This window comes from Bombina bombina, chromosome 6 (assembly GCF_027579735.1).
Source record: "Bombina bombina isolate aBomBom1 chromosome 6, aBomBom1.pri, whole genome shotgun sequence".
Classification (NCBI taxonomy): domain Eukaryota; kingdom Metazoa; phylum Chordata; class Amphibia; order Anura; family Bombinatoridae; genus Bombina; species Bombina bombina.
This window is the reverse complement of record NC_069504.1, coordinates 305,834,256-305,978,434: the sequence shown is the minus strand read 5'-3', so window position 1 is coordinate 305,978,434 and position 144,179 is coordinate 305,834,256. Positions and strand designations below refer to the sequence as shown.

At 37.5% G+C, this 144,179-nt stretch overlaps 1 protein-coding gene across 1 annotated transcript; it reads right to left on the bottom strand.

Moving 5' to 3' along the window:
- Window positions 1–35,644: 35,644 nt before the first annotated feature.
- RASSF9 (Ras association domain family member 9) lies at window positions 35,645–134,116 on the bottom strand. The gene is made up of 3 exons (XM_053716928.1): window positions 134,000–134,116; window positions 75,562–75,825; window positions 35,645–37,471 (listed from the first exon to the last, which is right to left on the bottom strand). The coding sequence occupies exons 2-3, from the start codon at window positions 75,711–75,713 to the stop codon at window positions 36,253–36,255; spliced, it is 1,371 nt and encodes a 456-aa protein (XP_053572903.1). The 5' UTR covers window positions 75,714–75,825; window positions 134,000–134,116; the 3' UTR covers window positions 35,645–36,252.
- Window positions 134,117–144,179: the final 10,063 nt, after the last annotated feature.

Below are 144,179 nucleotides of genomic sequence, written 5' to 3'. Positions count from 1 at the left end.
AAGCGATCATGTTTACTTTCAACTTGTAATGCCAGCTGTAAGCCCGATAAGCGCAAACCCCCATAATTTAACCTTTTATCGCTCGAGCGCAGACGTTTGCACTACACTCATAGGCATCTATTTATCAAAGCGTTGACTTTCTTGCATTCGTTGGCACCAACACGTTGGCCTAAGATCGCCTAACATCGCTGCCGCGGACCTGAATACGTTCTCCAAATTACCAAAAAAGCTGTCAAAAAGCCACGCACCAAGTACAGGGCAATGACAGCCACGCACCAAGTACAGCGGACTGTAGTTAACTAATAGTCATCGATCTCGCTGCTCTTCGGCTTTTTCACAGCTTTATTGGTACCCTGTCACTAAGCACCCACACTATACTATACTGTTTTACTCCCTATACCGCCACTCCCAGACCCCGCCGCACCTAAATAAAGTTATTAACCCCTAAACCACCGCTCCCAGAGCCCACCGCAACTCTAATAAATGTTTTAACCCCTAAACCACCGCTCCTGTGGTCCACCGCCACCTACATTATACATATTAACCCCTAATCTTCCGCCCCCTATACCACCGCCACCTACATAAAGTTATTAACCCCTATCCTGCCGCTCCCAGACCCTGCCACAACTAAATAAAGTGTTTAACCACTAAACCACTGCTCCCAGAGCCCACAGCCACCTACATTATATTTATAACCCCTAATCTGCCCCCCCTACACCGCCGCCACCTACATTATATTTATCAACCCCTAATTTGCCCCCCCTATATCGCCGCCACCTACATTATATTTATTAACCCCTAATCTGCCCCCCCCACACCGCCGCCACTATATTGAATGTATTAACCCCTAAACCTAAGTCTAAACCTAACCCTAAAACCCCCTAACTTAAATATAATTTAAATAAATCAAAATAAATTATTCCTATTTAAATCTAAATACTTACCTATAAAATAAACCCTAAGATAGCTACAATATAACTAAAAGTTACATTGTAGCTATCTTAGGATTTATTTTTATTTTACAGGCAACTTTGTATTTATTTTAACTAGCTACAATAGTTATTAAATAGTTATTAACTATTTAATAACTACCTAGTTAAATAAATACAAAAGTACCTGTAAAATAAAACCTAAGTTGCAATTACACCTAACACTACACTACAGGGGCGTGTTAAGGCATAGGCCAACGAGGCCGGTGCCTAGGGCAGCAGATTTTTAAGGGGCAGCAGAATTTTGAGTCCCTAGGGCCACTCTATTGAACTCAGGGCCGGGTGGCTAAATCAACCAATTACAAATGAGTTAAATGGCTGGCCCAGCTATTGCTATCCTATGGGATTGTATGCGGGTGCACATGACGTGGTGACAGTGGAGGCGGAGCTCACTTGCGCAGCCTGGCCTGGACTCAGAGGGAATGTGGTATTCTTCCTGGATCCCCCGCGTGACTGAGACTGACACAGACTACACAGTGCAGTGTGCACTACAAAGTGACCACTGTGAAACAGCATATGCCTTTCTCCCTTCAATACATCTTAATTAGGCATTAAAATACTTAAACAGATTAGTCACTACATTTACTGTTTGTCTATCTGTCATACATGCAAAGAATAAGTATTTATTGCTGAATCTATACAACTATGTGACTTAAAACACAACTGAAAATATGTTGTTTGCATTTAATACATTCAGAAACAATACAAGTATATACTTTATTATGATTGTATCATGTGATTTATCCCCTAGGATACAATTCCTAAACCTATCATAACTACTGTTGTATTTTTTAAGTACTTTTAAAGGCCAGTTTGTATATTCATTACATATTTATCATAACTGTCGATCACCAAAGAAGATATTTAAGGTTAAACAACTACCTACTGACAAACTATCATACAGTGAAGGATATTTTTTTTCTGATATAAACACTTTAATCATCTGACTTGCAAATTAATGTCTTAATATAAATATATATATATATATATATATATATATACAGTGTATATATATATATATATATGTATATATATATATATATATATATATATATATATATATATATATATATATATATATATATATATATATATACATATATGTGTGTGTGTGTGTGTGTGTGTGACCAGAGTAAATGCAAGCCCTGGTGAACATCTACTTAAAAAGACATAATTTTTTTAATTTTTTACACCCTGCCCCAAAAATATTATGTCTAAAAAAAGGCCTTAAATCTGGGGTGGGGTGGGGGGGGCAGCAGAGTTTTGAGTGCCTAGGGCAGCACAAAACCTAAATACGCCCCTGCTACACTATAATTAAATTAATTACCTACATTAACTACAATTAACTACAATTAAATAAAATTAAATAAAATTAAATAAAATTATCTAAAGAACAAAAAAACCCCACTAAATTACAGAAAATAATAAAATAATTACAAGATTTTTAAACTAATTACACCTAATCTAATCCCCCTAACAAAATAAAAAAGCCCCACAAAATAAAAAAGCCCTACCCTACACTAAATTACAAATAGCCCTTAAAAGGGCTTTTTGGGGGGCATTGCCCCAAAGTAATCAGCTCTTTTACCTGAAAAAAAAGTACAATACCCCCCCAACATTAAAACCCACCACCCACACACCCAACCCTACTCTAAAACCCACCCAATCCCCCCTTAATAAAACCTAACACTAACCCCTTGAAAATCACCCTACCTTGAGAAGTTTTCACCCAACCAGGCCGAAGTCCTCAACAAAGCCGGGTGAAGTGGTCCTCCAGACAGGCAGAAGTCTTCATCCAAGCCGGGCAGAAGAGGTCCTCCAGATGGGCAGAAGTCTTCATCCAGATGGCATCTTCTATCTTCATCCATCCGGCGCGGATCGGCTCCATCTTCAAGACATCTGACGCGGAGCATCCTCTTCCATCGACGCCGACTGTAGAATGAAGGTTCCTTTAAATTACGTCATCCAAGATGGCGTCCCTTCAATTCTGAATGCAAGCTCAATCCTATTGGCTAATTGGATCAGCCAATAGGATTGAATTTCAATCCTATTGGCTGATTGCATCAACCAATAGGATTTTTTCTACCTTAATTCCGATTTGCTGATATAATTCTATCAGCCAATCAGAATTGAAGGGACGCCATCTTGGATGACGTCATTTAAAGGAACCTTCATTCTACAGTCCATGTCGATAGAAGAGGATGCTCCACGTCGGATGTCTTGAAGATGGAGCAACTCCGCGCCGGATGGATGAAGATAGAAGATGCCTTCTGGATGAAGACTTTTGCCAGTCTGGAGGACCACTTTGCCCGGCTTTGTTGAGGACTTTGGCCCGGCTGGGTGAAGACTTCTCAAGGTAGGGTGATCTTCAAGGGGTTAGTGTTAGGTTTTATTAAGGGGGGATTGGGTGGATTTTAGAGTAGGGTTGGATGTGTGGGTGGTGGGTTTTAATGTTGGGGGGTATTGTACATTTTTTTCAGGTAAAAGAGCTGATTACTTTGGGGCAATGCCCCGCAAAAAGCCCTTTTAAGGGCTATTTGTAATTTAGTGTAGGGTAGGGTTTTTTTTATTTTGTGGGCTTTTTATTTTGTTAAGGGGATTAGATTAGGTGTAATTAGTGTAAAAATGTTGTAATTATTTTATTATTTTCTGTAATTTAGTGGGGGGGTTTTGTACTTTAGATAATTTTATTTAATTGTAGTTAATTGTAGTTAATGTAGGTAATTAATTTAATTATAGTGTAGTGTTAGGTGTAATTGTAACTTAGGTTAGGTTTTATTTTACAGGTACTTTTGTATTTATTTAACTAGGTAGTTATTAAATAGTTAATAACTATTTAATAACTATTGTAGCTGGTTAAAATAAATACAAAGTTGCCTGTAAAATAAAAATAAACCCTAAGATAGATACAATGTAACTATTAGTTATATTGTAGCTATCATAGGGTTTATTTTATAGGTAAGTATTTAGTTTTAAATAGGAATAATTTATTTTGATTTATTTAAATTATATTTAAATTAGGGGGTGTTAGGGTTAGTGTTAGACTTAGGTTTTGGGGTTAATACATTTAATATAGTGGCAGCGGTGTAGGGGGGGCATATTAGGGGTTAATAAATATAATGTAGGTGGCGGCGGTGCAGGGGGGGCAGATTAGGGGTTAATAAATATAATGTAGGTGGCGGTGGGCTCCGGGAGTGGTGGTTTAGGGGTTAAACACTTTATTTAGTTGTGGCGGGCTCCGGGAGAAGCGGTTTAGGGGTTAATAAGTATAATGTAGGTGGCGGCGGTGTAGGGGGGGCAGATTAGGGGTGTTTAGACTCGGGGTAGATGTTAGGGTGTTAGGTGTAGACATTACCATAGGAATCAATAGGATATCCGGCAGCAGCGAACATAAGCTTTCACTGCTTTCAGACTCCCATTGATTCCTATCGAATCCGCGGCTTCCAGGGCGGCGGATTGAAAACCAGGTACGCTGGGCCGGAAAAGTGCTGAGCGTACCTGCTAGTTATTTGATAACTAGCAAAAGTAGTCTGATAGTGCCGAACTTGCATTCGGAACATCTGTAGTGACGTAAGCATCGATCTGTGTCGGACTGAGTCCGGCGGATCGTATGTTACGTCACTAAATTCTACTTTTGTCGGTCTGTAGGGTTTGATAAATAAGGCAAATCAGGCTCGCCACAAATACGCTGAGGAATTCCAGCGTATTTGCGGTTGACGGCTTGATAAATAGATGCCATAATCTGGCCCTGAATATTTCAATGTTTTATCTACTTCTTACAAGTTTATAGATGTGAGGCCAGTGGCAGGATACTTCTGTGGTATTTAACAATAAGTAATCAAAATTATGCATTGGGTCTATACTGTCACTTTAACTTTTGTTGGAAGTTAACATTCATGTTTTATTTGAAATAGTTTGATGAAATGTTTTTTTTTTTTTATTTTGGCCACCATATAGTTTGTGTGAATTTTGCAGGTTATGAATTTGTGTGACTTTTTTTTATATGTGTACAATTTGTGCCTCAACTAGCAGCATAATTACATATTTTGAGGAAAGTTGACAGGGTTGGCTAATTTTATATAGCTGTTGAAATGCTTTCAATATACAGTATGTCTTGCTGTGTGCGCATCTATTTCTCTCTCTCTCTGTGTTTTATATTTATGAAATATTTTAAAACAAAATTGTTAATGATTATATACTGTACTTAAATTTAGCATTTTTTTGTCTTTGGAATTGTGGAGCGCTATTTAATGCTCCTGCTCTCGCGCTAACTCTGCTAGAAGTAAGCTTTTTGCACTCTTCGGGTAGCGTATGTATTACAAGTTGAAACTAAAATGTTTTCCCGTGCACGCTAGTCCTAGGCACCCAAAAAGCCAAATTTAGAATATTGCAAACTCGTTAATGTTTTCCCCCATAGAAGTCATGTGCAAACCAATTCCATGTTCTCAAGTGCGCTAAGCCGACATGAAAATATGAATATTTCATATTCCAATGTTCTTCACATTGCAGAATATGTTCTATTTATCAATAAATACATATTTCTACATATATCTGATGTTTTGGTAAAATATATACCTATACCTATATGTAGATATAGTATATACAGATAGATATATATATATATATATATATATATATATATATATATATATATATATATATATATATATATACATATATATATATATATATATATATATATATATATATATATATGTATATTTTAAATATATATATATATAGGAATATATATTTAAAAATACATAGAACATATTCTGCTATGTGCAGAACATTGGAATATGAAATATTTACAGTGAATACACAGCATAACACTTTATTAAATATGAATATTATATGCTTTTTCCTGTTTCATCTTTTTAACTGCAAAGGGATCCAATGCATTTTTATATATGTCTATATATGTATACATATGTATTTATGTGTATATATGTCTGTAAATACATATATACACATATAAATACATACATACATCTGTACATAAATATAAACACACACACACACACACACACATATATATATATATATATATATATATACATACATGCACACATACATACAGATTTAGACATGTATATGTATGTGTCTCTATGTTAAAGCTCTTTGCCTTCTTTTTTTTATAACATCTGAGACCTCATATGTTTGAGCCCTTAAAACCTTTTTTCTGCAATTTGTTTTTTAAGAAATATTTAATTAGACAGTGTTATTATGAGTGTAACTGTACTTTTACATGTATTTTTGTTGTGTAATAGACACTTTTTTGATTTGCAAAACAGTTAACCAGAGCTCTGAGGATGCACTATCCCTAAAGCAGGTTTACTTCAATTGCACCCAAGTATTTGTACTTACTTTCTTAAAGGAACAGTGTTCTTATAAAGGATATTGCAAGAGAACTACAAAAAAATAAATAGTTTGACTCTTTCTACTAACATTTAGCTCTGAATCTGTGACTATTGCACTTTATTAATTTTAGATTAAACATTTTAATTAATTTGCATTACTATTTTTTATATAGATTTTTTTTAAAAAATGCATATATATAGATATTCACACATGTAATTTTTGTTGCTTATAAGTTGTGTTAATTGATATACACCTTTCTGTTTAAATTTAATTTGGAACTTCAAGTGCTGGATAAGATTGTCTGTACTGTGAGTATATTATTCACCAGACACTTTTTTCTATTTTTATTATTATTTATATATATATATATAAAACATACATTTCTGTGCTAAAATAAACATGTTTGTATTCTTTCCAATAGGTAGACTTCTCGCAGCCACACTCATATGCTTCCACCAGACTGCCAGATATTGGTTCATGACTCCAGAGAACTGCTTCAGAGTTCGGTGGTGGCATACTTTTTACACCACTCTAAATGACGCTTGTCATTGCACACGTGAAGCTTGTGTACAACTGCTTGTCCATGGGATTGCATTTTGAGAAGCTCCGGATGTACAGTTTTTGTGCTGATATTGCTTCTAGAGGCAGTTTGAAACTGTAGTGAGTGATGCAGAAGATGACTTCTTTCTCAAATCGGTGGTGCTGAGTGCTGTTCTCTCCAGAGAGGAACAGTGCCACCGAATTGAGATAGACGTCTTTTTAGGTTGAATGAGTAACCAGGGCAGTCCTCAACAAAACTGAAGTTTATTTATTCATCCACATAGCATGTTCTTTTGTTTTCGATTTACCTATATAGGGCCAGATTACAAGTGGAGCTCTAAATATTGCTTTCAAGAAAGCAATATTTTCGCACCACTGTGTAATACCAGCACACGCTAATGTGTGCTGGTATTACAAGTTAACAGCAATGTAAACGTGAGCTTGCGTTCTCATTGCTGAGAAGCATTGCGCTCACGAGAGCACACTTCCATAGGCTCCAATGGGAGCTACATTCTGATGCTGTCAGAGACCGCATCAGTACCTAAGCGCATAGAAGGAGGTAAGTAGCCCAGTGATTGCAGCATTTGTAAATATATATGCATATGCTGATATACATACATAAATATATATATATGTATATAAGCATAAGCATGTATATTTACTGGGAACACACAGTTCCCATAGACCGCAATGTAAAGACACTTTTAAGTGCCAGGTTTTTTTTCTAACACTCCACTCCCACCACCTTTAGACCCCCAAAACTGCTAGTGCAGTTTTTCTTTATTTAAAAAAAAAATGCTACATTTAAAAAAAACAAAAAACCTATAATGCCCTCTATTTTGAGTGCATTTGGGGCCCTTTTAGAAAATTAACCAGAGATCGGACCTCTGGTAAATTTTCTGAGCGCTAATTGCTACCGTAAGCTCATGGTAGCAATAACCAGTGACTTGTAATGGCCTGCTAATTATCGCGCGCCTGCAAATGGGCTTATTTGACCACTTGTGGGCACGCGATAATTTAGTGATCCACTTGTAATCTAGCCCATAATATAGTATTTAAGTAGCATTATGCAGAAGTATTATAGAGGGTCATTATTCTTAGTACTTAGTGATGGGATTGTGTTATAGCTGCCAGAACTTGATCTGTTGTTAAAAATTGCTTTATTTATTTATGTATTTATTAAAATTTTTGCTTGCTGAAATTAGCTGCCCATCGCTGCACAACTTACCCCCTTACTCGTGCCTATGGAAGGGCGCTCTTGTATGCTCAAAACTTCTGTGCAATGCGAACGCGCGGTCGCATTCACATTGCACCTAACTTGTAATACCAGCGCACATTTGCGTGCTCTGGTATTACTAAGTGAAGCTCATATATCGATTTCTCAAAAGCGATATTTTTCGATCCACTTGTAATCTAGTCCATTACAGGTAGCCCTCAGTTTACGCTGGGGTTAGGTTCCAGAAGGAATGGTTGTAAATTGAAACCGTTGTAAATTGAAACCCAGTTTATAATGTAAGTCAATGGGAAGTGTGGGAGATAGGTTCCATGTCCCTCTCAATATTGCCATAAGTAACACCTAATACATTATTTTTAAAGTTTTGAAATGAAGACTTTAAATGTTAAACAGCATTATAAACCTAATAAAATAATCACACAACACAGAATATATAATTAAACTAAGTTAAATGAACAAAAACATTTGCTAAACAGCATTATAAACCTAATAAAATAATCACACAACACAGACTTCACTTGCATTTTTCTGCAAACAGTTCTTTCTATGCATTCCAATCTGGACTGAATTATAGACAGGAAGGTCTTGTTCCTTTGAAATCTGCTCGATAGCTCAGGTCTGGTTAAACTGATTAATTTCAGCTTGCTTGGCTTTGCTGCAACACAAGCGGACAGCTCCACCTACTGACTATTTTAATAAATGCACTGCTTCTCAATAGCAGTCACATGACTGGAAAAAAAGGTTGTTATTCTGAAACGGTGTAAATTGAACCGTTGTAAAACGAGGGCCACCTGTATTGGTATATGATGGACATTATCACAATGTGCTATAAATCTCAAAAGAATATTATTGAATCCCTTTTACTGCATGGATTTACGGTCTTGTTAGGAAATTAATTTATAAAATGTATGTCTCATTTTAGATGGCCATATTGACAATCTTGTAGGAATTATCTAAAAAGTATTAGTAATACATGTATTCAAAGGTCACCACTGGTTAAAAAAAAGCTTTTTTTAAAGTATTGATATTTTTAAACAAAGATCCTGATAGAAAACAAAATAAATATTGGGCTCACTGTCAAAAATCTTGTAATTCATATGTTTCATAATTGCAATACCTTATAGGATCAGTAAAGTCATAATTAGACATTCATAATGCAGACAGAGCATCCAATTTTTAACAAATTTTCAATTTACTTCTTTTATTTAATTTGCTTTATTCTCTTGCTATCATTTGCTGAAATGCTTATCTTGGTAAGCTCAGGAGCAGCAGAGAACCTAGGTTCTAGCTAGTGATTGGTGGCTGCATATATATATTCTGATTGTCTTTGGCTCACCCATGTTTTCAGTTAGAAACCAACCAGTAGTGCATTGCTGCTCCTTCAACAAATCATACCAAAAGAATTAAACAAATTTGATAATAGAACTGGAAAGTTGTTTAAATTGTATGTGCTACCTAAATCATGAAAGGTAAAATTAAATAAAACCACGCAGGCTGATGGCAGCATTGTGTTAGAGCTCCTGAGCCCCGTGGTATATAAAGTGCTTTAATCGAACATACAAGATTTCGCCCACACCTCTTACCAACATCAGGAGCACTAGGGAGCCTAACAGATCACAGCAGGTGACCGCAATAACGTCTGATCAGAACATACAGAGCAGAAAGGTACCGGGCATTTTGCGGCATATGATACAGCTCATGGCGGCCTACACTCCCACCCGACACTGATTGAACATGGAGGTAATAACCAGCTAGACGCTAACAGAGGTTCAATTACAAGATATAATCGGAAGTCCTTTAATAGGAAGATCAGTAAATAAACACCGGAATAGCAGCTGTAAGTCATGTGGGCGCAGTTATGGGGATCTTTACCCCAAAACGTTCAAACAGACCTCAGAAAAATATAAAACCTGTACAGAGCCTCTTGTCATAAAAGACAGCATCATTAATAACAGACACATCTATTGACACATAAAAAGGAAAATAGGAAAAATTCTGAAGTCCAGAACTTTAAAATCACCGGCTGTTTAGGCCCAAGTTTTCATGGCACTTTCCTCATGTTTCTCTATGTACTGGCAAGTCTTTGAAGAGCATCATTCATACTTAGGTGCATAGAAATAGTTCAGGAGATAAATCCTTTGCAGCATCCTGCATCTAAGGGATAAATTACTACACAATTCAATACTCCCTTCTCTAATAAGACAAATACTAATCGTCTTATATACTAACCAATATACCCTGGAATGCCCAACAAGAAGCAAATCAGAGGGGAGAAAGGCAATAGCACCAGGACATTAGGCCACTACCTCAAGCCTAAAGAGTCACAGGAGACTACACCTGCAGACCAGTCTACAGACAGTCATCAAACCACAATGGCAGATATACACAATGCTGACAACATGCCATCAGATCACCAAAGAGGAACTCAGTCATCTTTCATCCAAAGAGGACATAAAGGTTGTGATGCATGAAGTGCACACACTATATAAAGAGCTTCATAAAGATATTTCATCAAGATAGGATAACTGTGATTGAAGACGACCAAACATCAACTACAACAAACCTCTCACAGCTTGCCACCAAAATGACCTCTCAAGACAGCCTAATCCAATCACTAAACAACAAAATAGAGGACTTAGACAATCGTAGCCATCACAATAACTTGCAAGTGAGGGGAGTACCAGTACCAGTCTATCTCTCCCACTGCCTTGGGAGGATACCTTCAAAGCCTCTTCAGGACCATCAAAGGGACCCCAAACTCAACAGACATAACTATTGAAAGAGCCCACAGGGCGCTGCGGCCTAGACCTCCTCCTAAAGCTCCACCCCGTGATATTCTAAAACTGCTCAACATTCAAGATAAGGACGAAATATTACGAAACTCCAGAGCAAAACAACCACTTCAATATGCAGGTATCCCAATCCAAATTTTCAGTGACCTAAGCCCAGTGACACCATCCTTCAAGCCCACAAAATCTTGTACATATGGGACTTTCCAGTATCCATCATTGTGTCAAAAGACAACAAAAATGTGATCTACCACACATAAGATGACCTCCCACAATTCTGCCAGAAACTATCAATTAAAATTCTACCTCTCTCATCTCCTCCAAGTGCCGCATCAACAGCAAGGACCACGACAGATGAATCAGAAGGTCCCGCACAAAGCAAGTTTCTTTTTCCTTCTAGTTTTTCTCTTGTCCACTGATCCTTAGAAAGAGGGACATGAATGACAGACTCTTGTTCTCCTTTCAAATATGTAACGCATATTTTTTCTCCCTTAAAGGAGTCGATTCAGCATGAGTGACTTAGAACACCCAGATGCGTAGTTAAAACCTTAAATGTTTACATTGTTATAAATGTTTAGTACCAATTCTTTAGTCCCTCAAGTTTTATGGTTATGTTATTTAATAGGTTAATATGGCTTCATATTTGGACATTTGATGGCCAGGACTATAAAAAGAAGATATAACAAATAAAAAAATAAAAAACACTTCATCACAATGTTTATTATTGACATGTGCATAGTTATAGTAATTGTCATACTAAAGTTCATTATGTTTACATACAGTTGTCTTATTTTATGCGCTAATGTTGTTGTCTATGACATTTTCCAACTAATGTCACATCACTCTACCCTACTATCTCACTTCAAATATTTACTAACTATATGGAAACCTGTTAGAGTCATGGCACATTAATCCTCCTCCGGCACAAAGTCACGTGCCAATAATTCCAATTTTCTTACATGCTTCACAAAGAGAACAGGCCTGCCTCGAAAATAATACAACCAACATCCAAATCTTGCACATATTCCATGGGGACACATCCCCACTGATATATTTTCTCTTTCTAGCATTCCTCTGAGTACCTTCCCCCACTATTCTCACGGTATACTATATAACCCTTCTCTCTCTCTCTCTCTCTCTAAATATATATATATATATATATTCCAAAAGAAATGGTCGCACTCTCAGGTCTTTTAGTGAAAAATTGTAGTTAATTTTAATGAAACGTTTTCGGGGTATTCTTCCCCATCATCAGCATAAACATACAGTGCATCAAACAAACTTAAATAGAAGCATGTTGCTCATTAAACAAATCAAAAATAAATCAAAAGTACCTGTGTGTGAAAATTTCTCAGTGTGGTGACGCCAAACAGTGTGTGTGTGGACCGCATATTTTGCGTTCCACTATGAGGACCGGAAGTGTTAAGTGCAGTATTATATCCGGTATCCTCAATTTTATAGAAAAACTTATAATGTTATTTTATACATACAAGCTTACTGTGTTAATTAAGTTAAGTTACTAAGTATGTAATAGTGTTTCAATCTCTGTGCCGTTATTAACAGTGTATCACACTCTTTGTGTATTGTTGCAATTGCGTAAATTTATTTAGCCGGTGCCTTATGCACTGCTCATAGGCTCATATATATGTATGTACATTGTTCCCTGTTATCTAAATTACATCTCCCTTAGTGAAGTGTTACTACTGTCTGTTACGATGATCTCTGTGACAGGTTCTATAGAACTCGCTGTCATGTTCTAGTTGTCATAGTAACCATTTGTTGTGCCGGTTCTACTTGGGCGGATTGATCTATTGGTTTACCTTACTCGGATTAAACGTTATCCTATAGCCAGTATATGTTACCTTCATGTCTCACTGTTAACATGGTTTTATGGACTTCATTCATTTACATATTTCTTATGCTTGTCCTGGAGTGTGCTAGTTAAAGGCATATATAGGGGCTAAAAAGTATTCTCTGGCACTTATTGTATATAGTATCTGTATATCATCTCGAGTATGGTACATGTACTACTAAGCTGTCTTTGTGGATTATGTGGTTGGTCCCCACAATTGAACCTAGATAACAGTAAAAAAATAAAAGCATCAAACCATCTAACATGGATAGAAAATACAAAAATACAAAAATAACTAATAAATAAATAGCAACCTATCTACTGTTGCTACATTACACACTTAGCTTTAGTAATGTATGATTGGTTTTGATTTTGTTCTAAATTATATCTATCTCTCTTGTGCCTGTATACACTTTACGTATAATATACACATCTTGGCTCTCTTAATGTGTATTAAAGACAGCTATTGTTGCCCTGTTAGTCCATATAGTTACTCCGTGTCATATTGCTATATAGTGATGTCCATCCTTAATACAATCTTTGGTTTCATCATAGTTAGACAGTCCTAGTACAGTGTCCCTATTTCTTGGTGTTGGCACAACCTGACCCTAAGGTGTATGGGGTATCATCCTCAATTGAATGGTTGATGTCATCTCTGTCATGGTTATATGTCCATGGTTCCTAGACCTGTGGCTTTTCTGGTGTTCCTGTCGGTTATTCTCTGCACGTTGAGATTGTCACCTTAAATTGGTGCAGATGGATGATCTCTATGTAGTTGCCATGGATTTAAAGGAAGCTCAGTGTTTTAAGACTGCATGAGAACTTGTTGGCAATAGGCATTAATATACCGAGTATTGTTGCATTGGAGGAATCATTCCCATGGCTCCCCCAACACCAGATAGTGCATCCTGCACTGAATGGTCTACCCCCCAAGAGGCCTGACCCTCAGTACATTGTCACATACTACTCGAGGTGTATTTGCCATGCCCCAGTATGTGTCTCAGCTTAAATGAGCGCTTTAAAATCTGGAGGTGAGTTTAACCCTCCTGGGGCTACCGTGCCCAATCTATATATCCATTCAGCTTCTCTTCTAAGCAGGGCCTTGTTTCTATCACCACCCCTATCAAGGGGGGGGATATGATCAATCAGGATATACCTGATAGTGGACACCTGGTGTCTCATGTTGGCACAGTGCCTGGCCACTGGTTGATCCGATCCTCCTTGTTCTAATGCCAACCGTATTGCCCGTCTGTGGTTAGCCATCCTATCGCGGAGTGTTCCGCTCGTCTTGCCCACATAGAACCGGGCACATGGACAGAATAATAGGTAGACTACAAATGTTGTAGTGCAGGATATTGAGTGCTTGATCTTGAATACTTTATTCGTGTGAGGATGGTGAAAGTTCTTAGATGTTATGAGACCATTACATGTTGTGCACCCTAGGCACCTGTATGAGCCTTTGATGTTAGTATGGGCAGTATCCATGTAGCTTGATTTAGGGTCTGTGCGTACCAAGCTGTCCTTAAGGTTAGTTCCCCTCCGGTATGCTACCATTGGTGTCAGGTTGTGCGTGAAGGTCAATTTAGGGTCAGACTGTACTATTGGCCAGTGTTCTCTTAATATATTACCAGCTTGTGTGGTGTTAGGTGAAAACGTTGTTGCCATTATCAATTTGTTCAGCTTCTCTGTCAGATTCCCCTTATATATCAGACTGTCCTGGGTGTGTGGAAGGACTTCTCTTAGGGTACTATCAAGTATCTGTTGCTTGTATCCCCGCTGTAAGAATTTGTCCCGCATGAGCTGCAGCTGTGAGACCCCTGTGGCTCTGTTTGAATTATTGCGCACTACTCTAGTCATCTGTGATTTGACTATCCCTTTTAATAGGGCTGGGGGGTGACAGCTTGTTGCACTTAAAATGGAATTTTTATCAGTAGGCTTACTGTAGAGTGTGGTGCCTAAGGAATTTCCATCTATGTAAATAGTGAGGTCTAGGAATTGTATCTCCTTATGGTGGTGCGTGATCTTGAATCTCACTGGTGTAGGGGTATTGTTCCATTTCATAAACCACTCTAGCAGCGCCTGTTGTCCGCCACGCCACACCATGAACACATCATCGATGTATCTTGCGTAGTAAACAACCTGCGATGTGTCAGTGTTCCATAGGAATTGGTTTTCAAATTGAGACATATAAATGTTGGCATACGATGGGGCCATATTAGACCCCATCGCAGTGCCTGTAAGTTGCAAATAAAAAGATGTCTCAAAGCGAAAGTAGTTCCTAGTGAGGCAGTATTCCATTAGTGTCAAAAAGTAGTCAATAGGGGGTCCCTCATATAGTGTACTGTCTATGAGGTGTTGTTTGGTAGCCATGAGTCCTGTATCGTGAGGGATGATAGTGTAGAGACTGTTGACATCCAGGGTGACCAGGATGTCCCCAGTCTCCACACGCACATCCCTCATCTTCCTAATAAGGTCATTGGTATCTGAAATGAATGATCTGACAGTCTTGACAATGGGTTGGAGAAAAATATCTATTACTTGTGCCACTGGCTGTGTGAGTGATTGTACTGCGGAGACTATGGGCCGCCCTGGTGGGTGGTGTAGGGTTTTGTGTATTTTCGGGGTGGTGTATAGTATTGGGATTCTTGGATGTGTTGTAGTGCAGTACTCAAAGAGTTGTTCCGTTAGGTATCCTTGTTCAAATCCTAATTTAAGGATACCATCCAGTTCTTTCTTGTATTTGACCGTAGGGTCACCTAGTAGCTTTCTATAGGTGTTGTTATCAGTCAATTGCATAAGTATGTCTTCTTTATAGTCCTCATAGTCCATTAGGACTATTGCCCCGCCTTTATCCGCAGGGCGGATGACCAGAGCATGGTCATTTTGTAAGGTTTTAATAGCTGCTCTTTCTGTGTATGTGAGGTTGTGTCTCCATTTATTGGACTTACTATGTGTTTCCATATCTTGTGCTACTAGCCTCATAAAGGTCTTGGTGCTAGCACTACTGTTTGTTGGCTCAAATGTACTGGGCTTTTTGCACTTATGGATAGGATTAGTAAGTTCTGGTCTTATTGGGGCGTTTTGAAAGTATTCTTTAATTTTCATTGTGCGATTCAACTTATACAAGTCTAATTTAAGGTCCATTTCATTAGTCTTGTGACTAGGTATAAACGATAGACCTTTATTCAGCATGGAGCTCTCTGCTGTTGTAAGAGCATGCCTACTAAGATTGATCACTATATCCTCCGTCTGTTGCGGCGTGTGGGTCTGTGTCTGCCCCCTTGCCCTCCTGATGTGTGGTCTAGAGTGCATTACAAGACACACACCCACATCACCAAATACATACCAGACGCAACCCCCATACCATCCCCCATACACACATAGGGGACAATCCACCCCAGATCATCATTTTTTAGGGGTTACCACGAGGTCACGCAGAGGAGGGGGAGGCACTCTAGACCACACATCAGGAGGGCAAGGGGGCAGACACAGACCCACACGCCGCAACAGACGGAGGATATAGTGATCAATCTTAGTAGGCATGCTCTTACAACAGCAGAGAGCTCCATGCTGAATAAAGGTCTATCGTTTATACCTAGTCACAAGACTAATGAAATGGACCTTAAATTAGACTTGTATAAGTTGAATCGCACAATGAAAATTAAAGAATACTTTCAAAACGCCCCAATAAGACCAGAACTTACTAATCCTATCCATAAGTGCAAAAAGCCCAGTACATTTGAGCCAACAAACAGTAGTGCTAGCACCAAGACCTTTATGAGGCTAGTAGCACAAGATATGGAAACACATAGTAAGTCCAATAAATGGAGACACAACCTCACATACACAGAAAGAGCAGCTATTAAAACCTTACAAAATGACCATGCTCTGGTCATCCGCCCTGCGGATAAAGGCGGGGCAATAGTCCTAATGGACTATGAGGACTATAAAGAAGACATACTTATGCAATTGACTGATAACAACACCTATAGAAAGCTACTAGGTGACCCTACGGTCAAATACAAGAAAGAACTGGATGGTATCCTTAAATTAGGATTTGAACAAGGATACCTAACGGAACAACTCTTTGAGTACTGCACTACAACACATCCAAGAATCCCAATACTATACACCACCCCGAAAATACACAAAACCCTACACCACCCACCAGGGCGGCCCATAGTCTCCGCAGTACAATCACTCACACAGCCAGTGGCACAAGTAATAGATATTTTTCTCCAACCCATTGTCAAGACTGTCAGATCATTCATTTCAGATACCAATGACCTTATTAGGAAGATGAGGGATGTGCGTGTGGAGACTGGGGACATCCTGGTCACCCTGGATGTCAACAGTCTCTACACTATCATCCCTCACGATACAGGACTCATGGCTACCAAACAACACCTCATAGACAGTACACTATATGAGGGACCCCCTATTGACTACTTTTTGACACTAATGGAATACTGCCTCACTAGGAACTACTTTCGCTTTGAGACATCTTTTTATTTGCAACTTACAGGCACTGCGATGGGGTCTAATATGGCCCCATCGTATGCCAACATTTATATGTCTCAATTTGAAAACCAATTCCTATGGAACACTGACACATCGCAGGTTGTTTACTACGCAAGATACATCGATGATGTGTTCATGGTGTGGCGTGGCGGACAACAGGCGCTGCTAGAGTGGTTTATGAAATGGAACAATACCCCTACACCAGTGAGATTCAAGATCACGCACCACCATAAGGAGATACAATTCCTAGACCTCACTATTTACATAGATGGAAATTCCTTAGGCACCACACTCTACAGTAAGCCTACTGATAAAAATTCCATTTTAAGTGCAACAAGCTGTCACCCCCCAGCCCTATTAAAAGGGATAGTCAAATCACAGATGACTAGAGTAGTGCGCAATAATTCAAACAGAGCCACAGGGGTCTCACAGCTGCAGCTCATGCGGGACAAATTCTTACAGCGGGGATACAAGCAACAGATACTTGATAGTACCCTAAGAGAAGTCCTTCCACACACCCAGGACAGTCTGATATATAAGGGGAATCTGACAGAGAAGCTGAACAAATTGATAATGGCAACAACGTTTTCACCTAACACCACACAAGCTGGTAATATATTAAGAGAACACTGGCCAATAGTACAGTCTGACCCTAAATTGACCTTCACGCACAACCTGACACCAATGGTAGCATACCGGAGGGGAACTAACCTTAAGGACAGCTTGGTACGCACAGACCCTAAATCAAGCTACATGGATACTGCCCATACTAACATCAAAGGCTCATACAGGTGCCTAGGGTGCACAACATGTAATGGTCTCATAACATCTAAGAACTTTCACCATCCTCACACGAATAAAGTATTCAAGATCAAGCACTCAATATCCTGCACTACATCATTTGTAGTCTACCTATTATTCTGTCCATGTGCCCGGTTCTATGTGGGCAAGACGAGCGGAACACTCCGCGATAGGATGGCTAACCACAGACGGGCAATACGGTTGGCATTAGAACAAGGAGGATCGGATCAACCAGTGGCCAGACACTGTGCCAACATGAGACACCAGGTGTCCACTATCAGGTATATCCTGATTGATCATATCCCCCCCCTTGATAGGGGTGGTGATAGAAACAAGGCCCTGCTTAGAAGAGAAGCTGAATGTATATATAGATTGGGCACGGTAGCCCCAGGAGGGTTAAACTCACCTCCAGATTTTAAAGCGCTCATTTAAGCTGAGACACATACTGGGGCATGGCAAATACACCTCGAGTAGTATGTGACAATGTACTGAGGGTCAGGCCTCTTGGGGGGTAGACCATTCAGTGCAGGATGCACTATCTGGTGTTGGGGGAGCCATGGGAATGATTCCTCCAATGCAACAATACTCGGTATATTAATGCCTATTGCCAACAAGTTCTCATGCAGTCTTAAAACACTGAGCTTCCTTTAAATCCATGGCAACTACATAGAGATCATCCATCTGCACCAATTTAAGGTGACAATCTCAACGTGCAGAGAATAACCGACAGGAACACCAGAAAAGCCACAGGTCTAGGAACCATGGACATATAACCATGACAGAGATGACATCAACCATTCAATTGAGGATGATACCCCATACACCTTAGGGTCAGGTTGTGCCAACACCAAGAAATAGGGACACTGTACTAGGACTGTCTAACTATGATGAAACCAAAGATTGTATTAAGGATGGACATCACTATATAGCAATATGACACGGAGTAACTATATGGACTAACAGGGCAACAATAGCTGTCTTTAATACACATTAAGAGAGCCAAGATGTGTATATTATACGTAAAGTGTATACAGGCACAAGAGAGATAGATATAATTTAGAACAAAATCAAAACCAATCATACATTACTAAAGCTAAGTGTGTAATGTAGCAACAGTAGATAGGTTGCTATTTATTTATTAGTTATTTTTGTATTTTTGTATTTTCTATCCATGTTAGATGGTTTGATGCTTTTATTTTTTTACTGTTATCTAGGTTCAATTGTGGGGACCAACCACATAATCCACAAAGACAGCTTAGTAGTACATGTACCATACTCGAGATGATATACAGATACTATATACAATAAGTGCCAGAGAATACTTTTTAGCCCCTATATATGCCTTTAACTAGCACACTCCAGGACAAGCATAAGAAATATGTAAATGAATGAAGTCCATAAAACCATGTTAACAGTGAGACATGAAGGTAACATATACTGGCTATAGGATAACGTTTAATCCGAGTAAGGTAAACCAATAGATCAATCCGCCCAAGTAGAACCGGCACAACAAATGGTTACTATGACAACTAGAACATGACAGCGAGTTCTATAGAACCTGTCACAGAGATCATCGTAACAGACAGTAGTAACACTTCACTAAGGGAGATGTAATTTAGATAACAGGGAACAATGTACATACATATATATGAGCCTATGAGCAGTGCATAAGGCACCGGCTAAATAAATTTACGCAATTGCAACAATACACAAAGAGTGTGATACACTGTTAATAACGGCACAGAGATTGAAACACTATTACATACTTAGTAACTTAACTTAATTAACACAGTAAGCTTGTATGTATAAAATAACATTATAAGTTTTTCTATAAAATTGAGGATACCGGATATAATACTGCACTTAACACTTCCGGTCCTCATAGTGGAACGCAAAATATGCGGTCCACACACACACTGTTTGGCGTCACCACACTGAGAAATTTTCACACACAGGTACTTTTGATTTATTTTTGATTTGTTTAATGAGCAACATGCTTCTATTTAAGTTTGTTTGATGCACTGTATGTTTATGCTGATGATGGGGAAGAATACCCCGAAAACGTTTCATTAAAATTAACTACGATTTTTCACTAAAAGACCTGAGAGTGCGACCATTTCTTTTGGAATATTAATTGCATGTTGGCACCCGGGCGGATGACCATTGGAGGGTAACACTGTACAACTGATGGGTTTTTATATATATATATATATATATACGTATATATATATATATATATATATATATATATATATATATATATATATATATATATATATAAAAGACACTAACTCAATAATATCTATTACCGCCCATATATTTTCATTAATAGAACATAGATTACAAATAATCTTTTCCCCTTCCTAATCCTTACTACCCTTCCCCATTTTTGTATCCCATAAATATCTCATACTATTGGGCTGATATTTTAACTTTCCGTTTAACCCATATCATGACACCTCAAGTCGCACTTCCAGTGTTCCTAAAAACATTAAAAAATCTGTCAAAACCACCATCACAGACCAACCTTCATGACATATGGCGCACAATGCACCTACAAAAAATGACAAAAAAATGACTACACCTACTACTCTAGCATACACAAAAAGTACTCTCGCATTGACTACCTACTTACTGACTCTATAGGAATTTCATCTATGACTAGGTGTAAAATAGGCACCATTACATGGACGGATCATGCTCCAGTCACATGTACCCTGATATGGCCTGAGACCCCACTGACAGAATTTGTATGGAGATTAGACGACCATTTACTTCTAGATCTTCTCACGACAGAGACAATAGGCAAGACAATCTCTGAATTCTTTACTCTTAATATGCATATAGACACCTCCAGTTCGAATAATTGGGAAGCGCATACATGCATTATCAGGGGGAAGTTGATCAAGATAAGAGCAATAAAAATGGTAGACAAAAGGGCACACTATGAAAAATTACATTCCACAATACATCAGCTAGAATGAAAACACAAACAAGAGTCACACAACCCTTCTTTATTAGCATCTCTAAACCAAACAAGAAGAGAGATTAAAGACTTTCTAACAGCTGACTCTCAAATACAAGCCCTACACCTTTGTCAACTCTATTACGATCAGGGAAACAAACCTGGTAAACTGCTGGCCAGATCCATCTAACAGAAAAAATATAAAACATACATTCATTCCCTAGTGTTTCTAGGGAAATTCAAGATAGTAAGGCTATAGCCAATCTATTCCGCCAATACTATCAATCACTTTATAATTTAAACTTTGCCACAAGCACCTCTCCCAATTCATAAAATGTCAACAAACAATTGCTCATAACAGACTATTTGAATGATTTACCCCTCAGCACACTCATTGCAAAGGAATCAACCGCTCTAGACTCTCCCATATCGGACACAGAAATAGAACAAGCTATAAAAGACCTTCCATCAGAAAAATGTCCAAGGCCTGATGGATTTACTCCTAAATATTATAAAACCTACAAAACCCTTCTCATACCACATCTCCTCACCCTTTTCAATGACTTGACCTCAACTAAAGCACTACCTTAACGAATGCTTCAAGCATACATTACAGTTTTACCCAAACCAGGCAAACCCCCCGACAGTCCTAGTAACTTCCGACCAATCTCACTTTTGAACACTGATGTCAAAATCTTAGCAAAAGTACTGGCCACCAGACTAAATAGATTCCTCCCGAAACTCATATCTACTGACCAAGTGGGCTTTGTCCCTGGTCGCGAGGCAAAGGATAACACTATTAGAATACAGCACATCATACATTTTGCCAAGCACAACTCTCTCCCCCTATCACTCTTTTCAACAGACACCAAAAAGGCCTTTAATTGAGTCGATTGGCTCTATGTTAGACAGGTCATGACCAAGATGAATTTTGGTGAACCATTCTTACAAATGGTCTTCTTGCTATATTTTAATCCAAATGCCAGAGTGAGAGCGAATGGAGTCCTCTCTAAAACCTTTTGTATTATAAATGGAACCCGACAGGGGTGTCCGCTGTCCCCCTTATTGTTTGCCCTCTCATTTAAAGCCCTAGCCCAAAAAAATAAGAATCAACAGAAAAATCACTGGAATACAAGCAGGTGACATAGAAAACAAATGTATTATATATGCAGATGACATCCTTTTCACATTATCCAACATAGATACCACAATACCAGAACTACTAACATACATAGCTATGGACAAGTATCCAATTTCCACCTTAATCTATCGAAATCAGAATTACTTAACATATCATCCCCCACACCTCATTAACCAACTTGTCTCAAAATACCATCTAAAACTAGCCCCAAGTAAACTAAAATATCTAGGTATTTACCTTACGGACAAAAGCAATAATCTATTTACTTACAACTTTGTACAACTCAAGGACGAGATCACTAGAGACCTACACTCATGGAATAACAAACCCTTCTCCTGGCTGGGCAGAATAGGAATCATCAAAATGAATGTCTTACCAAGATTAATATACCTTTTCCAGACTTTACCTATCCTTCTGCCCACAAAATCTTTGCTACAAATACAAACTCTTATTGACAATTTCATAATGCGGGGAAGGAGAAGTAGAGTGAAGAGACAGACTATGTGCCTGCCAAGGGGGAGAGGGGGACTGGAAGACACAAATATGACCCTTTATAGAAGAGCCATAACTTTACAACAGATATTGGATTGGAGTTACAACTCGGACCAAAAGGCCTGGGTCCAACTTGACAATTACATACTAGGAAGGGGCAACATAGCGACTTTAGCCTGGATAGAACCACGTAAACAACCAGACATAATATCTTATTACCCAATAATATCAGAAACTTCCAAAGAATGGGACAAAATTATAGCCAAAAACCCACATATCTCATTAGTCTACTCTCCACTTCTCCCTGTTAGAGAAAACCCAGACGTGCCATTAGGTTATACATACCTTTCTAACAGAACCACATACAAACTTAGATATGGGACATTGCATTTTGCAATTGAGCAAGGTAATATAGTATCTCTAGAAAAATTGCAGCAATAGGATAAAACATTTTTCCCCAACTGGCTATCCCAGTATCACAGCTTATATATTTTATTTCAACACACAACGTGATCTTACTCTCTTCGAACATTTATGCACTCAACAAATCCCACCAAGGCACACTGTCCCTCTATTATATAAAATACTCCTGCTCCCAGATGAGCAAACACTACGTTCCTACGTCTGGGCTTGATGCACAGAAATAGGTATAGAACCTGAGCCAAAAGTGTGGCACCGATCTTTTCGAATAGCAGCCAAAGCTTTGTCATCCGCAAATATACAAGAAGTACACTTTAAATTTCAGAGTCATTGGTATTTAACCCCCCCTAGACTTCACAAAACCTTTCCATACATTAACGACAAATGTTGGAGGGGATGTGGTCAAAGATGCACCATGCACCACATTTGGTGGACTTGCCCTCTCATCACAGATTACTGGAATGAAGTATTTAATTCCATGTCTACAGTTATAGATTCTACCATAACACCCAATATCCAATCACTTTTGTTCCTGGAAATACCCAAACTGCAAAATGATATCAAAACTTCACTCTTCCTCACAATGATTAATAGTGCAAAAAAATTGATTAGCAAACATTGGAAATCCTGCTTTCCCCCTTTACTAAAAGAATTGCATTCACAAACCTCTAACCTACTAGAACTAGAATGCTACCATTACTTAAAAACGGACAAACTAGATTTTCATCAGGAGATGCTTGACCTGTGGAGCGGCCTCAAAACTAGCAGAATTCGGATTCTCTGGAAATTGGACCTGTAATACCCCCAAACCCCTACTTAACCCCCTTTCTCTTTAATTCCCCCCTCTATTCCACCTTTCCACCCCTTTACTTTCCAAAAAATACTTTTCCCTAGCTTATCCATACCTTTACTGTCAATATTCCCTGTCGCACCCACTTCTCCTTTCCTTTTCCTACCATATTACTTTATAAGTGTTAAATTGATTATGTTACAATATGTTCAAGTAACTAATTTCAACAGTAAAATGTTAGCAAGTGAAGACAATTTCATAACATTTTAATACTGTGTTCACCTCACTATAAGTAACATAAGGTCATTATCTATTCATTGAAACATGGTTTGTTTATATAACTTGAAATATATTTAACAAGTAACAAACAGATTATTGTTATGAACAGATATGTTTGTCATTTCAATCCTTCTGTAACACTGAATATATTAATAAAATTATTTAAAAAAAAAATATATAATAAAAATATTCCATTAACCAATATTTAGTAGAAGTTTCCCCAACCCAAAGTTATATGGTTATACAACTAAAATTACATTTCCATTATGCTTAACTACATGTTGCAAATATTATTATTATTAGCGGTTATTTGTAGAGTGCCAACAGATTACGCAGCGCTATAAACAAATGCGGAGTACAGCAAAACATTTATAGGGATCAAACGGGTAGAGGGCCCTGCCAAGAGTCGCACTGTTGTAGTCAGCTCTTAAGAAGGTGATCTACAAACAGCTGAACTCTTAGGGGATAGCAATGGAGGAGAGGAACTAATATAAAGAAAGGTTAGTGTAGGTTATATGCATCCCTGAACAGTAGAATCTTTAGAGAGCGCTTGAAGCTTTCAAAATTAGGGGAGAGTCTTGTGGAGCGAGACAGAGAGTTCCACAAGATGGGAGCCAGTCTGGAGAAGTCCTTTAAACAAGAATGTGCAAAGGTAACATGAGAGGAAGAGAGTAGGAGGTCATGAGCAGAGCGAAGGGGATGGGAGGTAGAGTATCTGGAGACAAGGTCTGATATATAGGGGGAGCAGTGCAGTTGAGGGCTTTGTATGTCAGAGTGAGAATTTTGTGTTTAATCCTAGAGGCAAGAGGAAGCCAGTGAAGGGATTGGCAGAGAGGTGCAGCAGATGAAGAGCGACGTGTAAGGAAGATGAGCCTGGCAGAGGCATTTATTATGGATTGTAAAGGAGCTAGGCGGCAGCTGGGGAGACCAGAGAGGACAGAGTTGCAGTAATCAAGGAAGGAAAGGATGAGAGAGTGGATTGAAATCTTAGTTGTGTAAGGAAATGTCTATTTTTAGAGATGTTTTTAAGGTATAAGTGGCAGGCTTTAGCCAAGGACTGAATGTGAGGACTGAAAGAAAGGTATGAGTCAAATGTGACACCAAGACTTTGGGCATGTTGGGTAGGGGTAATGATGGAGTTTTTGACAGTTATAGAGAGATTGGGGGTGGAGATTTTTGAAGAAGGGGGAAAATAAGGAGCTCAGTTTTGAAAAGATTTAGCTTGAGGTAGTAGAAAGAGATGTGAGAAAGACAGTTAGTGACATGGGTTAGCAAGGAAGGAGATAGGTCTGGTGCAGAGAAGTAGATTTGGATGTCGTCGGCATACAAATTATATTGGAAACCGTGGGACTTAATTAGGGAACCTAATGAAGACGTGTAGATTGAGAAGAGAAGGGGACCGAGGACAGAGCCTTACAGAAAGTGGTGACGGGGCAGAGGAGGCAGGTAGTTTGACAGGTAGGAAGAGAACCACAAGAGGGCTGTGTCACAGATGCCGAAGGATTGGAGGGTTTAGAGCAAAAGAGGGTGGTCAACAGTATCAAAGGCTACCGACAGATCAAGGAGGATAAGCAGAGAGAAGTGGCCTTTTAATTTTGCTGTAAGTAGGTCGTTGGTAACCTTAACAATTACTGTCTCTGTGGAGTGATGGGGATGAAATCCAGATTGCAGTGGGTCAAGGGTGGAGTTTAATGTAAGGAAATGGGATAGGCGTGCATATACTAGCTTTTCGAGAAGCTTTGAGGCAAGAGGGAGGAGGGAAATAGGGTGGTTGTTGGATGGGGAGGTTGGATCAAGGGAAGGTTTTTTGATGATAGGTGTGACCAGTGCATGTTTCAGAGATGAGGGAAATACACCTCTGCTAAGGGAGAGGTTGAAAATGTGTGTGAGTATAGGGGTAAGGGTAGAAGAGAGAGAGGGGAGTAGCTGTGAGGGGATAGGGTCAAGGGGACAGAAAGTGAGGTGAGAGCGCAGTATAAGTGCAGAAACTTCTTTCTCAGTAACAGGGGAGAAAGAGCTAAGTTTATGGCTATGTGGGTTGTGGTTTATTGTGAGCATTTAAGGGGGTGAGAGAATGGAAGTAAGTTGAGACCTGATTTCATTTCTGATGGAGTAGATTTTGTTATTGAAGTGACTGGCAAAGTCTTGAGCTGACATCTGCATAGGTACCGTGTCAGAGGAGTATGCTATTGCTGAGGATGAGTGTGTGATTTCTGAGCTGTGGTAAGAGGGGCTAGATTGTCAAGGATGGATGTAAGGGTGGAATTATAGTGGCAGATAGATTGGTCAGGGCAGGAAAAGGAGGAGAAATATGAGAGGAGAGGTTTGAGGGAATTAGCAAGCTGTTGCTGATCTAATGACATAATGTTTCTGTGAAGTTTGGTGTGAGGAGTAGAAGGAGGGAGAGTTGTAGGGATGGATGATATGTTGCAAGTGAAGAGATGTTGGGCAAAAAGAGGAAAAGGGGAGTTTGTGAAGTTTTAAATAGTGCATTGCTAGCTAAAGATCCGGTCAAGGGAGTGACCATCTTTGTGATTGGAAGAATCAGTCCATTGTGACAAACCGAAAGAGGAAGTGAGTTGCAGAAGTTGTTTTGCAGAGGAGGCAGTGGGTTTTCAAGAGGGATGCTGAAGTCGCCAAGAATGAGGGCAGGGGTGTCTGCAGAAAGTAAATATGGTAGCCAGGCAGCCAGGTGATCTAGAAATTGAGTAGAGGAGCCAGGGGGTCAGTATATGACTGCAACATGTATAGAGAGGGAAGAGAATAAGCGAATCATGTGTGTTTCAAATGAGGAAAATGTGAGGGAAGAGATGGGTTGTATTTGTTGAAAGGTGCAATGAGAGCAAAGTTAAATACCTACACCACCTCCTTGTCTATTACCAAACCTAGGAGTGTGGCTGAAGTGGAGACCCCCATGTGACAAAGCAGCAGTGGATGCTGTGTCTAGGGAAGAGAGCCAGGTTTCTGTTAGGACCCAAAGGTTGAGGGAGAGCGGTGATAAAGAGGTCATGTATAGGAGTGAGCTTGCTGCAAACAGAGCGAGAGTTCCAGAGGGTACAAGTGAAAGGGGTAGTGGCTTTAGATGCAAGAGGAATGTGAGTAAGGTTGCCAGAGTTTTTTTTCTGAGTCTATGGAATGGTACACATGGATATGCATGGCTAGGAAGTTGTTGGGGACCAGGATTAGGGGAGCTGTCAACAGCAGTTAGTAAAAGCAAGAGGGAGAGTGACATGAGATGAGATACAGTTTGCAGAAATGAGACTGTTTTTGAGACAAGGTGCAGGGGGGAAAGAAAGTGTTTAGGAATAGGTAAAGTTCATGATTACAAAAGTAAGGTGAGTTTAAGAGAGATGGGCTAATGAACAGTGCAGGTGGAGGAGGAGAAGGTGTAATTGAATAATGTAGTTTGTTACAGAGACAAGAGGTAGCAAAAAGAATTATGAATATATCGAGCATTTTTACAAAAGTGGGAACCAATTAAACACATAAGAAACAGTATTACAGCAGCAATTGCATAAGAAAACAATGAGATACATAAAACATAATATTACAAATGTACTTGCCTTGTGTCTTGCCCCTTGCCCAATCCTTGTTGATTTATTGTATAATTCTTTTTTTAAAGGGCCATGATACCCACATTTTTTCTTTCATGATTTAGAAAGAGAATGCATTTTTAAACATCTTTCTAATTTACTTCTATTATCTATTATCAGTAGCTGCTGATTGGTTGTTGCACATAGAAGTCTCATGTGATTGGCTCACCCATGTGCATTGCTTTTTCTTCAAATAAGGATATCTCAAAAATGAAGCAAAATAAAGAATAGAATTAAATTGTAATGTTGTTTAGATTTGTATGTTCTATCTGAATCATGAAAGAAAGATTTTGGGTTTAGTGGCCCTTTAATGCCTCACTTATAAAATGTTCACTTCAAAAATGTGAAAATATGTTGTTGTAACATTGCACTCTGCCCAGGCAATGCACACTGCCCAGTGCAATGCACAGCCCAAGCTAATGCTAAATATATAGGCAGGGAAGTCAGCTGTGTCCACTAAATTACTTGATTGATAAATCAAAGACAAATTAAAGGCCAATTGGAAAGTTAGATTCTGGTCTGGTCAGGGTGAGATAAGCTAAGTAAACAGACAGTAAAATTTGGAGGAGGTTGAAACTATGGCATGAGACAGATATAAGTTTAAGAATAATAGCAAGTATTGATAAGGATTGAACATCTCATGGCAATAAACAAAACATTAGAAGTAAGACATTGGATAATAGTACAACAAATGTAGGACTAAATGAAAAACCTAAAATCTTTTACACAATATTCATGTACACGTACCAAAAGAGTTACAGGAGAGGAAAAAACACAAGAGTACAGTGAAAAGTTTGCAGATTGACAGGGACTCTATTCATGTACCAAAAGAGAGTTACAGGAGAGGAAAAAACAGCAGAGTGCAGTGACGAGTTTGTAGACTGACAGGGACTCTAATCATGTACCAAAAGAGAGTTACAAGAGAGGAAAAAACACCAGAGTGCAGTGAATAGTTTGAAGATTGACAGGGACTCTATTCATGTACCAAAAGAGAGTTACAGGAGAGGAAAAAACAGCAGAGTGCAGTGACGAGTTTGTAGACTGACAGGGACTCTATTCACGTACCAAAAGAGAGTTACAAGAGAGGAAATGACACCAGAGTGTAGTGAATAGTTTGCAGATTGACAGGCACTCTATTCACGTACCTGAAAGCAGAAGAGAGAGAATAGGGTTAGCTTGATGTAGTGCGCATTTCTTAAGCAGATGTCAATAGGCAGCACATTGTCTTAATAAGCAGCGCTGTGGTGAGTACTCAGTATAATTCTTCTATAATTATTTTCTTAATGCCTCACTTATTTAATGTTCACTTCAAAAATGTGAAAATATGTTTTTGTAACATTGCACGCTGCCCAGACAATGCACAGCCCAAGCTAATGTTAAATATATAGGAAGGGAAGTCAGATGTGTCTCCTAAATTACTTGATTGATAAATCCAAGACAAATTAAAGGCCAATTTTTAAAATTAGATTCTGGTCTGGTCAGGGTGAGATAAGTTAAGTAAACAGACAGTAAAATTTGGAGGAGGTTGAAACTATGGCATAAGACAACTATAAATTTAAGAATAATAGCAAGTATTGATAAGGATTTAACATCACATGGCAATTAACAATACATTAGAAGTAAGACATTGGATAACATTATAACAAATAAAATCATTTGCACAATATACATGTACACGTACCAAAAGAGAGTTACAGGAGAGGAAAAAACACCAGAGTGCAGTGAGTAGTTTGCAGATTGACAGGGACTCTATTCACGTACCAAAAGAGAGTTGCAGGAGAGGAAAAAACACCAGAGTCCAGTGAATAGTTTGCAGATTAATAGGGACTCTATTCACGTACCAAAAGAGCGTTACAGGAGAGGAAAAAACACCAGAGTGCAGTGAATAGTTTGCAGATTGACAGGGACTCTATTCACGTACCAAAAGAGAGTTACAGGAGAGGAAAAAACACCAGAGTGCAATGAATTTGCAGATTGCTTTCACATACCTGAAAGCAGAAGAATGAGAATATGATTAGCTTGATGTAGTGTGCATTTCTTCAGCAGATGTCAATCAGCCAATAGGAGCTATATTAGGGTTTATTTTACAGGTAAGTATTTAGCTTTAAATAGGAATAATTTATTTAATAAGAATTATATTTAACTTAGGGGGGTGTTAGGGTTAGGGTTAGACTTAGCTTTAGGGGTTAATACATTTATTAGAGTAGCGGTCAGCAGATTAGGGGTTAATACTTGAAGTTAGGTGTCAGCGATGTTAGGGAGGGCAGATTAGGGGTTAATACTATTTATTATAGGGTTTTTGAGGCGGGAGTGAGGCGGATTAGGGGTTAATAATTTTATTATAGTAGCGGTGAGGTCCGGTCGGCAGATTAGGGGTTAATAATTGTAGGTAGGTAGCGGCGACATTTGGGGGGGGGGCAGATTAGGGGGTAATAAATATTATGCAGGGGTCGGCGATGTTAGGGGCAGCAGATTAGGGGTACATAGGGATAACGTAGGTGGCGGCAGTGTGCGGTCGGCATATTAGGGGTTAAAAACATTTATTAGAGTGGCGGCGATGTGGGGGGGCCTCGGTTTAGGGGTGCATAGGTAGTTTATGGGTGTTAGTATACTTTAGAGCATAGTAGTTAAGAGGTTTATGAACCGGCGTTAGCCCAGAAACCTCTTAACTCCTGGCTTTTCTCTGCAGCTGGAGTCTTGTCATTAGATTTCTAACGCTCACTTCAGCCAAGACTCTAAATACCGGCGTTAGAAAGATCCCATTGAAAAGATAGGATACGCAATTGGCGTAGGGGGATCTGCGGTATGGAAAAGTTGCCGCTGGAAAGTGAGCATTAGACCCTTTCCTGACTGACTCTAAATACCAGCGGGCGGTAAAAACCAGCATTAGGACCCCCTAACGCTGGTTTTGACGGCTAACGCAGAACTCTAAATCTAGGCGTTAGTTAATGGTAGTGATGTGGGAGGCTAGAGGTTTAGGGGTTAATACGTTTATTTAAGGGCGACGGGATCCGGGGGCAGCGGGATAGGGGTTAAAAATGTTATTTAGTTGCGGCGGGGTCCAGGAGCGGCAGGATAGGGCTTAAACATTTTAGTATAGTTGCAGCATTTAGTGACAGGGTATAAATAAAGTTGGCAATAAGCCGAATAGCAGCGAGATCGATGACTGTTAGTTAACAATAGTCAGATGCTCATCGCCCCGTACTTGGTTTCTCTGCTTTTTGCTGGCTTTTTTTATAAATATGGAGTGCATATTCAGGTCCGCGGCCGCGATGTTAGGCGAGCATATTGGTGCCGGCGAATGCAGCATAGTTGAGGCTTTGATAAATATCCCCCTGTAACTCTTAAATTATACATATAAAATAGGCAATCTTAAATCAAGGAAAACTACAAGAACTTACACTTGTTATAAAGCATAACTAAGGGAAACAAAAGTGCCTAATATCATTAAAGGGACATGTTACTTAACGTATGAAACTATCATGAAACTATATTTTTTATGAAATAAAGTGCTGCTGCCTGTACTGTATCTTATATAAAAAAAATAAACATACATCACTATATTTGATTTCATTATGAGTATCTCCTTCCTGTCCTCCCTGTCCCTGTAGTCTAGGGAACTATTTATTTCCTTATGTTGGGGGTGGTGTTATTTTGTACATGTTAATATTCTTTTTCATTTTGTTTCTTAATCTATTTTAAGGAAAACTGTCCCTGTGATAAATGGTACTATAGATATTAGCCATTAAAAGGAAACAACCATGGACTGAACAACATTTGCTACTTTCTTACATGAAGAGTTAATTTGGCCCATTCAATGCATCACACATCCTGTCTATGTACAATATGAATTCCCACAATATAAACTTTCCCTGCTACAACAAACTGTTAAGCAGAAATCTACAAAAATAACTAATTATTATTCAGCATCTATCAGCTTCCCAATATAATGACATTCACTTCCTTGAAATGTTTCATGGTCACATGCTTGTTACATAAATTCATCACATAGAGATGAATGATGTGACTGGCTTAATTCAAGTCATAATATATTTATTATTCATCCCAAACTGTTTGCGTTTATTCATGAGCATAATAACACCTTTTAAAAAAAAAATATGATAGTATCATTTGTAACTCACATCAACCAATCTGTAATGTACAGCTATTCAATTTGAGACTTCTATTTATTCCGTTTTCTTGCCCTTGAATGAATATGGTGATAAATAGTTCACAGGATCAATACACTTCTTAATTTGATTATTTTAGCTCTGTATACATCCTGTTCTTGAAAGCACAAATGACAACAAATAGTATTCATATATTAAATTTGTGACTGACAAAATATTAGGCCTTAAAATACTAAACTATATAATACAACTATGCTAGCTGGCTCACCTCTCATAAATATAATTGCAATATTCACACACTGACCACAATTAAGATCTGTCTTTTTTATAGATGGTGGTATCTAAAAATGAACTTGCATTGTAGAGTGATTAGGGCTTAATTGTGGGGTGAAAAATATTAAATCTTTCAGGGAACTGGAGGAGACTTATTTGCGGAAGAAAGCCACAGATTTGGTGTTGCAGGTGGATAGGAAACCATTCTCAAGTTTTGTCATGAATAGGTTTCCATATTGTGGTACAAAACATGGCGCCATGGCAGTCCTAGTCTCTTGTAAATTTATATCCTCCCCAATAGAGAAATAGTTGTGTGTAAGTATAAACTCAGTCAGTTGTATAATACTCTCTGTGGGTAGGTAGTGTTGGTCTAAAATTATTTGCAAGCTACTAGGTCATCACTGTGGGGAATTTTAGTTTAAATGGCTTCTACATCAATGGTTGCCAAAATGACAACTGTTACTGGCCCAATGTCAGCCAGTTTATTTAGGAGGTCAGTGGTGCCTTGCAGGAAGCTGGCTGTACTCCTTACCAAAGATTTCATAATGTGTTCCACCCTGCCAGAGATGTTTTCTGTTAGTGTGCCAACCCCAGATATTATTGGTCTTCCTGGGTTGCCTTGTTTATGTATTTTTCGTAGCATGTGAAAGTACCCTGTTTTTGAGGAGTCTGGTATTAGTTGTTTGATATGAAAACTCCCCGCTTAACTGACACATATTCATTCTCTAAGTTTAATAGCAAATTTTTGTGTTGGGTCCTTCTGTAGTTTTCTATAGTGGGCAGGATTAGAGAGATGCCTCAAATCTTCCTTATTGTAGTAACTTGTAATCATGATTGCAATTACTCCACCTTTGTCCAGTGATGGAAATATCTTTGCTTCATTTTAGTACCCTTATTGCATTTCTTTCTTGATCACTTAGGTTGTTTAATCGTGTGGTGTTTCTGTTCAGAATGGTGTTTATAACCATATATCTATGTATCAATGTATATTTCCAGTTGTGGGTTATGTCCAGAGGGGGTAAACAGTTTGAGTCCTTTCTTGCTGTGTTGATTTCTTGGTTCCTTCTACAATGCGCTTCCAACTTTTTCTCATCATAGAAATATTCCATAAGGTGTAGTTTCCTATTCCATGTCGCTGCAGAGTTCTGTTTTGTCCAGAGGTTTTTTGGGAAAGAAAGACAGTCCTTTGGAGAGTACATAGTTTTCTTCTCTAGTTGGTGTGCAATGTGAGAGGTTTACTAAACAGCTGGGTTGTCCTGTGGTTCTTTGGGTGCTGGGATCTTGAGATGCTGATTTTGTGCATAGGCATGCCTTTAGTTTCAGTCTGTTGAGCTTCTTAGTTTTGTTGTAGATCAGAAACTTAAGTAGATCTATATAGTATTGTTTAAGTTGAATTTTCACTTCTTCTGTTCCAGTTCTTTGTAGTGTGCTATTAAAGGGACAGTATACTGTAAAATAGTTTTTCCCTTAATGTGTTTACAATTGCTTTTTTTACCAACTGCAGAGTAAAAAATGTATGAAAATTAGCTTTTTAAGGTTTATTTCTGTATATTAAAGCTCTGATTTTGTGTTTTGAAGCCACAACCTAATAAAATAGGTTGAGCTTGTAGGTATAATCAGATCTCATTACTGTATCACATTGTGCACATATACCTGCTTCTTTATCTTATATCTGTCCTTAAAACAATCACCAATACTTTGAGAGAACAATGGAAAATCAACATTTTATTACCTTATCTCTGCTTTATCACACTGGGAGTGTAATTTCTTCTGCTGGCTGTGTTTACAAAGCTTATCTATAGCTGGTACGCGCGGCCACAAACTTTCAGAATAGGTGGGGATACCACATGTTAAATTAACAATTTCAAATGCCAACATACTCGGCACTGAGATAATTCAACCACTCAACAAAAAGAATGAATATAGAATTTGATGTCCTTCACCTGCACCGCAACAAACGCACCAAATGCACTAATGGAGGCCATTATATTGGGGAGACAGGTCAAAAATTGTGCAAGAGAATGAACCTGCGTTGCTATACAATTAATAACAAGAAAACATCCATACTAAAGAGCAGCAACAAATCACAGAATGAAAGAAAGACATGGGAAGTCAAATTTATAAATAAGCTTGATGCTCTGAATTGTTGTTTAAATATGACAGGGGTTCATCGATGCCAATTTGATATAACAGATAACTGAATTCAGTTTAAACCAATAGCCTGTCTTAATTGGACCCGACTAAAGCAAACTTTACATAACCATGTGAATCACTGAAGACACCAAGACCATTTCTCATCACAAAATAAATGTCCCATATGGACATTTACAGTTGTAGCAGCAGCGGGTGAAACTCTTCAAAAGAGCAAAGATACGGCTATTGGTCTGTACAAGATGTATATATAAATAAATAAATATATATATATATATATATATATATATATAATCCCAGAGTCTCAGGGGATTACCACTCTCACTACCCAAAATCACTGGAACATAAATCACATAGAAGAAGTTGCAGATCCGCACTCACTGGACTTTTAAATAAATATCTTTATTTGTGAACAGTGACGTTTCAGGGTTTGATCCACGAAATGTCACTGTTCACAAATAAAGATAGATGACGTAGGCTTGTACTACGTGGTTGCAGGACTTCCGAAACACCATCTGCAGCACTGTGGGTGGGAGCAAGGAAACTTTATATGTAGGTAAGTGTATAATGTTCACTATCATGTTTGTCTCAGGACAGGGGCAACCCAAAAACGTCACTTTAATAAAGAAAAGTTTGCTGATTAAGATATATTTTGATATGTTTTACTTTTGGTTTATTATACTTTTATTATAGTCTTAACACTTTACTTTAGGTCTCCAACCGTGCTAATGTTTTAGTGCTTTTATATGTTGAGTTTGCATGCGACTTATAACTCACAATTTGTAATGTTAGTGATCTTTAGTATGGATGTGCTCTTCATTGAAAGTATTGGTTCAGCTAAAGAGATGTCAGTTGTGATAAACATTCTCTAGTAATAATGTTTTACCATGAGCTTGTGATACCAGGCTGTGCGCTATTCTAAACATGGGCCCACAATATTGATAGGGCACCCTGTGCTATCAACAGAGTCTTACTAATAATCCAGGTCTATATGTATAACATCAATCACTGCTGCCATTTAGTGGTCTCGAAACATGCATGCTTCTAAGCATACCTCAGTATTTGTTTATGAAAAAAGTGCTACATTTAAATAAACTTTAATTTTTACTTTCACGTCCCTTTAAGAACATTAGTGGTCAATTATGCATCTACTTAAAGATAAAGAATAAGATCTTTACTTATAAATCTCTGTATACAGTACAGTAAAAATTAGTAATTAACATATACCCTAGGTGTATTTTTACTTTGCCTCAGTTCTATAATGTAATTGCCTTTTCAGTATTTTTCCATTTGTGATAAAATATAATGAAGACAACAAGCCAATGCATTGTTACTGTTTATTAAGCTACATGATGTGATTATCATTAACATTTAAAAGAAATACAGAAGAAATTGTGAATGTTGTTATAAAATAACAAGCTTTGGTTATTAATGGGCAGCTTATTATAATTGCTGCATAACTATGGCAGTTTGTCTCCTATAACAATTTAAGTAACAGCTAGCTAATTAGCATGCAAACAGAAACTCCTTGTTTTCCAGAGACCTTGATAGAATGTCTGTTTTTGTAAAATTCATTTCTAAAAGTTACATTATATAGTGCATTTTTACATTTTATGCCATGTATAATCTGGTAAGATATTTGTAAAAGCTACAGCTAAGAACAAACAAGTATTAGATGACAATGTTAAATAAGAAGTTTGTGCACTAAGACAGATGTGGTCTATCCTCAAATGACCATAATCGGGTAAAATACTCCACTTATAAACTACTTTTCTATACCCCAAAATTTTGACACAAGTAATAACTTGCTAACAACTGCATTAAAATAAAAATAAAATTTCTTAAAATATTATAACAAGGGGAGGCACATGTCTTTGTATGTAAATTTCCAACATTTAAAATGTAATCATTTCATTATCTGCAGTAATATTTTATGAGCACAACATTACTTCCGATGGATGTTCAGAATCCTGACTATATGCAGAGCTGATTCCAGTGTCTGAGTCAGTATCGTTTAAATCCAAACTTGATAAGACAGAGGAAACACCTTCTGCTACATTGCTGCTATTAACTAAAGGCTCATTTACAGATATATGATCTTTATGGTGCAAAGGGAAATTTGAAATGCTTTCACCTAACATTTTAAGATTTTCTTCTAGGCATTTATATTCTTTTTCTTGTTCATATAGCCTTGCATCACTGTATTGTATTTGTTTCTCAATATAGTTAGAGAGGGAATGTAATTTTAGACCTTCTTGAGTGACTTTGACAAGGTCAAATTTGATGCTCTCTAAATTATATTCTTCAGTTTTTTTGGTACACCCTTCATCAACAAACTTAATTTCCATGTTTGGTTCTGTGTAAGATAGCTCTTTATTAATTTCGACAGAGAGTTTTTCTATAAGACTACAATGATAACTTAATTTTGCTTCTAAATGTTCATATATATTTTGCTCATGGTGCTCTTCAATACTATCATCGATTAGTGTTAAGTTTATGTTTTCAGCATAATTTTCTCCAATGTTCTCAGTCCTTTCTAAATGTAGATTGGCTTCATATACCTCAATCTCATTTTCTAATTCTTGCATTCTCTTTATTTGTTGCTTGATAGTTTGATTTTGGGAAATGATCACATCAATAATTTTTTCTATGTTGTTTCTATCTTGAAAATCATTGTCCATTTTCATCATAGCCAGTTTTCTAAAAGTTTTTTTGACAATTCGTTTTTGCTTATCCAACGGTAACGACTTAATAATATGTCTTTGGTTAAAAATTTGTTTTTGTCCTAAGTTATGGATAACTTTGGGTTTACCAGTTCTCCCTATTGGAAAAGGAAGAAAAGCATCTGTTTTAACCAGAATAAATGTGATATTAACTTGTTCTTTTCCCCATGATCGCAAGAGTTTTAACATTTGTGTTGTGGGTAGCAAAACTCGCTCACAATCTTTCCATTTCTCCACTATACAATAGTTACTTTGATCGCTGATGAGGGAGCAGCTATTTTGTGAGATAGCTGCATGTTCTTCCAAAAGAGCTTGTATAACTTGAGATGCAGTTGTGCTCTTTATCAGTCCACAAACTATTTTTTCTTCTTTACCAACCGAAACAACTATTTGTCTTTCATCAGCATTCATGCTTTTGTTTAATAAGCTATAATGACAAAGACAGAGAAATATACAATCGTATTATTAGTTTAAGGGTAAAAGCACAACAAAAGTACTTTCACTACTTATACAACATTTAAGTGTAGATTATTATAAAGTTATTGTGACTTCATCAACTTATAGTTTACTTTTTTATTTATTCTAGTTACACACCAAGAATTATAGAAATAATTATTGCTTTACTATTTAAACCCACTTCTGTTATATACATTTTTTAAACCAATCCAGAGTGCGCTAAAGAAAAGTAGCATTTAATAAGTTAAATTAAAAACAAAATATATATCACAAAGCTATATGCATTTATATACCACCTGTGGTTCAAAAAATTCCTTGAAAAATATTTATTTCATGTAATTGGCAAGAGTCCATGAGCTAGTGATGTATGGGATATACAATCCTACCAGGAGGGGCAAAGTTTCCCAAACCTCAAAATGCCTATAAATACACCCCTCACCACACCCACAATTCAGTTTTACAAACTTTGCCTCCTATGGAGGTGGTGAAGTAAGTTTGTGCTAGATTTCTATGTTGATATGCGCTTCTCAGCATGTTGAAGCCCAGTTCCTCTCAGAGTACAGTGAATGTCAGAGGGATGCGAAGGGAGTATCACTTATTGAATACAATGGTCTTCCTAACGGGGATCTATTTCGTAGATCTTTTCAGATTGACGATATACTCTTATATACCATTACCTCTACTGATTCTCGTTTCAGTACTAGTTTGGCTATCTGCTATATGTGGATGGGTGTCTTTTGGTAAGTATGTTTCATTTACTTAAGACACTCTCAGCTATGGTTTGGCACTTTATATATAAAGTTCTAAATATATGTTTGTACGTATATTTGCCATGATTCAGGTTTATCAGTATATTTCCTTTTTGCAGACTGTCAGTTTCATATCTGGGAAATGCTTTTTTTTTAAATATATATATATTTTTTCTTACCTGAGGTTTTCAAATTTACTCTTTCTAAATTGTAGGCTGTATTAGGCTTGCGAGAGCACAAAATGCTATAATTTATTGCATCATTCTTGGCGCGAGACTTTTTTGGCACGAAAATTATGATTGTTGACGCAAATTCGTCATTTCCGGCGTCTTAGTTGGCGCCGAGTCTTTTCTCGAGGTTGCGTCATTTATGACGTTCGAGTTTCGTTCCTGACATTTTTGCCACCAAAAAATGTTATTCAGTTTGTGGTGCGTCATACTTGGCACCAAACATTTTTTCATTATTTAAGACCTCATTCCTTTTGCCTCTGGTCTTTCTTTTTTTCTATGTCAGAGGCCTATTCTGTTTGCATTTTTCCCATTTCTGAAACTGTCATATAAGGAAATTGATAATTTTGCTTTATATGTTTTTTTTCTTTTACATACTGCAAGATGTCTCAATCTGATCCTGTCTCAGAATCTACTACTGGAATCCTGCTGCCTGATATCAGTTCTACCAAAGCTAAGTGCATTTGTTGTAAACTTGTGGTAACTGTTCCTCCAGCTGTATTTTGTAATAGTTGTCATGATAAACTTTTACATGCAGAGAATGTTTCCATCAGTAGTAGTTCATTACATGTTGCTGGTCCTTCAACATCTAATGCTCAGGATATTCCTGTAAATTTAAGATAATTTATTTCTGATTCCATTCAGAAGGCTTTGTCTGCCATTCCGCCTTCTAATAAACGTAAAAGGTCTTTTAAAACTTCTCATAGAGTTGATGAATTTTCTAATGACCGACAACATACTGATTTATCTATCTCTGATGAGGATCTGTATGATTCAGAGGATCCTGCCTCAGATATTGACACTGAAAAATCCTCTTATTTATTTAAAATTGAGTATATTAGTTCTTTATTAAAAGAAGTGTTGATTGCATTAGATATGGAGGAGACTAGTCCTCTTGATACTAAAACTAGTAAACGTTTAAATTCGGTTTATAAACCTCATGTAGTTATTCCAAAGGTTTTTTCAGTTCCTGATGCTATTTCAGATATGATTTCTAAGGAGTGGAATAGACTGGGTACTTCTTTTACTCCTTCTTCAAGGTTTAAAAAATTGTATCCTTTGCTTACTGATAGATTGGCGTTTTGGGAACAGATCCCCAACGTTGATGGGGCCATCTCTACTCTTGCTAAAAATACTACTATTCCTACAGAAGATATTACTTCTTTTAAAGATATTTTAGATAGGAAGCTTGAATCTTATCTAAGGAAAGCTTATTTATGTTCAGGCCATCTTCTTAGGCCTGCTATTTCTTTGGCTGATGTTGCAGCTGCCTCAACTTTTGGTTGGAAACTTTAGCGCAACAAGTATCAGATCATAATGTGTATAGCATTGTTAAATTAATTCAACATGCTAATAATTTCATTTGTGATGCCATTTTTGATATCATCAGAATTGATGTTAGATTTATGTCTTTAGCTATTTTAGCTAGAAGAGCTTTATGGCTTAAATCTTGGAATGCTGATATGACTTCTAAATCGACATTGCTATCTCTTTATTTCCAAGGTAATAAATTATTTGGTTCTCAGTTGGATTCTATCATTTCAACTGTCACTGGGGGGAAGGGAGCTTTTTTGCCTCAGGATAAAAAATCTAAGGGTAAATTTAAAGCTTCTAACCGTTTTCGTTCCTTTCGACAAAATAAGGAACAGAAACCTAATCCTTCCCCTAAGGAATCTGTCTCCAATTGGAAGCCTTCCTCAATCTGGAATAAATCCAAGCCATTTAAGAGATCTAAACCAGCCCCCAAGTCCGCATGAAGGGGCGGCCCTCATTCCAGCTCAGCTGGTAGGGGGCAGATTAATTTTTTTCAAGGATGTTTGGATAAAATCAGTCCAAAATCATTGGATTCAGAACATTGTCTCTCAGGGGTACAGAATAGGTTTCAGAGTAAGTTTGTTTCTCTCACGAAATCCAGTGAATCCAGAGAAAGCGCAGACTTTCCTGAAGTGTGTTTCAGACCTGGAGTTAACTGGGGTAATCGTGCCAGTTCCTTTTCAGGAACAGGGTTTGGGGTTTTATTCAAATCTGTTCATTGTCCCAAAGAAAGAAAATTCATTCAGGCCAGTTCTGGATCTAAAAGTCTTGAATTGTTATGTAAGAGTACCAACATTCAAAATGGTGACTATAAGAACTATTCTGCCTTTTGTTCAGCAAGGGCATTATATGTCCACAATAGACTAACAGGATCCATATCTTCATATTCCGATTCATCCAGATCCCTATCAGTTCCTGAGATTCTCTTTTCTAGACAAACATTACCAATTTGTTGCTTTTCCTTTTGGCCAAGCGACAGCTCCAAGGATCTTTTCAAAGGTTCTCAGTGCCCTACTCTCTGTAATCAGAGAACGGAGTATTGCGGTGTTTCCTTATTTGGATGATATCTTGGTACTTGCTCAGTCTTTATGTTCTGCAGGAATCTCACACAAATCAACTAGTGTTGTTTCTTCAAAGACATGTTTGGAGGACCAATTTACCAAACAGTTCTTTGATTCCTCAGACCTTTTTAGGTTTCCAAATAGATTCAGCATCCATGACTTTGTCTCTAACAGACAAGAGACATCTGAAATTGGTTGCAGCCTGTCGGAACCTTCAGTCTCAGTCATTCCCTTCAGTAGCTATGTGCATGGAGGTTTTTGGTCTCATGACTGCAGCATCGGACGCGATCCCCTTTGCTCATTTTCACATGAGACCTCTTCAGCTTTGTATCCTGTTCCAATGGTGTAGGGATTATACAAGGATATCACAATTAATATCCTTAAATCCCAATGTTCGACTATCTCTGATTTGGTGGTTAGATCACCATCGTATAGTTCAATGGGCCTCTTTTGGTCGTCCAACCTGGACTGTGATCACAACGGATGTGAGTCTTTTACATTGGGGAGCTGTCTGGGGATCTCTGACAGCACAAAGGGTTTGGAAATCTCAAGAGGCGAGAATACCAATCAATATTTTGGAACTCCATGTGATTCTCAGAGCTCTTCAGTTTTGGCCTCTATTGAAGAGAGAGACGTTTATTTGTTTTCAGACAGACAATGTCACAACTGTGGCATATGTCAATCATCAGGGTGGGACTCACAATCCTCAGGCTATGAAAGAAGTATCCCGGATACTTGTTTGGGCAGAATCCAGCTCCTGTCTAATTTTTGCGGTCCATATCCCAGGTATAGACAATTGGGAAGAGGATTATCTCAGTCGTCAAGCTTTACATCCGGGAAAGTGGTCTCTTCACCCAGATGTGTTTTTTCAAATTGTTCAGATGTGGGGGCTTCCAGAAATAGATCTGATGGCATCTCACCTAAACAAGAAACTTCCCAGGTACCTGTCCAGGTCCAGGGATCCTCAGGCAGAAGCAATGGATGCATTGACACTTCCTTGAAATTATCAACCTACCTATATTTTTCTGCCTCTAGTTCTTCTTCCAAGAGTGATTTCCAAGATCATCATGGAGCAATCGTTTGTGCTGCTGGTGGCTCCAGCATGGGCTCACAGGTTTTGGTATGCGGATCTTGTTCGGATGTTCAGTTGCCAACCATGGCCACTTCCACTAAGGCCAGACCTTCTATCTCAAGGTCCATTTTTCCATCAGGATCTCAAATCATTAAATTTGAAGGTATGGAAATTGAACGCTTAGTGCTTAGTCATAGAGGTTTCTTTGACTCAGTGATTAATACTATGTTGCAGGCTCGTAAATCTGTTTCCAGAAAGATTTATTATCGAGTTTGTAAGACTTACATTTCATGGTGTTCTTCTCATAAATTTTCTTGGCATTCTTTTAGAATTCCTAGAATTTTACAGTTTCTTCAGGATGGTTTGGACTAATCTCTGCTCTTTCTGTTTTATTCCACAGAAAAATTGCTAAACTCCCTGATATTCATTGTTTTGTACAGGCTTTGGTTCGTATCAAGCCTGTCATTAAATCAATCTCTCCTCCTTGGAGTCTTAATTTGGTTTTGAAGGCTTTACAGGCTCCTCCGTTTGAGCCTATGCATTATTTGGACATTAAATTGCTTTCATGGAAAGTGTTGTTTCTTTTGGCCATCTCTTCTGCTAGAAGGGTTTCTGAATTATCTGCTCTTTCTTGTGAGTCTCCTTTTCTGATTTTTCATCAGGATAAGGCAGTTTTGCGGACTTCATTTATATTCTTTCCTAAAGTTGTGAATTCCAACAACATTAGTAGGGAAATTGTTGTCCCTTCTTTGTGTCCCCATCCTAAGAATTCTTTGGAAAGATCTTTACATTCTTTGGATGTGGTTAGAGCTTTGAAATATTATGTTGAAGCTACTAAAGTTTTCAGGAAGACTTCTAGTCTATTTGTTATCTTTTCTGGTTCTAGGAAAGGCCAGAAGCCTTCTGCCATTTCTTTGGCATCATGGTTAAAGCTTTTGATTCATCAATGTCAGGGTGCCAGGAATCAGACTGAGACGAGAAGTGCAAAAATAATCACACCTTTATTCATAGCAAAAAAATAATAAAAATTCCACCAGTCAAATAACAAGCCAGGAGTCAAAACCAGAGCTGGTAGTCTGATGAGCCGAGTCAGGAGCCAAAGCAAATAGTCAGACGAGCCTGAATCAGGAACAAGGAAAACTGCAGAGACAGGAACAAGCCAGGGATCAGGAACCAGGAAGGACGTCCGGCAGCCAGGTATTACACAGGAACTCTCACAAACAGGTCTGAGACAACGCAAAGGCAAAGCATACAGAAGAGAGGCCCTTTAAATAATAAGTGATGACATCACAATTCTGAGACTGCATCCTGTCTCACATGGATGATGCACACCAGTCTGGCCATAAAAGGAAGTGTAGGAAATGAGCAGCATCCCCACAATGCACCATAGTCAGGAAGAGAGGTGAGTAAAATGGCTGCCAGCAGCACATGGCAAACAACAGGGAAAAAACCCTGACAATAACGCTTATTTGGAGTCGGGTAAATCCCCGCCTCAGAGGATTACAGCTCATTCTACTAGGTCAGTTTCCACTTCCTGGGCTTTTAAGAATGAAGCTTCAGTTGATCAGATTTGCAAAGCAGCAACTTGGTCTTCTTTGCATACATTTACTAAATTCTACCATTTTGATGTTTTTTCTTCTTCATAAGCAGTTGTTGGTAGAAGAGTTCTTTAGGCAGCTGTTTCAGTTTGATTGTTATGCTTATAATTTCAGTTTTTTTCTTTTCCATTATAAGATTAACACTTATGATTTGGGTTGTGGATTAATTTTTTCAGTGGAATTGGCTGTCTTTATTTTTTATCCCTCCCTCTCTAGTGACTCTTGCGTGGAGTTCCACATCTTGGGTATTGCTATCCCATACGTCACTAGCTCATGGACTCTTGCCAATTACATGAAAGAAAACATAATTTATGTAAGAATTTACCTGATAAATTCATTTCTTTCATATTGGCAAGAGTCCATGAGGCCCACCCATTTTATGGTGGATATGATATTTTTGTGTAAAGCACAATTATTCCAATTCCTTTATGTTTTTTGCTCCTTTCTTTATCACCCCACTTCTTGGCTATTCGTTAAACTGAATTGTGGGTGTGGTGAGGGGTGTATTTATAGGCATTTTGAGGTTTGGGAAACTTTGCCCCTCCTGGTAGGATTGTATATCCCATACGTCACTAGCTCATGGACTCTTGCCAATATGAAAGAAATTAATTTATCAGGTAAATTCTTACATAAATTATGTTTTTCTTGGAACAAAAATTTAAAGGGAAATGGATTACAAGTATTTGCCTTTAACCCTTTATTCCAAGAAAATATTTTTTTTAAGGAATTGTATTGGAGGAATCCTCTAAGGGGGTTACTTAAATTATAAGGTGAAATAAGGGTTAATATACCAGTATATTTCTACTTGTTTAATAAGATCTATGCAGTTTTGTGTATCCTTGATATACATTTTTTAAACTGAACTTAACGTAAACACACACACATTTTGGTTATTTATTTTCTACATATGTTACCCTAAACAGGAGTTGTTGTATGAATACTTTACAAAGAATGACTATAATTTTACAAATATGTGCTCACCTCATTATAAATAAATACTAATATTTTTCATGGCATAAGATTTATGAATTATATACTAAGGCTATTAGTACAATCCAACAACTCAAAGTAAAAATTAATAAAGAAATAAGAAATATATATGCCTATCTATAATTTTATTTATATATGTATTTATATTTATATATGTGTATATGAATATATATATATATATATATATATATATATATATGCTACAGTTTGTTGAAGACATCAATGCATCAATGACAGGCCTAAGATTTACACTGACTTACTCTACCGAACAGATTAATTTTCTGGATACAACTGTATACAAAGATGGTAATACATTAAGTACAGATCTATATGTTAAGCCAACAGATAGAAATACTTTGTTGCGGTATGAAAGTTTCCATCCTGAAACTGTTTTTAAATCCATACCGAGAAGTCAGTTACTTCGTACTAAAAGAATAGTTAGGGACCATGAGATATTGCCAGAAAGATTAATGTCTATGGGAAATGATTTTCATTCAAAGGGGCTATCCAAGGGAGGTTATTGACAAAAGCATCCAGGAATTGGACAGAAAACATGATAAAAAACAAGATAAAAAACAAACCCCAACAGAGAAAAACACAGATAGACTAGTACTCTCAATGGAGTACAGTGATAGGAGTAATGATGTCTTCAAAATAGTGAGAAAATATTGGCATTTGTTGTCAAAATACAACCCAGAGGTTAAATCTTTTAAATTACCCCCTATGCCATCATACAGAAGGGTAAAAAATCTAAGGGACCACATTGTTAAAGCCGATGCGGGTACAAATAAACTCTCTGATATTAACTATTTGACCACACCAAATAAAGGCTGTTATCCTTGTCTTCATTGTGCCCAATGCAATTCTGTTATAAAAGGAAAATTCTTAGCACAGAATGATAAGGCGGAAACAATATACAATTAATGGGCTCTATACATGTCAAACTAACTACGCAATTTATTTGCTTAAATGCCCATGTGGCCTTTGTTATATTGGCGAGACCATCCAGGCCGCCAGGGACAGGTTCAGCCAACATAAAGCCTCCATTAAATTAAAGGATTTATCACTCCCAGTATCTGCACATTTTACTAACATGGGCCATACAGTTAGCCAATTACGCTTCAAAGTAATTGACCATATTCCTCATCATAGAAGAGGGGGCAATAGGGAGCAGAAACTGAAACAAAAAGAAGTATGGTGGATTAAATGTTTAAACACAGTACATCCCTATGGTCTGAATAGAGATTATGATCTGTATTTGTTTTTATAATGTTTTTAAAATGTAATATATTCTGGTACCACTAGAGGTCACTATGCTATTGAAATTTGGATACCTGGACAGGTATAGGTTAAATCAATTAACAATGAGAACTAATACCTGATTGGTTCAGATACCCTTTTTAATGTCTGTTCATTTGGTTTTAAACTATGCATGATTAAGGACCATGTAGGTCCGAAATGTCGCTTCTATGGTTGTTATACCTCAATAAAGAACATTTTTCACCTTTAAGGAAGAATTTTGCACTGTGGTGCTGTTACCTTATTTTCTACATGGATTATATATATATATATATATATATATATATAAATAGAAATATTTATTTAAGAACATATTCTTCTATGTGAAGAACATTACAATCTGAATTATTCATATTTCTTGTTGGGTTTAGTGGGTTTTTTTTACAGTTTGTTCGCACCATTGAAATCTATGGGAGAATATTATGTTGCGATATTAAAAGTTCAACTTTTTGCGCACGTCGGGTTTTCGCTTTTGCTCTAAGTTTTTACTTTCAACATACAATACAAGCACAACCCGACACTCACAAAAAGCCTCCGTCCAGCAAAGTTAACATGCAAGTGGGAACACAAAATATTAGAGCATAAAAATATTTGTGCTATTGTGTGTTAATATCCAATAAATGCAATCAATAGCACAGAATAATAAGTACAATCCAATAATATGCACTCCCTGGATTTAAGCACAGCACACTTTATTCAGCAGTGACATTTCGGGGCATTCACCCCTTCCTCAGAAAATTCAAATGTGATACAAACAGTGTATAAAAATGTAACAAGCCCCTCCCCCATCCCCATTCAGTCAATCAAACAGGAGGCAGACCACATTACTTCATGTGCAAATAATCACTTAATCAAATGTGTAGCAAAACAACAACAAGTATCATATCTATATGGATAGCTGTGCATCAAGGTGCATTAATATCTTTATATGTATATTGTATATGGCTGTTTATGTATATTGCTGTATATGTATATTGCTGTATATATTTATATGTATATTGCTGTATACCTTGGGTTACTTCTATAGTGTGATTTTGATATTTAGGTTTATCCAGATTAATGTTACAGATCCAGGTCCACTATATTAATGTCACTAGTTTTTAACCCTTTAACGACGCATGTCCTACAGGGTACGTTGCACACCACCTGGTCTTTAAAGACCAGTGACGTACCCTGTACGACATCAGGGTTTAAAGCGGCTGGAAGCGATCCTGATCACTTCCAACCGATTCAAGGTATTGCTGTGATTCCTCGATATTGAGGCATCACTGCAATACCTTTTTTCGAAAACTGATGCAGAGAGAGCCACTCTGTGGCCCTCTCTGCACCGGTAGCGATGGGCCCGATCGTTGGTGGGTGGGAGCAGCTGCAGGGAGGCGGGTGGGCAGCCCATCACTACCCGGCATCCGGTTCCTGAATGTGCAATGTGCACGCCGGGTGCCGGGAGTGTGCGGGGGCCTGCAGGGAGCACGCGTGCGCACGCATGTGTGCATGCGATTGCATAACAGCCACTGCCACCAATGAATTAATGAATGGGAGAGAGGGAGGGGGGTAAATAACTGTCAAAAGGATCTGGGAGGGGGAGAGGGAGGAGGGTATTGAGGGGGGGGGCAGCTACACTACAGAAAAAATGTAATTACATAAAAAAAAAAAAAACATTTTTGGGAGGCAAATTGGGTACTGGCAGACAGCTGCCAGTACCCAAGATGGCAGCAAATAGGATGTGGGCAAGAGTTATAGAGCTGTTTGGAAGGGATCAGAGAGGTTGGGGGAGAGGTTGTTAACAGATATTTAAAAAAAAAAAAAATTCATAAAAAAAAAAAGCCTTTTATTTTAGTACTGGCAGACTTTTGTGGGGTGGGGGAGGGAAGAGAGATATTTGGGAGGGATCAGAGGGTGGGATCTCTCAGGTGGGAGGCTGATCTCTACACTAAAGCTAAAATTAACCCTGCAAGCTCCCTACAAGCTATCTAATTAACCCCTGCACTGCTGAGCATAATACACGTGTGATGCGCAGCAGCATTTAGCGGTCTTCTAATTACCAAAAAGCAACACAAAAGCCATAAATGTCTGCTATTTCTGAACAAAGGGGATCCCAGCGAAGCATTTACAACCATTTATGCCATAATTGCACAAGTTGTTTGTAAATAATTTCAGTGAGAAACCTAAAATTGTGAAAAATTTTACATTTTTTTTATTTGATCGCATTTGGCGGTGAAATGGTGGCATGAAATATACCAAGATGGGCCTAGATTAATACTTGGGGTTGTCTACTACACTACACTAAAGCTAAAATTAACCCTAGAAGCTCCCTACATGCTCCTTAATTAACCCCTTCACTGCTGGGAATAATACATGTGTGGTGCGCAGTGGCGTTTAGCTGACTTCTAATTACCAAAAAGCAACGCCAAAGCCATATATGTCTGCTATTTATGAACAAAGGGGATCCCAGAGAAGCGTTTACAACCATTTATCTCATAATTGCACAAGTTGTTTGCAAATAATTTCAGTGAGAAACCTAAAGTTTGTGAAAAAAATTATGAAAAAGTTAATTTTTTCTTTATTTGATCTCATTTGGCGGTGAAATGGTTGCATGAAATATACCAAAATGGGCCTAGATCAGTACTTTGGGATGTCTTCTAAAAAAAAATATATACATGTCAAGGGATATTCAGGGATTCCTGAAAGATATAAGTGTCCAATGTAACTAGCGCTAATTTTGAAAAAAAGTGGTTTGGAAATAGCAAAGTGCTACTTGTACTTATTGCCCTATAACTTGCAAAAAAAAGCAAAAAACATGTAAATATTGGGTATTTCTAAACTCAGAACAAAATTTAGAAACTATTTAGCATGGTGTTTTTTGGTGGTTGTAGATGTGTAACAGATTTTGGGGGTCAAAGTTAGAAAAAGTGTGTTTTTTTCCATTTTTTCCTCATATTTTATAATTTTTTTAATAGTAATTTATATGGTATGATGAAAATAATGGTATCTTTAGAAAGTCCATTTAATGGCGAGAAAAACGGTATATAATATGTGTGGGTACAGTAAATGAGTAAGAGGAAAATTACAGCTAAACACAAACACCGCAGAAATTTAAAAATAGCCCTGGTCCTTAAGGGAAAGAAATTGAAAAATGGCCTTGTCCTTAAGGGGTTAATGATTACTTGATATACATGCCACATATGAATTATCACACAATAGATATAATGATACTTATTGTTGTTTTGCTACACATTTGATTAAGTGATTATTTGCACATGAAGTAATGTGGTCTGCCTCCTGTTTGATTGGCTGAATGGGGATGGGGAGGGGCTTGTTATATTTTTATACACTGTTTGTATCACATTTTAATTGTCTGAGGAAGGGGTGAATGCCCCGAAACGTCACTGCTGAATAAAGTGTGCTGTGCTTAAATCCAGAGAGTGCATATTATTGGATTGTACATATATATATATATATATATATATGTCCATAGGGCACTGCACGCACTTTCAAGGATTAAAGCTGCCCGGGGTGCATTCAATCAAATGCATATAAGTCACAAAAATTAGGAGCGCACTCGCCGGGTCTTAAATAAGATATTATTTATTCATACAAAGTGACGTTTCGGGGTAGTTAGCCCCGTCCTCAGATCATTACATAAGTTAAGATACAAAGAAAACATTTATACATTACCCTCCACCATCACCACGTACTACCGGAAGTGCCGCCAGCGTCCTGCAGAGCTCAGTGCGCAGGTCCGCCGGTTGCCCTAGCAACCAAAGTACACAACCCTGAAACGGAACAAGAGTGGTTATATAATACATAAATAAAGTATACCTGCCATAAGAATTATTGTGCGATCTATCGTTATATAGGAGGATTTGTTTAGGCTATGTGTTGCTTACTGTTTGTATCTTTAGTGTGCACCACCATGTAAAAATGTACCCGGTTGTCTAGACAACCGTTGTAATGGCACTAAATCAAATGAAGACTCAGACCGTCTATGTATGTTAAACCAGTAATTATTAACCCAATAGGATCATTTACCAACATTTTATATACCTAGTTATAACTAATCTATAGACAACTCCCCATATATAGATACTCCCTTAAACTATAAACATTAATTAATGTGGGACTATACTAGGGCTAAGACTATAGTGAAGTATCAAAGTTATATTTTTATCATTTAGCACTTAAAACATAAGACATAGTTGTATATAGATCACCTTATAAGAAACAATGCCAATCCAATTGTGTATTTAACCCCTTGGGGGATAGGGTCCCCAAGTTGTAAATCCACCTGGACTCTTTTTGCAACAGAAGATTGGCTCTATCACCACCCCTACTGAGTTTAGGTACGTGATCTATGATCACATATCTCAGATAACTAACCATATGGCCACTCATCGCGAAATGCCTGGCAACTGGCTGCTCTGATTCTTTCTCTCGAATTGCTAGCCTAATGGCAGCGCGATGGTTGGCCATGCGGATACGGAGGGTATCAATAGTCTTGCCCACATAAAAAAGGCCACATGGGCAGTGCAAGAGATAAATGATGTATTCTGTAGTACACGTTACTCTCTATCTGATTGTGTACTTTCTGTTGGTATGGGGATGTGTAAATGTCTTTGTGTTGCTCAAGCCACTGCACGTAGTGCAGCCAAGACATCTGTAACAGCCCACTTTTGGAGATTGGAGCCAAGTTGTCTTCTTATAGCTGTCCACAGGATCTACTTTAACTAGAGAGTCCCTTAGTGATCTTGCTCATCTGTAGGTCACTCTTAGGGGTCCCATAGTAGTAAATGGCAATGTTGGATCACTTGTCACTATATCCCATTGGTCTCTTACAACTCCGGGTATTCCCTTCTTATCAGCGGTGTATGTAGTTAGATAGGTCAGACGATTTTCCGTCTCCAGGGGTTCTCTTGTACATAGGGCCTCATCTTGCTTCATATTCCAGAATTTTGAAAGATGTTGATCAATATGAGCTCGTCGATACCCTCTTTGTAGAAATCTTTCTTTCATCTCCAGTAGTTGTTCTTTGGCCTTATCGGGATCACTATTATTGCGAACTACCCTCTTAAATTGTGATATCGGTAGCGCTCGCTTTAGGCCAACTGGGTGGCAGCTTGTGGCTTGTAGTAATGAGTTTTTATCCGTAGTCTTTCGGAAGAGGGTGGTGCCCAATACATCCCCCTGGATTGAGATTCGTAAATCCAGGAAATCCACTGTAGTTTTGTTATACTCCATTTTAAATTGAAGATTTGGTAAGACCTGGTTCAATTGTTGGAACCAATCGGAAAGTTCATTTTCTGTGCCATCCCAGATCAAGAACAAATCGTCAATATAGCGACGAAAGAATCATATCTTATTATCCTGGAATAATTCTGTTTGATGTTGTTCGAATTCAGCCATATATAAGTTGGCGTACGATGGGGCCACACTCGACCCCATCGCCGTTCCAAGCAATTTCAAAAAGTACCTATTCTCAAAACGAAAATAGTTCATCTTGAGGCAGAATTCCAACAGTTCCAATAGCCAGTCCATATTTGGACCTACATAAGGGTATCTACACAGGTGATTACGCACAGCCTCTATACCTTGGTGATGTGGTATCACTGTATAGAGGCTTACCACATTGAGCGTAACTAAGTACTCAGTTCCCTTGAATCCTTTAATAGCCTTTAGTTCCTTAATTAGGGAAATAGAGTCCAGTAGGAATGATGGCATATTGTGGACGATAGGTTGCAGAATAGAATCTAGATATACTTCAATTGGTTGTAGTAGGGATCCGATTGCTGACACTATTGGTCTCCCTGGTGGTCGGGTGGCATGTTTATGCACCTTAGGTAGTGTATAAAACACTGGTGTCCTCGGGAACTGTACTGTTAGATAGGTCAGCAATTTATCATCAATCAGTCCGCCCGTTAGGGCATTATGTAGAGATGCATCCACTTGTCTTTTAAACGTCCAAATTGGATCCCCAGGTAGTTGTCTGTAGGTGTTATTATCCTGTAACTGGGACATAATCTCCTGTTGGTAGTATGTGTAATCCAGGAGTACTACCGCCCCACCCATATCAGCTTCGTGAAAGATAATGGAATGATTTGACTTTAAATCCTGTAAAGCTTTCTTTTCCATCTTCGTCAGATTATTTCTGCAGACATCTTGAGCCGCCATGCATCCTTTGCTTACTTGGTCTGCTAATAGGCAGCTGTAAGTTTTTATACTAGGGTTAGAGCTATGTGGATCATATTTTCCTTTAGCCCAGAACCTGGGTATTTCTGAAGTATTAGTACCAAAATGTTCTCGTAGTCTGAGCGTCTGACCTATCTAACTACATACACCGCTGATAAGAAGGGAATACCCGGAGTTGTAAGAGACCAATGGGATATAGTGACAAGTGATCCAACATTGCCATTTACTACTATGGGACCCCCAAGAGTGACCTACAGACGAGCAAGATCACTAAGGGACTCTCTAGTTAAAGTAGATCCTGTGGACAGCTAGAAGAAGACAACTTGGCTCCAATCTCCAAAAGTGGGCTGTTACAGATGTCTTGGCTGCACTACGTGCAGTGGCTTGAGCAACACAAAGACATTTACACATCCCCATACCAACAGAAAGTACACAATCAGATAGAGAGTAACGTGTACTACAGAATACATCATTTATCTCTTGCACTGCCCATGTGGCCTTTTTTATGTGGGCAAGACTATTGATACCCTCCGTATCCGCATGGCCAACCATCGCGTTGCCATAAGGCTAGCAATTCAAGAGAAAGAATCAGAGTTGCCAGGCATTTCACGATGAGTGGCCATACGGTTAGTGATCTGAGATATGTGATCATAGATCACATACCTAAACTCAGTAGGGGTGGTGATAGAGCCAATCTTCTGTTGCAAAAAGAGTCCAGGTGGATTTACAACTTGGGGACCCTATCCCCCAAGGGATTAAATACACAATTGGATTGGCATTGTTTCTTATAAGGTGATCTATATACAACTATGTCTTATGTTTTAAGTGCTAAATGATAAAAATATAACTTTGATACTTCACTATAGTCTTAGCCCTAGTATAGTCCCACATTAATTAATGTTTATAGTTTAAGGGAGTATCTATATATGGGGAGTTGTCTATAGATTAGTTATAACTAGGTATATAAAATGTTGGTAAATGATCCTATTGGGTTAATAATTACTGGTTTAACATACATAGACGGTCTGAGTCTTCATTTGATTTAGTGCCATTACAACGGTTGTCTAGACAACCGGGTACATGTTCACATGGTGGTGCACACTAAAGATACAAACAGTAAGCAACACATAGCCTAAACAAATCCTCCTATAGAATGATAGATAGCACAATAATTCTTATGGCAGGTATGCTTTATTTATATATTATATAACCACTCTTGTTCCGTTTCAGGGTTGTGTACTTTGGTTGCTAGGGCAACCGGCGGACCTGCGCACTGAGCTCTGCAGGACGCCAGCGGCACTTCCGGTAGTACGTGGTGATGGTGGAGGGTAATGTATAAATATTTTCTTTGTATCTTAACTTATGTAATGGTCTGAGGACGGGGCTAACTACCCCGAAACGTCACTTTGTATGAATAAATAATATCTTATTTAAGACCCGGCGAGTGCGCTCCTATTTTTTGTGACTTATATATATATATATATATATATATATATATACAGTATATAAAATATGTTTATATGTGTGTACATAAGTATTTATGTATTTATATATTTACAGACATATATAAACACATATAAAACCATAAATACATATGTACACACATAGAGAGATATATATATAGAAGTGCACTGGAGCCCTTTGCAGTTAATTAAATGAAAACATGTAACGTATAAATATATATTTGTGCAAGAAAATCATATATATATATATATATATATATATATATATATATATACAAAAGATAAATGAACCAGTAGAAAGAATCCACTGGATCACTCATAGGCGCTCACTATCAGATAAAAGCTATGCCACAATGTATATATATTGTGTATATATACCCAGCACCTAATATAAAGATTCTAGCAAGATATATCCAGCTGCCAAACCCCAAATAACAGAGGAGACCTATCACCCCTCCAAAAGAAATGAAAGTAGGAAGAAGCAGGGTGGCGCAGAGAACCCAAACTTGAAAACACAACAAATATAATACACAGTGATAATGTGACAATATATGGTTAAAACAATACAAATATTAGTCAATAGTAAAATAAAGAGAGAACAGGAATAATCCAGAGCACATCAAATGTAGAAAACACAGTCTTCAAGCGTTACTCCCCTATTAGATGTACACTTACTTCAGGGAACCTCAATCAAATGAGGTAAGAATGTAGCACTTTCATAAATGGGCAAGGCACCTCCTGTAGAATAGATATAGAACGATCAACTGGTTCTCCCAGTGTGTAGCCTTCTGTGTCTTGGAATACAGATAGTAGAATCCTCCAAGTATCCTTGTGCTCTCTTTAGTGAGTAGTAACTTCCAATTCCAGTGTAGGTGTCACATAAGGAGAACCAGAAAAGCAAACATAGTGTAAAACTGCTTTAATAGGACATAAATGACACACAATAAGTTACACTCACATAAAAAACCTCAACTAATGAGGTATGTAGAAAGCACATAGACGTAATAAAACTGTAGCCCAGAAGTCCAATGAGCATCCGTAGTGGGGATAATAGTTCAAAGAACAATTACAGGCTCCACAGTCACAGAGGCACCAAACGGTTCATAAAACAGGTCATGTACCTTCCTCTGATGAAGAAGGGAATCTAATTTGCTCTACCCTTCAAAACGCGTAAGACAATTGAGGAAGGTACATGACCTTTTTTATGAACTGGGTTACAGTTTTATTACGTATGTAATTCTTTCTAAGTCGCAGCCTTACAAATCTGTTCAACAGAAGCATCATAAGCCAAACGGATTATGCTTTTCAGCCAAAAGGAAAGAGAGGTAGCCGTAGCCTTTTGACGTCTACGCTTTCCAGCATAGACAACAAACAAAGAAGATGATTGGTGAAAATCTTTGGTTGCCTGCAAATAAAACTTCAAGGCATGAACCACATCCAAGTTGTGCAACAGACGGTCCTTCTTAGAAGAAGGATTAGGACACAGAGAAGGAACAACAATTTCCTGATTGATATTCCTGTTAGTAACAACCTTAGGAAGGTTTGGTACGCAAAACCACCTTATCAGCATGGAAAACAAGATAAGGCGAGTCACATTGCAATACAGATAGTTCCGAAACTCTTCGAGCTGAAGAGATAGCAACTAGAAACAGAACTTTCCAAGATAGAAGCTTAATATCTATGGAATGCATGGGTTCAAACGGAACCCCTTGAAGAACTTTAAGAACTAAATTGAGACTCCATGGTGGAGCAACAGGTTTAAACACAGGCTTAATTCTAACTAAAGCCTGACAAAAAGCCAGAACGTCTGGGACATCTGCCAGCCGCTTGTGCAACAGAATAGACAAAGCAGATATCTGTCCCTTTAAGGAACTAGCAGACAATCCTTTCTCCAATCCTTCTTGGAGAAAAGACAAAATCCTAGGAATCCTGATCTTACTCCATGAGTAGCCTTTGGATTCACACCAAAAAAGATATTTATGCCATAACTTATGATAGATCTTCCTGGTGACAGGCTTTCGAGCCTGAATCAAGGTATCTATGATTGACTCAGAGAAACCCCGCTTTGATAAAATCAAGCGTTCAATCTCCAAGCAGTCAGTTGCAGTGAAATTAGATTTGGATGCTTGAATGGACCTTGGATCAAAAGGTCCCATCTCCGTGGCAGAGTCCATGGTGGCAGAGATGACATTTCCACCAGGTCTGCATACCAAGTCCTGCGGGGCCACACAGGCGCTATCAAAATCACTGATGCTCTCTCCTGTTCGATTCTGGCAATCAGACGCGGAAGGAGAGGGAATGGTGGAAACACATAAGCCAGGTTGAATGATCAGGGTACTGCTAGAGCAACTATCAGTACTGCCTGAGGATCCCCTGACCTGGATCCGTAACGAGGAAGTTTGGCGTTTTGACGAGATGCCATAAGATCCAATTCTGGTGTGCCCCATAGATGAACCAGTTGAGCAAACACCTCCCACTCCCCCGGATGAAAAGTCTGACGACTTAGAAAATCTGCCTTCCAGTTCTCCACCCCTGGGATATAGATCGCTGATAGATGGCAAGAGTGAGTATCTGCCCATCGGATTATCCTGGAAACTTCTATCATTGGAACTCCTTGTTACCCCCTGATGATTGATATAAGCTACAGTCGTGATGTTGTCCGACTGAAACCTGATGAATCTGGCCGAAGCCAGCTGAGGCCACTCCTGAAGAGCATTGAATATCGCTCTTAATTCCAGAATATGTATCGGTAGGAGGGCCTCCTCCTGAGTCCACAAACCCTGTGCTTTCAGGGAATTCCAGACTGCACCCCAGCCCAGTAGGCTGGCATCCGTCGTCACAATAACATATGCTGGCCTGCGGAAACACATTCCCCTGGACAGGTGATCCTGTGACAACCACCAAAGAAGAGAGTCTCTGGTCTCTTGATCCAGATTTATCTGAGGAGATAAATCTGCATAATCCCCATTCCACTGTTTGAGCATGCATAGTTGCAGTGGTCTGAGATGCAAGCGAGCAAACGGAACTATGTCCATTGCCACTACCATAAGTCCGATTACCTCCATACACTGAGCCACTGACGGCCGAGGAATGGAATGAAGAGCTCGGCAGGTGGTTAAAATCTTTGATTTCCTGACCTCCGTCAGAAATATTTTCATGTCCACCGAATCTATCAGAGTTCCCAGGAATGGAACTCTTGTGAGAGGAATAAGAGAACTCTTTTTCACGTTCACCTTCCACCCATGAGATCTTAGAAAGGCCAACACTAAGTCCGTGTGAGACTTGGCAAGTTGGAAAGTCAACGCTTGAATTAAGATGTCGTCTAGATAAAATAAAACTAACAGTTTAATACCTCTTCTCTTTACCCTTCCTGCTTAGAGCCAACAAAGAGAATGACTGGGGGGTGGAGTTAAGGGGGGATCTATATAGACAGCTCTGCTGTGGTGCTCTCTTTGCTACTTCCTGTCAAGAAGGACAATATCCCACAAGTTAGGATGAATCTGTCGACTCGGTACATCTTGCAAAATAAATTAGTTTTGGCAAATTAGTTATGTTAGTTATGTTAACTTAAATCGTTTTTCTGATCCGTTAATTTTTTTTGATCCATTCCTTATTCATATGCATTTTTCTATTTTGAAGTTTAGAAAAGAATAAAGCATATGAATAAAGAATGGATCTGAAAAAACGAAAGGATCCGAAAAAACGATTTAACTAAACATACTGTAACTAATATGCCGGCGATTGCCGAAACAAAATTATCTAAAACTGCCGCCGCCACCCACATCGCCGCCACTAAATAAAGCTATTAACACCTAAACCGCTATCCCCCCACATTGCCAACACTAACTAAATCACTAAATACAGCTATTAACCCCTAAACCGCAGTTCCCCGACATCGCTGGCACTAACTAAACCTATTAACCCCTAAACCGCAGTTCCCCAACATCACCGACACTAACTGAAACACCTAATAAACCTATTAACCCCTCAACTGCCGTTCCCAAACATCTTCAACACTAACTAAACCTATTAGCCCCTAAACAGCTGTTCCTAAACATCGCCGACACTAATAGTTTCGGCAAATTAGTTATGTTAAGTTAAATCGTAGAAAAGAATAAAGCATATGAATAAAGAATGGATCCGAAAAAACGAAAGGATCCGAAAAAACGATTTAACTAAACATACTGTAACTAATATGCCGGCGATTTCCGAAGCAAAATTATCTAAAACTGCCGCCGCCACCCACATCGCCGCCACTAAATAAAGCTATTAACACCTAAACCGCTACCCCCCCCCCACATTGCCAACACGAACTAAATCACTAAATACAGCTATTAACCCCTAAACCACAGTTCCCCGACATCGCTGACACTAACTAAACCTATTAACCCCTAAACCGCCATTCCCAAACATCACCGACACTAACTAAACCTATTAACCCCTAAACCGCAGTTCCCCGACATCACCGACACTAACTGAAACACCTAATAAACCTATTAACCCCTCAACTGCCATTCCCAAACATCTTCAACGCTAACTAAACCTATTAGCCCCTAAACAGCTGTTCCTAAACATCACCGACACTAACTAAACTTATTAACCCCTAAACCACTGGCCCCCACATCCCAACAACCTAAATTAAACTATTATAACCCCTAAACCTAACACCCCCTAACTTTAACATAATTAAAATAGACCTAAATTAAAGTTACAATTATTAACTAACTACCAACCTAAGGGTTGCAAGACTTTTAATTTTCGCTCCTTTCATAACTTCAAGCGACAAAAGTCTCCCTCTTCCTCCTCTAAACCGGAGCAATCCAGGACCTCATGGAGTTTTTTTTTAAAAGTTTTATGTGTCTGTATTATCAAAATTACAAGCTATATTGACATTTAGTACATACTCACACATACAGAAAATATTTTGTTTACATCTTTGCAAGTATATGGACTTGTAAATTCATGTGCCCTTTTACCTTTTTAACTTGCAGTAATATTGTTGGTATTTTTTTTTTATAATGATATTCTTTATTCTTTCTCCTATAATAGATTTCAAAATTGGATCAAATTTTAAAACTCTCCAATGCTTATTTAAAATCGTCCTAATCATGTAATGACCCTTATAGGTGGTAACAAGACTAATGTTGTTGGATTTTTCTATAATGTGTGGAGCTTTTTTTCAGTTCTAATTATATCCTCTTTTTTCATCTGTGACAACCTTTTCATGGAGTTATCCGATAAAAGACTGTTTGTAACCCTTCTCTAAAAATGTATCGCAAAGGAGCTCTGCTTCATCAAGATAATCCTTCTCCTGGGTGCAATTTATTTTTATGCTTTGGAACTGCCCTAACGGTACATGATTTTTTTTCTCTCACCAGATGATCACTACTTGCAACTAGCAAAACATTTCTATCAGTCAGTTTCCCATTGTTGCTTACAGCATCTTGTAATGAACTAGTATCTAAATATAAAATAAAGAAACTGACAGTTAGATTACGAGTTATGCGCTCTATAGGGAAATTAAGGAATGCAACAAAAATTGCGTTATTTCACCCCCTATATATTACAAGTTTTGAAACAATCGGCTTGTGTGTTGCGATATGGTTGAGATGAGCTCCATACCACACAAAATACAAGCGCTGTTTTGACGTGCTCGTGCATGCTTTCCCCATGGACATCAATGGGGAGAGTAAGTCAGAAAAAAACCTGCGATCGTGGAATGAAAAGCTCCCTAACGCAACCCCATTGATGTCTATGGGGAAAAAAGTTACGTTTAAACCTAACACCCTAACATAAACCCCTAGTCTAAACACCCGTAATCTGCTGCCCCGACATCATCGACACCTAAATAAACTTATTAACCCCTAATCTGCCACCCCCGACATTGCCGCTACCTAAATAAATCTATTAACCCCTAATCTGCCGCTCCCGGTATCGCTGCCACTATACTAAAGTTATTAACCCTATTCCCCTGCAACCCAACTTTGCCCACACTATAATAAATCTATTAACCCCTATATTGCCACTCCCCAACATCACTGCCCCTAAATAAAGCTATTAACCCCTAAACCTCTGGCCTCCCACATCACCACCACTAAATAAATATATTAACTCCTAAACCTATTCTAATACCAATTAAAAAAAAAAAAAATAAGTAACCTAATCTACAATAAACTACCAATAGCCCTTAAAAGGGCCTTTTGTAGGGCATTGCCTTAAGTTAAACAGCTCTTTTACCTGGAAAAAAAAAATACAAAGTCCCACTAACATTACAAACCCCCACCCCCCAAACCCACAAAATAAAAAAAATATCTAAAAAAAACCTAAGCTAACCATTGCCCTGAAAAGGGCATTTGTATGGGCATGTAGCTCTTTTGCATTGCCCTGAAAAGGGCATTTAGCTCTTTTGTGAAAAGCCCAAACCCTAAACTAAAAAAAAAAAAAACCCTTAAAAAACCTATCACTAACTCCCGAAGATCCACTTATAGTTTTTGAAGTCCCACTTGATCGATCTTCATCAAGGCGGCAAAGTCCTCATCCAGGCGGCCTCTTTAATCTTCATCCAGGTGGCATCTTCTATCTTCATCCCGGCGGCGCGGAGCGGGTTCATCCTGAAGACATCCAGCTTGGTTTACAGGCTAAAAGGCTTGCGGTACAGCTATACCGACAAAACTTGAAATGAAATTTTTTTCAGCATTAAAACACGAATGGAAAACTCGTAATCTAGGTGTAAATCCTTTCTTGAGAAGGTTTGTGGGTTAACTTTTGATTCCAATCGTTATTATTTAAGTGTTATATAAATTGTCTTGCTGTTGATTCATCCCCTTACCAGATGAGGATAATGTCATCAATATAGTAATAGTATCCAACTAGATTACCTACAAAGTGATTTTATATTTTATATTTTAAATAATATTTACTTTCAAAACAAAAATATCTGTTTTTAAATATATAGTTGATGCTATCAGGAACTTGACATGTATGTCTGCAATCTACTATGTATGTCTCTATTGCTATTAACCCTTTCTCATGTGGATTTCTTGTGTAGAGTGCAGATACATCACATAAGATTGTATCTCTGAGAAAGGACCTAGAATTCATAGTTATTGATTGCAAATAAAAGTCTATAGACTGCAATAGTCCATCTGTAAGGGAACCTGTTTCTGAGATGATGAGAGGGATTGCAGGGATCCTAAGAAGATGACTGGGTAATCACAAGCTCAAATGAAGGGAGTATTCCAATTACTTATTTCTTATATATATGAGTATCCTGTCTAGAAACATACAACATTGAAAGACAAAACACTTAGAGGAAGCTTCTCCTTTATATGCCATCTTAGTTTCACCAACGCCACTCGGGGTGCATATTTATTGCTGGGCGGCAAGGACTAGATATACTGCTTAGGATGCTTTTGAGGGATACTTCCCAAAATATCCATATATGTCATACTTTTATTGTGTTTACTCTTGTGAGTGTATTTTCCAATATGGTCTTAGGTAAAGTGTATTGCATTATTTTATAGGATTTAGCACATTTTATTAGATTCAGCACATTTTGCTTGTTAATTATAAATGTATACATTGCGCAATAGGGCACAACAAATGTAATTATGTCATGAAGATTAACATTTAATTACATAATTTATATTGTCTAGAATTATTTTTTCGCACACCTTAGATTAAGTATATCCACTTGGTGTGCCGCACATATATAATTTGTTTTCATTGATCAATTATTTAAGTACAAATGTGGTGCTAATTATTTATACACCACATTTTTGCACATTACTATCATTCTACCTGTAAAATACTTTGGTGTTCTTGTAATAAATTAAGTGATATAGCATTTATTTATTCGTTGTTATCTAACTAATTCAACTAACTTCATTCATTAATATTGCGAATCAGAATGGTAAACAACAAGTAAATACATTATAAACAGCTTGAACTTATTAAAATACATCCTTTTCATATGGTGCATTACAGAAATTCAATATCGGATATAGAAACCAGGCAAAAAAAGGAAAATAATCGGTGAATGGTTGTCTAAAATCCTTTTAAACCATACATCTAGCCACCACATCTGCATTCAGCATTCGTTTATACAAACAAATGTCGAATGCACATGTCTAATTATCAGCCCCTAAAAAAATCCTGGTATATGAAATAATAATTATTTAGCAATAGAAACTCTTTAGAACATTGTGGAATACAGAGGCTAGTTTTAACTCGGATATTTATATGCAATGTAACAAGAAGTAATAAGTATTATAAAATGCATAACAAAAATGCCACATATTTTTAATTCAAAGAAGTCACTAATTTATATAATATCCACAATATTAAGCAGTATATTGAACTAAAAATGGCACCAAAGTATGTTGAGTGTTTGTGCGTGCACTTTCATATTTTTATCTCAAATAGCAGGAGCTATGGCCCTCATTTAAATCTATTTGAGTTTTATATAAGAAAAGTTTGTATTCAACTCAGAAGGTTTTTGGCTTTGTTTCCTATGGCATTCCAATTTATCAGAAGTGCCATGACTTGAATTAGTTGAGCAAATTATTTATGAGTATAATAAAAAAGGAAAATTAGGGTTTATTATGCTTGGATTGGGCAATATTATTAGTCAACCTCAAAGTAAATGCAGATTCTTTTTCACGAAGCCTTTAACTATAAAATGTTAATACCATTTTATGCATTTTTACAATTAAAGGGAGAGTAAAGTCAAATTTGAACTTTTATAATTCAGATAAAGCATAAGATTTAAAAAAACAAACAAACAATATACTTCTGTTATCTAATGTGTTCATTCTCTTAGTATTCTTTGTTGAAATGCATACCTAGGTAAGCTTGAAAGAGAATTCTGGGGGTGATAAAAGGCAGTCAAATATTTATGTTTTGCCTATATTTAGGTAACAATAAATTATTCAGGAAGTGATGTTGGTTGTTGATACACCATAGGAAAGAACTTTTAAGACATTGAGAAGGATGATTGGTTTTAATGTCAAAATCACAGATAGTAGTGGTTATATACAAATTATTAAAAATGAAACATTTCTGTCAAAGAGCTCACTTCCACTGAGCCGTAAAAAATGGAGCCGTAAGCTACCGAAGCGGCTGACAGCTAAAATTAAATTAAGGCTCCATTTTAGTTCCAGGTTTCCATTGAAAAAGTTTCTGCTTTGCGTGCAGTCGCTCTTTTTGTGTAGGTGTAAGTTAGCTTTGTGTTAATGCTTCCACCCGATGCCAGATTTAGAAAACATTAATAGGTTACTATGGTAACCCAACCTTACAATACACTCAATAACATTTACGGCGCTGCATACAAGTGCGGTGCGTATATGTTCCCGTCACTCGCTGTTAAAATCAAACACCTAACGGATGTGCAATATCTACCTCTCAACCGCAAACCCACTACCGCAATAACTTATAAATGCATTAACTCCTAATCCGCCAACCCCCATATTGCAAAGTATCAATTTAAACTATTAACCCCCAAACCGCCATGCCCCCATATTGCAAAGTATCTATTTAAACTATTAACCCCTAAACCGCCATGCCCCATATCACAAAGTATCTATTGAAACTATTAACCCCTAATCGTCCATGCCCCCATACCACAAAGTATCTATTTAAACTATTAACCCCTAATCCGCCATGCCCCCATATTGCAAAGTATCTATTTAAACTATTAACCCCTAATCCGCCATGCCACCACAACACAAATAACTAATCACTAAGCCCCCTAAACTAACACCCCCTAAATTAACCCCATTACATAAATTAAAATAATTCTAAATTACAATTAAAATAATAAATCCTTAATTACAATTAAAATAAAAAACCTAACATTAATTTAAAAATTAAACCTAAAATTAAATTACAATACTTAAATCTAAAATTACAAAAAATAAAAAAGTCTAAAATTACAGAAAAAAATAAACCGAATTATCCAAAATAAAAAAATTAAACCTAATCTAATACCCTATAAAAATAAAAAATAAATAAAAATAAAAACACCCCCTAATCTAAACTACACTACCAATAGCCCTTAAAAGGGTCATTTGTAGGACATTGCCCTAAGTTAAACAGCTATTTTACATAAAAAAAACTAAGTTCCCCCTAACAGTAACCCCCCCCCACCGACCAAACCCCCCAAAATATAATAAAACTAACACTAAAAAATCCTAAACTACCCATTGCCCCTAAAGGGGCATTTGTATGGGCATTGCCCTTAAATGGGCATTCATCTCTTTTACTGCCCAAAAAAGGGCATTCAGCTCTTTTACAATTGCCCATTAAATCCCTAATCTAAAAAATAACCCCCCCAAAAAATTAAAAAAAGAAAGCCTAAGTCTAACCCCCAGATAGGTACTCACGGTTCCTAAAGTCCGGCGGTGAAGTTTACTTCCAAGTGGCGACCTCTTCTATCTTCATCTAGGACCACGGAACTGAAGACCGGTGACCGCAGAACTGAAGACCAGAGACCGCGGAGCCATGGAGGATCCTCTTTGTACAATCAACACCGTACACTGAATATTGAATGCAAGTTACGCGTTTAAATATGGTGTACCTTGCATTCCTATTGACTGATGTGATTCTTCAAATTAAAATCATCCAATAGGATGAGAGCTACTGAAATCCTATTGACTGATTTGGGATTTAATGGGCAATTGTAAAAGAGCTGAATGCCCTCTTAAGGGCAGTAAAAGAGCTGCCTTTAGGGGCAATGGGTAGTTTAGGATTTTTTAGTGTAACCTTTTGTTATTTTGAGTGGTTTGGTTGGTGGGTGGGTATTTATTGTTAGGGTGAACTTAGTTTCTTTTAAATGTAAAAGAGCTGTTTAACTTATGGCAATGCCCTACAAAAGGCCCTTTTAAGGGCTATTGGTAGTTTCATTTAGATTAGGGGAGTGTTTTTATTTTGAGGGGCTTTTTTATAGGGGTATTATATTAGGTTTAATTTTTTATTTTAGATAATTGTGTATTTTTTTCCGTAATTGTAGACTTTTTATTTTTTGTAATTTTAGATTTAAGTATTGTAATTTAATTTTAGGTTTAATTTTTAAATTAATGTTAGGTTTTTTATTTTAATTGTAATTTAGAGTTCTTTATTTTAATTGTAATTTAGGATTATTTTAATTTATGTAATGGGGTTAATTTAGGGGATGTTAGGTTAGGGGGCTTAGTGATTAGTTATTTGCGTTGTAGGGGCATAGTGGATTAGGGGTTAATGTTTTCAATAGATACTTTGCGATATGGGAGAATGGCGGATTAGGGGGTTAATAGTTTAAATTTATTATAAGTTGCGATGTGGGGGGAATGGCGGATAGAGGGGTTTTGACGTGTCGGGTTAGATTTCAATGGGAAAAAGGTCTCAAAAAACACCTTTTTCCTATTTTACACCTATTTTTTAATTTTTTTAATTTTTGTTACTGTATCGGTAGCCTTCCGACAGTGTATTAATGGTTTGCGTGGGCATTGAAAACCTGGTATTATTTAAAGATTAGCGGCTTCTGATAATTTGTATGGGACACAATAATTTTTTCAGCAGCTGGAGTCCAGTTGCCGAAATTGAGTTATAACGGCCGTTGGAAGCAGTCGTGAATGATATTGCTTCCAACAGCTTATTTAACGGTTTGCAAATGCACACAAACCTAATTACGGCTCAATGGACATGAACCTAGTCTTGAAGAGACATCCCAAACCTGTAAAATGTAATTAAGTTTTTGTACAACATCCTTATTTCATTATTTTCTTTCTTTAATTAGCCTCTCTCACCTTTCTTTGATGTGTAGATCTATGAAATACATATTCAATAACATTATTGAACAAGGAAGCTGTAAATATCTGTGTTTGTTTACAACCAATGAATTATATAAAGAATTTGCAACATAATATACGATTAAAAATACAAAAACAAATAAAGAAATCCGGAGTTGGCACAAATAATGCCTACTTAATATAATAAAATATTTTCATTTAAATTCATACTTGTACCATATATTTATTCAGGGTTATTTTACTGATTGTTGAATGATAATGCCATTCTTTTTCGAGTATAATCTTGGTTTGCTTTTTTAAAATGTTAAAGGTCAGACTGTTGAAATCAGTAACCTGTATGTTATTTTATACACGTTAGATTGAGCTTTGAAAATAAATACTTTGCAATTTAGATAACATAACATTTTTATTTTATTTTATTAATTTATTTATATATTTAATTTTAATAAAAAAAAAAATATAGATAGAGGAACGTTGACAAAGCTAAGAAATGTCTTGTATGAGAAACACTGGTTCCCAATTTTGGATGTTGTGAACACACAAAGAGTTCAGCTTCTTGTCTTAATTAAGTGGTTATGTCAGATGTAGAAAATAATAAAGTAAAGCTTTTCAAACAGTTACCTACATAAGAGACTTCAATAACAGAATTAGTCTTTAAAGAACGGGAAAAAGCAAATAAATATATCAGAGTGAGATAAAATATAAAGCTAACAATAGAAATGGAGGTTACATATAAGGGTTAGAAATCTTAAAAAGTGTTGAGAGTACATTCTCTTTGCCTATTAGCCTTTAGAACTCCCTTTTGAGACTAATGATGTCCTTAGTCACTAGACTAAGAAATTGACTTTTCCTGGTTGAATCTTAGCTTAAAGGGGTTGTGTACACCAATTGTCATCTAACTGCATGTAATAGACACTAGTATAAAGAGGAATATCCACAGATACTGACCTAAAAATCCAGTTAAAACCTTTTAAAAATGACCTAGAAGCTCCCAGTTTAGCACTGTTGATGAGGTTAGGCTGGGACACCCAGTGAAAGGGGCTGGGAAAGCAGGAAGAGCAGACACCCGCCTCCCTCCTCCCCTGCATATGAAAAGACAGATTACACAAACAGGAACAAACAGAAATGTGTAGACTTCAGGCTACATATGATACTTTGGGGCTTGGTTAGGAGTCTGAAAATCAGCACAATGTTATTGTCGCGCCATGCCGCTCTAGCTGTTGCTAGGGACGCAGCGCTTGCTGCTCGTTGCCTAGGGGGAGTCGACTCCTGTCTGCGTGCGGCCGTGACGTCATCGCCACACACTCCCTCCTTCCTGATGCCGGTCTGGATTCCTCCTGTGGCGTGAACCCTGCAGCTATGTAAGTACTTCATGTACATTCACCTGTGCCCAAGTATAGCTGTTACTTTCTGTTCTCCTGGGTATTATTGTTGCAATATTGCTGGATTGATATACTGCTGATGAACTCTGCTTGTCTGACCACTCTACCTCTTAACCGCTTAATAGCTGGATTGATATACTGCTGCTGAACTCTGCTTATCTGACCACTCTGCTTGATTAACCCCTATTGTTCTGGTTTGCCTCTCTGTTGCCAAACCCTGCCTGCCTGACCATTCTAGTGGTTTACCCTTGTACTGCTTTACCGTTGAAATACCCTGCCTGCCTGACCATTCTAGTGGTATACCCTTGGACTGCTTTAACATTGCCAAACCCTGCCTGCCTGACCATTCTATTGGTTTACCCTTGGACTGCTCTGATTCCCTGCCTGTTGCCGCCGAAGATTACCCTGCCTGTGGCGAGTGCCGCCTACCTCATCTTGCAAACTTTCTCTGCTCTGGGATATTCCCTATTATTCCGGCTCGACGTTGGGATAAGAAGACTACTGGCCGAGTTCGGTCTGATAGTGAAATATCCCACGATCATTACAGTTATTTAAAAAAAAAAAAAAGCAGAACTAAACATTGTTACAAAAACACCCGCAGATGAGCTATATAAATGGATCATCTACAAAACATTTATGCAAGAAAAATCTAGTGTAAAATGCCCCATTAATCCTGAAACTATATTGGAAAACGTGTATGAAAATGGTATAAGCCACCTTGTAATTGTAAATGTAACATTACTGGAAAAAAATAAACAAAAAACGTATTCTGGGAACATCCTTTTCCTGCAAAAGTAATACACAAATAAAACAGCTTTTGTAAATAGTATTTTAGTTGAGAATGACTGATAGATTTTTACAGTTATGTTTATAGTCAAAATTTGAACCTACTAGATAAAATGTTTAAAGTAGGAAAAAAAATCTGGGCATCAAATCTCTAGGTAAATATCTGCTAAAAAGCATTCAAATAATGCAGGAGACGACTGAATTGATTTGGGAGGGTTGTTTTTTTTTTTCTTCAAATAAAGGATCACATGACCATTTATGTAACAAGTGGATGACCTGACAATGGTAATGATTCAAACCTCTAGATATAAAGATAAAGGTAAGACAAGGGGTTTGGTTTTAAATTGAGCTCTGTTTCCCAGAAAACCCGGTATTAAATATTTTGTCATCTGTACCTCTCTATCGGTCTATTTGAATCATTAGAAATGTCATGTGAAATATTTTATATGGCTTTTGCAATGTTTAAAATGCGTTCTTTCCACTTCGAACAGTTACCATTGTGCAAGCAAATGCTTTGCAGCTGCTACCCCTGTTTGTGAGCAACCAATCTCGTGTAAGCAAGCCTATCCCGATTATATCTGTAACTCCGCCACCTCAAGGGTTAAGTAGCAGCAGTCTTTAAACCGTAGTTATTTAATTAGCATTTCAGGGTCATTCACACAAGCCTGAAACACTTGGGCTCCAAAGCTGCATCTGCAGCTTCATAACATGTGCCCATAGAGTTTTGTTTAAAGGGATAGTAAAGTCCAAATTAAACTCCCTTGATTTACATAGGGCATGCAATTTTAAACAACTTTCTAATTTAATTTTCTCATCAAATTTGCCTTGTTTTCTTGGTATTCTTAGTTGAAAGCTAAACATAGGTAGGCTCATATGCTAATTTCTAAGCCCTTGAAGGCCACCTCTTATCTGAATGCATGTTACAGTTTTTACAGCTAGAGGGCGTTAGTTCATGTGTTTCATATAAATAACATTGTGCACATACACATGGAGTTATTTAAGAGTCAGCACTAATTACCTGAAATGCAAGTCTGTCAAAAGATCTGAGATAAGGAGGCAGTCAGCAGAAGCTTAGATACAGGGTAATTACAGAGGTACACATTATATTTCTATGACAGTTTTGGTTATGCAAAGCTGGGGAATGGTAAATAAAGGGATTATCTATCATTTTAAACAATAACATCTCTGGGGCACGATCCGATAAAGATCATAGTTTGCGGCGCAAACGAGGGAACCCCCGCCACCAGCAGTTTCAGCTCGCAACTCGAGCTATCCTATATACGGCGCCGTCAGAGGCTAAAGTGCCCTAAGTCTCACAAACCAGCAAACCAGCGATGTCCAGAAATCTGCGTAAGTACAAATTTCTGGAGTCGCCAGTGACTTACGGCACTTTAGAAACTGCCGGCGCCTACAAAACCTGACTAAAGTATTAAATCTCCCGCAGTGGCGTAGCGTGGGTTGTCAGCGCCCAGGGCAAGGTAAGAATTGCGCCCCCCCCTAACCCATTAGCACTGACTCTCTTCCACCAGTACAGTAGGTACTTGCTCATAGGCTAATAAACTCCATTGGTAAACAGGGTCATACCTCCTCATACATATAAAAAAATGTAGATTTAGGAATCAGGAATATCCAAACAATGTTATGAATTGAATATATTACATTTTAGATTCATCATGTACAACATATAACATATTACTTTAATGATCTTTTAAGTGATAACTAATGGATTAGACAGCACATAACATGATTTTTTCCATTTTGCTGCATGTGTATTCCTTGGTGCCATACATCATCCCAGATAAACTGAATACAACAGTGTATATACTATTTATATATATCAATCTGAAAAGACACAAAAGCTAGGGCCTCCTCTCACATGTCCGTTTACATCCTCTCACATGTCTGTTACAATTAGATCCCAGGATGCAATCGTGTCCTGTCCTGGCTGGACCATGTTAACATTTTTCTCTTACCAATGGCATGTTTAATCCTGACAATTTGATTTTTCAGTCAATATAGCCACTAAGCCGCTGCCACTGACATCCCTTTCCTCTCCTCCCCAAATTACTTACCTTTTATTCTTTTAAAGTCACGGGCAGGCACCAGGCAGGCACGACGCGCTAGAGACAGTCCTCAGGCTCTTCCTCCACTACTTGCTCCCTCGGTCCCTCCTGACCTGCGCACTGGGAGTGGGAGGAGTCAGGACCCGCCGTGCTACGTAAACTATAACGCTGCGGCTAGACAGCAGGTAACTTTCAGACAGAGTCGGATAAGATTACACTTACAGGTGGGGGCACTGGCACAGAGAGACTCACAGACCGTGACGAGTCAGACGATTGAAGTTCACACTTGCATTGAGAGTGACTCAAGAAGACAGAACAGCAGGGTTGCCAAAATCGCCGCTGGAGTCTGGGACAGTGGACTGTCACAACAGTCTACTGTCTGGTGGAGGCTTTTGCGCCCCCCATAATAATGCGCCCGGGGCCATCGCCCCTGTGGCCCCCCCCACGCTACGCCACTGATCTCCCGTACTGTCTAACACGCCTCCCAAACATAGCCTGACACGTCTAACCCTCTATCCGCTATCCCCCCTCACTATCCTAACAATAAAAAATGCATTAACCTCTAAACCGCCGCTCCCGGACCCCGCCGCCACCTAATAAAGCCAGCTATATTAAATCTATAAACCCCTAAAGTGAGCCCCTACCCCGCCGCCATCTACTTTACCTACCCCCTAAAGTGAGCCCCTACCCCGCCGCCATCTACCTTACCTACCCCCTAAAGTGAGCCCCTATCCCGCCGCCATCTACCTTACCTACCCCCTAAAGTGAGCTCCTACCCCGCCGCTATCTATTTTAAAAATATTAACCCCTAATTTAATCCCCCTACACAGCCGCCACCTATATTAAACACATTAACCCCTAATCTAATCCCCCTACACCGCCGCCAGCTATATTAACTATATTAACCCTAATTATATTAGGGTTAATATAGTTAATATAGTTATTATATTATATATATTAACTATATTAACCCTAATTATATTAGGGTTAATATAGTTAATATCGTTATTATATTATATATATATATATATTAAGTATAATAACCCTATCTAACTCTAACATCCCTAACTAAATTCTTATTAAAATAAATCTAATTAATATTAATATTATTAATTAAAATATTCCTATTTAAATCTAAATACTTACCTATAAAATAAACCCTAAGATAGCTACAATGTAATTAATAATTACATTGTAGCTATTTTAGGGTTTATATTTATTTTACAGGTAACTTGCCATTTATTTTAACTAGGTACAATAGCTATTAAATAGTTAATAACTATTTAATAGCTACCTAGTTAAAATAATTACCAATGCAACTGTAAAATAAATCCTAACCTAAGTTACAAATACACCTACACTATCAATAAATTAAATAAACTACAAATATCTAAACTAAAATACAATAAAATAAACTAAACTAAATTACAAAAAAACAAACACTAAATTACAAAAAATAAAAATAATATTGCAAGATTTTTAAGCTAATTACACCTATTCTAAGCCCCCTAATAAAATAATAAAGTCCCCCAAAATAAAAAAAATTCCCTACCCTATTCTAAATTAAAAAAGTTCACAGCTCTTTTACCTTACCAGCCGTTAAAAGGGCCTTTTGCGGGGCATGCCCCAAAGAATTCAGCTCTTTTGCATTTAAATAAACATACAATACCCCCCCTCAACATTACAACCCACCACCCACATACCCCTATTCTAAACCCACCCAAACCCCCCTTAAAAAAACCTAACACTACAACCCTGAAGATCTCCCTACCTTGTCTACACCCAGCCGGGCAGAGCTCTTCATCCGATCCGGGCGATGTCCAATCAAGTGGCAGAGAAGTCTTCTTCCATCCGGGCGATGTCTTCAATCAAGCGGCAGTGAAGTCTTCTTCCATCCGGACGATGTCTTCAATCAAGCGGCATTGAAGTCTTCTTCCATCCGGCGATGTCTTCAAGCAAAGCGGCATCTTCAATCTTCTTTCTTCGCTCCTCCGCCGCTGAGCATCCATCCTGCACGAAGACTGAACGAGGAATGAGGTAACTTTAAATGACGTCATCCAAGATGGCGACCGTCGAATTCCGATTGGCTGATAGGATTCTATCAGCCAATCGGAATTAAGGTAGAAAAATCTGATTGGCTGATTGAATCAGCCAATCAGATTCAAGTTCAATCCGATTGGCGGATTGGTTCAGCCAATCGGATTGAACTTGAATCTGATTGGCTGATTCAATCAGCCAATCAGATTTTTCTACCTTAATTCCAATTGGCTGATAGAATCCTATCAGCCAATCGAAATTTGACGGACGTCATCTTGGATGACGTCATTTAAAGGTACCTCATTCCTTGTTCAGTCTTCGTGCAGGATGGATGCTCCGCGGCGGAGGAGCGAAGAAAGAAGATTGAAGATGCCGCTTTGCTTGAAGACATTGGTTCAGCCAATCGGATTGAACTTGAATCTGATTGGCTGATTCAATCAGCCAATCAGATTTTTCTACGTTAATTCCGATTGGCTGAGAGAATCCTATCAGCCAATCGGAATTCGATGGACGCCATCTTGGATGACGTCATTTAAAGGTACCTCATTCCCGCGTTCAGTCTTTGTGCAGGATGGATGCTCTGCGGCGGAGGAGCGAAGATAGAAGATTGAAGATGCCGCTTTGCTTGAAGACATCGCCGGATGGAAGAAGACTTCACTGCCGCTTGATTGAAGACATCGCCCGGATGGAAAAAGACTTCACTGCCGCTTGATTGAAGACATCGCCCGGATGGAAGAAGACTTCACTGCCGCTTGATTGAAGACATCACCCGGATGGAAGAAGACTTCTCTGCCACTTGATTGGATATCACCCGGATCGGATGAAGAGTTCTGCCCTGCTGGGTGAAGACAAGGTAGGGAGATCTTCAGGGGAGTAGTGTTAGGTTTTTTAAGGGGGGTTTGGGTGGGTTTAGAATAGGGGTATGTGGGTGGTGGGTTGTAATGTTGGGGGGGGTATTGTATGTTTATTTAAATGCAGAAGAGCTGAATTCTTTGGGGCATGCCCCGCAAAAGGCCCTTTAAGGGCTGGTAAGGTAAAAGAGCTGTGAATTTTTTAAATTTAGAATAGGGTAGGGAATTTTTTTTATTTTGGGAGGCTTTATTATTTTATTAGGGGCCTTAGAATAGGTGTAATTAGCTTAAAAATCTTGTAATTTTTTTTTTATTTTTTGTAATTTAGTGTTTGGTTTTTTTTGTAATTTAGTTTAGTTTATTTTATTGTATTTTAGTTTAGATATTTGTAGTTTATTTAATTTATTGATAGTGTAGGTGTATTTGTAACTTAGGTTAGGATTTATTTTACAGGTAAATTGGTAATTATTTTAACTAGGTAGCTATTAAATAGTTATTAACTATTTAATAGCTATTGTACCTAGTTAAAATAAATGCCAAGTTACCTGTAAAATAAATATAAACCCTAAAATAGCTACAATGTAATTATTACTTACATTGTAACTATCTTAGGGTTTATTTTATAGGTAAGTATTTAGATTTAAATAGGAATATTTTAATTAATAATATTAATATTAATTAGATTTATTTTAATAAGAATTTAGTTAGGGATGTTAGAGTTAGATAGGGTTATTATACTTAATATATATATAATATAATAACTATATTAACTATATTAACCCTAATATAATTAGGGTTAATATAGTTAATATAGCTGGCGGCGGTGTAGGGGGATTAGATTAGGGGTTAATGTGTTTAATATAGGTGGCGGCGGTGTAGGGGATTAAATTAGGGGTTAATATTTTTAAAATAGATGGCGGCGGGGTAGGGGCTCACTTTAGGGGGTAGGTAAGGTAGATGGCGGCAGGGTAGGGGCTCACTTTAGGGGGTAGGTAAGGTAGATGGCAGCGGTGTAAGGGACTCACATTAGGGGGTATGTAATGTAGCTTGCGACGGTGTAGGGGGATCACATTAGGGGGTTATACTTTTAATGTAGGTGGCGGCGGGGTCCGGGAGCGGCAGTTTAGGGGTTAAATACTTTATTAGGGATTGCGGCGGGGGATTGCGGTTGACAGGTAGATAGACATTGCGCATGCGTTAGGTGTTAGGTTTTATTTAGCAGGTAGTTTAGGGAGTTACGGGGCTCCAATACACAGCGTAAGGCTTACTACGGCTGCATTTTGTGGCGAGGTGAAAATGGAGTAAGATTTCTCAATTTTTGCCACGTAAGTCCTTACGCTGTATATTGGATACCAAACTGTGCTGGTTTGGTATACCTGCCTATGGCCCAAAAAACTACAGGCGAAAGGCAGAAATATACAAGCGTAACTTCTAGGTTACGCCGTATATAGGATACCAAACCAGCGCAAATTTCGGTGTCGCCGGCTTTTGCGGGCGACGCTGCATGTCGGATCGGGCCCCTGGTGTCTACTATCCCTTTAAGAAATCGAAGATCTGAAGTAGTGGAAAGATATCAATACACCCTTTCAAAGTCTCCTAGTACTGTACAAGCTGGTGAAAGATTACTTGATAATAATAATGGAGTAGACATCAGCTATTATTTGCATCATGTTGCTATTATTTGCTTTATGTTGTATATAAATCTAAACTATTTTTCCATTACAGTTGCCTTAAAGGGATATGAACCCCATTTTTTTCATGATCCAGATAGAAAATGCAATTTTAAGCAACTTTCTAATTTACTCCTATTATCAATTTTTCTTTGTTCTCTTGGTATCTTTATTTGAAAAAGCTGGAATGTAAGCTTAGGAGCCAGCTCATTTTTTGTTCAGCACCCTGGTTAGTGCTTGCTGATTGGTGGGTCCTAATCTTACATGTCTGCTTTTTCAAATAAACATACCAAGAGAACGAAGAAAAATTGATAATAGGAGTAAATTAGAAAGTTGTTTAAAATTGCATGCTCTATCTGAATCATGAAAGAAAAAATCTAGGTTTCATATCCCTTTAACCTTGTGCTAATTATGCTTTTTTTTTTATATTTGCTTCATTCTTGTTTAGTTACATCTATCTGGAAGTTAATTTGTGTGCAGTATCCCTTACATTAAATGAATATTGTGTTTTATTTATTTATTTTACTTTGATGACTTGATACTTCTTTTTGTAAAATTGGGTGAAGAGGTATATGATAAGGTTTGCAAGTCACATCTATTATTAACATCCGTTATTTTCAATTCTGTTAGTACAACACTTGTTTATTATTCAATTTTGTATTTAACAAAAAATGATATGTGACATGATTTGCCTTTTGCTCTGTCTTAATATTGTACAAAGAATGACTCATCTATGAAGAAATGTTATGTGATCTATAATACCCTCTTGACCAGAATCTATTTTTGTAGTGTTTGAAGGCTGGCTTACCTCATCTGTCTATTTTATTACTGCTGGTTAACAAGTTAATACTATGTTAAAGACATCAAGGTTATTTTCAATCCAGTTAGTACAACTCTTGAATATTATTTTACCCTGCATTAAAAAAACATGTGTTGTCTTCTAAATGATATTTTAAAATCTGTTTATTAGACATGTGCAGCCGCGAAAAATTCGGTTCGGTTCGATTCGGACCGATTCGAATTTCGGTTCGGATCGATTCGAATTCGGAAGAAATTGAATGAATTCGTTTCGGATTCATTCGGATTCTTTCGGATTTGTGTGAAATTCGGTTCGATTCGGTTCGATTCGGTTCGAATCGATTTGGATTTTCGGAATTTCGGCACTGTTAAGTGGGATGTGCTGTGTATTACACTAGTATACTGTACAATACTAGTGTAATACATGGTCATCCGAATAAATTCGAATTGATTCGGATTTATTCGGTAGATTCGGCACTGCCGCAATTCGGAAATTCGTATCGATCCGAATTCCGAATTCGACAAAATTCGTCCGAATTTCGATTCACACCGAACCGAATCGCACATGTCTACTGTGTATCTCCATTCTCCCTCTGTTCTCTTTAAACATTGGGCTAAGAAGGACTAAAGTATGTAGAAAGTGCCACTGCCCAGCAGATCTTGTATGATCATTTGTTATGCAGTATCTATTTAAACGCAATCTATGTATTTAGTATTTAAATGCTGATTTACCTCAGTCTGTTCTTTTTCCCTGAGTTGGCTATTTCACATTCATTATGTACATTGCATTGTTGGTTGTTTTTAAGCTGGTTATGGTAAATCATTTGATGATGACATGTAAAGTCCAGGCAAGACTCTTGGTGAAGCTTATGTTGCTTTTTCATCTTCTGTTCCTTGCTGTCATGCTGTTCAATATGATCTGGGCTGGCATTTGTTTTATGCAAATTTAAAACTTTGCTGATGCTTTGGAGATTGTTTCATTCTTGCATGATTGTTCTGCAAAAGACAATATAAAAAGTACTTTTAAAAGAAAGCATTTCGAATCGTATTACCTTAAGATATTTGTCCATAAATGGCTGCTATGTCAGCCAAAGGGATTCTATAAATAAAAAGGTCCCTTTATTTACAATGTCAATAGCAGAATTAAGTAATTAAACATTTATCCTTTTGCTAGTATATAGAGCTTTATTGGTCAATATACTATTACAGACTTTTAAGGCAATCAAAGAATGTCATGTAAATATTTATTATCTAGGTATGCTTTTCAACAAAGGATACCACAAGAACAAAGGCAAGATAGATAAAAGAAGCAAATTGCAAAGTTTTTTTAAAACTGTATACTCTGTCTGAATCATGAAAGAAAATGTTTGGGAGTCATGTTACTTTAAGGCTAGATTACAATTGGAGCGCAAATGATAGTGCAGAGTATTGGCCTTGAGTAAAGAATAAAGTGCAATTAGGTATTACAAAGGGATAATTAAAAATGTTAACTAATTGGATAAAACATTTTTAGCATATGCTATACTTTTAATGGATAGCACAGAGCGATATTAGTGCACTTTTACTAGTATTACAGTGGCGAGATAAATGTTGCACTCCCTTGCTAACTTGCATAACAATGCTATGGCGATAAAGGATTTAAATCACATTTGGTCTTAATACTTAGGATACAAAGGTTTACTAATGAAGAGATAGTTTTGTTGATGAATGATAGACGTATGTTATGTGAAAAGCGGTGGGAAGGGGTCAAACATAGCTGTGTATATTTGTGTGTGCGTACATGCTTGCGAGTGTGTGCGTGCGTTCGTGCATGTGTGTGCACATGTGTGTTTATGTATATACAATATGTGGGAAGTGTCTTATGCTTATGTTTCATTGAAATAGTATAACATAGAACTAAATGAAGAACTTGAGTGGTTTATTGAGCTTCTTCGACTTAGCATTATCTGACAAGAAATGTACTGCATGCCCCCATAGTCTATTATTTAAGAGAATTAACACCTTCGCTATCCAACATCAAGATGATAGAGGACACTAGACTATAGCAAGAAGAAAGAAAAACTATTCACCGATAATATAAGACCAAAAAAATGGAAGCAGTAAGGATTGCGCTCAAGCAATCTTAACGCACCTTTAATGTTCAATTATGCACATTTATTTAAAAAATGTAATGTACTTAAAGGGCCATAATACCCAAATGTTGAAACACTTGAAAGTGATGCAGCATAGCTGTAAAAAGCTGACTAGAAAATATCTCCTGAACATCTCTATGTAAAAAAGAAAGATATTTTACCTCAAAAGTTCCTCAGTAGCCACCTCCCATTGTAAAGGATTTCTAAGCAGCATTTTAGTGTGTCTGTCCTGGGACATCTGAAGGGATGAGCATCGTGCACTCTCATATTATTTCACCAATCAGGTAAAGGAAATTTACAATGAAATCTCATGAGAGTCAAGTCAAATCTCATGAGATCACAGTAAAAGTTCATGACCTCAGAACTGCTGATGCTGATTGGCTGCTGTTCATTTCTTCATTTTTTTTTTATTTTTTTACCTGCAGCTGGGAGCAGTTGAGTATAACTTTTTACACAGAACTTACTCTGCTGAGCTGAGGAGATTGTGAGGTAAAATATCTTCCTTTTTACATAGAGATGCTCAGGTGATATTTTCCTGTCAGCTTTTTACAGTTATACTGCATCAGTTTCAAGTGATTTAGCATATGAGTATTATGTCCCTTTAAGTATTTTAGAAATTAATGTTTGTTTTTATAATTTCTCCCAGAGATGTTGGAATTCTTACTGCAGACTTTACAATATTATACATAGATGTTGTTTGATCAGTAAAGTGCTGATATCCAGCCATAACTAAGTAGAGATGATAAGGTCCCTAAATTGCAAAACAATTCAAATTTTGATAACATAACATAAAATAAACAAAAAATAAAAATACTATGCAAGAGACCAGAAAAAAGACATTATTCAATGTTTTGAATACTAAATTCACATATAGAGTTAAAGGGACATGAAACCCCAAAATTTTCTTTCATGATTCAGATAGAGAATACCATTTTAAACAACTTTCCATTTTACTTCAATTATTTATTTTGCTTCCTTCTCTTGTTATCCTTTGCTGAAAGGTTTATCTACGTAAGCTCAGGAGCAGCAGATAACCTAGGTTCTAGCTGCTGATTGGTGGCTGCATATACAGTATATAACGATTGCTATTGGCTCACCCATGTGTTCAGTTAGAAACCAGTAGTGCATTGCTGCACCTTTAACAAAGGGTACAAAGAGAATGAAACATATTAGATAATAGAAGTAAAATAGAAAGTTGTTTAAAATTGTATTCCCTATCTGAATCATGAAAGAACATTTTTGGGTTTGATGTCCCTTTAAGTTACACAATGAACATAAGCAAGATAAATATTAAATTGCATTTTATGATTATGAAATGATTTCAGACACTAATGAATTGAAAATAATCCTATAAAACCATACATGAGTGCAGAGGGATATTGAAATGAATGTGCAACTGGATTTAGGCCTGTGTTGGGTCACCTGTTGCAAGTTTATTTATTCCTTAGAAACTGTTATTTTAAAAATGTGATATATTGCTAAATACAATTACTAGGCACATTTACACTCCCATAGAAACAAAGATTTTGTTGGCAGATAATAGCCACAGGCCCAACATGACCTATAAAGTATAAACTTAATTAGCTCATAGGATAGCCTTAAAGGGATGCTAAACCCAAATTTTTTCTTTAATGATTCAGCAAGAGCAACTTTCTAATTTACTCCTACTATCAATTTTTATTCGTTCTCTTCCAATCTTTATTTAAAAAGTAGTAATTTAAAGCTTAGGAGCCAGCCCATTTTAGGTTCAGCACCATGGATAGCGCTCGCTTATTGGTGGATACAGTTAGCAAACCAATAAGCAAGCATAACCCAGGTTCTCAACCAAAAATGGGTCGACTCTTAAGTTTTACATTCCTGCTCTTTAAATAAAGATAGTAAGAGAAAGAAGAAAAATTAATAATAGGTGTAAATTAGAAAGTTGCTGAAAATGGTATGTTCTATTTGAATAAAGAAAAATGTGAGTTTAGTGTCGCTTTAAGCTTATCCAAAACATTCTTGAAATGCCCCCTAGTGTGTGCTTATTCCATGAATCGACCACCCTTTCTGTTAAGAAATGTTTCTGCAAATTATTCCTGAACCTACTGGCCTTCAACTTGAGATCATAACTCCTTGTTCTGGTGTTCTTCTTGTGAAAGACTCAACTTTATTAGGCCCCTTAATATAATTAAATGTTTATTTGATATCATGTCTTTCCCTTCTCTTCTCTAAGCTATACATATTAAGGTCACTGGGTTACAACATTGCCTCTTCGTAAGAAAATCTGTATATTGCCTATTTTTCATGATTCAGATAGAGCATGTAATTTTAAACAACTATTCAGTTTACTTCTGTCATGAAATTTGCTTTCTTCCTTTGGTATCTTTTATTGAAGAGTAAAACTAGGTAGACTCAAAAGAGCTCAGGAGAGTGCACGTTTCTTTAGTACTGTATGGCAGCACTGTTTTGCAAAATCGTTTGTAGCTTTTTTATACAATGTTGCAAAACACTGCTGCCATACAGTACAGGTAGCCCTCAGTTTACGCTGGGGTTAGGTTCCAGAAGGAATGGTTGTAAATCGAAACCGTTGTAAATTGAAACCCACTTTATAATGTAAGTCAATGGGAAGTGAAGGAGTTAGGTTCCAGGCCCCTCTCAAAATTGTCATAAGTAACACCTAATACATTTTTAAAGCTTTGAAATGAAGACTTTAAATGCTAAACATCATTATAAACCTAATAAAATAATCACACAACACAGAATATATAATTAAACTAAGTTAAATAAACAAAAACATTTGCAAAACAGCATTATAAACCTAATAAAATAATCACACCACACAGACATCACTTCAATCTGGACTGATTTATAGACAGGAAGTTCTTGTTCCTTTGAAATCTGCTCGATAGCTCAGGTCTGGTTAAACTGATTAATTTCAGCTTGCTTGGCTTTGCTGCAAAACAAGCGGACAGCTCCACCTACTGGCTATTTTAATAAATGCACTGCTTCTCAATGCTTTTCAATAGCAGTCACATGACTGGAAAAAAAGGTTGTTATTCTGAAACGGTGTAAATTGAACCGTTGTAAAACAAGGGCCACCTGTACTAAGATACCAAGAGAACAAAGCATTTTGATAACAGAAATAAACTGGAAAGTTGTTTAAAATTGCATGCCCTATCCGAAAAATTAATTTTGACTTTACTGTTTAAATTTAAAGTGAAGGGATGTGGGGTATTAGAAAAAAAATGGCACTGAAAAGTGCCTTTACATTGCGGTCTATGGGGACTGTGTTATCACTTTTAAATATATATGTATTTGCTTATATACATATATATTTATGTGTGAATATGTATATTTACTGCAGATACAGGTGAATCAGTTGATGTGATTTAATAAAAAACTCAAAAGTACAGAAATTCACTTAGTGCAAAACAAAAATACAATATAAAGTGAATAGTGAGAAACAAATTCAAATATTAATATAAATGTAAGGATATGAATCCTCCACAGAATGTTTCCAATTGTGGTTGATTCAGGTGATTTCTTGCCTTAAATAAAACATAAAAAGGAAATATAGTGAAGTATGTTAGAGCTAGTGTACTATCGCACAGTGGTCACTCCAAGGGATTACTCACATTTTGCAGAGCCACCCAGGCTCTGTTATAGACGCACACCCGGTTTTATACTGCCAGGTTTCCAGTATATCACCAAACAATATTTATTTTAAAAACTTTAAAACATATAAAAAGCCACAAATAAGCCCCTTCATACAATGCCACTCGGGTATCTGTCCACCTGGTTAATACGGTGGGAGCAAAATCACAACCCCTTTCCTTGATGGAAGTGGATGGCCTGCTGGAATGCTATGCAAACAAAGTCGCTTGGTGAGTGATACGCTCGATACCTGTCCTGGTGACTAGTAGTGGAGGCATGGATCTGGGGTTCCGTTACGACGTACGTTTCGCTGTAAATGTACAGCTTTTTCAAGGAAGTGGGATTTACTTAGATTTTGAAAAGGTTTTTGATACAGTGCCACATGAAATATTAATCCAACCAAACATCTTCAGACTAAGTGCACCATTAAACAACCAAAGCTTTAAAAGGACAGTATACACCAATTTTCATATAACTTTATGTAATATACACTACTATAAAGAATAATATGCACAGATACTGATATACAAATCCAGTATAAAACCGTTTAAAAACTTACTTAGAAGCTCCCAGTTTAGCTCTGTTAAAAAGGTTAGCTGGAACACAAACTGAAAAAGGTTGTATAGCAAAGAGAGCAGACGCCCCCCTCCTCCTTCCTCTGCATATGAAAAGACTATTTACAGAAACAGAAGCTAGCTGGAGTAGGTATACAGCAAAATAAAGGTATTAACCCCTAATCTGCTGCTCCCGATATCGCCGCCACTATACTAAAATTATTAACCCCTATTCCGCCGCACCCCAACATCGCCGCCACTATATTAACATTATTAACCCCTATTCCGCCGGTCCTCAACATTGCCGCAACTAAATAACGTTATTAACCCCTAAACCTCTGGCCTCCCACATTACTACCACTAAATAAACATATTAACCCCTAAACCGCCAGCCCCCCACATTACAACAACTTTAATTAAACTATTTACCCCTACACCTACCCCTAAACCTAACCCTAACCCTACCCCTAAACCTAACCCTTACACCCCCTAACTTTAACATAATTAAAATAGATCTAAATTAAATTTACAATTATTAACTAAATACTACCTATTTAAAACTAAATACAAGCGTACCTAAAAAATAAAACCTAAGCTAGCTACAATATAACTAATAGTTATATTGTAGCTAGCTTATGTTTTATTTTTATTTCACAGGTAAGTTTGTATTTATTTTAACTAGGTAGACTACCGTAGTTAGTAAATAGTTATTAACTATTTATTAACTACCTAGTTAAAATAAATACAAAATTACCTGTGAAATAAAATACTAAAATCACAAAAATAAAAAAACCTACCATTACAAAAAAAAAAAAAACGAAATTTTTTAAAAAAATATCTATATTCCTATTATAATACCCTTTAAAAAAAATACCCCAAAATAAAAAGCCTAATCTAGAATAAACTACCAAGGGCCCTTAAAAGGGCCTTTTGTAGGGCATTGCCTGAAGTTAAACAGCTCCTTTGCTACAAAAAAACCCCCCAAAATAAATACATTACACAAAATAACAAACAAATTATCAAGAATAATAAAAATTATTCCTATTCTAATACCCATTAAAAAAAAAACACCCCAAAATAAAAAAAAAACTAATCTAGAATAAACTACCAATGGCCCTTAAAAGGGCCTTTTGTAGGGAATTGCCCTAAAGATATCAGCTCTTTTTGGGAAAAAAAAAATACAAACACTAACATTCCAAACCCACATCCCCCAAACCCACAAAATAAAAAAAAACTATCTAAAAAACCTAAGCTACCCCTTGCCCTGAAAAAGGCATTTGTATGGGCATTGCCCTTAAAAGGTCATTTAGCTTTTTTGCTTCCCAAACCCTAATCTAAAAAAAAAAAAACCTTATTAAAACCTAACACTAACCCCCGACGATTCCCTTACAGTTTTTGAATTCCCGCTTAAACAATCTTCATCCAGGCGGAGAAGTCCTCATCCAGGCGGCGAGAAGTCTTCATCCAGGCGGCCTCTGCAATCTTCATCCCGGCGGCGAAGTCCTCATCCAGACGGCCTTTTCAATCTTAATCCCGGCGGTGAAGTTTTCATTCAAGCAGTGAGAAGTCTTCATCCAGACGGCCTCTTCAATCTTCATCCAGGCGGCATCTTTTATCTTGATCCCGGCGGCACGGGATCAAATAGGATTTAAGCAGCTCTCAATCTGTTGGCTGATTCGTCATCCAGTAGTATTAGAGCTGCTTAAATCCTATTGGCTGATTTAAATAGGAATGCAAGGGAAGCCATCTTGAATCGTGTACCTTGCATTGAAGATTCAGTGTACGGGGGTGACCGTATGAAGAGGATGCTCCGTGCCGGATGTCTTCAGACTGGACCCGCTCCGCGCCGCCGGGATCAAGACAGAAGATGCCGCCTGGAAGAAGATTGAAGAGGCCATCTGGATGAAGACTTCTCGCTGCTTGGATGAGGACTTCCCCGCCGGGATGAAGATTGAAGAGGCCGCCTGGATGAAGACTTCTTGCAGTCTGGATGAAGATCGTTCAAGCGGGACTTCAAAAACTGTAAGTGGATCTTCTGGGTTCGTTTTTTTAAGGTTTTTTTGAGTGGGTTTTTATTTTAGATAAGGTTTTTGGCATGTAAAAGAGCTAAATTACTTTTTAAGGGCAATGCCCATTCAAATGCCCTTTTCAGGGCAATGGGTAGCTTAGGTTATTTTTAGAGTTAGGTTTTTTTATTTTTTGGGGGGTTGGTTGGGTGGTGGGTTTACTGTTGGGGGGGGTCTTTGTATGTTTTTTCAGGGAAAAGAACGGATATCTTTGGGGTAATGCCCCACAAAAAGCCCTTTTAAGGGCTATTGGTAGTTTATTGTAGGCTAGGTTTTTATTTTTATTTTGGGTGGGCTTTTTTATTTTGATAGGGCTATTAGATTAGGTGTAATTTTTTTGTAATTAGAAACTTTGTAATTTTTAGAGTAGTGTTAGGATTTTTTTAATGTGCAGTTTAGTTTTATTTAATTGGTAGTCAGTTTAATTTAGTTTAATAATTATATTAGTTTAATAGTTAGTTTAAACTTAGATTTTTTTAATTTGACAGGTAAGTTTTAATTTAATTTAAGATAGGGAAATTGTAATTTAATATAAAGTTAGGGGGGCGTTAGGTTTAGGGGTTACTAGTTTAAATTAGTTTACTGAGATGTGAGGGGCTTTTGGTTTAGGGGTTAATAGTTTATTTTAGTATATTTTGTTGTGGGGAGATTGCGGTTTAGGGGTTAATAGGTTTATTATAGTGGCGGCGGTGTAGGGCTTAATAACTTTAGTATAGTGGGGGCGATGTGGGCAGACTAGGGGTTAAAAATATTTAAATAGTGTTTGTGATGCGGTGTAGAGGTTAATAAGTTTATTATAGTGGTGACAATGTCAGGGAGCGGTGGAATAGGGGTTAATAAATTTAACATAGTGTTTGCGATGCGGGAGGGCCTTGGTTTAGGGGTTAATAGGTAGTTTATGGGTGTTTAGTGAACTTTGTAGCAGTTTAGTTATGAGTTTTATGTTACAGATTTGTAGTGTAAAACTCATAACTACTGCTTTTAGATGGCGTTACGGATCTTGTCGTTTTAGGCTGTAACACCGTTTTTTTAGCCTCACCGCAAAACTCGTAATGGCAGCGCTATTGAAATCCCATTAAAAAACGTAATTTTTACGAGTGTGGTACTGACGTTGCGTTACAGGCTAAAAGACTTGCGGTACAGCTATACCAACAAGACTTGTAATGGTTGTGTTGCTTTTTTAAAGCTAAAATTACCATATTTTCAGCGTTAAAAGACGAACACACAGACTTGCAATCTAGCTGAATGTTATTTAAAAATAAGTAAAACTTTACAATAAAAAACAAACTGTATAGGGTATATAATGGATCATCTACAAAAACATTTATGCAAAAAAAAATCTAGTGTATAATGTCCCTTTAATACAATAATAATTTTCCTCACATAGTAAAACCTCAAATAGGTGTAAGGCACTATTTAAAATGCATGCAAAATACTGTATGCCCAGGTCCATTTTTTAGACACATAGGTACTCAAATACTGTCCACAGTCTGTCAGTTTATGGAGTGTAGTACCGGTATACCAGTCATCAAAAAACGGCTTGTTTGATTTAATACTGAATGAAGCAAGAATCATATTAATGTGAATATTTTTAAGACTGCTGAAGCAACTGCAATTTGAGATTAAAGACCTATTTTACACTGTCATGAAAATCATCCTCTCTTTTTACTGATTGAAAAATGCTATGAACATCTTTCAAATATGTAACAATTACTATTATTATTATTATTTTTTTAAACCACAGAAATATATTAGGATACTGCTCCAAAACAGCTTAACTCTGCAAAGACTGTTAACCATTCTGTCTTTTATTTAAAACTTTACGAAGCTATAATTTGTTATAAACTAGCTCAAAATGGGCATCACAATTAAAGGAACATGAAACACAAATTGTCTTTCATGATTCAGATAGATCATGCATTTTAAAGCAACTCGCAAATCTATTTCTATTATCAGTTTTATTTAATTCTCTTGGTATCCTTTATTAAAGTAGCAGCAATGCACTACTGGGCGCTAGATGAACAAATCAAGACAGCCAATGAAAACATGCATATTTGTGCAGCTACCAATCAGTAGCTAGCTCCCACGCTCAGAATAGTGCACAACCTGGTATTAGAAGTGAATGCTAAAACATAATTACCGAAGAATATTTAGCGTTAGCGCCCTATGCTTTCGATGGATAATGCAGCCTTGCTAAACAACGCTCATATTACAATTTGTAAGTTATGTATTATGTGCAAGCTCAACAAATAAGAGCACTAAAGAATTTATTGTGACTTGAGACCTGAAGTAAAGTGTTAGAGCTAAAATCCTATACTATAAAAGGCCAAGTGTGTTTGTTCGAAGCTGTCATGCGCAGTAGAGACAGCAGGAGGACAAACACACCTGGCCTTACAGTCCCTAAGTCTCTGCAGTGCGAGCAGAAGTGGGCGAGACCGAGCATGGCTGGGGGCGTGACCGAGCGTGAAGGGGGCGTGACAGAGCGTGAGGGACGTAAAGGGGGCGTGGTCGAGCGTGAAAGGGGCAGGGCCAGGCGGGCCGTGAAAGTCTGTGCGGTCTGAGAGCTCAAAACAGCTCAAAAGAGGGGAGAGAGGGGGTAGGGAAAAGATAAGAAAGGTTAGAGAGAGATAAAGAGGGGAGAGAGAGATCAAGAGGGGAGATAAAGAGAGCACAAGAGAGACAGCAAAAGAGAGGAAGAGAGACAGCAAAAGAGAGGGGAGGGAGAGCAAAAGAAAGGGGAGAGAGATCAAAAGAGAGGGGAGGAAGAGAGAGAGAGGGGGACGGGGAGAGAGATAGGGGGGGTAGAGAAAGGGGGAGGAGAGAGAGAAGGAGGAGAGAAAGAGAGGGGAGGGAGAGTGAGAGAGAGAGGGGAGGGAGAGTGAGAGAGAGAGGGGAGGGGGAGGGAGAGAGAGGGGAGGGGGAGAGGGGAGGGAGAGAGGGAGGGAGAGGGGAGGGGGAGGGAGAGAGGGTGGAGAGGGGGAGGGGAGGGGGAGGGGGGAGAGAGGGGGGGGGGAGAGAGAGAGAGAGGGGAGATAGAGAGGGGGGGGAGAAAGAGAGAGGGGGGAAAGAGAGAGAGGGGGAGAGAGAGAGGGGGAGAGAGAGAGAGGGGGGGAAAGAGAGAGGAGGGAAAGAGAGAGAGGGGGGAGAGAGAGAGGGGGGAGAGAGAGAGGGGGGGAGAGAGAGAGGGGGGGAGAGAGAGCGAGGGGGTAGAGAGAGCGAGGGGGGGGAGAGAAAGGGAGAGGGAGGGAGAGAAAGAGAGGGGGGGGAGAGAAAGAGAGGGGGGGTAGAGAAAGAGAGAGCGGGGAGAAAAAGAGAGAGGGGGAGAGAGAGAGAGGGGGGAGAGAGAGAGAGAGGGGGTGAGAGAGAGAGAGGGGGAGAGAAAGAGGGTGGGAAGAGAGAGAGATAGAGGGGAGAGAGAGAGAGAGAGGGGAGAGAGAGAGAGAGGGGAGAGAGAGAGAGAGAGAGAGAGAGAGAGAGAGAGGAGAGAGAGAGATAGAGGGGAGAGAAGGGGGGGGAGAGAGAGACAGGGGAGAGAGAGAGAGAGAGAGAGAGAGAGAGAGAGAGGGGGGGAGAGAGACAGGGGAGAGAGAGAGCGCAAAAGAGAGGAGGTAGAGAGCACAAAAAAAAGAGAGGGGGAGAGAGAGAGCACAAAAGAGAGGGGTGAGAGAGAGAGCACAAAAGAGAGGGGTGAGAGAGAGAGCACAAAAGAGAGGGGGGAGAGAGAGCGCAAAAGAGAGGGGGAGAGAGGGGGGGGGAGAGAGGGGGGAGAGAGAGGGGGGGAGAGAGAGAGAGAGAGATAGAGGGGAGAGAGAGAGAGATGAGAGAGAGAGAGAGAGAGAGAGAGGGGAGAGAGGGGAGAGGGAGAGAGAGAGGGGAGAGAAAGGGGGGGAAAGAGAGAGAGACAGGAGAGAGAGAGAGAGAGAGAGGGGAGAGAGCGCAAAAGAGAGGGGGGAGAGAGAGCGCAAAAGAGACGGGTGAGAGAGAGAGCACAAAAGAGAGGGGTCAGAGAGAGAGCACAAAAGAGAGGGGGAGAGAGAGCGCAAAAGAGAGGGGGAGAGAGAGAGCGCGCAAAAGAGAGGGGGAGAGAGAGAGAGAGCAAAAGAGGGGGGATAGAGAGAGCACAAAAGAGGGGGGATAGAGAGAGCGCAAAAGAGGGGGGGGGGGAGAGAGCACAAAAGAGGGGGGGAGAGAGCGCAAAGGAGGGGGGGAGAGAGAGAGCGCAAAAGAGAGGGGGGAGAAAGAGCACAAAAGAGAGGGGGGAGAGAGAGAGCTCAAAAGAGAAGGGGAGAGAGAGAGCTCAAAAGAGAGGTGGAGAGAGAGAGCTCAAAAGAGAGGGGGAAAGAAAGAGCTAAAGAGAGGGGGAGAGAGAGAGAGCAAAAGAGGGGGGAGAGAGAGCGCAAAAGAGGGGGGAGAGAGAGAGCTCAAAAGAGAGGGGGAGAGCGCAAGGGGTAGGACCGCTGTACTCTGCAAAAAATGGCCCATGTGAACGGGCTTTAGGAATAGTAGAAGTATAAAAAAATTAATGTTAAGCATTTGTAAATTAACATGTATGTTTAGTATTGAAATAAATGTTTAAAAAAGTGTTTTTCCATGATATGGTATCTGACAAAGTGTTGCACTGGGAAGGACTCATAGGTGTTTTTGAATATGTGAGTGGATTGGTCTGTGTGTATGTTTGTGTGCACGTACATGTATACATATACCAATATGTATACACACATGTCAAGCTACATAAATATACAAAGTCCTTTGAGACCTTACCAGTCCAACACCCTGTTAACACTAATTCATTTTTGGGAAACAAAACTAGTTGAAACACCTTTGTTCATTACTTAGAAGAATCTGAAATATTCATGAGGGCTATTTAAATGTTAACCACTTCAAAGCACATAATGATGAGAGTATTTGGAGTGAGCTTTCCAGCCCAAGATAAGGTTGTTACCAACTCATTTTTTTCATGAGCTTTAATCTCACCCTAGTGCACATGCATATTTAAATATTACAGACACATTATTAAAAAAAAAAAAGAGTGGATTGCTATGTGTATAGCATAATGATTATATGTTTGCTTAATTGTGACAGTATGCAGCACAGTATAATTTTTAAACATTGAGGGCTAGATTACAAGAGGCACGCTAACTGTTGCACGCAAGCGATATCGGCTTTTTATGCATGACGGAAAGAGCGCTTGTATTACAAGTTGAAAGGAAATGCAATCAAGAGTACGCAATCACATTTAATGCTAGTTGTGTTAGCGTGTAAAGGGTAGTACGTTAAAAAAGTTGCACTAAACACATACAACATAAATATAGTTATATGACAAGGTGTTTGACTGCAAAGGGCTGTATTTTATTTATACATATATACATATGCATGCCTAAATATATATATATATATATATATATATATATATATATATATATATATATATAAAACACGAAAGGGAACTGCACTCTCATACTGGACCAGGCACACATCCCATGACCCTGCAACATGCTCAGCCCTGGGTGCCACTGGCACTCACAGGAAGCTGTGCTGTCCCCAGAGCCACAAGCAGTTAACCCCAGACAGGTCTGGGTGCAAGAACCATAGGGAAAATTACAAAAGGTTTTGTTAGCATTATCAAAAATAAATGTTACAAAGGCAGTGGGTCCTGATAATATTCATCCAAGGGTTTTAAAAGAACTTCGATCAGTGCTAACTGTCCCATTAACTGATCTGTTTAATCAGTCACTATTAACAGGAGCTGTCCCAGATGATTGGAGAATAGCAAATGTAATACCCCTTCATAAAAAGGGCAGTAGAGAAGAATCTGGCAACTACAGGCCAGTTAGTTTAACTTCAGTAGTAGGGAAATTAATGGAAAGCCTCTTAAAAGAAAGAATTATGACTTACATAAAGACAAACAATTTAGAGGACCAAAATCAGCATGGTTTTACTTCAGGGAGATCATGTCAGACTAATCTAATTGACTTCTTTGATTATGTAACAAAAGTATTAGACAAGAGAGGAGCAGTTGATGTAGCATATCTAGATTTCAGCAAAGCATTTGACACCGTCCCACACAATAAACTTATTCACAAACTATATCTCCTTGGTCTAGATTCAAAAATTGTGAACTGGGTGGAATGCTGGCTTAAGGACAGAAAACAAAGTGTCTTAGTAAATGGAGTTCATTCAGCAGAGGGGGCTGTTACTAGTGGTGTTCCTCAGGGGTCAGTTCTGGGGCCTGTTTTGTTTAACATATTTATCTGCGATATCAGCAAAGGGCTACAGGGGAAAGTATGTCTCTTTGCAGATGATACAAAAACAGAGTGGATGTTCCAGGGGGGGTAGACAAAATGAGAAGTGATATACAACAATTGGAGGATTGGACAAATGACTGGGGTCTAAAGTTTAACACAGCAAAGTGTAAAATAATGCATTTAGGGAAGAAAAATCCAAATGTTAATTACAGACTCAATGACACTTTACTGACTGTTACAGACGAGGAACAGGACTTGGGAATTATTATTTCAGATGATTTAAAACTTAGTAAACAATGTAGTAATGCAGCGAGTAAGGCTAGCAGAATGCTTGGATGTATTGGTAGAGGTATTTGCAGCAGAAATAGTAAGGTTCTTATGCCACTTTATAGATCATTAGTTAGGCCTCATCTTGAGTATTGTGTGCAGTTCTGGAGACCATATCTTCAGAAGGATATTAACAAACTTGAATCTGTGCAAAGGAGGGCTACCAAAATGGTACATGGTCTAAAAAATAAAACCAGGATAGGCTCAATGACCTAAATATGTATAGCTTAGAGGAGAGAAGGGAAAGAGGTGATATGATAGCAACTTTCAAGTACATTAAAGGGTTTAGTAAAACTGAGGCTGTGGGTATTTTACATAAAATGGAAAATTCAAGAACAAGGGGTCATGAGCTCAAGCTAAAGGGTAGTAGATTCAGAAGTAATTTGAGGAAGCACTTCTTTACAGAAAGAGTGATTGATTTATGGAATAAACTTCCTCAAGAGGTAGTAGCAACAAACACTGTGGGGGACTTTAAAAATGCATGGGACAAGCATAGGGCTATCCTACGAACTAGATAAGTTTATACTGTTAGGTAAGGTCGGGCAGACTTGCTGGGCCTATGGCTCTTATCTGCCGTCAATATCTATGTTTCTATGTTTAAAACAAATTAATACAACACACAGAGAAAACCCAGCACTCACTTACAAGCTCTCAGCTAAGATTTAAAAGCAAAAATGGAAAGGTTAGTCACCGCATCTGGCCAAATGGGACAAGCTCAGGTACCACGTCAAGGTCCTCTCCAATACCTGAGACCCTAAAACAGCCACACAATGCAAGCTTTCAAATCCAAACAAACTGAAAACAAGGGAAGGGTGCACAGGAATATGTAACCACCCTAGACATATACAAAACACGGAAGGGAACTGCACTCTCATACCGGACCGGGCACACATCCCATGACCCTGCAACATGCTCAGCCCTGGGTGCCACTGGCACTCACAGGAAACTGTGCTGTCCCCAGAGCCACAAGCAGTTAACCCCAGACAGGTCTGGGTGCAAGAACCATAGGGAAAATTACAAAACAAATTAATACAACACACAGAGAAAACCCAGCACTCACTTACAAGCTCTCAGCTAAGATGACGGTGACTAACCTTTCCATTTTTGCTTTTAAATCTTAGCTGAGAGCTTGTAAGTGAGTGCTGGGTTTTCTCTGTGTGTTATATATATATATATATTATATATATATATATATATATAAGGAGGCACTCTCTGATCTTTTAGCAAGTGAAATTTAATAGAACAAGCGTGACACACTCCCCTTCCTCAGACAAACAAACACTAACCACAAGTGGCCTTTTAAACAATATAAGCCCCACCCACAGTGAAGTGAAATTGCGCCAAAACCGTAGTCATGGCAATCCTCCAAAACAATAACATCAGTAGATACATGTTATATAAAATACATATATCTTATATATAGTGCACATCACAGTAATATATAGTTCAGAGCAATCAAAAGATATGCTCTATAAATATAGTGATGATTAAAGGGACACTGAACCCACATTTTTTCTTTCATGATTTAGATAAAGCATACAATTTTAAGCAACTTTCTAATTTACTCCTATTATCACATTTTCTTCATTCTATTGGTATGTTTATTTGAAAAGCAAGAATGTAAGTATAGATGCCGGCCCATTTTTGGTGAACAACCTGGGTTGTCCTTGCTGATTGGACAGCACCAATAAACAAGTGCTGTCCTTGGTGCTGAACCAAAAAATTGCTGGCTCCTTAGCTTAAGGAGACAAAATTACTAATGAGCTTACTCTCTGGTAGAATAGTGTACCATGACTCCCTACCACACGTTGTTCTCTAGTCCTGATTAACCATATATATATGTATATAATAAAAAAAACTTATAAAAAAAACTTTTAAGCTGCTATCCGCAACTAAACAGATATGCCTACTCACTCACTGTATAGTCTAAACATTTTAGTTTAAAAGAAAATGTTGCCAAAGATGTATTTATAGCATAATGTGTTCATAGATATGGATTACTTTATTCATCACTTTGTAGTGTACAATGTTAATCCTTTACGATATAGTGCTAAATGTATTGATCATGGAGATTAGTTTTGCTTTGAATAATCTGCAGCTATTTAATAGTATAAAATTTTTTTTGAAGCTGCAGTATTCGCACTCTATTCATGTATTGTAATTATAAATCTATACTTTGGAGCATTTAACAACAAGTTTTGATATATGAATTAACATACCATATCAGCTAAAAGGAGCTAATTTTGATATAACAATTAGATGTAGCAATGATGATGTTATTTGTATGCCATTCTTGCATTAATTTAGTATGCATTAGTCCACAGCTGTGCACCCTTTCACTTTGATTTGACCAGACTAGTTGATAAATTCAGATTGGAACTTGACAATTTCAAGCTCCGTAAATTTAATCGTGATAATGAGGACTACCTCAATAATAGAGTATATATCTGGCACACAAACACTAGAAATTCTAGGAACAAGAGAAGGTGGGGTAGTAACAAACAAAAACACACTAGCAAAGAGAAGAAAGTCACCTTTAGTGATTCAGAGGGTACAGATTTAGAACAATCTGGTTATTCTTCTAGAAGTGGTTCAAGTGACCAATCGGATGAGGAAGAACAAGTTGTTAAACCAAAACAAAAGAGCAAAAACACACGCAGCAAAGGGGACATGGTCCCAGGTAGATCTGAACCGGTACTGACTAGAAATGCTAGACACAGAGATGAATCGCAAGACAACTTAGAGAGTAGACGTAGAGAATTTCTCAGTGATAATGAGAGTGATACTCCCATAATTAATGTACAAACTAAGTCTTGTCTAAAGACAAGTACCCAATCTCTCCAACACCCTTTAGGGTTGGCAGGGATGGAAACGGCATCGTCATCAAGGCAGCTGACAAGGGGGGCAGCATTGTGGTATTAGACAGGGAGGCTTATATAGGCGAAGCGTTGAGACAAATAACAGATGATGAAGTTTATCTGGCCCTTCCTAGGGATCCCACTGACTTGTTTAGAACTCAGTTCTTGGATCTGTTGGATGATGGCCTGCAGGAAGGGATAATTGATAGAGACACGTTCGACTATTTGTTTGTCAAATTTCCAGTTATTCCCATATTCCATCACCTCCCCAAGGTGCATAAATCCTTGGAGGGGGTGAAGGGAAGACCAATTGTCTCAGGGATAGGCTCCCTATTTGAAAAAATGTCAGGTTGGATTGAGTCCCTACTGCAGCCCATCGTCCAGCAGATGCCTTCTTATCTAAAGGACACTACCCACCTATTGACAAGCTTGCACAAAGTGACCTGGGATGCTGATTGCTCCTGGCTCACTGTAGACATGGTGGGTCTTTATTCCTGTATCCCTCATTTCTTTGGATTAGAGGCAGTCTCTCTATCTATGGACATGTACACCAATTATGACACTAAACTAAAAAACTTCATTATGAAGGCTTTGGAGTTTCTACTAGGCCACAACTACTTCAAGTTTGGTTATTCCTTTTTTCTCCAGAGACGTGGGACCACCATGGGAGCAAAATTTGACCCAGCCTATGCCAACATCTTTATGGGCTGGTGGGAAAGGACCCACGTCTTTGGAGAAAATAATCCTTTCAAACATCTAATTAGATCATATAAACGCTTTATTGATGATCTGTTGTTTGTCTGGTTAGGAACCAAGAGTAAAATGGAAGGTTTTGTGGCCTATCTGAACCAAAATAGTGTCAATCTACAGTTTACATATAACTTTGATCAAACTAAAATGCCTTATCTAGATGTTTATTTGATTGGTGATCCTATAAGTCATTTTATCACGACTACACTTTACAGGAAACCAATCGCATCAAATAACATCTTACATGCAAAGTCCTGCCACCCCAGACATACAGGTTTTGGGGTAGCTAAAGGGCAGTTCATAAGGCTTAAAAGAAACTGCTCATCCAATGAGAATTTTCTAAGTGAGTCAGACATACTAAAGGCACAACTCCTGGAAAGGGGGTATTCTCTCAAAGTGGTCAATAGAGCGTTTCTAGAAGTCAACAGGGTAGATAGAACACAAATGCTGCAACCCAAATCTAGGCAACAGAGGGTTAATTTTGATCAAACAAAATTAAAGTTCATTACTAACTATAGTCCACAATTTGGACAGACTTGCCAAATAATCAAGAAACATCTACCAGTTCTAACAGGGGAAGATAGTCTCAAGGGTATTGTCGAGGATGGTCTTAACTTTATTTCAAGGAAGGGACATACGATAGGCAATATGGTAGCACCTAGCCTGTTAAGGAAAACAGCCAACTCAGGGAGTAGCTGGCTTTTAATTAAAGGACATTACAAGTGTCATTTCCATAATTGCATTGCGTGTAGACATGCCAATACTACAGATAGATTCCAATCCAGATCCACTCAGAGACTATTCCTCCTAAATAGCTGTACCAACTGCCGCACCAAGTTTGTCATCTATCTAGTGGAATGTACATTTTACAAAAAACAATACGCGGGGTGCTCCACACGAGAAGCACGCTCACGTATACGTGAACACTTAAACAACATTGATAAAGAGATAGATGTGTCAGACTTAGTTCATCATTTCATATATGAACACAATAAATCAGTCATCTCTTTTAGATGGCAAGTCATAGAGAGTATTCCACATACACCTAGAGGAGGTGATAGACTACACACACTATTGCACAGGGAGGCATTCTGGATATTCACCTTACAAACAAGGAGACCAAAGGGTTTCAATGCAATAGGTGATATCATAAACCACTGGAGACAAAATTACTAATGAGCTTACTCTCTGGTAGAATAGTGTACCATGACTCCCTATCACACGTTGTTCTCTAGTCCTGATTAACCATATATATATGTATATAATAAAAAAAACTTATAAACTTATGCTATCCGCAACTAAACAGATATGCCTACTCACTCACTGTATAGTCTAAACATTTTAGTTTAAAAGAAAATGTTGCCAAATATTTATTTATAGCATAATGTGTTCATAGATATGGATTACTTTATTCATCACTTTGTAGTGTACAATGTTAATCCTTTACGATATAGTGCTAAATGTATTGATCATGGAGATTAGTTTTGCTTTGAATAATCTGCAGCTATTTAATAGTATAAAATTTTTTTGAAGCTGCAGTATTCGCACTCTATTCATGTATTGTAATTATAAATCTATACTTTGGAGCATTTATCAATAAGTTTTGATGCATGAATTAACATACCATATCAGCTAAAAGGAGCTAATTTTGATATAACAATTAGATGTAGCAATGATGATGTTATTTGTATGCCATTCTTGCATTAATTTAGTATGCATTAGTCCACAGCTGTGCACCCTTTCACTTTGATTTGACCAGACTATTTAAGGGTGCTATCCGGATACTCATTATGGTCTATGAATAAGGCTATCTTCCAGCCGAAACGCGTAAGACCGACTGGCCAAGCTGTGGACTAATGGCATACTTTATTCCAACCTTGTTCTTTTAACCCCACAGCTTTTTTTGAGTGATTTTTTTCTGTATGTGTCTTTTTTATTTCATTAAACTCATCGCATTTTTTTGAAGTGGCTCGCTGGATTTTGTTCTTTTTTTACTCCTTAGCTTAGATGCCTTCTTTTTTAAATAAAGATAGCAAGAAAACGAAGAAAAATTGATAATAGGAGTATATTAGAAAGTTTCTGAAGATTGCATGCTCTATCTGAATCATTTTTTGAAAAAATTTAGGTTCATTATCCCTTCAAACATGAAAACACCTGTGTCTAACAATACAAGAGACATAAATAGGGGATACACGCTGTGCAGGTATACATAATAAGCAGAATCAGGCTCCCCTAATCAAATCTAATTATCCAACTAGTCAACTTAGCAAACATATTATTATTCTTTCATATCTTCCATGTGACAAACTATAATATCATTACTGAGAAGCTTTCAGTGCATTATAAAAGAAAGGAAGTTACCTCATGGGGAATGTACTGTACATGAGTCCTATACAGCTCCTGGGTTCCTATGTCAGCGGCGTGCAGCATCGCTGTATTCACGTTCAGTCTGACTCTTAAAGGGACAGTCTACACCAGAATTTTTATTGTTTTAAAAGGTAGATAATCCCTTTATTACCCATTTCCCAGTTTTGCATAACCAACACAGTTATAATAATATACTTTTAACCTCTGTGATTATCTTGTATCTAAGCCTCTGCAAACTGCCCCTTTTTTCAGTTCTTTTGACAGACTTGCAGTCTAGCCAATCAGTGCCTGCTCCCAGATTACTTCACGCGCACAAGCACAGTGTTATCTATATGAAATATGTGAACTAACACCCTCTAGTGGTGAAAAACTGTTAAAATGCAATCTGAAAGAAGTGGGCTTCAAGGTCTAAGGCCTAGATTTAGAGTTTTGTCGGTAAGGACCCGCGTAGCTAACGCCGGCTTTTTTCTGGCCGCACCATAAAAATAACTCTGGTATTGAGAGTCCACATAAAGGCTGCGTTAGGCTCCAAAAAAGGAGCGTAGAGCATTTTTAACGCAGCTTCAACTCTGAATACCAGAGTTGCTTACGCAAGCGGCCAGCCTCAAAAACGTGCTCGTGCACAATTCCCCCATAGGAAACAATGGGGCTGTTTGAGCTGAAAAAAAACCTAACACCTGCAAAAAAGCCGCGTTCAGCTCCTAACGCAGCCCCATTGTTTGCTATGCGTAAACACTTCCTACGTCTGCACCTAACACTCTAACATGTACCCCGAGTCTAAACACCCCTAACCTTACACTTATTAACCCCTATTCTGCCGCCCCCGCTATCGCTGACCCCTGCATATTATTATTAACCCCTAAACTGCCGCTCTGAAAACTGCCGCTACTTACATTATCCTTATGTACCCCTAATCTGCTGCCCCTAACACCGCCGACCCCTATATTATATTTATTAACCCCTAATCTGCCGAGCGGACCGCACCGCTACTATAATAAAGTTATTAACCCCTAATCCGCCGCACTAACCCTATAATAAATAGTATTAACCCCTAATCTGCCCTCCCTAACATCGCCGACACCTAACTTCAAACATTAACCCCTAATCTGCCGACTGGAGCTCACCGCTATTCTAATAAATGTATTAACCGCTAAAGCTAAGTCTAACCCTAACACTAACACCCCACTAAATTAAATATAATTTTAATCTAACGAAATTAATTAACTCTTATTAAATAAATTATTCCTATTTAAAGCTAAATACTTACCTGTAAAATAAATCCTAATATAGCTACAATATAAATTATAATTACATTGTAGCTATTTTAGGATTAATATTTATTTTACAGGCAACTTTGTAATTATTTTAACCAGGTACAATAGCTATTAAATAGTTAAGAACTATTTAATAGTTACCTAGTTAAAATAATTACAAAATTACCTGTAAAATAAATCCTAACCTAAGTTACAATTAAACCTAACATTATACTATCATTAAATTAATTAAATAAAATACCTACAATTACCTACAATTAAACCTAACACTACACTATCAATACATTAATTAAATACAATACCTACAAATAACTACAATGAAATAAACTAACTAAAGTACAAAAAATAAAAAAGAACTAAGTTACAAAAAATAAAAAAAATTCTACAAACATAAGAAAAATATTACAACAATTTTAAACTAATTACACCTACTCTAAGCCCCCTAATAAAACAACAAAGCCCCCCAAAATAAAAAATGCCCTACCCTATTCTAAATTACTAAAGTTAAAAGCTCTTTTACCTTACCAGCCCTGAACAGTGCCCTTTGCAGGGCATGCCCCAAGAAGTTCAGCTCTTTTGCCTGTAAAAAACACATACAATACCCCCCCCCCAACATTACAACCCACCACCCACATACCCCTAATCTAACCCAAACCCCCCTTAAATAAACCTAACACTAAGCCCCTGAAGATCTTCCTACCTTGTCTTCACCATACCAGGTTCACCGATCGGTCCTGAAGAGCTCCTCCGATGTCCTGATCCAAGCCCAAGCGGGGGGCTGAAGATGTCCATGATCCAGTAGAAGTCTTCATCCAAGCGGGGCAGAAGAGGTCTTCTATCCGATTGAAGTCTTCATCCAAGCGGGGCAGAAGAGGTCTTCCATCCGATTGAAGTCTTCATCCAGGCGGCATCTTCTATCGACATCCATCTGGAACGGAGCGGCAGCATCCTGAAGACCTCCGATGCGGAACATCCATCCTGGCCGGCGACTGAACGACGAATGACGGTTCCTTTAAATGACGTCATCCAAGATGGCGTCCCTCGAATTCCGATTGGCTGATAGGATTCTATCAGCCAATCGGAATTAAGGTAGGAATATGCTGATTGGCTGATGGAATCAGCCAATCAGAATCAAGTTCAATCTGATTGGCTGATCCAATCAGCCAATCAGATTGAGCTCGCATTCTATTGGCTGTTCCGATCAGCCAATAGAATGCGAGCTAAATCTGATTGGCTGATTCCATCAGCCAATCAGAATATTCCTACCTTAATTCCGATTGGCTGATAGAATCCTATCAGCCAATCGGAATTCGAGGGACGCCATCTTGGATGACGTCATTTAAAGGAACCGTCATTCGTCGTTCAGTTGTCGGCCAGGATGGATGTTCCGCGTCGGAGGTCTTCAGGATGCTGCCGCTCCGCTCCAGATGGATGTCGATAGAAGATGCCGCCTGGATGAAGACTTCAATCGGATGGAAGACCTCTTCTGCCCCGCTTGGATGAAGACTTCTACCGGATCATGGACATCTTCAGCCCCCCGCTTGGGCTTGGATCAGGACATCGGAGGAGCTCTTCTGGACCGATCGGTGAACCTGGTATGGTGAAGACAAGGTAGGAAGATCTTCAGGGGCTTAGTGTTAGGTTTATTTAAGGGGGTTTGGGTTAGATTAGGGGTATGTGGGTGGTGGGTTGTAATGTTGGGGGGGGGTATTGTATGTTTTTTTTTTACAGGCAAAAGAGCTGAACTTCTTGGGGCATGCCCCGCAAAGGGCCCTGTTCAGGGCTGGTAAGGTAAAAGAGCTTTTAACTTTAGTAATTTAGAATAGGGTAGGGCATTTTTTATTTTGGGGGGCTTTGCTGTTTTATTAGGGGGCTTAGAGTAGGTGTAATTAGTTTAAAATTGTTGTAATATTTTTCTTATGTTTGTAGATATTTTTTTATTTTTTGTAACTTAGTTCTTTTTTATTTTTTGTACTTTAGTTAGTTTATTTCATTGTAGTTATTTGTAGATATTGTATTTAATTAATGTATTGATGGTGTAGTGTTAGGTTTAATTGTAGGTAATTGTAGGTATTTTATTTAATTAATTTAATGATAGTGTAGTGTTAGGTTTAATTGTAACTTAGGTTAGGATTTATTTTACAGGTAATTTTGTAATTATTTTAACTAGGTAACTATTAAATAGTTCTTAACTATTTAATAGCTATTGTACCTGGTTAAAATAATTACAAAGTTGCCTGTAAAATAAATATTAATCCTAAAATAGCTACAATGTAATTATAATTTATATTGTAGCTATATTAGGATTTATTTTACAGGTAAGTATTTAGCTTTAAATAGGAATAATTTATTTAATAAGAGTTAATAAATTTCGTTAGATTAAAATTATATTTAATTTAGGGGGGGTGTTAGTGTTAGGGTTAGACTTAGCTTTAGGGGTTAATACATTTATTAGCATAGCGGTGAGCTCCGGTCGGCAGATTAGGGGTTAATAATTGAAGTTAGGTGTCGGCGATGTTAGGGAGGGCAGATTAGGGGTTAATACTATTTATTATAGGGTTAGTGAGGTGGATTAGTGGTTAATAACTTTATTATAGTAGCGCTCAGGTCTGCTCGGCAGATTAGGGGTTAATAAGTGTAGGCAGGTGGAGGCGACGTTGTGGGGGGCAGATTAGGGGTTAATAAATATAATATAGGGGTCGGCGGTGTTAGGGGCAGCAGATTAGGGGTACATAAGGATAACGTAGGTGGCGGCGCTTTGCGGTCGGCAGATTAGGGGTTAATAAGTGTAGGTAGGTGGCGGCGACGTTGTGGGGGGCAGGTTAGGGGTTAATAAATATAATATAGGGGTCGGCTGTGTTAGGGGCAGCAGATTAGGGGTACATAAGGATAACGTAGGTGGCGGCGCTTTGCAGTCGGCAGATTAGGGGTTAATAAGTGTAGGTAGGTGGCGGCGACGTTGTGGGGGGCAGGTTAGGGGTTACTAAATATAATATAGGGGTCGGCGGTGTTAGGGGCAGCAGATTAGGGGTACATAAGGATAACGTAGTTGGCGGTCAGCAGATTAGGGGTTAAAAAAATTTAATCGAGTGGCGGCGATGTGGGGGGACCTCGGTTTAGGGGTACATAGGTAGTTTATGGGTGTTAGTGTACTTTAGAGTACAGTAGTTAAGATCTTTATGAACCGGCGTTAGCCCAGAAAGCTCTTAACTACTGACTTTTTTCCTGCGGCTGGAGTTTTGTCGTTAGAGTTCTAACGCTCACTTCAGCCACGACTCTAAATACCGGAGTTAGAAAAATCCCATTGAAAAGATAGGATATGCAATTTACGTAAGGGGATCTGCGGTATGGAAAAGTGAGTGACTCCAAATACCAGAGTTAGCCTAAAACCAGCGTTAGGAGCCTCTAACGCTGGTTTTCACGGCTAACGCCAAACTCCAAATCTAGGCCTAAGAAATTAGCATATGAACCTCCTAGGTTAAGCTTTCAACTAAGAATACCAAGAGAACAAAGCAAAATTGGTGATAAAAGTAAATTGGAAAATTGCTCTATCTCAATCATGAAAGTTTATTTTGGCCTAGACTGTCCCTTTAACGCTGACGTCAGTGCCCAGGGACATACCTGAAATGTTTGCATGCCATTGCCATAGGGATCAACAGGAATCTGCGCCCCCTCCAGTTAAGCTATGTATAACATGCTAATATATTGCGGCTAAACAGTGCTGAGAATAAGGGAGACAAATATTCAGGGAAATACAAGGATAAAACAAATAAATACACACATATACTGTATACATGAGAGTTGCAGCCACAGCATGTGAGTAGATGCACAGAGTGGAGGGCACATGAAAGATACACACTGGATATGCACACAGAATACAGAAAATGAGACACATCGATGCAAATTCCACCTTTCATACAACAGAAACACCTGTTCTGTATTAATCAGTATTCTGTGGAATAAGAAACTGTATACCTGTCCATTGCACCATACCATACTACACAGAGGGTTCACACAATATTATTATAAGTGAAAGCAGGTATTACACCAGCAACTCAATTAGAAATATCCTTTCTTCCAACTACATAAGACCTATATTATAACAGGAGGTCTAGAAATGTGAAATACATAATGGGTAAAATAATCGGCTAAATGCACTAAGATATGGTATAGAGGCCAGAACCATTAACTACTGTTCTAAGGGGGGGGGGGGGTGTCTCTCTAGTTTATGAATCAAGTTACTCTTATGCATAAAAAACACACATATTATGTGCCATCCAATTAGAGAATCGCATATACTCAATATATCTACAGACTAATACTAGAAATTGGAAAGGTGTCTCTCATAGGTTATGGATTAAGGTACTCTCATGTGTTCAAAGTGTACTTGATGGGCATCATTATAGGGTTACATCTTCTCCATCAGATAATCCCTTATAAGAAGTAATGCCAATCCAGGCGGACATTTAGTCCTTAGGACATAGGGTGTTGAGTTTGAACATCCACTTGGACTCTATTTGGAGCATTTTACGATGTCTATTACCTCCCCTAGATAATGTGGGCATGTGTCCACTTATGGCAAAGTGGTGGGCCACCGGTTGATTAGATATAATGATGCCCATCAAGTACACTGAACCTTTTAAGTGGACGATCTATAACACCTTTAAATAAATAATAAAAATTACATTTATTTCTATGTGAAGAACATAGGAATGTAAAATATGCATAACAAGCTTTGGGTTTCAAACTTTAGGTCTAACACGGTGTTGGGTTAGTGCACATGCAAAATTTGTAATCTTAACCCTTTGAACACTTTTCCACCTGGGTGCTAAGATTTTTTAATGTTTTTTTTTATTTTTTATTATATAATAAATAATAATAATAATTTGCGATTTATATAGCGCTTTTCTCCCTGTGAGACTCAAAGCACTTTACAAATATACCAACATAAGACATGAAAGTTAGGAGTTTCTGAAGGTCAGATAAGCGGACTGAATGCCTGATGGAAGAGGTGGGTCTTTAGCTTTTTTTTTAATTGTCTGTAAGGACGGTGCCTCTCGGATTGCGCACGGTAAAGAGTTCCAGAAAGTAGGGACAGCGTGGCCGAATGCTCTCGAGCCCGAGTTTGTCCTTATTCTTGGCACTGAGAGGAGGGATGTGTTAGCTGACCTAAGTGAACGGGATGGGATGTAGGGTGTCAGGAGCTCTTTCAGGTACTGTGGGCCTTGGTTGTTTAAGGCTTTGAAGGTCAGCAGGCCAATTTTAAAATATGTTCGCCATTTAATTGGAAGCCAATGCAGGGAGTGGAGAACAAGTGTTATGTGGCAGGAGCGAGTTTGATTGGTTAATAGTCTGGCTGCTGCGTTTTGTACTATCTGAAGGCGATGGAGTTCTTTTTTTGGGAGGCCCAAGTAAAGTGCATTGCAGTAATCTAGCCTAGAGGATACAAATGCATGGATTAATGTTGGCATATCATCCGGTGGAATTAGGTGTTGTATCCTGGCTATGTTTTTCAGATGAAAGTAGGAAGATTTTATTACGGAGGAAATCTGCTGTTTAAAAGATAGTCCAGCATCAATCAGCACTCTGAGGTTTCGTACCTTTGCTGAACTAACGAGTTTAGAGCCTCCAAGCTCCAGGTCAGTTGGGTGATCGTGGGATATTTTTGATGCCCGGAGTCCCCTCACCAAGAGTAACTCTGTTTTGTCCGGGTTCACTTTGAGACAGCTAGCATTCATCCATTCTATGAGGTCTGTTAAGTAATTGTTTATGCGGCATGCTGGGTCTGTAGTATCTGGAGCAAAGGAGAAGTAGAGTTGTGTGTCATCAGCGTAACAATGATACCTTAGGCCATGTCGGGTAATGATGTCCCTCAGTGGTAGTAAGTAAATTGCGAATAGCATGGGAGACAGGATAGATCCTTGTGGAACTCCGCAGGCCCGTTCTGTTGGTGCTGATGAGCTTGATCCTGATATTCAGAAATTGCCCAAGCACCAAGGGTGTAGCAAAACTTGTTTGCAGGTGTGCCAACTATTGGACCTGCACCAAGGTCCCAAGAAAACAGTCCAAAAATAATAGTATAGCTGCACCACCAATTGTATTAAAACATCATGTCTTTATTTAGCCACTTTAAAACAGACAATGTTTCGGACCCATGAATAAGGACATGGGTCCGAAACGTTGTCTGTTTTAAAGTGGCTAAATAAAGACATGATGTTTTAATACAATTGGTGGTGCAGCTATACTATTATTGTTGGACTTGATCCTGATATTACTCTCTGTGATCTACCAGTGAGGAAAGATTTAAAGCAGTTAACGACTGTGCCTCCTAGACCACAGATGTACTGCAAGCGCTCAATTAGAATTCTATGGTCAATGGTGTCAAATGCAGCTGAGAGATCCAGGAGGATTAGAATGGAATAATTACCTTTGTCTCTTGCCATGAGGAGATCATTTAGCACTCGGACTAGTGCTGTTTCAGTGCTGTGGCGGCATCTGAAGCCTGACTGGAAAGGATCGAATATGTTTAGGTGTGATAGATGGGCTTCCAGTTGAGTTGCCACTACTTTTTCAATTACTTTCCCCAGAAATGGGAGGTTGGATACTGGTCTGTAATTAATCATGCAGTCTGGGTCTAATAAAGGTTTCTTTAGGAGTGCTTTTACCACAGTTTCTTTTAGAGGATCTGGGAAGTCTCCTGTTTTTAGTGAACACTGCACTATTTTTGTGAGGACTGGGGCGAGTGTTTCAATGCATCCAGATATGAGCTGATGTTTTTAACTCCTTTTATATCCACATTTGTAAAAGTGGCCCATAAACTGGGGCAATCTGGCATTCCATTGTAGTGGTTCTGGTGTGTAACTGTTTGGCCTGCTGTGATAGCGGTTCAGATTGAGGAAATCTTGTCTCTGAAGAAGTTTGCAAAATCTTCACATTTATCCTGAGAAAAGTTGGTAGGGCTAAGCATGCATGCTGGTTTGCACAGCCTTTCTACTGTGCGAAACAGTTGCCTGGGTCTATTGTGGGAGAGTGCAATTTTGCGTGATAAAAATGTAGATTTTTTCTGAGTTATCTTGGATTGATATTTATTTAGATGTTTGGTAAGAGCGTCTTTATCCTCTGGATCATGTGTTCTGCACCACTTTCTCTCAAGCTTACGTCCTGTTCTTTTCATTTCTCTGATGGAGCTATCAAACCACGGTGCATTGTTGTGGGTTTGGACAGTGCATATGCGAGATGGTGCAATGCTTTCTAGGGTGTCTCTCATGGTTTTTTTGTAGAGTCGGACTAAGGAGCTGGGGTCTCCACAGGTGCCCATTAGATCACTTAGATCCATATGTGATGCTACATCCAGTAGTGTCACCCCTTTTAATGAGCGGTGTTTGACCAGGTTTTGAGGCTGGTGTCTGGTTGATTGTGATACAATGGAGAAGGGAATGGAGTGGTGGTCTGACCAGGTAACTCGGTTTACAGTTACTGGTGACACTTCTAGTCCAGACTGAAACACTAGATCAAGTGTATGACCTTTTCGCATGTTTCAATAAGGTCAGAAATAATAGCTGTTTTGTTTTTTATTGATCTGGCATTGCATAGGATTGCTCTGATAGGACAGTCTTGGGATTCAGAGTTTTTGCTCTTTACTTTGGAGACAGCGTGTCTTCTAATAGGGATCACACAAAGAGATTTTCTTGATTTGATAGTGCGGTTTTTGTGGCTTTTAGGTTGGATCACTTCAATTGGGCTTGTGGGTGGACAGGGTGGTGGGGCAGCTGTGATAGTGTCAGGATATAGGACTTTAAATTTTGATTTTCCTCCATGACAGCCCCTGTCAGTCCCTTTGAAAATGCTGAGTGATTTTAGGGTAGCCACTAGTGAGGGACTGAGTGTTGTGACCGCTTTTTGGGGTCTTAAGGAGTGCAGATGTGAGGGTGTATAGGTGGTCATTCCCTCTGCAGTGAAGGGGTTAAAATAGCTTCCAGTATTTGTAGGAATGTTAGCAGTGGGGGCTGGTTACATTGCCCTGCTCTATAGTATCCAGGCCAGAGTGAGGTGTGAGATTTTGCACTTCAGGCTGCATTGTAGATAACAGATAAGAAAGCATGCAGGGGTTTTAAAACCAATGTATTTTAGTAAAATAGACTTCATGAATTAGATTTTCTTGTGTTTAGAAATGAAATCTGAGCTTTGCTAAATGGATGATTAAATCCAAAACCCAATTTGTGCATGGGTTGAGTCTGTGTTTTTTTTTTGTTTTTTTTTAGTTTAAGTGTACCTTGTTTGTGGTGTTCAGCTGAAGGTATCTCTTTCTGGTAGTAAGATGGTCCGGTGGGAGTATATTTCCATCCGTTGAGTATCTCACTTTAGTAATGTCATCCGTTCAATTTTCATGAGTCTAGTTGTGCGTTATGTGAAGTCGGTATTGGTCCTTGAAATAATTATGATGAATTTTGAATGTAAGAAGGTTAAAATTAAGATAAATCCAGAAGAGGTCAGGAGCCTGAGGAAAGTGTGGCAGCCAGCAGCGGAGCCTCCCCATAATCATCATATTATTTGAACAATTTTTCTTTTAACTTTTTTTTTCAGACCCACAACTTACACTGTTGAAAAGGTTAGACGATTATCTTTCCAATGGTCGGTCTTGGGGGTCTTTAGCTGCTTAGATGCCTGAGCTACAGGCTTCTAAGCAGCATGCCCCCTGCTCCTATACTTAACATTATTAAGTATAAATAAAGTTGCGTGGCTACGTCATCAACCACGCAAAACAGAAGCCCCGACGATGCCTGTCACTCTACAGGCATGATCGCCGGGGTAGGAGCGGATGGGAGCCCCCAGATCTCCCTCAAGGTGGGAGAGTGCTAGTGACGGTTTTGAGCCGTCATTAGCACCAGATTGGGAAACTCTGTGACGGTTCAGAGCCGTCATTAGCACTCAAAGGGTTAAACCCCGTTATGGAAATATTAAATATAATATATTAAAACATAATTAATAATTATTAAAACAATATTACAGATACTGTAAAAAAATCTAAATAATTCATAGAATATATATATATATATATATATATATATATATATATATATATATATATATATATATATATATACAGTATATACATATAAATATATGACATTATCTATAATAATTTTAATAATTGTTATAGATATTTAATATTTTACATTTAAGAGTTCAAGAATGCGCTTTATAGAAAAAAATTATAGAATTTTTTTTTTATTTTTATTATTAAATTTATGTTTCTATATATACCTGATAATGTTAATGTAAAAAAATATCTATACCTTTATATTTATAAATCAATATAAATTGTTGCACAGGAAATTAGCACATCTAGGTTTCCCCGCTTGCTTTGCAATAATTTATATTGATTTACTTTAGTGACATGGAGGATTTTAATTTCAGATTTTTATCTCCACCATTATTTTAATGAATATATATTTATAGAAATAGATATATAGGTATGTACATATATATATATATATATATATATATATATATATATATATATATATATATATATATATATAAAAATAAAGAAATACATATTTACAATAAAAATAAAAAATGTTCCTATTTAAAGAACATTGGAATGTGAAATGGGTTAGTGTAGGAGCGATAATTGTCTATATGGAGAATAAGTTAACACGGTTGAGATGTTTGAAGTCCTGGTTAGCGTATGTCGGGTTTCACTCGTTCACAAACATTTTACTTTCAACATGTAATACGTGCGCTACCTGACTTATGCAAAAATCTTACTTCTAGCGAAGTTTACGCAAATATATTTTCAGTGTTTACTGTTCCTTTAAACCTATTTTTACAAATAATATATCACAGTCACTTTACACATTATTAATAACCGAAGAGACATTTAAGTCTTAAAAGTTTTTGCTATAGATGTATGTATGTACATATATATATATATATATATATATATATATATATATATATATATATATATAAAGAAAGAAATACATATTTACAATAAAAATAAAAAATGTTCCTATCTAAAGAACATTGGAATGTGAAATGGGTTAGTGTAGGAGCGATAATTGTCTATATGGAGAATAAGTTAACACGGTTGAGATGTTTGAAGTCCTGGTTAGCGCATGTCAGGTTTCACTCGTTCGCAAACATTTTACTTTCAACATGTAATACGTGCGCTACCTGACTTATGCAAAAATCTTTCTTCTAGCAAAGTTTACGCAAATATATTTTCAGTGTTTACTGTTCCTTTAAACCTATTTTTACAAATAATATATCACAGTCACTTAACACATTATTAATAACCGAAGAGACATTTAAGTCTTAAAAGTTTTTGCTATAGATATATCTAGTTGGCCTAGTTAAGGTATTATTGTAACTCCCTTTTGTTGCTTTCTTAGTACAAAATTATTTGATCCTGAAAATACAAAAGTAGCACAGCAATATCATATATATACAGTATATATATATATATATATATATATATATATATATATATATATATATATATATATATATATAGTCTAGACATTTTAAAAGTTTGAGACAATCATTTTGCCAATAATTTAATATCAATATCCAATAACTAGAAGTATTAAAATACATGACACAGTGGGATTAATTTAATTCAAATCAAGCAATAGGTGGCAGCATATGTATAAGATTGCAAACGGGATAGAATATATACACATATTAACACATAAATACTGTATATATATATATATGTATATAAGCATATATGATGAAGAAAAAAAGCATATATGATCAAGAAAAAAACCGGCAAGAATCCTCAATGCTAATTAAAAACTAAGCTTTTATTTTACCAAATTTAAAAAGACAGTTTTTTTGATTCACTATATAAGCATATACATATATATTTACAGGGATAACACACAGTTCCCATAGACTGCAATGTAAAAGCACTTTTTAGTGCCGTTTTTCCCTAACACCCCACACCTGCCACTTTTAACTCCTTAAAACTGCCTTCTGCAGTTATTAATAAAAAAAAAGCTTTGCCTGCTAACGGCACGTGATAAAATAGCGCTCCACTTGTAATCTAGCCCTATGTCATTAGCAACAACCACTCCTGCTTATTCATAAAATAATTTAAATAAACACTAATGAAAGATACTAGGATGAAATGCGGCTGAAATACTAATAAAACATAATTAAGGGTGTGCACCTTAATTTTTTTATTACAAATAATTACAGCATTTTAGTTTCACTACATTTCATAATAGTCTATAATATTTTTTTACATTTATTATTTTGTTCTTTTTTTCTTATCATAAAGCTTTTCATAAATCTGTTGCTATAACATGCCATTAGGGTTTCATCTGCAATGTCAGTTATTATTTTAATAATATTATCATTTATTTAAAAAATGCAATACCTAATAATGCAAAGTGGATGCAATAGATGGAAGTTTATTGTTATTTTTAAAGTGCATAATTAGTAAGATTTAAAAAAAAAAGAGTTTTCAAGAGAGAAATAGAAGTTTTGAAAAATTTGAGAAATGGTTGAAACCTTGGAATACTTTGGCTTGCAACTGACATTAGAAGGTAGAGGAAGGTGAACAATTCTTTTTAAGAAAGAATGGTGGATTAAGAGGTGGGTTCTGGAAAGATTAGTGGGCAGAGAATTTAATTAATTATAAATGTATTGAATCTGAATACTGTTGGTGCCCTGTTTGCAGTAAGGGTGAGATGTTAAAGGGACAGTCTAGTCCAAAAAAAACTTTCATGATTCAGATAGGGCATGTCATTTTAAACAATTTTCCAATTTACTTTTACCACCAATTTTTCTTTGTTCTCTTGGTATTCTTAGTTGAAAGCTTAACCTAGGAGGTTCATATGCTAATTTCTTAGACCTTGAAGGCCACCTCTTAAGAATACATTTTAACAGGTTTTTCACCACTAGAGGGTGTTAGTTCATGGTTTTCATATAGATAACACTGTGCTCGTGCACGTAAAGTTACCTGGGAGCCATCACTGATTGACTAAACTGCAAGTCTGTCAAAAGAACTGAAATAAGGGGCAGTCTGCAGAGGCTTAAATACAAGATAATCACAGAGGTAAAAAATATATAAATATAACTATGTTGGTTATGCAAAACTAGGGAATGGGTAAACAAGGGAATATCTATCTTTTAAAACAATAACAATTCTGGTGTAGACTGTCCCTTTAAGTAGATGGAGTAACACACATTATTACCTGGTTGGGTATAAGAGAAAATGGAGAAGAAATTATGATTACAAGACAATGGACCTGGTCTTAATTTGTAATTGCTGAGTACTGTTGGCTGGAAGCGAACATTGCCCTTCTGGCAATGTTAATTAGGGCCTTATGAGTAGAATTTCTGGTTTAGAAGTGTATTAGAGGGAAGAATAAAATGAAGATCTGTCTGACATATTTATTTTTTAGGTACCAATTGATGACCTGATTGAGCAACAAGAAATAAACCTCAAGAGAAGAAAGATGCATGTGTATGCAATGCATGGACTGTTATGCCATTATCACTAATATCAGCTGTTGATTCGGTTATCAAATTAGAAATAATTTAAATCCATAAAAAAAAAACTTGTGGCAAATATTTATCATAAATGCATATGTAGTGTAAAACACTTTCTATAAAATAAAAAATATAATTAATTGCATGTTCTTTATTATTTGATATTAATAATTAGGTGGGAAAAATTAAATAAATGAAGTGATCATCAAGAAATCCTATTTTACTTTCAAACTGACCATGTAATTTATGTTTTGCTTCTTTGAAGGTCTGTACAATTTCCTAAAGAACAAAAAAAACTTATAAGGTCTTCATTACACCTATGTCACATAGGGTTTCAAATTCTAATCAGATTTTGATGTTACATCCTATACATGATTTGAGCATTTATGTTAATTCAAATTTAGGCTCTTCAAAAGGATTAACATGGTCGAACATTGTAAAAAACTATGTTATTTTTTTACATTGGCGTTTCTCTTAGTCACAAAACAGAAATAAATCAGACATGATTGTATTTCATCATTTGAATTGTCTGCAAAGGAATTCAACATTATTTACTTTGTTACTTTACAATATTTACTTCCTCATGCTTCACACAGCCTCTCCCTCTGTTACCATGATAACTAATCAGGGATAGCTCTGCACTCACAGCATGCGCATAGTTTAGTTTTCATGTTCCCATTGAGTTTCATTTTATGAAACATTATATTTTACTCAGCTGCTTTTTTTTTAGGAAATATAAGATTCTTATTTTAAACATGACTCTCAAAATATTTTCTTCCAGATTTAAGATAATTTATATGTAGTTCTGCAATACATTTTTGCAGGATTGAAATCATGCACTGTAAAACAAATTAGCATGGCTGGATTAGCGTGTGAGTTACAGGCAAAATTGTATCACGCTAATCGGACACTGCGCTAAAGCCAAAGTTCTGTTAAGAAAATGTCTGTTCTTTTATTTCATATATACACACAGAGAGAAGCACACTCACAGGAACAAACAAATGGCTCAATATTATTGTTAGCCTGTTCTATGGCAATTTACCACCTAGGTGCAACTTCTTTAGCCCAGTAATGCTTTTCACAGAGAAGAATTTTGCTGTAGTATATGAGTCTGATCCCGCCTATTACGATCAGTCCAGCGCCGAAATACCAGCCAATTCCTCGCTGAACAAGGAACACAGCAACCCCAGACGATTGTTTCAGACTTTATTGGGCCTCGTCAGTGAGGTGTAGCCATATTCCTCTAAGCACATTGAGCAAGGAGTCCACGTCTGGTTTCCCCTTTTTCCCATAGGGAGACTAAATACACACAGAGAGAAGCACACTCACAGGAACGAACAACTGGCTCAATACTATTGTTAGCCTGTTCTATGGCAATTTACCACCTGGGTGCAGCTTCTTTTAGCCCAGTAATGCTTTTCACAGAGAAGAAATTTCCTGTAGTATATCAGTCTGATCCCGCCTATTACGGAAAGTCCAGCGCAGAAATACCATGCAATTCCTCTCTGAACAAGGAACACAGTAACCCCAGACGATCGTTTCGGCCTTCATTGGGCCTCGCCAGTGAAGTGTAGCCATATTCCTCTAAGCACACTGAGCAAGGAGTCCACGTCTGGTTTCCCTTTTTTTCCCATAGGGAGACTAAATATATACACATTGGAGCCCTTTCTAGTCAACACTTTTTCATATACCATATCAATTTGAACCGTTTTAAAAACTTTTTTATTAATATTAAAAAAAATAATAGTCAAAAAGTGTATATATTAGTGTAACATTTATTTTAGTATATTTTTTGTGCAAATTTTTTTTTAACCCTTAAACTTTACTCTAGTGAAGTTTCGGTTTATGCATGAGTGCAACCTATAACTTTCAACTTGTAATATGAGAGCTATTCAGTGTAATCACAATATCCACTGAAAGTATAGGTTGGTCTAGAGCAAAGTTGGCCGCACTAACCCTTCTAACTAACTTACCATTGACTTGTAATATGAAGTTGCGCATTAATGTTAGCACGGTCTGGCGATATTGTTTATAACGACCTGCACTATTATTAGCATGTCTGGTTAGTTTATATGACATATGATTTACTTACTTGGTTCAGACAGAGCAAGCAATTTTTTTTATTTTATTTTTTAAATATTTTATTTTTTACCAACAATGCAAATAAAATAGTAGTGAGATTCAAATAAACAAATATCACAAAATCAATCATTTTAATCAGTATCCTGAGATAACTGCTCTTAAGCTTTACTAAGTACATTGCTGGAAGTTTTATAATTATAACCTGGTAGCAACAAAAAACTGGTGATTTGTAATATGGTTATCGCAACAACTGGTGGTTGATCCTAAAAAAGTAGTCAGAAAACATAAAGGGAAAAGAGGGAAAGGAAAAAAAAAAAGGAAAGACCCTCACTCCCTCCCTCTCCCCTTCCCTTTAGAGAAGCTTGAAGAAGACTATGTGAAGAAAAATATATGAAGGGATTATATGTATATGCGTTCCTCAATCTAGCTACCAAATACCTAGCAGAACTATTTCAGTATTTCTAAATGGTGATATTAAATAACTGATTTCGCTAGGTGAAAATATTTTTATAAATTTAGCCCATTTTTTAAAAAAAAAAGTATTATTTCTCGATCTTAATTCAAATTTGTAGTTAACTGTTCAACTAAGTATTGTTTTTTAAGATAATACTTTACTTCCAGAAGTGAGGGTAAAAATTTGCTCTTCCATTTCTTGAAGATCAAATTTCTGGCTGCAAGAATAATTACATTTACCAATCTGGAATCTTCTGAAGCTAGGTTACTATTTATCAGAAAGATAATATCTGTCAACATAAGCGCGAGTGGAGTTATTTTCAGCACTTTGAGTAGCCAAAATTCTGTTTTGTTCCAAAAGTGCTGTAATTTAGGACAAGCCCAAATCATATGTATTATATCTGCGGCTGGTAAGCTGCACTTTGGGCATTTATTGAAGTTTTTATTATACCATCTATAACCTCTATCTGGGGTGTAATAAGTTTGATGTATTAGTTTAATATGGGACTCCCTCCAAGTCTCAGCTATAGTAGCACAGAAAAGCGAGGATAGGGAGCGTGCCACATGAAGCTCTTGGTCAATTCTACTAGAGGTAAGATTTGTCCATTTTTGGGCTAAATTCTCCAAATTAAATCCTCCCTTGTATGAAATGAGATAAGAGTACCAAGGAGAAATAGAGAGATGACCTGCTTTTATCAAAATTGGCCAGTTATCAAGCTTGCCCCATGACCAACTCCAGGCAAATTTACTAGCTAGCTGCATGGCATAATTTCTAGCTTGCAAGTATGCAAATAATAAGGTGATAGTTAAGGTTAAACTCTTGTCTCAGCTCTTCAAAAGATTTAATGTTCCCTGACTCTAGACTGAAGAGACAGAGCAAGCAATTTTAAGAGACTTTTCAAAATATTTTTTTATCTTATTGACTTTGTTTTCTTTGCATCCTTTGTTTTAAAAGCATACCTAGCTATGTTCAAGAGCAGCAATATACTACTGGGATTAGTGCCTACAAACATATGCCTCTTGTAATTTATCTCACCAGATCTGTTCAGCTAGTTCCTGTAGTATATTGCTGATATGGAGCTGACTTTAACAATGTGTTTAACCCCTATGCAGGGGTTAAAAATATAGTTATATGCAACACATCATAGTATTTGCATTATGCACTTTTATATCCCTTTAAAAGCTTAACAACTGAACTAATGTAAATGCAAATGTATTATCTATTGCAAGTTCTAAAGCTATGGTAAATATTCAATATAGCAGATCAGTATTAGACTTCAGTGTTTGACAGCATAAAACAGTGATATGTTATAGCCAGTGGATAATGGTAGATATTGACCAATAGTAGAACGTCATATTGAGTGGCCAACAGGACCCACTAGCCCATATTGTACAGTAGACTACAACTAATGACTAGCAGAACATAGAAGTAGGTAATAACATCCGGAATACAGCAGCAGGAAATGGTCAGCAAAATACATATGTGTTCAGCAAGACATATAGGATTACGAGTGGCGTGCTAACTATTGCATGCAAGAGAAAGGGGGTATAATTATCGAGGGTATTACGAATATTACAAGTTGAAAGTAAACACATTGGTTTAAGCGCAATTTAATTTAACATGTGTCGGTATGACTCTGGTTAAGTATTACGCTCGACTAAAATGTGAAGGGAAAAATATAAAAGTACAGTTACAATTATAATAACACTGTATGATAAAAAAGAGAAGAAAAAAAATGCATTAAAAAGTTACCAGGACTCAAATATATAAAATCTCAGAAATAAAGGGCTTTAACATAGAGATACATACTTTTACAGACATATACACATATAAACACTTAAACACATATGTACACACATATAGACATGTATATAAGTGCATTGGATATAATATTTAATAAAGTGTTTAACTATGTATTTAAAGTAAATATTTCACATAATATGTTGTAAATAATTTTAAATATATATTTCTATACATATCTGTATATATCTATACATTAATATATAATTATATATATTGAGACAATGAGATCCGCACAGTCACCACTGAGTATGTCTCAGTATATTTTCATAAAAAGTCTGGTGCAACACCTAAGAGACCATCCTCTAGGCCTCAGAACACATGGAGACAGAACACAAGGTGGCACATGATATACAGGCTATACCTTTTATTAGAGATAGTTTCGGGTCACCTGCCCCTTTCTCAAGCTAATCACAAATACAAACTATACACAACTTATAGGCACAACAATAAAACAGGTGGCCAATCAACAAGCATGGGAGGGGTAAAGAAAAAATTACATCAGCACAGCTCATTTCATTAAACACTAAAAAAAATTTTAACATTAACCCTTAATTCATTATGAGTGAGGTGCCAAATCCATTTGGCTTCCCTATTCAGTGGGTCCCTATCTCTGTCGCCCCCTCTTGGTTTTTAGGGGGACTATCGATAATTAAATATCTCAACTGGTTTGCCTGGTGCCCTATTTCTGCAAAATGTGCTGGTACAGGGAGGTGTAGCATTTTGTCATTGCGTATAGTCGACTTATGTTGGCAAATTCGATCTCTTATCTTTTGGGTCGTTTTGCCCACGTACAGATTCCACATGGGCACTTTAACGCATACACAACATAAGTCGAGCTGCAGGTATAAAAACCCTTGATATAATATTGTTTCCCAGTGTATGGGTTTGAAATGACACCCCCTTAATAATGCTATTGCATTGGGCACAACCCAAGCAAGGAAATGTACCATGCTTGGGGTTCCAAATATTTTTTTACTTTGTGTGTTAGATGTTTTAGCAGTGGACATGGCACAGACCAACTTTTTGCCTATTGTGTTACCTTTACAGTACAAGGCTCTGGGGTACTCCTGAAACTCCTTAATCTCTGGACAGGCTTCCTTTAACAGAAACCAATTTCTTTTGATTATATTAAACACTTTTTTGCTCATTGTGTTGGATGAGCTCACAAAATTTTATCTGGTTGGGTTTGTAATCCTACTTCTGACTGTTTTTTTTTTCAATGAATCCTCAGCTTCCTCTAGCTCCTGTATGCTATAGCCTCTGCTGAAATTTTTTTCCTTCGTGTCCCTGGATCTGGCTTCGCTAGTATCTGGGTCTGACACCATCCTATCAACTCTGAGCAACTGTGATTTCGGCACGCTCTGAAAAACTCTGGGCAAATGAAAACTACTTCTATGTAGCAGGGTATTTCTGTCTGTAGGCTTAACAAACAAATCAGTTATCAACCTGCCATCATGTTTGAGGACCATAGTATCTAAAAATTCCACCTTATTTGCATCTAGTTTACTGCTTTACTTCAAAAAGGAAATAGCGTTAGTTATGCTAATTTATCCGGGGGGGGGGGGGCGCCACACAATGAACATCTATCTATCTATTGGGTACTTGTAAAGCGCAAACTAATCACCCGTGAGGGTCTCAATGCGATATGGGAGGGGGGGAGAGGGGGGCTAAGGGAAGACGATTCAGTCGAAGAGCCAGGTCTTGAGGTCCTTCCTGAAGTTTGTAAGGGAGGTGGATTGTCTGAGGTGCAGCGGGAGGGAGTTCCATGACCTTGCTGCCATATAGGAGAAGGGTTTTCCTCCAGCTGTTTTTTTCTTGATGCGGGGGATGACTGCGAGTGCTTGGTCGGCAGAGCGGAGTTGTCTGGAGGGGGTGTAGAAATTGACACGGTGGTTGATGAATTCAGGACCGATGTTGTGGAGGGCCTTGAATGCATGGGTTAGGAGCTTGAAGGTGATTCTTTTGTTGATGGGGAGCCAGTGTAGGTTCCTTAGGTGTTTGGTGATGTGGTTTTGGCGAGGGATGTCGAGGATGAGTCTGGCCGAGGTGTTCTGGATGCGTTGGAGTTGTTTCTGGAGCTTGATGGTGGACCCGGCGTAGAGTGCATTGCTGTAGTCCAGTCGACTACTGACGAGGGAGTGGGTGACAGATTTTCTAGTTTCTGTGGGGATCCACTTTAAGATTTTTCACAGTAGGTGGAGTATGTGAAAACAAGTCGAAGAGAAGGCGTTGACTTGGCGGTCCATGAAAAGTGATGAGTTGAGGATGACGCCTTAATTTCGTGCATGGTGTGTTGGAGTTGGAGGGTGTCCGAGGGCTGTGGGCCACCAGGAGTCATCCCATGCAGATTTGGTGGGTCAGAGGAGGAGGATTTCGGTCTTGTCAGTGTTGAGTTTGAGACGGTTGTTGTTCATCCAGGTGGCGATTGCTGTAAGTCCTTCATGGACATTTTTCTTGGCGGTGGCGGGGTCTCGGGTGAGTGAGATGATTAACTGGGTATCGTCGGCGTAGGAGACGATGTTGAGGTTGTGTTGTCGGATGATGGCGGTGAGGGGAGGCATGTAAATGTTAAAGAGGGTGGGGCTAAGAGCCTTGGGGATCCATTCCAGGGCCTTATTGCGGATGCCAGCATCGTGTAGGCGCGTCAGGAGGGTGCAGTGGGCTACAGTGTCATCAATGTAGCGGAACCACCCCTCGCAGTACTGACTGAAAAGGGGATTAATGTACACGAGAGAGAGAGAGAGAGAGAGAGAGAGAAAGAAAAATAAAGCATTTATTATTATACATACATATATATTAACAAGACAAAATATATTAAAATCCCTGGGTATTTGTGCAACTGGAAATTAAGTATAAAAAAGTGCAACTGGAAATTAAGTATAAAAAGTTTGAAGTATATAGCCTCTAGTTATCAAGCCATCGACTTTCTTGTATTTGACGGCACCAATACACTCGCCTAAGTTCGCCTAACATCGCTGCCGCGGACCTGAATACGTTCACCAAAATTATCAAGAAAGCTGTCAAAAAGCCGAGCACCAAGTACGGAGCCATGAGCAGTGGACTGTTGTAAACTAACAGTCATCGATCTTGCTGCTCTTCAGCTTATTCGCAGATTTCTTGGTACCCTGTCACTAAGCACCCACACTAAACTAAACTGTTTACCCCCTATACCGCCGCTCCCGGACCCCCCCAACTAAATAAAGTTTTTAACCCCTAAACCGCCGCTCCCGGACCCCGCCGCAACTAAATAAAATGTTTAACCCCTGAACCGCCGCTCACGGACCCCGCCGCCACTTACATTCAATTTAATAAGCGCTGCGGAATCTGTTGGCGCTCTACAAATACCTGATAATAATAATAATAATATTAAACCCTAATTATTCCTATTTAAAATTAAATACTTAACTATAAAATAAACCCCAAGATAGCTACAATATAACTAATAGTTACATTATAGCTATTTTAGGATTTATTTTTATTTTACAGGCAACTTTGTATTTATTTTAACAAGGTACAATAGTTATTAAATAGTTATTAACTATTTAATAACTACCTAGCTAAAATAAATATAAAAGTACCTGTAAAATAAATCCTAACCTAAGTTACAATTACACCTAACATAATAAAATAATTACAAGTTTTTTAAACTAATTAAACCTAATCTAATCCCCCTAATAAAATAAAAAAAGCCCCCCAAAATAAAAAAAAATCCCTACCCTACACTAAATTACAAAAAGCCCTTAAAAGGGCCTTTTACGGGGCATTGCCCCAAAGTAATTAGCTCTTTTACCTGTAAAAAAATATACACTACCTCCCCCAACATTAAAACCCACCACCAACACACCCAACTCTACTCTAAAACCCACCCAATCCCCCCTTAATAAAACTTAACACTACCCCCTTGAAGATCACCCTACCTTGAGACGTCTTCATCCAGCCGGGCACAAGTGGTCCTCCAGAGGGGCAGAAGGCTTTATCCGATCCGGACAGAAGAGGACCTCCAGACCGGCAGAAGTCTTCATCCAGTCGGCATCTTCTATCTTCATCCATCCGGCGAGAAGCAGCTCCATCTTGAAGACATCCGACGCGGAGCCTCCATCCAGACCAATCAGCCAATAGGATTGAGCTTGCATTCTATTGGCTGATTGGAACAGGTAGGATATTTCCTACCTTAATTCAAGGGACTCCATCTTGGATGACGTCATTTAAAGGAATATTCATTTGTTGGGTAGTCGTCGGTCTGGATGGATGCTCCACGTCGGATGTCTTCAAGATGGAGCCGCTCCTCGTCAGATGGATGAAGATAGAAGATGCCGCCTGGATGAAGACTTCTGCCCGTCTGGAGATCCTCTTCTGCCCGGATAGGATGAAGACTTTGGACCATCTGGTGGACCACTTTGCCCGGCTTCGTTGAGGACTTCTGCCCGGTTGGGTGAAGACGTCTCAAGGTAGGGTGATCTTCAAGGGGGTAGTGTTAGGTTTTATTAAGGGGGGATTGGGTGGGTTTTAGAGTAGGGTTGGGTGTGTGGGTGGTGGGTTGTAATGTTGGGGGTATTGTATTTTTTTTTACAGGTAAAAGAGCTGATTACTTTGGGGCAATGACCCGCAAAAGGCCCTTTTACGTGCTATTTGTAATTTAGTGTAGGGTAGGAATTTTTATTATTTTGGGGGGCTTTTTTATTTTATTAGGGGGATTAGGTGTAATTAGTTTAAAATTCTTGAAATTATTTTATTATTTTCTGTAATTTAGTGGGGGGTTTATAATTTAGTTAATTTTATTTAATTGTAATTAATTTATTTTGATTTAGGTAATTAATTTAATGATAGTGTAGTGTTAGGTGTAATTGTAACTTAGATTAGAATTTATTTACAGGTACTTTTGTATTTATTTTAACTAGGTAGTTATTAAATAGTTAATAACTATTTAATACCTATTCTACCGAGTTAAAATAAATAAAACTTGCCTGTAAAATAAAAATAAACCCTAAGCTAGATACGATATAACTATTAGTTATATTGTAGCTATCTTAGGGTTTATTTTATAGGTAAGTATTTAGTTTTAAAAAGGAATAATTTATTTCATGATATGAATATTTATTTAGATTAATTTAAATTATCTTTAAGTTAGGGGGTGTTAGGGTTAGGGTTAGACAGGTTTAGGGGTTAATAAATTTAATATAGTGGCGGCGACGTTGGGGGCGGGAGATTAGGGGTTAATAAATTTAATGTAGGTGGCGGTGGTGTAGGGGGGGTCAGATTAGGCGTTAGTAAATTTAATGTAGGTGGCGGCGGGGTCCGGGAGCGGCGGTTTAGGGGTTAATATGTATAATGTAGGTGGCGTCGGTGTACAGGGGGCAGATTAGGGGTTAATAAGTATAATGTAGGTGACAGCGGTTTAGGGGTTAATACAATTATTAGAGTTGCAGCGGTATAGGGGGGTTAGATTAGGGGTTAATAAGTATAATGTAGGTGACAGCAGGCTCCGGGAGCGGTGGTTTAGGGGTTAAACGGTTTAGGGGTTGGGGGGGGAGATTAGGGGTGTTTAGACTCAGGGTACATGTTAGGGTGTTATGTGTAGAAACTACCATAGGAATCAATGGGATATCGGGGAGTAGCGAACATGAGCTTTCGCTGCTGTCAGACTCCCATTGATTCCTATGGCATCCGCCGCCTCCAGGGTGGCGGATTGAAAACCAGGTACGCTGGGCCAGAAAAGTGGCGAGTGTACCTGATAGTTTTTTGATAACTAGCAAAAGTAGTCAGATTGTGCCGAACTTGCGTTCGGAACATCTGTAGGGACGTAAGCATCAATCTGTGTCAGACTGAGACCGGCGGATCGTATGTTACGTCACTATATTCTACTTTTGCCGGTCTGTAGGGTTTGATAACTACAGCGAATCAGTCTCGCCACAAATACGAATTCCAGCGTATTTGCGGTTGACAGCTTGACAAATAGAGGCCTATGGGGAATACATTAATGGTTTTAAATTATTATACACGTGCTACCCGACGCATACAAAAAACTTTCTTCTGGTTCAGGTAATGCACGTGGGAGCAATAAATAGCAATTCACTAGTAATCTAGCCCATTATAGGAAAGGAATGAGCAAGATGCTCTTAAAATGTAACAGACTGAATAACCCAGAATTTAACAGACAATAAACAGCTTAAACTGACAAAGCTACAAAATATAGAGTCTTTCATTCCTCATTGTAAGCTGGAGGAGCTGGAGATGGACATATAGTAAAAGTGAGTGTGGCGTCAAATGCGACACCATGACAGTATGTCCAGGATCAGTTATAGGAGCAGGTTAAACATAACTACATATCAAGGATAGAATATGTTACTGGTGTGGGGGCTATTATTTTAATTAATTCCTCAGTCTATTTCAACACATTTATCTCTGTTCTTGTTTTGAGTAGGACAAATAACATGTTAAAAAAACTAAATTATGAATTGTATGAAGGATTGTAAAGGGGGCATTCAATGAGGGGGTTGTGTAGATGTTAAAAGTGATACGGCTAGATTTAGAGTTGGGCGGTAGCCGTCAAAACCAGCGTTAGAGGCTCCTAACGCTGGTTTTTACCGCCCTCTGGTATTTGGGTCAGTCAGGAAAGGGTCTAACGCTCACTTTACAGCCGTGACTTTTCCATACCGCAGATCCCCCTACGCCATTTGCGTATCCTATCTTTTCAATGGGATCATTCTAACGCCGTTATTTAGAGTCGTGGCTGAAGTGAGCGTTAGAAAACGACAAAACTCCAGCCGCAGAAAAAAGTCAGTAGTTAAGAGCTTTCTGGGCTAACGCCGGTTTATAAAGCTCTTAACTACTGTGCTATAAAGTACACTAACACCCATAAACTACCTATGTACCCCTAAACCGAGGTCCCCTCACATCGCCGCCACCTACCTACACTTATTAACCCCTAATCTGCCAAGCGGACCGCACCGCTACTATAATAAAGTTATTAACCCCTAATCCGCCTCACTCCCGCCTCAATAACCCTATAATAAATAGTATTAACCCCTAATCTGCCCTCCCTAACATCGCCGACACCTAACTTCAAGTATTAACCCCTAATCTGCCGACCGGAGCTCACCGCTATTCTAATAAATTTTTTAACCCCTAAAGCTAATTCTAACCCTAACCCTAACACCCCCCTAACTTAAATATAATTTAAATCTAACAAAATAAATTAACTATTATTAAATAAATTAATCCTATTTAAAGCTAAATACTTACCTGTAAAATAAACCCTAATATAGCTACAATATAAATTATAATTATATTGCTGCTATTTTAGGATTAATATTTATTTTACAGGCAACTTTGTAATTATTTTAACCAGGTACAATAGCTATTAAATAGTTAATAACTATTTAATAGTTACCTAGTTAAAATAATTACAAAATTACCTGTAAAATAAATCCTAACCTAAGTTACAATTAAACCTAACACTACTCTATCAATAAATAAATTAAATAAAATACCTACAATTACCTACAATTAAACCTAACACTACACTATCAATAAATTAATCAAATACAATACCTACAAATAAATACATTTAAATAAACTAACTAAAGTACAAAAAATAAAAAAGAACTAAGTTACAAAAAATAAAAAAATATTTACAAACATTAGAAAAATATTACAACAATTTTAAACTAATTACACCTACTCTAAGCCCCCTAATAAAATAACAAAGCCCCCCAAAATAAAAAAATGCCCTACCCTATTCTAAATTAAAAAAGTTCAAAGCTCTTTTACCTTACCAGCCCTTAAAAGGGCCCTTTGTGGGGCATGCCCCAAAGAATTCAGCTCTTTTGCCTGTAGGATTCTATCAGCCAATCGGAATTAAGGTAGGAATATTCTGATTGGCTGATGGAATCAGCCAATCAGATTCAAGTTCAATCCGATTGGCTGATCCAATCAGCCAATCAGATTGAGCTTGCATTCTATTGGCTGTTCCAATCAGCCAATAGAATGCGAGCTCAATCTGATTGGCTGATCCAATCGGATTGAACTTTAATCTGATTGGCTGATTCCATCAGCCATTCAGAATTTTCCTACCTTAATTCCGATTGGCTGATAGAATCCTATCAGCCAATCGGAATTCGAGGGACGCCATAGTTTAAATTTGTTGTAATATTTTTCTAATGTTTGTAAATATCTTTTTATTTTTTGTAACTTAGTTCTTTTTTATTTTTTGTACTTTAGTTAGTTTATTTAAATGTATTTATTTGTAGGTATTGTATTTAATTAATTTATTGATAGTGTAGTGTTAGGTTTAATTGTAACTTAGGTTAGGATTTATTTTACAGGTAATTGTGTAATTATTTTAACTAGGTAACTATTAAATAGTTATTAACTATTTAATAGCTATTGTACCTGTTTAAAATAATTACAAAGTTACCTGTAAAATAAATATAAATCCTAAAATAGCTACAATATAATTATAATTTATATTGTAGCTATATTAGGGTTTATTTTACAGGTAAGTATTTAGCTTTAAATAGGATTAATTTATTTAATAAGAAATAATTTATTTTGTTAGATTTAAATTATATTTAACTTAGAGGGGTGTTAGTGTTAGGGTTAGAATTAGCTTTAGGGGTTAATACATTTATTATAGTAGCGGTGCGATCCGGTCGGCAGATTAGGGGTTAATGTTTGAAGTTAGGTGTCAGCGATGTTAGGGAGGGCAGATTAGGGGTTAATAAGTGTAAGGTTAGGGGTGTTTAGACTCGGGGTACATGTTAGAGTGTTAGGTGCAGACTTAGGAAGTGTTTCCCCATAGTAAACAATGGGGCTGCGTTAGGAGCTGAACGCTGCTTTTTTGCAGGTGTTAGGTTTTTTTTCAGCTACAACAGCCCCATTGTTTTCTATGGGGGAATCAAGCACGAGCACGTTTTTGAAGCTGGCTGCGTCCGTAAGCACCACTGGTATCGAGAGTTGCAGTGGCATTAAATATGCTCTACGCTCCCTTTTTTGGAGCCTAACGCAGCCATTCTGTGAACTCTAAATACCAGCGGTATTTAAAAGGTGCGGGGGAAAAAAAGCATGCGTAGCTAACGCTCCCCTTTGGCCGCAGAACTCTAAATCTAGCCGAAAGTTTTGTAAACTTTAAAAAATTATGGCAGCAACATAATGCAATTGGCATAAATAAACATGTAAGTGAAATGTGTCTGAGATACTATTGGGTATATCAGGATTAAATAATTTACCTCATTGGGAACAAACCAACAAAAGATTGACTGAATGTAATTAATTAACCTGTAGTAAATTAGGTGATTCTAAGATTTTACTTTATTTCCGTTTCAAAATGTTTAATTAATTTATAAAAGTAGTATACAGTCAGATGAAATCAGATAGTAGAGTACAATACAATATAAAGAAAATCTAATCTTCCATTAAAGGGATACTGAACCCAAATTTTTTTCTTTCAAGAGTCAGATAGAGCATGCAATTTTAAGCAACTTTCGAATTTACTTCTGTTATCAATTTTTCGTCATTCTCTTGCTAACTTTATTTGAAAAAGAAGGCATCTACGCTAAGGAGACAGCCAATTTTTGGTTCAAATCACTGGATAGCACTTGTTTATTGGTGGGTGAATTTATCCACCAATCAGCAAGAACAACCTAGGTTGTTTACCAAAAATGGACCAGCATCTAAACTTACATTCTTGCTTTTCAAATAAAGATACCAAGAGCATGTAGAAAAATTGGTAATAGGAGTAAATTAGAAAGTTGCTTAAAATTGCATGCTCTATCTGAATCATAAATATCTCAATAGTGAATACAAAGGGGCCTATTTATTAAAGGTCTTGCGGACCTGATCCGACAGTGCGGATCAGGTCCGCAAGACCTCGCTGAATGCAGAGAGCAATACGCTCTCCGTATTCAGCATTGCACCAGCAGCTCACAAGAGCTGCTGGTGCAACGCAGCCCCCTGCTGACTCGCGGCCAATTGGTCGCCAGCAGGGAGGTGTCAATCAACCCGATCGTACTCGAATGGGTTGATTTCCGGCGATTCCTGTCCACCTCATCAGAGCAGGCGGACAGGGTTATGGAGCAGCAGTCTTTAGACACGGGCCCACAAGCACCGTTCGGAGCTTGATAAATGGGCCCCACAGAAACAATAAATTCCACATTTATTTTTAAGTGCATTTTAATTGTTACATAATACAAGGCATTTGGCCATTTGTTTTACTCTTTTGTGAAAATACTGACACATATATATACTTTTTTAGTTTTGCTATTTAAATATGGTGACAAATAATTAGTTTTCATTTGATATTTTATTATTTTTACTGAAAATGACTGGTGTTGATTTCTGTTCTTAGACTAAAGATAATCTCTGTATTATGTGTCTTTACAGTTTCTGTGAATGTTACTTGTTAACTATCAATCATATTATGTGAATTTCTTACAATAGTTTTAATTAGAATGCGCTGTTACATGTTCCTTACCTGATTTTATTGGTATGAGTCAGAATAAAATCTAATGATACTAAGTTTTAAGACTGACATGTTGAGAAATTATTATGTTACAGAATAGTTTTACAATATATATATATATATATATATATATATATATATATATATATATATATATATATATATATATACAGTATATACTGTATATATATATATTTATTTATTTATATAAAGTCCAAAGAGTGTGCACTCCAGAGTTTCAGTCGCAAATTGATCAGACAGAAAAGCACTCCAAAGGTCTTGTGAAATTTAGTCACCTTTAATGTGAACTTTTTTGGGTCAATACGATCCGTCCTCAGATACACAGTGAACCGCTTGGAGTGCTTTTCTGTCTGATAATATATATATATATATATATATATTAGTGATGCACCGAAATGGAAATTCTGGACCGAAACCGAATCCGAAAATCCGGGATGCACTTGGCCGAAAACCGAAACTGATACCGAAAATTAATTTTTTCAAATTAATTTTTTTAGTTTTTTTTTTTTTTTTGCATAATTAGAGCCAATAAAAAAAAAGCCCACACTTTTATTGAAAGTAACACACTAAAATTGGACAAAAATATCTTAAAACAATAATATGCTACACAATAATTTTACCAAGAAAAAAAAAACAGGCAAAAAATAATGCCATTTTCGGCCAAAATGTTTCTGTGACCAAAATTTTGGTGCATCCCTACTTAAAACAATTATAAATATCAATATACTGTATTATTCTTCATTTAGTTCTATGTAACAGAATCATATTTAACAGTTTTTTTACCAATTATCCAAATAAAGTATAGTCCTAGAAAACTCATTATATGCAGAACAGTAAGTCAAGTAATAACCTTAAACAGCAGCTCTAGTCTAGCATCAAATTTGATGCTTACCGAAAATAACAGGCAAAAAAACCGAAAACCGAAATAGCCAAAAATGCCATTTTCGGCCGAAACTTTCTGCGGCCGAAATTTCGGTGCATCCCTAATATATATATATATATACACTGTATGTGTATGTATATATATATATATATATATATATATATATATATATATATATATATATATATATATATATATATATATATATATATATGTGTGTGTATGTATATATTTTTTCTTCTTGGAATGTAGATTTTTTTAAAGGGATTTAGATTTAGCTAAAAGTTTTTTTTACATATTTGACAGACTAAAATAAGACACAAGATGTGTATTTAAATTGAAATAAATATGTTGCTGAATTTTTGGTGTGGTGTATTTTAGTATTCTGATTTTCATTATATTCCTGTGACTTTTTCTATCCCAAAAGATTACAGGTAATCTTTTGGGATAGAAAAAGTCACATGAAGATTATGAAAATCAGGATACAAAAATACACCACACCAAAAATTCAGCAATATACAGTATACTTTTGTTATAAGTCTAATATTTTTAAGATATTATATCTTTGAGGAGGCATAAGAAAATGGATGAGCATTGGTTTATGCAGTTGGATTATCTGTAGCTACAAACTGCAGTTATCAAATGTAATTCATTCACTTGGTATCCTATGTTGAATGAGCAGAGGTGCAATTCCGGGAGCCAGTTAAACCCTTCAGGTTAGACAATGGCAACTGGTAAATATGTGCAGTCACCAATCACCAGCTAGTTAGTGCTACATAGGATATCAAGAAAACAAAGCTAATTAGATTAGAGAAGTAAATTGTTAAAATGTTTTAAATTGCATGGTCTATATAAATCATGAAAATTTAATTTTTACTTTATTGTCCCTTTAACTTTTCAAAACTACAACTCTTCTAATGGATTAGAGTGCCATAGAAAATAAATCCCAAATCAAACAAGTTAAATGCAATGTTTTCACACACACACTCACTCACATCTATCATCTATCTATCTATATGAAAAATGTCTGAGCTAGACTACTCACTCAAACATACAAAGCCATGAAATTCAGAATTTAAACCCTTCATTATCAACCCTTCACCTCATAGAAGAATTTTTGTGATCACTTAAGTGATATAATCAATTAAATCAAGCATCAGATAACAACACTAATGGAAATTTATTCCAGAATGGGGGGGATTTATTCATGGAGTATATTTCCGTTAGACGTGGTAAAGACAAAAGATTGAAAGGAAATTACTGAATTTCTTGGATTTTCATAAGACTTACTTAGGAACCAATTAAAATACACCTATTTATCAATCTATAGTACCAGCAGACGTGCCATGTGATAGAGATCTGGCCAATCTCATACCAGAGTAATACTGAGCATTAGACGTGCATTAGTTTTCAGAAGGATCAAAGAAAACAACGAAAATGGCTTTTTCATTAGATTCTAAAACAGCCAAAAAAAAAAAAAAGGGAGGGAGGGAGGGAAGGAGAGAAGTCAAGGGTAGGGAGAGAAGTCAGAGGACAATTTTAAACTTATTAAAGAGCTGCTCAGAGGCTCAGATCTGTGGAGGAACTGGATGAGGCTATGGACAAACACATCCGGTGCTTTTGTCACAGAAGCATTATACATAGCAATGCTGGTGGTACTGCTTCTTTTATCCAAGTTTATAAGTGGGTCAGTCACACATAATGTTTGTCTAACACTGGTTAAAGATAGTGACCCAAACAATCAGACTGCCAGACACTGATGTTCTTGTGGCTCCTGTGGTAGCTGGTTAAGCAAAGGGTCTGTTCCCAGACAAAATCGTATTTAGTTTTTTATGACACTTAAGAGGAAAATAAAAACTATTTGGCAGACTTAGAACTCTGTAATTAAATCATAAAAAATAAATGTAAAGTGAGTAGTGGAGAACGTATCTATGGAGACATATATTCAAACTGTGTATCTGAATGATCAATGAAAAAAATTTGACTAGATTACGAGTTTTGCGTTATGAGGGGTGCGGTACTAACTTGCACGTTATTCTCACCACTCACTTTACTACAGCCCTGCTATTACAGGTTTTTACAAACCCGGAGTTAAAAGGCAAGAAGTGAGCGTAAAGCAAAATTGTGCTCCATACCGCACTCCAATACCAACGCTGCTTAAGTTAGCGGTGAGCTGGTTGTACGTGCTCGTGCACGATTTCCCCATAGACATCAATGGGGAGAGCCGGCTGAGAAAAAGTCTAACACCTGCAATAAAGCAGCGTAAAGCTCAGTAATGCAGCCCCATTGATTCCTATGGGAAAATAAATTTATGTTTACACCTAACACCCTAACATGAACCCCGAGTCTAAACACCCCTAATCTTACACTTATTAACCCCTAATCTGCCATCTCCGACATCGCCAACACCTACATTATACTTATTAAACCCTAATCTGCCGCTAAGGACATCGCCGCCACTATAATAAACATATTACCCCCTAAACCGCCGCACTCCTGCCTCGCAAACACTAGTTAAATAGTATTAACCCCTAATCTGCCACCCCTAACATTGCCGCCACCTACCTACATTTATTAACCCCTAATCTGCTGCCCCCAACGTCGCCGTCACTATACTAAATGTATTAACCCCTAAATCTAAAACTAAACCTAACCCTAACACCCCCTAACTTAAATATAATTAAAATAAATCTAAAGAAATCCTACTATTAATAATTAAATAATTCCTATTTAAAACTGAATACTTACCTGTAAAATAAACCCTAAGATAGCTACAATATAACTAATAGTTACATTGTAGCTAGCTTAGGGTTTATTTTTATTTTACAGGCAAGTTTGTATTTATTTTAACTAGGTAGAATAGTTACTAAATAGTTATTAACTATTTACTAACTACCGAGCTAAAATAAATACAAATTTACCTGGAAAATAAAACCTAACTTAAGTTACACTAACACCTAACACTACACTACTATTAAATAAATTACCAAAATTAAATACAATTAAATAATTTAAATACAATTAGCTTGTTTTTTATTTTCTGTAATTTAGTGTTTGTTTTTTTTGGTAATTTAGCTAATTATATTTAATTTATTTAATTGTAGTGTAGTGTTAGGTGTTAGTGTAACTTAGGTTAGGTTTTATTTTACAGGTAAATTTGTATTTATTTTAGCTAGGTAGTTAGTAAATAGTTAATTACTATTTAGTAACTATTCTACCTAGTTAAAATAAATACAAACTTGCCTGTAAAATAAAAATAAACCCTAAGCTAGCTACAATGTAACTATTAGTTATATTGTTGCTAGCTTAGGGTTTATTTTACAGGTAAGTATTTAGTTTTAAATAGGAATTATTTAGTTATTATTAGTAGGTTTTCTTTTGATTTATTTTAATTATATTTAAGTTAGGGGGTGTTAGGGTTAGACTTAGATTTAGGGGTTAATAAATTTAGTATAGTGGCAGCGATGTTGGGGGCGGCAGATTAGGGGTTAATAAATGTAGATAGGTGGTGGTGATGTTAGGGGCAGCAGATTAGGGGTTAATAATATTTAACTAGTGTTTGCGAGGCAGGAGTGTGGCGGTTTAGGGGTTAATATGTTTATTATAGTGGCTGTGATGTCCAGAGCGTCAGATTAGGGGTTAATAATTTTATTTTAGTGTTTGCGATGCTGGAGGGCCTTGGTTTAGGGGTTAATAGGTAGTTTATGGGTGTTAGTGTACTTTTTAGCACTTTAGTTATGAGTTTTATGCTACAGCGTTGTAGTGTAAAACTCATAACTACTGACTTTAAAATGTGTTACGAATCTTGACGGGATAGGGTGTACCGCTCACTTATTGGCCTCCCAGGACAAGATTGTAATACTGGCGCTATGGAAGTCCCATTGAAAAAAGACTATACGCAATTAGCGTAAGTTGATTTGCAGTAAGGCCAAAAAAGTGTGCGGTGCCCCTAAATCTGCAAGACTCGTAATACCAGCGGTAAAAGAAAAGAAGCGTTATGAGGCTTAACGCTGCTTTTTACTCATAACACAAGACTCATAATCTAGCCGATTGTGTTTCATGTCCCTTTAAGAATAGACACTTTCAGAAAGTAAGTATACTAGTAGTAATAGTTACTATACGTTTAAGTAAACATTTTTAGCTTTACCAAAATTGGAGTGCACAAAAATTCTAAATAAAAGAATAAGTTTGAAGGGATATGAAAGTCAAAATTAAACTTGTATGAATCAGATAGAGCATTAAAGGAACAGACTAGTCAACATTAAACTTTAATGATTCAGATAGGGCATGCAATTTTAAACAACTTTCCAATTGACTTTTATCTTTAAATTTGCTTTGTTTCCTTGGTGGTATTTTTGAAAAGCTAAACCTAGGCAGGCTCAAAATGATTTCTAAAACCGTTGAAAACCGCCTCTTAGCTCAGAGCATTTTTAAAGTATTTCACATTTAGACAGTAATAGTTCATGTGTGTCATGAAGATAACATTGTGCTCACTCCTGTGGAGTTATTTAGGAGTCTGCAGTGATTGGTTAAACGTTATGTCTGTCAAAAGCACTGAGATTAGGGGCAGTCTGCAGAGGCTTACAAGGCAATCACATAGGTAAAACATATATTAACATAACTGTGTTGGTTAAACAATAAACATTCTGGTGCCCCTTTAAATTTTAAGACACTTTAAAAATCACTTCTATTTTCTAATGTGCTTTTTTTTCTATTGGTATCTATTGTCAAAAATAAATATGCACATATCCTACACTAGTGGGAGCTATTTGCTGACTGGTACCTGGCTAACTAGATGTGTTCAGCTAGCTGTCGTAGTGCAATACTGTTTTTTGAGCAAAGGAAAATAAAAAAATTAAGCATATTTGATAATAAAAGTAAATTTGAAAGTTGTTTAAAATTGTGTGTTCTATCCAAATTATGAGGGACATTTTGAGGGTTTCCTTCCAATTTAAGAATTACATAGAATGACAAAATAAAAACTAATATAGCTGATTACAGCTTCAGATAAAGAATCTGTACTCCAGCTCAACACAAATATTTTAGTTTGAAACAAATTTTGTTTGAAGCAAATACAACCATGAACATAAAAAACAGTTGTTTAGAGTGCATGGCAAACTGTAGACATGGTTTTCTATATAGCAGACCTTAGAGTACCAACCAACTAGGACCAACATAGCTACATTTTCTCATTTACTATAGACCACCAGCCTAGACTACTACCTTTAAATGTCATCATCAATCATTAAGCACAAAGCAGCAGAGCCAGCAGATAACCTTACTCTCCTGCAGAATGAGATTGAAGGCAAATGCTAAGCTAATGTTTCTCCTGTCGAGGTTCATGACACTTTGGTGCCAGTTGTGAAGTGACAGATAAATCTTAAACTTCACCAAACGAGGGTTTTTGTTTCTAAACCTAGTTTAATATCATATCCGATTCCATGCAGTAATCTCTAGCTAGACATAACACAAGTCCTAATAACTCTGAATGTAACCAGTAATGTAACTTTAAAGGCAGTTTGCTTGTAACTGGGGAAAATAAAGAGTTGGTGTCCTTCCCTCTTCCTTGATCCCGAGCAATAACGGTGCTGTGTTCCAAGGACTTGATGTAATTTGTTTCCCCCGTCTTGCCAGGATTGGTCTCTCACGTGACTAGCTCAAATCATAATACTTTTTTCTTTCCGCAATTTTTTGCCACTCTACTTGGAACTTCTTTGTTTGATCCAAAAAGGGCAATCTCTTGGCCTTAAATTAGGCATATACATTATGTTTCCTCTAGTGATCATTCCTCCACATGTGTAGCTATTGTCTGGCCCTGGAGTGGAAACTTCCTTTTCTGTTCCTCAAGCAAAAACTTCTATATCTGATTCACTAGCAGGTTCTTCTAAGATAGCGTAAAGTAGATACCGCTACATTTAGGTCACATGGGAGCATGTTCTTGCTTGAACCAGTCTAAGCTAATCAGGGACAAGCTTGTAAGTAAATTTAAATGGGAAGCTTATGAAAAATTAATTGCTTACTTTACACATATATAAATGAGTCTGACATTTCATTATGAAGTAAAAAATAGAATGCTATACTTTAGGACTATTTAAAGTTCACATTTAAATAATTTATTGACCAAATTTGTATGCAAAATAAGCTTGCTGGATTTTTCTAACTAAATAAAGCTTAATGGATTTCACCATTCAAATTACTTCTGGTGGCTAGTGGCTGTTTGTTTATACTAATTTATATATTCATTTTGTATTATAATGTTTTAAGACTTTAGCCAGCACTAGAAAATCAAATTCACATGTGGATTCTTTTGGATATTTCTGTGTACAGTATTTAAGAAACCCTTTTTTGGTAAATCGAATATGTAAAACATTATGGGCCAGATTACAACGCTCACGCTCGAGCATCAACTGCACTAGAAGTTTGTATTTTTGCACATGTCAGGTTGCGGTTCTATTATAAGTTCAAAGTAAACAGTTTTTGCTTGCGCTTTAACCCGGTGACTGAGTGCAAAATGCCGAAGTTACAATATTGGGCACGCCTTCACCTATTCACCAATAGAAGTCAAACCCAATTGCATATTTTCATTTGTGCTAATCCAACATGAAAATATAAATGTTCCACATTCCAATGTTTTTCACATAGAAAATTATATATATATATATATATATATATATATATATATATATATATATATGTATACATATATATATATATATATGTATACATATATATATACACATATACATATATATATATACATATACACTATTCAAAAGAGTAAGGCACTCACCGGGTCTTTTTTAATATCAATTCCTTTATTGTAGTGACGTTTCAGGTTTTATCCCGTTTTATATATATATATATATATATATATATATATATATATATATATATATATATATATATATATATATATATATATATACCTGATGATATTTTGGTTTTATATATATATATATATATATATATATATATATATATACACACACACACAAATTATTATATATAGGTATAGATACCTACATATATATTTATAGGAATATCTTTTTATAAATTTAAAGAACAAATTCTGTGCAGAACATTGGAATGTGAAATATTTACAGTAAATATACAGTTTAACACTTTATTAACTATTAATATTGCATAAATACGATTTTACATGTTTTCATCTACTTAACTGCAAAGGGCTCCAGTGTACTTCTATATATGTCTATGTGGGAGTACATATGTACTTATGTGTTTATATGTCTGTAAATACATATATACAAATATAAACACATAAATACATATGTACACATATATAGACATATTTATGTAAAGAAAGATGTATATGTATGTAGATCAATGTTAAAGCTCTTTGCCTTTTTTTTCTAACATGAGATCTCATATCTTTGAGCCTTTATAACTTTTGTGTGCGATATTTAATTTTTATAATTTTTATAAGATGGTATTATTATGAGTGTTACTGTATTTTTTAATGCAATTTTGATGTGTTTTGTACAACTTTTTTGTTTTACGAAACAGTTAACCAGAGCTCTGAGGACGCGGTATTCATTCTAGCGTAAATTGCAATCATGCTTAAAGGGCCACTAAACCCAAAATCTTTCTTTCATGATTCAGATAGAGAATACAAATGTAAACAACATTACAATTTACTTCTATTATTTATTTTGCTTCATTTTTTAGATATCCTTAGTTGAAGAAAAAGCAATGCACATGGTGAGCCAATCACACGAGGCTTCTATGTGCAGCAACCAATCAGCAGCTACTGAGCATATCTAGATATGCTTTTCAGCAAAGAATATCAAGAAAATAAAACAAATTAGATAATAGAAGTAAATTAGAAAGATGTTTAGAATTGCATTCTCTTTCTAAATCATGAGAGAAAAAATGTGGGTTTCATCTCCCTTTAAGTCATTGCATTTACTTTCAACTTGTAATAACAGTAGTAAACCCGAGAACCGCAAGCGTCTGCAATAAACCCCTTATGGCTTGCACGCAAACTTTAGCGCTCTTTTCTTTTTTCCTTCTCAGATTCATCCCCCCCACACACCAATTTCCCCTTAATATATATTTTTTCAATACTCTTAACCACTTAATGACCAGCAACATACCCTGTACATCGCTGGTCTTTCTATGGAGGTGACATTTTCAATAATGTGGTACCGCCACCTGCAGCAAGAATGCGCTATTTTAGCAAGTCTTCAGGAAGGAGGGAGGGTCTATTAGTACAGTCTTGTTGCCCGTAGCAAGAATCGCGCTATTATACCCAGACAATACCTTAACGATCAGCGACAAACAGGGTACGTTGCGGTCGTTAAGGGGTTAAAGAACAAAATATTCCACATAATACTTATTACATTTTAAATATAATAGCAATAATGTATAAAATAAGTAATGCATTAGGTTACAGCATACTATAATGCTATAAAATCAAATCACAAATTAACTTAGATTTTAAACTCTATAAAAACTAATTGTAAAAATAAACCCATAGTATCACATAATAGCTACTATCTTATGAATTTAGTAAATACTTTATATTTAAATATTAAGTGCCAATATGAACTTTAAATTATTAGTAAAACAGTAGCTATACATACTGTAGATCTATTTACTTTTACCAGTTTCACATAGTAAAGAAAGTCTAGAAGTTGAGGAAAGGGTTAAATATCGAGCTTTAACAAAAAACACTAGTCTCTTTCTTCTACACACATATTTGTAAGCATTTTAAGTTATTGAAAATAAAAATTACCTGTATTTGTATCTTGCTTTCAACAACTTTTGTCCAAATGGAGTCATTATTGAAGCAGAAAAACCCGAACACAAGGAAATCAGTTTCACTAGCTGTGTGAAGATTTACTGTACGGCAAACCCTTTTCTATAAAGCAAACTGAGCCCTGAAGGAAGTTGGGAAACTTCTCTTAACATTGAACTAGTATTGCTGCTTTGGAGATCTGCCAATATCAAACAGCAGCATTCCTCTGCTAAAAAGAATTAATCTTGCTATTACTGTTCACAGCAATCCAAAATCATGTCAGGGATATTTCATCAAGTTTTAATATAGCAAGTCTGGATTAAGTAAAATTAGTAGTGATTAAATGTTGCAGTTTAATGCTAGTTAAACAAAGAGAAAACATGTTACATGGACTAAATCAACACTATTAACATTAAATTCAGTAAAATCTGCTCAGAAGTGTTGTATTTCATTCACAATACATTATTAATCATTTTCCTCAACATGTTTATTGTTAATATTAGTAAGAAAATTTTTGTTATCAACAAAGTATTTAATAAAATTGAATGAAAAAAAACATAAAAATATAAATTACTTTTTTTCTTTTTTTTTTAAATTGAAGAAAAAAAAATTAGCGCCTAGATTTAGAGTTTTGTCGGTAAAGACCCACGGTGCTAACAAGCCTTTTTTTCCAGCGCACCCTTAAGACAACACTGGTATTACGAGTTGTCTGAATGGCTGCGTTAGCCTCAGAAAGGGGAGCTTTGAGAATACTTTAGCTCCACTTCAACCCTCAATACCAGCAATGCTTACAGTAGAGGTAAGCTGGAAAAACATGCTCGTGCAGGATATCCCCATAGGAAACTATGGGGCTGAGCTGGCTGCAAAAAAAACCTAACACCTGCAAAAAAGCAGCGTTCAGCTCCTAACGCAGTCCCATTGTTTCCTATGGGGAAACACTTTCTAAGTCTACACCTAACACCCTAACATGAACCCCGAGTCTAAACACCCCTAACCTTACACTTATTAACCCCTAATCTGCCGCCCCCGCTATTGCTGACACTTACATTATATTATTAACCCCTAATCTGCCGCTCCGGACAGCGCTGCCACCTACATTATAGCTATGAACATCGCCGACACCTATATTATATTTATTATCCCCTAATCTGCCCCTCCCCCAACGTCGCCGCCACCTACCTACACTTATTAACTCCTAATCTGCTGACCGGACCTCGCTGCCACTATAATAAATGTATTAACCCCTAAACCGCCGCGCTCCCGCCTTACAAACACTATAATAAATTTTATTAACCCCTAATCTGCCCTCCCTAACATCGCCGCCACCTACCTACAATTCTTAAACCCTAATCTGCCGCCCCCAATGTCACCGCTACTATAATAAAGTTATTAACCCCTAAACCTAAGTCTAACCCTAACCCTAACACCCTCCTAAGTTAAATATAATTTAAATTAAATGAAATAAATTTACTATCATTAACTAAATAATTCCTATTTAAAACTAAATACTTACCTATAAAATAAACCCTAATATAGCTACAATATAACTAATAGTTACATTGTAGCTATTTTAGGATTTATATTTATTTTACAGTCAACTTTGTATTTATTTTAACCAGGTACAATAACTATTAAATAGTTATTAACTATTTAATAGCTACCTAGTTAAAATAATAACAAAATACCTGTAAAATAAATCCTAACCTAAGTTACAAATACACCTAACACTACACTATCATTCAACTAATTAAATAAATTACCTACAATTATGTAAACTAAAATACAATTAAATAAACTAAACTATAATACAAAAAAAACCAAACACTAAATTACAGAAAATAAAAAAAATTACAATAAGTTTTAACTAATTACACCTAATCTAAGCCCCCTAATAAAATAAAAAAGCCCCCCCCCCCCCAAATAATAAAATGCCCTACCCTATCCTAAATTACAAAGTAATCAGCTCTTTTACCAGCCCTTAAAAGGGCTTTTTGCGGGGCATTGCCCCAAAGTAATCAGCTCCTTTACCTGTAAATAAAAATACAATACCCCCCCAACATTACAACCCACATACCCCTACTCTAAAACCCACCCGATTCCCCCTTAAAAAAACCTAACACTACCTCCCCTGAAGATCACCCTACCTGGAGCCGTATTCACCCAGCCAGGCACCGATGGGCCAGAAGTGGACATCCGGAGCGGCAGAAGTCTTCATCCGATCGGGCAGAAGAGGTCCTCCAAGCGGCAGATGTCTTCATCCAAGTGGCATCTTCAATCTTCAATCAACCGGAGCGGAGCCATCTTGAATCCATCCAACGCGGAGCCATCCTCTTCTTGCGATGTCCTAAGTCCGAATGAAGGTTCCTTTAAATGACGTCATCCAAGATGGCGTCCCTCAAATTCCGATTGGCTGATAGGATTCCGATCAGCCAATAGAATGCAAGGTCAATCAGATTTTTCCTACCTTAATTCCGAATCGGAATTCGAGGGACGCCATCTTGGATGATGTCATTTAAAGGAACCTTCATTCGGCCTTAGGACATCGTAAGAAGAGGATGGCTCTGCGTCGGATGGATTCAAGATGGCTCCGCTCCGGTTGATTAAAGATTGAAGATGCTGCTTGGATGAAGACATCTGCCACTTGGAGGACATCTTCTAACCCGATCGTATGAAGACTTCTGCCGCTCCGGATGTCCAATTCTGGCCCATCGGTGCCCGGCTGGGTGAACATGGCTCCAGGTAGGGAGATCTTCAGGGGGGTAGTGTTAGGTTTTTCAGTAGGGGTATGTGGGTTGTAATGTTGGGGGGGTATTGTATTTTTATTTACAGGTAAAAGAGCTGATTACTTTGGGGCGATGCTCCGCAAAAAGCCCTTTTAAGGGCTGGTAAAAGAGCTGATTACTTTGTAATTTAGGATAGGGTAAGGCATTTTATTATTTTGGGGGCTTTTTTATTTTATTAGGGGGCTTAGATTAGGTGTAATTAGTTTAAACTTATTAAAAAAAAATTTATTTTCTGTAATTTAGTGGGGGGGGGTTTATTATAGTTTAGTTAATTTAATTGTATTTTAGTTTACATAATCGTAGGTAATTTATTTAATTAGTTGAATGATAGTGTAGTGTTAGGTGTATTTGTAACTTAGGTTAGGATTTATTTTACAGGTAATTTTGTAATTATTTTAACTAGGTAGCTATTAAATAGTTAATAACTGTTTAATAGCTATTGTACCTAGTTAAAATAAATACAAAGTTGCCTGTAAAATAAATATAAATCCTAAAATAGCTACAATGTAACTATTAGTTATATTGTAGCTATATTAGGGTTTATTTTATAGGTAAGTATTTAGTTTTAAATAGGAATTATTTAGTTAACGATAGTAAATTTATTTAGTTTAATTTAAATTATATTTAACTTAGGAAGGTGTTAGGGTTAGTCTTAGGTTTAGGGGTTAATAACTTTATTATAGTAGCGACGACGTTCGGGGTGGCAGATTAGGGTTTAAGAATTGTAGGTAGGTGGCGGCGATGTTAGGGAGGGCAGATTAGGGGTTAATCAAATTTATTATAGTGTTTGCGAGGCCGGAGTGTGGCGGTTTAGGGGTTAATACATTTATTATAGTGGCGGCGAGGTCCGGTCGGCAGATTTGGGGTTAATAAGTGTAGGTAGGTGGCGGCGACGTTGGGGGGGGGGCAGATTAGTGGGTAATAAATATAATATAGGTGTTGGCGATATTAGGGGCAGCAGATTAGGGGTTCATAGGTATAATGTAGGTGTTGGCGATGTCCGGTCGGAAAATTAGGGGTTAAAAAAGTTTATTATAGGGTTTGCAATGAGGGGGTGCCTCGGTTTAGGGGTTCATAGGTATTAGTGTACTTTATAGCACAGTAGTAAAGAGCTTTATGTTCCCGCGTTAGCCCATAAAACTCTTAACTACTTACTTTTTTTTGGCGGTATGAGTCTTGTCGGTAGATGCTCTACCGCTCACTTCTTCCAAGACTCGTAATACCAGCATTAGGCAAATCCCATAGAAAAGATAGGATACGCAATTGACATAAGGGGATATGCGGTAGCCTCGAGTTGCGGAAATAAAGTGAGCGGTACACCTGTACATGCCTGACTCGTAATACCAGCGGGCATTAAAAAGCAGCGTTAGGACCCATTAACGCTGCTTTTTAACCCTAACGCAGAACTCTAAATCTAGGCGTAGGTTTTTTAGGGCCCTAGTAGTTTTTTTTTTTAATCCTTATTGCTCTTATTGCACTGCCCAATTCTGTACAAAGGTAAACTTTGAAAATAGTTCAAAGTAAAAAAATAAAAATGAAAATACAGACACATAAAACAGATTAAATGAAGAAAAACAATATGAGGAGGGCCCTGCTCCAAAGAGCTTACAATCTACAGATTGATAGCTGGAGATACATATTTATCACATGGATTGTAGTTGCAGCAGTGAGACAATCCAGTTCAAGAGTTATTTGGCTGGTTACAGTGTTATCGCCCTAGGGGGGCATGTGGGCACTAGCTCCCTAGGATTATGGCTGCTCCCCATCTGACTATCAACTTTCACCAGCATCACCTGCTATTGCCCATGGCACACATGGCACACAGAGTCCAACCTCTCCCATTACCTCCCTTCCATGAAATAATAGAGCAGTTTTAAACAACTTTCCTATTTACTTTTATCATCCAAATTGCTTTGTTCTCTTGGTATTCTTTGTTGAAATCTGAACCTAGGTAGGCTCATATGCACCTTCAAGGCCGCCTCTTATCGCAGTGAATTTTGCCATTTTTTCACAGACAGTGGTAGTTTATGTGTGACATATAGATAACATTGTGCTCACTCCTGTGGAGTAAGCACTGATTAGCTGAAATGCATGTCTGTCAAAAGAAGTCTAGAGAGGCTTAGATACAAGGTAATCACAGAGGTAAAAATATGAACAGTTATATTCATATAACAGTGTTTGTTATGCAAAACTGTGGAATGGGTAATAAAGAGATTATCTTTAAAAAAAATTAAAATAAAGTAGACTGTCCCCTTAAAGCTAAGCAAGTCTGGAGACTGATGAGCCAAGGTAAAGCATACTAGGGAGTAGGAGTAGGAGCAGCATGTGAGAAGCCTTGGCATCAGTAGAGGGAACTAGTTATGATGGAAGTGGAAAAATGTAGTTCAGAAGATGATGGAAGTGTAATGTTCATGGGATATTACCTTATCAGACCAATCCTGGCCAGTAGTCTTCTTATCCCAGCATCAAGTGGAAAGCTAAGAAAAAATCCCAGAAATAAGAATATTAGTTTGAAGGAATAAGGAAGTACAGGAACAGTTGCCAGCACAAGCTGCAAGGGTTAAAGAGGAGTAGGTCACAGGCCTGAGTACGTTTCAAAAGTAAGCTGGCAGTACTATGCCCCTGAGAAACACGAAAAAAATGCTTACCAGGCAGTGCACGGATTAGTGAGAACAGACTGTCCAATGTTACTAGGAATCCAAGGGTTAAGCAACAGGATGGTCACTAGGAAATGCAGGTTTCAGTAACAAGCAGGCAGTCCCAATCTTTCTGAGTATCAAAAGGGTTAAGTAGTTAATGGTCCGGTCACAGGCCCGAGTAGGGTTCAAAACTAAGCAGACAATACTATGCCCCTGAGAAACACAAAAATTAAAAAAATGCTTACCAGGCAGTGCACGGTTCAGTGAGAACAGGCAATGTTTCTGGGAATCCAAGGGTTAAGAAAACTAATAGTCAATAGGAAATACACATTTCAGTAACAAGCAGGCAGCCCAATTTTTCTGAGCATCAAAAGGGTTAAGCAGTAGAACAGTCAATAGGTAATACAGGTTTCAGTAACAAGCAGGCAGTCCAATATTTCTTAGTATCAAAAGGGTTAAGTAGTAGAAGGATCAATAGGCAATGCAGGGTTCAATAACAAGCAGGTAGCCCAGTAAATCGTAATGGCGAACAGCATAAAATAGCACCAAGGAGTACACAGAGGCAAACCTGTACTAGGGCATTTACAGACTGAAGGAGTTTACCTTAAATAGGGGCAGGCTCATGCCCAGATGGAGGCACAGGTGTACAGGACATGAGCAGAGCGCCCTGTGTGCTGCACAACAAACAGATGTGGCCATGGCAATGGCTGGGAGGAGCAGGGGTGGTGGTATGACAGAAGGAGGGTGGTTAAGGGAGTATTAGAAGATAAGTGAGGAAATGTAGCTGAAGGTCAGTATTTTAAACTGCATAATAAAATATACGGAAAGCCAAGTATAAGGAGTGGCTGATATATATTGATGACTTAGGTGGATTAGTCTATTTGAGGCAAGAGTGGGTTGAGGCTAGAGTAGGGAAGGTGAACGTTGCAGTTTTATGTACTAACTAAAGTGAGTGGTTGAGCTGATATTTTAATGATGTCTTGGGTAAATAAAGGTACAATTGCGTAGGTGCAGATGGCAAGATTTGGAAAACATTTGTACATGTGAAGTGGAGTTCAGATTAAAGTGTAACACAAAGGCAGCAGAATTTTGTAGAAGTTTGAATCTCTCACAGTAAGCGAGATATCTAGTGTAGGGTGTTTATAACAGTGGGGAATATTGAGAAGCTGGAGATAGTGTAAAGATATATCGAGGATGCAATTACAGGGAGACAAAATGTAACCTGGTTGAATAACTAGGGAGAGATAACAGGAGAAGAGAGATAGATTTTGGTATTATTAGCATGGAGGCAGTACTTTAACCCAAAAGATCTTATACGGTTTCCAGGGGATGTATAGATTAAGGTACACTTACTTAGAGAGGCAAAGGTTTAAAATGTATGCTGTTGAACAAAACTCTAAGGCCTAGATTTAGAGTTCGGCGGTAGCCGTCAAAACCAGCGTTAGAGGCTCCTAACGCTGGTTTTGGCCGCCCGCTGGTATTTGGAGTCAGTGATTAAAGGGTCTAACGCTCACTTTACAGCCGCGACTTTTCCATACCGCAGATCCCCCTACGCCATTTGCGTAGCCTATCTTTTCAATGGGATCTTTCTAACGCCGGTATTTAGAGTCGTTTCTGCAGTGAGCGTTAGAGCTCTAACGACAAGATTCCAGCCGCCTGAAAATAGCAGGAGTTAAGAGCTTTCTGGCTAACGCCGGTTTATAAAGCTCTTAACTACTGTACCCTAAAGTACACTAACACCCATAAATTACCTATGTACCCCTAAACCGAGGTCCCCCCACATCGCCGCCACTCGATTAAAATTTTTAACCCCTAATCTGCCGACCGCCACCTACGTTATACTTATGTACCCCTAATCTGCTGCCCCTAACCCCGCCGACCCCTATATTATATTTATTAACCCCTAACTTGCCCCCCACAACGTCGCCGCAAGCTACTTAAAATAATTAACCCCTAATCTTCCGACCGCAAATCGCCGCCACCTACGTTATCCCTATGTACCCCTAATCTGCTGCCCCTAACATCGCCGACCCCTATGTTATATTTATTAACCCCTAATCTGCCCCCCACAACGTCGCCGACACCTGCCTACACTTATTAACCCCTAATCTGCCGAGCGGACCTGAGCGCTACTATAATAAAGTTATTAACCCCTAATCCGCCTCACTAACCCTATCATAAATAGTATTAACCCCTAATCTGCCCTCTCTAACATCGCCGACACCTACCTTCAATTATTAACCCCTAATCTGCCGACCGGAGCTCACCGCTATTCTAATAAATGTATTAACCCCTAAAGCTAAGTCTAACCCTAACACTAACACCCCCCTAAGTTAAATATAATTTTTATCTAACGAAATAAATTAACTCTTATTAAATAAATGATTCCTATTTAAAGCTAAATACTTACCTGTAAAATAAATCCTAATATAGCTACAATATAAATTACATTTATATTATAGCTATTTTAGGATTAATATTTATTTTACAGGTAACTTTGTATTTATTTTAACTAGGTACAATAGCTATTAAATAGTTAAGAACTATTTAATAGTTACCTAGTTAAAATAATTACAAATTTACCTGTAAAATAAATCCTAACCTAAGATATAATTAAACCTAACACTACCCTATCAATAAAATAATTAAATAAACTACCTACAATTACCTACAATTAACCTAACACTACACTATCAATAAATTAATTAAACACAATTGCTACAAATAAATACAATTAAATAAACTATCTAAAGTACAAAAAATAAAAAAGAACTAAGTTACAGAAAATAAAAAAATATTTACAAACATAAGAAAAATATTACAACAATTTTAAACTAATTACACCTACTCTAAGCCCCCTAATAAAATAACAAAGACCCCCAAAATAAAAAATTCCCTACCCTATTCTAAAATACAAAAATTACAAGCTCTTTTACCTTACCAGCCCTGAACAGGGCCCTTTGCGGGGCATGCCCCAAGAATTTCAGCTCTTTTGCCTGTAAAAAAAAACATACAATACCCCCCCCAACATTACAACCCACCACCCACATACCCCTAATCTAACCCAAACCCCCTTAAATAAACCTAACACTAATCCCCTGAAGATCTTCCTACCTTGTCTTCACCATCCAGGTATCACCGATCCGTCCTGGCTCCAAGATCTTCATCCAACCCAAGCGGGGGTTGGCGATCCATAATCCGGTGCTCCAAAGTCTTCCTCCTATCCGGCAAGAAGAGGACATCCGGACCGGCAAACATCTTCTCCAAGCGGCATCTTCTATGTTCTTCCATCCGATGACGACCGGCTCCATCTTGAAGACCTCCAGCGCGGATCCATCCTCTTCTTCCGACGACTAGACGACGAATGACGGTTCCTTTAAGGGACGTCATCCAAGATGGCGTCCCTCGAATTCCGATTGGCTGATAGGATTCTATCAGCCAATCGGAATTAAGGTAGGAATTTTCTGATTGGCTGATGGAATCAGCCAATCAGAATCAAGTTCAATCCGATTGGCTGATCCAATCAGCCAATCAGATTGAGCTCGCATTCTATTGGCTGTTCCGTTCAGGGCTGGTAAGGTAAAAGAGCTTGTAATTTTTGTATTTTAGAATAGGGTAGGGAATTTTTTATTTTGGGGGTCTTTGTTATTTTATTAGGGGGCTTAGAGTAGGTGTAATTAGTTTAAAATTGTTGTAATATTTTTCTTATGTTTGTAAATATTTTTTTATTTTCTGTAACTTAGTTCTTTTTTATTTTTTGTACTTTAGATAGTTTATTTAATTGTATTTATTTGTAGCAATTGTGTTTAATTAATTTATTGATAGTGTAGTGTTAGGTTAATTGTAGGTAATTGTAGGTAGTTTATTTAATTATTTTATTGATAGGGTAGTGTTAGGTTTAATTATATCTTAGGTTAGGATTTATTTTACAGGTAAATTTGTAATTATTTTAACTAGGTAACTATTAAATAGTTCTTAACTATTTAATAGCTATTGTACCTGGTTAAAATAAATACAAAGTTACCTGTAAAATAAATATTAATCCTAAAATAGCTATAATATAAATGTAATTTATATTGTAGCTATATTAGGATTTATTTTACAGGTAAGTATTTAGCTTTAAATAGGAATCATTTATTTAATAAGAGTTAATTTATTTCGTTAGATAAAAATTATATTTAACTTAGGGGGGTGTTAGTGTTAGGGTTAGACTTAGCTTTAGGGGTTAATACATTTATTAGAATAGCGGTGAGCTCCGGTCGGCAGATTAGGGGTTAATAATTGAAGGTAGGTGTCGGCGATGTTAGAGAGGGCAGATTAGGGGTTAATACTATTTATGATAGGGTTAGTGAGGCGGATTAGGGGTTAATAACTTTATTATAGTAGCGCTCAGGTCCGCTCGGCAGATTAGGGGTTAATAAGTGTAGGCAGGTGTCGGCGACGTTGTGGGGGGCAGATTAGGGGTTAATAAATATAACATAGGGGTCGGCGATGTTAGGGCAGCAGATTAGGGGTACATAGGGATAACGTAGGTGGCGGCGGTTTACGGAGCGGCAGATTAGGGGTTAAAAGTGTAATGCAGGGGTCAGCGATAGCGGGGGCGGCAGATTAGGGGTTAATAAGTGTAAGGCTAGGGGTGTTTAGACTCGGGGTACATGTTAGAGTGTTAGGTGCAGACGTAGGAAGTGTTTCCCCATAGGAAACAATGGGGCTGCGTTAGGAGCTGAACGCTGCTTTTTTGCAGGTGTTAGGTTT

Coding starts and splice junctions, on each gene's coding strand:
- RASSF9 (XM_053716928.1), bottom strand. CDS start 75,713: ATGAAAAAGCAACATAAGCTTCACCAAGAGTCTTGCCTGGACTTTACA. Junction 37,472..75,561: donor GGGAAAAAGAACAGACTGAG/GTAAATCAGCAT, acceptor TTGTCATTATAG/CTTATTAAACAAAAGCATGA.